The following is a 134,722-nucleotide window of genomic DNA, read 5'->3' as shown; positions in this document are numbered from 1 at the left end:
TGTAGAGGAGGACTTCACAATAGTTTAGGAGACTTGCTTTGATTAGGAGTCTTTCCTTATTGGGCGATTTCGTTTGGAGATAAACACCCGGTTTCCTCATGGGAACTGACTTTTATATGGGTTGACTGTCCTTTGGAGAGTTGCCATGCTCATAGGGGACTTTCCCTATGAAGTTCTTTCCTTCATGAGGACGTTGCTAAGTTGGAGAAATAGAGAATCCTTCTCGCATATTACCTTTAGAGGGCGAGTTTGGTTTCCTCATTTAGGTTCATTGTCACGTATCATTAATCTAAGGGAGAAGTGGATTTTACCCCTAACGCTGGATTTACTAATAGAGTCCCGACATCTGTTGATCTTTTGACTATTCACTATGTAATTGCATGTTTAAACTCTGATAAGATTTGATTATCTAATGAATCATTATTTCAAATCTATCTTAGATTTTTTTAATTCTTGTATATTTATATACTTCACATTCCCTACTCTCCCTTGGTTTACCATGGACAGAACAATGTACTATAACTACCTTAGGACCATGTGCTTGTTTTAGTAACATGTTCCACTTCTTATATCTAACTTAGCAGTAGGTGCTTGGAAAGTGATATATTTGCCCCCTTTCCTTCCCAGGGACTACTCTTTTTGCACTACAAGGGGTGGCCCAGATATGTCATTTCCTGTATGCATGTAGAGAAAGATTGAATCTCACTAATATAGTGTTTTAGTTCTAGAAGAGGCTACACATCCCTTATCCACACAAGTTTTTATAGTCCTAAAACAACCATGACCACATGTACAAGCCACTTGTCTGATCCTATGAGGTCCGCACATGCTCTCTACCTCTCCCTCTCTCTCTGCCTCTCTGTCTCTCTCTCCCTCCCTCCCTTTTTCTAGAAGAGAGAACGCGGTGTGGAAGTACTAGGCAGACATAAGTTTCATTCACACATGAGACCCTGATGTGGACCCACCGTCACATGAACTTCTCTATCAGTAGGGGTGCAACTCGGTTCGATTTTTGGGAATTTTGATTGAGCTTTCAGTTTTTTAGAGAATCTCAACTTAGCCTTACCCAAATTGCACCCGTGTCTGTAACATAGACGAGAATTGTTTCATTCATCAATGAGGATAGAGAGTTTCACACTTTGGGGATATGGGTTTAAAGGTCATAAACCGAATCATGTAAATATCTGTCTTAACCTTTAACTTATTTTTTTAGGGCAATGATATTTTCACACCCCTGCAGTATGGATGCGCCCCTTTTGTAACGTGATTTGACTTGAAAAAGTGTCAGAGTTGCCCACTGTTCACGTCAAATCACGTTATAAGGGAGGTACATGCGTACTGGGGTGAAAATATCATCTCCCTCTTTTTTTTATCTCTAAATTGCGTCATTCCTTACTACGCGCTAATTACACGGTTGGGCCCGGACTTACAAGGTCCATACCTAGAAAAATATTCGCTATAGGATGATCTTAACCCTATGGGTTAAAATGATGACTCATGGAAACATTTGCAGGATAGAGGGTCAGAAACTTCCTATAGAGAAGATTTTTGGGGCAGGCCTATCTACACCAACAAACGAATGGCTTAGATCACCCAATAATGTGGGTCCAACCAAAGTTGGCAAATCATGTACAGAAAAAGCCAGGATAGAAAATTTCGAGTTTAATACGCTATTGGCTTAAAAACATTTAGTAAAAACTGGTCAAATAAATAAAAAGAACAAAAAAAATGCATTTAATACGTTTAAAATTGGGAAGTGATATATGCGCCCCTTTTGATTACCAGGGACATCCAAAGCTAGTGTATCGATGACTAAAGTGGGGCTGAAGTACTTGATGTCAGAAGAATTCAGTGGGCCTGATTGCCATGTACACTGGCACTGGGTGTACCAAGTAATCAAAAGGGGCGGATATATCATTCACACATGAGACCCTGATGTTGACCCACCGTCACATGAACTTCTCTATCATTATAGGGGTGCAACTCGGTTCGATTTGTGGGAATTTTGATTGAGCTTTTATAATAAAATGGGGTCCGATTTGGGTTGGTTCCAAATCAAATTTTTAGAGAATCTCAACTCAGCCTGACCCAAATTGCACCCGTATCTACGCCAACAATTGAATGGCTTAGATCACCCAATATTGTGGGTCCAACCAAAGTTGGCTAATCATGTACAGAAAAAGCCAGGATAGAAAAATTCGAGTTTAATACGCTATTAGTTCAAAAACATTTAGTAAACAATGGTCAAATAAACAAGAAGAACAAAAAAAAATGCATTTAATACGTTTAAAATCGGGAAGTGATATATCCACCCCTTTCAATTACTGGGGACACCCAGAGCTAGTGTATCGATGACTAAAGTGGGGCTGAAGTACCAAAAATAATCGCATTCCTTTAGATAATATCCATTCCAGGCATTTCAGCAAACAAATGATATGCATCCTCACATTTGTCATCAATATCCATCAATCCCAAAAATAATCGCATAATTTCTCATCCAAGTAAAAAATAATTAGAAGTAAATTAGATGAACCATTTGATCAATAAATCATTTAATATCATCGATAAGCATAGGTAAGGAGAGAAGTGTCGGATGGAAATAATGTTGAGACGTGGCATTCATTGCCCTTTGAAGGAGGAAGAAGACGTGGCATTCATTGCCTTTTGAAGCCTTTTGAAGTAGGGACACGTATTTCTATTGGGAAAAAAAACGTGATGCACGTGGCTATGAAGATATCATATCTCTTAGCAAAAAAAATATCTCTGACGTGACAAAAATAAATAAAAATCTCTGACATGACAAAAATATCTCTGACAGGACCCGAGACAAAAATGGCAACAGAGAGAAAAGATTACATTCTACAGTAGTGGACTCCCACGACATCATTATTAACAAGGTTCATCAGAATTTCAGAGACTTCTGCTGTGTTGGGAAAAATTTTGATTCCTTTCAAAGGGCAGGCATGTTTAGAGAGATAGTCCGCCGGTTGGTTTGTTTCTCTCCATTGGTGCGACACTTTCCACATTTCAAATGAAGTGAGAGGCACATGTATGGAATTTAATACATTGTATAAGGGTTGACTGGAAAAAAAAATCAAAAAATGTATATATATGTATGAGGCAGATAGACTTGCTTGAGCGGGGCCCAAAGAGAAAGATTGGAGGCCATAGATTTTTTACCTCCTTGATGAGAACTTCTATGTGATCATGTATGTTTGTGTTTCTTCCCCCCACCGTCTGAGCGGGTTTGTTTGCATTCTTCGGAACTGTAGCTGTCAGCTTCTTGGGAACTGTAGCAGTCTTTGAAAAAATTTTAAAATGAAAAAAATGGAAAGGGTGTTTTTATCAAAAGATAGGGGTTCAAAACATCAAGGTTTTTCACGTATTTAAAGACCATGCAATGCAATGGTAACTTTCAATATCGTGTATCTCCACTTAAAACTCCTCTAATGGCCACGATGGACCATGACATGGGAGTTTCCATTGCGCTCCAGAATCGGAAACCGATTCCGGAGACATCGTCATTGAAGGTGGAGATAGAGAAGGTAGGGAGGAATTCGAGGAGGATCCGGTCTCATATTGGGATAGGTGCGAGCCTCGAAACGATCTGGAAGATCTTGACGGATTACGAGAGGCTTGTCGATTTCATTCCTGGTCTCGCTGTCAGTCGATTGATGGAAAAGGGAGAGAACTACTCCAGGATTTTTCAGGTAAACTCCTTTTCATTTTCTTCTTCATCTTCTTTGGTTTTTTCTATTGCACTTCTATTTGATTCTGAATGATTAGTCAATGAGATCCTAAAACTAGAATAGATTGTCAAAATCCAGGTTTTGACAATCTATATCAACAGGGGTAAATAGCAAGCTATGAATTATTGTTCTTAGAAAAAAAATTCATAAACAAACTTTCAACATTGCTGAACATGCTCTGCAGTTAGTTGCAATCATGGTTTTAAATTTCCAATAGACACATATATGTGTTGACTTTTGTGAGTGCTGAAGTCTAAAAGTAGCAGATCATCCCATATTTCCTGGTTTTGAAAATCTCAGGATGTGGGAGAGATTTCTAAAACCTGGATTTCTTAATTAAAATCCAAGAAACGCTGTCAAGACAACATGCAGCAGCTTGATAATGAACCCTCTTTTACACATTTTTCAAACTAAAACCTGGATTCTAAAATCCAAGTATCCAAACAGCCCCTCAGGCTATGATCTCACATGGGGTGACTAAAATAAAGGACAATATCATGTAGATTGCTTGTAGTGGACCCGCAGCAAGAGTCTCATGTGCTTCTTATAGCATCGTCTCTATGTCATTTAGCTTTCTATATCTATTTTGGATGCAGTCAACAATTTCACATTTTGCTAAAAAATGAATGGATTCAAAATAGATTCCATTCGATTATATCTCTAATAACTTGGGCAAATTGGGTCTAGTTGGACTAGGAACCTGGCTATTTGGATTATGATAAAAAAATTCTTGGGAAAAATATCCTTAGAAAATGAGTTATCTTTTGGGTAGCTCGCATTCCATGAAAATTGTTTCATACTCAGAAACATTTTCATTTTATCAAAGAAATTTTCAAACCTACTAGACCCAGCTGGGTTTTCTTTCCTTGTGCCAAGGCTTGGTTCACACTGTAGACTTTGGAAATAATTTTGTTGTTTTTTTCTTTCAAACAGGTTGGGGAACAGAGATTGCCATTTGGGTTGAAATTTAATGCCAGAGCAATTTTAGATTGTTATGAGAAAGACCTTGAACCTCTTTCTTCTGGACGAAAGCGAGATCTTGAATTTGAGATGGTTGAAGGAGACTTCCAAACCTTTAAAGGAAAATGGTCTATAGTGCAGGTAAAATCCTACTTTATATATCTCTTATTTGTCATAATAACTTGTGAACTAATTCGTTTGACGAAGAGGAGAAAAGTAGGGGGAGAAGGCTGGCTACTGATCACTCGTGCGAAAGCCATCAAAAAATTTCTCCCTAGATCTTCTAACCATGTGACTTATCATGTAGGTTGTCACTCATAGACTATGATCTGATAGAGTGATGTACGATCGATACACCAAAATGGTTTTGTACATACACCACTAGGGTGTTTGTAGCGATACATCTATTAGATCTCAGGCTGGATGAAGATGGATGACTGAGATCAAAGCTGGATACCCATGAGAGCTTAGGGAAGAGAGGAGACGAAGGGATTAGAGATTCCTTTTCTGTTTCTCTCTCATAGAATGAATCTCATAACATGTATTTGTAGAAAATTTAGAAGCTCTAATCCTAATTACACTCATACTCAAATTATTAGAAATTCTAACCACACTCCCAAAATCTCAACACGTTGAGGCATTATGGTAATTATAAGTATGCCATCAATGAACTAATATCATTAAAATTAACATATTCAGAATAATGTCATTATCTCTTAAATTCTAAATATCAATCTACTTTCCAATCAAACCGGTGGCACAAACTAATACCTAATAAACTCCCGATCAAGCATCACTCTTCGAGCTGCGAAGACCGAAACAGGTGAGACCTCCGGACTCGAGCATCATCGCAATGCCAAGAGCTCTGTATCAAATCTCCATCTAACATGTACGACGACATACCAACTCCATATAGCCCGTCCTAGAACCACATGATATGCTTATTGAATTGAATCAGCTCCAATCCAATGCGAGCTAATAGCTCTGAGCCTCCATCCACTCCAGCACACAATTATTAATTTATCGAGTAAACAATTGTTTCACAAACTTTCTTTTCCAAAATAAGTATATTTAACTAAATAAATATATTTAACTAAGTAAATAAATTTAGAAAACAGTTTGTAAATCTCCAATAAAACACTCAACACTACCCAACCAGTCAAATCAAGAACACTGATTGATAATCAAATCTACAAAAGGGCGTAATATAATATCACAGACACAAAATCTTTCTCAAGCACATGTTTCATTATGTATCAGTCTAGCTGCTTTCCCAGCACTACCCAACCAGTCGAATTAATCACAATGACGGGTAAGCATGCCAGAGTTGCAATCACCGAACTTCAACTTTCTAACGAGGCGAAGGGTTACTGAGGGCACATGGGTCAGCTACAACACAACTCGCACAGTAACAAGAATAAAGATCAATCTTGTACATGTACGTAATGGTCTACAGCACATCTAGTGTGATAGACATGCAGTTACAACTTCACGCACAGTAACAAGAATAGAGATCAATCACACTGTACAGGATAAGTCCTATTCGACTTGGGTCACACCTCCACACGTATGGCCACTCTTTTTTTTTGGGGTTGGCCATACATGTGGCACACGTGGCCCCCTCTTTTGGGTTGGCCGTACACGTCGATTTTTAATATTAGGAGTTGTTGGGTTTGGAAACAATCAATTACTCCAAAAGCTTAAGCTGTTAGAGACGATGTTTGATCATTATATACTTCAACACTCAAATTGTGGCTGACATTTTAAATTATGGATTAAAGCATCAGCCTTTATTGCAGGCTGATGAAGAAAAAAGCAAAGGTGGTGGCTCTTATGAAGCCCAAGACTCTCCTACTGTTCTTTCGTACACCATTGATGTGGTACCGAAGCGATGGCTACCAATCAGTCTTGTGGAAGGAAGACTCAAGAACGAGATCGAGAAGAGCCTTCTTTGCATCCGAGAAGAAGCCAATAGAACTTTCTCATCTCCTAACTAAATGATCAAGCTGCTTATGTAGTGTTTTATTTTATTTTATTTTATTTTTGGTTTGGTAAGCTGGATTGAATCTCTGACCTCAAGGTTGGAGAATAAAGCCTTATCTAGTTTTTATGCAATACATAATCGATGATTTAAGATTTTATGGTTTTAGATATCTCTGTGGAGTTTTTTATATGGTGTGAGTTCAGATGCAAAACGTAATACAGCTGACCTACCTCATTGGGGAAAAGAATTCATGGAAAATGATAAGAGGAGGCAGTCAGTCGGGTTAATTGGGACCCGCTAAAAAGATCATCAATGGCCTGAACAATTCTCCTTAAGGAATACTATCCATCCATCCATCAATCTAATTGGGAACTCTCCCACTATAAGCGCTCACTATGGAGGCAAAAGACCAATCTTTACGTGACTACGCACCAGTAATCACCCTCCAATTGGTTAAGGTTGGGATACCAATTCATAGCTATGCTAGTCACCGTGCACGAAGCACCAACCAGTCCACTCGAACCCAATCATCAGTCACCGTGCACAAGGAACCAACCGGCCCACTCGGACCCAATCATAAACGTTCCATAGAGTAATAACGATCATACAACGCAGATCAAACATCTAGAAATTTTGCATGCAATGAAATCCAACATCTTTAAAAATATAAAATAACTTGTGAATATTTGTGCAAATAAGACATGCAAACAACGGCGGACCTGATCCGATTTTCATGTATTTAATTATGCTAAAGATATGCTTTAAATAACCAAATGATATCAGTTCCAAATACATAACTTTAGTTCCTAAACATGGCTTTTAAAACAGATTTTATATGTAGGAAAAACCCCTACACAAACTCACAAGTTACGTACCAATAGTTCCAACGACCAATTCCCTTGCAAACCTCCAAGTTCAATCTTCCAAATTGCCTATAATACAAGCAATATCTAGTTTAGAAGGTTTGAAAACTTTTAGAATATAATTTTTAAGTGTTGTCCGGCCACAAAGGTGCTGTCCGATTTTCAAACACGTTTTTGGACATACTAGACACTCGGCAGAAAAATATTCATATAATATTCATATGAATTCCAAAAATTATGAAACCGGAGCCATTTGAAAGAAGACTCAAAAATCTATAATTTTGTACAGCACGTCAAAACTTAGATCAGATAATAAGACCTTCGTTTTTAAGTCGTAACAGAGCTCAGACCCAAATTTCAGGTAGATTAGACGCACTGTGTGAGAATATTCATAAAATAATCATCTGAAATCCAAAATTATGAAACCAGAGCCATTTGAAAGAAGACTCGAAAATTTATAATTTCAAAGAACACATCAAAACTTAAACCAGATCATAAAACCTTCGGTTTTTAAGATGTAACAAAGATAAGACCCAAATATTTTCTTGTTCTACGTGAGTTTATGGATTTCCTTTGAGAGTCCCACAATTCCTTAATTTCGTGTATCCTAATCTTATTAGACTAGAAAACTTTCTTTCTATTGGGTTTCTTATTAAAAGACCTACTTAAATTGGACTCTTTATCTAATTTTAACTTGGGACAAAAATGCCCCCACACTTGGACGTGTTTTGCTAAAAAAAAAATATTTGGGGCATTTCAGGTTGAATGTGATTGACAGTCGATCCAACCCGATGCACCTACCAAGTTCATAACATTAGTATGTGGGTTTGATTCCCTATCTAGTTTATTGTGGGGCTTTCTTAGAAACAAGAGACTTACTTCACCTTGTATTTTGCATCTTTATTTGTTTTGTTTTGTAATTCAAGAAATAAATTCTACCAGAAATTACTGATATATGAACTTTAGACACATAGAAGTTTGAATTTTACGCCGCAAAACTAGTGGTCATTGGATCACTGTATTTATTTTACATCTCGTTCTACTGCATTCAATGGATCAACTGAAAAGAAAAACATTACGGTGGAAAAGTTTACCAAGTAAAAGTTTTGCTTAGAAAATTGTTTTACGAGAGTTTTACTGTGATTGGAATGGACCCTAAGGATGACATATTAAGCAATTAGGATGTTAAGTTTAGGGACATGATATATTCGGACCCCACCCCCCCCCCCCCCCCCCCCCCCCCCCCACACACACACACACACACACTCTCTCTCTCCCCCCTAATTGGGACAACCCCTAAGTGTAAAAGCCTAGACAGAAATACATGAGGGGGGGGGGGGGGGCTGCTTGTTTAAAACCCTCGAAGAAACTAAGGCTCTGTTCCCTTGTTTTCTGCGGAAAGGAAAAGGAAAGGGAAGGGAAGGAAATTGACGTCGAAAAATAGAAAAGATAGGCAAAAAACCTGTGAGATGGGTGTTCTGACAGAAAATACAGAAAGACGTGTTCTGTTGCACATAAACTCGACAGAAACCTACCAGACATCATGCAAAACATAAATTGTGATAGTCCTAACATGCAAAATAGGGTCCACATAGTAGCTACACCACAAATGTGGCCAAAATAAGTGGGTACAACATATGGTTTAGATTCAAATGCTAATTATTAACAATGCAAATATAGATTCAAATATGTGAAAGTCCCCATTATAGATCCAATGAGTATTGGGGTCCTCTTACTCCTTGCATCGCAAATGATTATGTTAAGGAATAAGGCCTCCATAAGAGAACTTTGAAGAGTTTCCACAGCCTTGAGATCAGCAACACTACCAAAACCACTTGAAATATGCCAACAAAACCCATCTCTAGAGAGAGTGAGAGATGTTCTCAATTGTTTGATCGATTATATGAAGTATTGCTAGTATTTATTGGAAGGTTTTCATGCTTGGCTCTCTATGTAAGGACATTAGTGATGTTTGAATGACAAATTTTTGGCCCACAGACAAAAAGAGAGATATAGAAAGAGAGGGTGAGAGAAAGCATCATTCCTAAGTTGTCAAACCAATCTCTTACAGTGTTACTCATCTGGAAAGACGGAATTCTCAATAATATGTTTCTAGAAGAATGGTAGTTGGTAGTACATGCAGGCAAGATAACACATAGTTGGACCCATAGTTAGCAAAACTTCATCTTAAACGAGATTTTTCCAAAGGAAAACACTTCAAAATAGGATCCCATTTAGAAAATAAAGAAGATGATTGAAATTGACCTAAGATTTTGTCAATTTCAAATTGATTTTTTGCTTCTGTGGAGATTCATACCCTCCTTGTCTTATTACCCATGTGTCACTAGAGACCTCTTGTCTTTTCCTCCTTACTGGGTTCCCGTTTTGTCACCCATCTAGAAGGCAGGAATCTCAATAAAATGTTTCGGGAATTCCTAGGGTCCATTGCAAAGGTCTTTTCGCGGCTGGTCTGTTGCACTTCAGACCAGCCACCTCGTGAAAGGAGACAACAGCTGTTTGTCTCCATTCACGTCTCCATATAATCACGAGGTGGCTGGTCTGAAGTGCAACAAACTGGCCACGAAAAGCCTTTTGCGATGGACCTTAGCAAATCCCAAATGTTTTTTTCCAAAGGAAAACACTTCTAAAACAGGATCCCGTTTAGAAAATAAGAAAATGATGAAATTGACCAATGAATTGGTCAATTTCAAATTGATTTTTCGCTTTTGTGGGAATTTGCCCCCCTTCTTTGTTTTATTGCCCACGTGTCATGAGAAAGGCTCTCGTCTTTTTTGCCAAAAGAGATTACCATTTTGCTAGCAACCTTCTTTTTCAAAAAAAAAAAAAAAAACACGTTTTGATTGTTCGCCGTGTACCAACTTCCCAATTTTAGCTGTACAGTATTTTGTAAATGATAAAATTTTAAGGGAAGTGATATATCAGCCCCTTTTGATTACCGGGGATAATTCTTGTGCCAGTGTACATGCCAATCAGGCCCCCTGAATTCTTCTGACATCAAGTACTTCAGCCCCACTTTAGTCATCGATACACTAGCTCTGGGTGTCCCCAGTAATTGAAAGGGGTGGATATATCACTTCCCGATTTTAAACGTATTAAATGCATTTTTTTTGTTCTTCTTGTTTATTTGACCATTGTTTACTAAATGTTTTTGAACTAATAGCGTATTAAACTCGAATTTTTCTATCCTGGCTTTTTCTGTACATGATTAGCCAACTTTGGTTGGACCCACAATATTGGGTGATCTAAGCCATTCAATTGTTGGCGTAGATACGGGTGCAATTTGGGTCAGGCTGAGTTGAGATTCTCTAAAAAATTGATTTGGAACCAACCCAAATCGGACCCCATTTTATTATAAAAGCTCAATCAAAATTCCCACAAATCAAACCGAGTTGCACCCCTATAATGATGGAGAAGTTCATGTGACGGTGGGTCAACATCAGGGTCTCATGTGTGAATGATATATCTGCCCCTTTTGATTACTTGGTACACCCAGTGCCAGTGTACATGGCAATCAGGCCCACTGAATTCTTCTGACATCAAGTACTTCAGCCCCACTTTAGTCATCGATACACTAGCTCTGGATGTCCCTGGTAATCAAAAGGGGCGCATATATCACTTCCCAATTTTAAACGTATTAAATGCATTTTTTTTGTTCTTTTTATTTATTTGACCAGTTTTTACTAAATGTTTTTAAGCCAATAGCGTATTAAACTCGAAATTTTCTATCCCGGCTTTTTCCGTACATGATTTGCCAACTTTGGTTGGACCCACATTATTGGGTGATCTAAGCCATTCGTTTGTTGGTGTAGATAGGCCTGCCCCAAAAATCTTCTCTATAGGAAGTTTCTGACCCTCTATCCTGCAAATGTTTCCATGAGTAATCCATTTTAACCCATAGGGTTAAGATCATCCTATAGCGAAGATTTTTCTAGGTATGGACCTTGTAAGTCCGGGCCCAACCGTGTAATTAGCGCGTAGTAAGGAATGACGCAATTTAGAGATAAAAAAAAGAGGGAGATGATATTTTCACCCCCCATTACGCATGCACCTCCCTTATAACGTGATTTGACGTGAACAGTGGGCAACTATAACACTTTTTCAAGTCAAATCCATACTGCAGGGGTGTGAAAATATCATCGCCCCAAAAAAATAAGTTAAAGGTTAAGACAGAGATTTACATGATTCGGTTTATGACCTTTAAACCCATATCCTCAAAGTGTGAAACTCTCTATCCTCATTGATGAATGAAACAATTCTCGTCTATGTTACAATTTGGGTAAGGCTAAGTTGAGATTCTCTAAAAAATTGATTTGACCCAAATCGGACCCCATTTTATTGTAAAAGCTCAATCAAAATTCCCAAAAATCGAACCGAGTTGCACCCCTACTGATAGAGAAGTTCATGTGACGGTGGGTCCACATGAGGGTCTCATGTCTGAATGAAACTTATGTCTCCCTAGTACTTCCACACCGCGTTCTCTCTTCTAGAAAAAAGGAGAGAGAGAGACAGAGAGAGAGGGAGAGGGAGAGAGCATGTGCGGACCTCATAGGATCAGACAAGTGGCTTGTACATGTGGTCATGGTTGTTTTAGGACTATAAAAACTTGTGTGCATAAGGGATGTGTAGCCTCTTCTAGAACTAAAACACTATATTAGTGAGATTCAATCTTTCTCTACATGCATACAGGAAATGACATATCTGGGCCACCCCTTGTAGTGCAAAAAGAGTAGTCCCTGGGAAGGAAAGGGGGCAAATATATCACTTTCCAAGCACCTACTGCTAAGTTAGATATAAGAAGTGGAACATGTTACTAAAACAAGCACATGGTCCTAAGGTAGTTATAGTACATTGTTCTGTCCATGGTAAACCAAGGGAGAGTAGGGAATGTGAAGTATATAAATATACAAGAATTAAAAAAATCTAAGATAGATTTGAAATAATGATTCATTAGATAATCAAATCTTATCAGAGTTTAAACATGCAATTACATAGTGAATAGTCAAAAGATCAACAGATGTCGGGACTCTATTAGTAAATCCAGCGTTAGGGGTAAAATCCACTTCTCCCTTAGATTAATGATACGTGACAATGAACCTAACTGAGGAAACCAAACTCGCCCTCTAAAGGTAAGATGCGAGAAGGATTCTCTATTTCTCCAACTTAGCAACGTCCTCATGAAGGAAAGAACTTCATAGGGAAAGTCCCCTATGAGCATGGCAACTCTCCAAAGGACAGTCAACCCATATAAAAGTCAGTTCCCATGAGGAAACCGGGTGTTTATCTCCAAACGAAATCGCCCAATAAGGAAAAACTCCTACTCAAAGCAAGTCTCCTAAACTATTGTGAAGTCCTCCTCTATAAAAACACCCCCAAGCTCAAAGGTACACATCTCCAGTATCCTGAATTACTAGAAAGAGGCACTCTCAAGTTCACCTGTTGCTTGTTTTCTCTCATGTTGTGCCGATTTCTGACTTGAGCGCCGGAGTGGTCTCCCGGAGTCACAACTCAAAGACCCCAAACGTGTTTTCTGTGAGAGCAGATCAATCACAGGTTGGAGCTCAACCAGCCACTGATCATGGGTACCAAATTTCTGCATCATCAGATTGGTGTTGACCGTTGGAATATTCTTCTAAATTTGAAAGATGAAGAATACCACAAACCCTCAACAAAGCGATAGGGTCACTCGAAGCAATGTCAACCCAGGCTCTACCTCAAACCAAGATCTTGCGTTGAGATGAAATTAGCTTCCTCGCATAGAAGAATCCCTGGTGTCTACTATGCCCCCTCTGACTAGTCCCACGATGGACCAGTTCAATGGTTTGACTCAATAAGTAGCGGATATGTCAGGTAAACTACAAGTACTTGTTTGTAACCTGTCCCCTCAGCCGGTTGTCACGATGGCCAATGCTAAATCCTCCCCCCCCACCCCCATCCCCGAGTTACTAATGTCCAAGCCAACCCCATCGACGACGAGAAGGGTGAATCACCCTCTGGAAGTAAACAACCCTTTTTGCTTCACCCCAAAAAAGCCTTCCAAGAGCCTTGGAGAAAACCCCTCTTTTTTGCCCTAAACCTTCTCCTCAACCTTGAGTAGATGAACCTTACTTTTGCTTCACCACAAAAACCCTTCAAGAGCCCCTAAGTGAAAACCCCTCTTGCCTTGCCCTAGCTTTCTCCTCAAGAATAACCTTGCTTTTGCTCCACCACAAAAGCTATCCTAGAGCCCCAAAGAGAAAACCCTCTTGCCTTGCCCTAGCTTTCTCCTCAAGAAGAAGAACCTTGCTTTTGTTTCACCACAAAAGCCCACATAGAGCCCTAGAGAAAACCCTCTTGTCTTGCCCTAGCCTTTTCTCCCCTTCTCTCTACATTTTCCCTTCTTCTTCAAAACCTCTCGTTCATATACAAATCATATATATAGAGAGAGACAGACACATCCCACTTAAAAGGGCCAAGTGGAACCCACTCCAAGAATGAAATACAACTGATGATTTTGTATCACTAACTCAACAGAGAGAGAGAGGGGGGAAGAATCAAATGAAACCCATACACAGAGAATGGAGGTCAGAGAGAGAGAGAGAGAGAGAGAGAGAGAGAGAGAGAGAGAGAGAGAGACCGTACCTGGAGATGGCTAGCACGATGACGATTTGAGGAGGACGACGAGGAAAACAAGAAAACACCCAAAAAATGCATTTATGCCAAAAAAGGTGAGGTCTACGCGGAAAATAAGCGAAAAAAGAAATCAAAAGAACACTGCCTAGGTGATATTGTTGGGAAAAGACCCGTGGTACCCCTCCTATTGGGCGTGCAACTCAGGTCGGGTTGGGTCGGGTTGAGGCCAACTCAAACCCGACCAGAGGAACCATTTACTCAACCCGAACCCGACCTGACCCAAGTTCCAACCCAATGAGGTTCAACCCGACCTGACCTGATGAACCTGTTTTTATCAACCTTAACCCGAACCGACCCGAGTCAACCTGAACCAACCCGACATTTTAAGCTTACTAAAATAAAAAAGGTCGGGTTTCACTCGGGTCGGGTTGCCCAAGCCCTCAACCTGAACCTGACCCGAACTCAACCCGGGTTGGGAAAACTCAACCAGAACCTGAACCCGACCTGACCTAACTTTTTTCCGGGTTGAACCCAACCCGAAATGCACGCTTAGCTCCTATAACCTAAGAAAGTTAAAGACACCTGAGAAATACTTAAAACTTAAAATATGGGCCTTAGAATGGTCTCCATCACTCCGTATTCTTAATAACATAGCAGGAGTCAAGAGAGTCGACAAGAGGTGTCTGAGCAATCTCTCTAGCAAAGAAGTTATGCCTAAAATTAAGCTTCCATGTTACAATTTGCTACTCCCTCGCTCTGAATTTTTCATTTGCCTGAGTAGCCTTGGTATGGCTGGATTGAGCTATCTAGAAAAATTGAAACTATTTTGGCCCTGACCACTTCAAGATAATTTTTGAAAAATAATGCTATCTTGAAAGCCGTTACATATCTTTGGCTATCCATTGTTATAAATCTTCATAAATAAAGTCGCAAAATGTAATTCCTTCCATTGGGGAAGTTTGATACTTTTTTAAAAACCACAGATTGCTTTAGAAACTATAAATACCATGTCCTAAAATCCACAGCATATTTCATCACATGGAGCTAAAGGCTATTCCGGGACATGATTCTCTAAGAGTTTTCATCCATTAAACAAGCAAAATTTATTTGAATACACTATCAAATTGCTTCATTATAGAGCAGACCACATTTCAATTCCATTTAACAGGATAGCCCAGCCAACTGGTAAGACCTTTTAGATAACTAATGACATGTAGAAAAGGATGAAAAAGTACATATACTACGAATGCAACTTAAAACTGAAGAGTTTGTTCCTGTTTTATACACCCAAAGGTCTAAGATGAATAGGAAGGCCAAACTCTGGCTGAAGAGTGAGTTTCTCTGCTGGCGCGTGTTTATACTGTGGGGAGAGGGTGAAGGAGAACCTCTGAAGGGTCATGGCTAGCACCATCTTTGCTTCCAACATTGCGAAATTCTGCCCAATGCAGGTTCTTGGACCAAGAGAGAATGGCATTAGAGCATTAGGATGTTTTGCTGCTTTTGAGACCCCATCTGTGAATCTCAATGGCTTGAATTCATTTGCATCCTCACCCCAATATTTCTTGTTGGTGTGGATTATTTGCAACGGAATTGTTATAACTGTGCCCTTTGGGATCATCAAGTTTCCCAACATCATATCACTGGATGCCTTTCTGGTCATATAAATCGCCGGACCATAGAGCCTCAGGGTTTCCATAATTACCATGTTCACCTACAAAATTTATCAACGTTATGCTTAATATAAAATAAACAAAACTAATGTAAGTCTGTAATTTGTAAAGTGTATTGATATTGTTTTCCATCCCTTTGTTCTTATCAGTTTGTGCTTGATGTATGTGGAAAAATAGAAAAAATCTAAAATCATCTTACCAATTTTAGTTTGTTGAGCTTATCTGCATCTGGAATTTCCATCCCACATTCCCTCAATACCTCCTCTCTGAGTCTCTCTTGCCATTCTGGGTATAAGCTTAACAAGAACATAGTCCAAGTTAGTAAATTAGCTGTGGTATCATGCCCTGCAAAGAAGAATGTCTTGCACTCATCCATGATTTCCTTCATGTTTAGCTTTGGGTCCCCTTTCTGCCTATCAGAGCCAGTCTCTGACATTCCCATCATCAACCCAAGTAGATCATTCCCATAGTTTCCGTCCTTGGAATTTAGCCTACTCTCTATTATATGTGAGAGTGTATTCCTCATTCTTCTATTGAGTTTCCATATATGAAGGATCCACCTAGTAGGAAGATACCTGCAATTAAAAAATATCTTAGATATTATCATGTAAATTTCTTCTCTAGTATAAAATTGAATCTACGGATTCTGTTTTCCACGCGGATTTGAAATATTTAAAAAGAGTAAGGGACTGAGGTAATTACTGGCTACCAGGGATGATGATATCAGTACTAGAATCTGTGGCCAATTGTTGAAGCTCTTTTTGCACCTCAAAGACTTCCCTTCCTTCATTGAAACTACTACCAAAGGCAGTATGACAGATTATGTCTGCAGTCAGCTCCTGAAACTCGATATTCATCTCTATTTCTTTACATTGTCCCTTGTCTTGAATAACCAGATCTTGCCACCGATCAAGCATCGATAAAGTGCATGATGCCATTCTCTTAGTCATCACCTATCAAATGAAAAGCAATGGCCATGGAGGATTAAACTTGGTTTTTTATATCATCTCTGACTCTGACTCTGAGCTTTAGTTTTAATACCACAACTACATCCCAGTCGATGTTTTCTAAGAGTCATGAAACAGATTTAAAGAGGAAATTTTGTGAAAAAAGAAGATGGATATCTGACATTGAGGTTAAATTCAATACACAAGTTAATACTAATGCAATCTATCTTTTGTCTGTTTCAACTTCAAGATGTTAAACATAAAAAAATGTCATAGAAAGGGAAGTATATTGAAAATGAAAAACCCAACATCTAAGGCAACAGACAAGTGACTCAACCATCGTGAAAATGGTGCAGAAATAGTGACTATAAGACCAAAGAAAATTGGTACCTATGTTCTCTTGAGCTTAAGATCTTAATAGACTTTACAGGTCTTATAAGGCAAAAACTGGGTACCAATCTGACATTGAGCTTAACATGTTGATGAAATGTACAAGTATTTTAACAGTCACGAGAAAAAAAACTTTAGAAGGGAAATAGGCTCACGAGGAAAAAAACTTTAGAAGGGAAATAGGCATCTCACCTTGAGCTTGTCTATGTTGAAAGCAGGGTTGACAGCCCTTCTATGCTTAACCCATTCCGATCCCTCAACCATAACCAATCCCTTCCCCATCAGGGCTGATATTGAAGGCCTTGGCTTAGGTTTGGTGAAAAAACCAAACTTGTTTGACAGTATTTCTTTGGCTAGATCAGGTTCAGTTATGCAGATCCTTGGTTCTGTCCCAAAAAAGTAAAAAAACTTCTCTCCTGCATGGTAAATTAAACTACAGTCAATCTCAAAGAATAATCATATTCATTTATCTAACCCAAATAGCTGGCTTTTGGCAAATGGTCAATGAGCTTGGCCTTAGCCAACTTTTCAAATATAGATTGACTGGCCCGTTGACACACTCATGGCCCCAACAAAGGTATATATTTTGAATTTTGATTTTTTTATTTTGATACGCCTTTCTAAGAACTTAACCCCATTTACCTTGGCCGCGTTCTTTATCTTGGTCCATGTTTTGCCTTACAAAGTCAATCAAAAGTCTTTGACACCAAATCTATTATGATTGGGTTTGGAAAGCATCCGCATTTTTAAACACTAGTTTCACCATTTTTTTCATGTACAAAAAGAGGGGACAAAACAGAGAGAGATGATGCCCACCATTCGTTTTTGATAGGCGTAAAACCAACCATTTTGTAACAAGATAAGAGAATAAAAGAGAAGAGAAGAGAGTATGACCATACCATATTGTGAGGACCATTTGGAGTAGTGAGGTGAGACCCTAGGTGTGATGTCATGACAATGAGTATCCATTACTATCTCCTCTGCTTTCTTCTTCAAGCTCTTGATTTCCTCTAAAGAACCTGACATGAATGAGTAATGGGGTCCTCTTACTCCTTGCTTCGCAAATGATTTTGTGAAGGAATAAGGCCTCCATAAGAGAACTTTGAAGAGTTTCCACAGCCTTGAGATCAGCAACACTACAAAAACCACTTGAAATATGTCAACATAACCCATCTCTAGAGAGTGTGAGAGATGTTCTCAATTGTTTGATGAATTATATGAAGTATTGCTAGTATTTATAGGCAAGGATTTAATGCTTGGCTCTCTATGTGAGGACGGTAGTGATGTGTGAATGACAAATTTTTGGCCCACAGACAAAAAGAGAGATATAGAAAGAGACAGTGAGAGAAAGCATCATTCCTAAGTTGTCAAACCAATCTCTTCTAGTCTTACTCATCTGGAAGGACGGAATTCTCAATGATATGTTTCTAGAAGATTGGTAGTACATGCAGGCAAAATAACACATAGTTGGACCCACAGTTAGCAAAACTTCATCTTAAACGAGATTTTTCCCATTTAGAAAATAGAGAAGATGATTGAAATTGACCTAAGATTTTGTCAATTTCAAATTGATTTTTTGCTTCTATGGGGATCCATGCCCTCCTTGTCTTATTACCCACGTGTCACTAGAGACCTCTTGTCTTTTCCTCCTTACTGGGTTCCCTTTTTGTCACCCCATCTAGAAGGCCGGAATCTCAATAAAATGATTCGGGAATTGCTAACGTCCATGCAAAGGGTTTTTCGCGGCTGGTCGATCGTACATTAGACAGTTGGCTTGTACTAGTGGTCATGGTTGTTTTAGTACTATGAAAACATGTGTGGACAAGGGATGTTTGGGTTTACGTGCTCTTCTAGAACTAGAACACTATATTAGTGAGATTCATTCATTCACTACATGCATATACGGAAATGATATATCCACGCCCTTTTCTTCCTTGGGCCACCCCTTGTAGTGTAAAAAGAGTAGGACCTGGCAAGAAATGGGGGCAGATGTATCACTTTCCATGCACATGCTACTAAGGTAAATATAATAAGTGGGCCATGACACTAAAACAAGTATTAAACCATAAATTACTATGTAATTAATGCAGAACTTACCTCTGGCCACGGCGATTAGATCTTATGATTGTGAATTCCCTTAAACCGACGGTTGAAACCACCAACTTCAATGCGCCACAAACAATGAAAGAGTTTTCTTATAATCTGTAGAAGACCTTAGGACTCGATCGTTGGAATCGTAGGAACAATTTTCCTCTCAGATTAGGGACCCTCTTTACATGGAAACTTCAGTTATAAACTATGCATGTTCTTCCAAAAAGAACAACACATATTTGTAGGATTTGAGACTGTATTTTTTTTGTTTCCCACCACACCTCAAACACTTAGTGTTTTACTAATTAAAATCACTTTGGGACTTATCTATAGACTCCCTTTGTAAACACAACTTTACTGAATAAGCCCTCTAGAAGAATCCAAAACGTTTTTCCTGTGTGGGTCCCAATGTGGGCCACACATAAAACGCCAACATTCTCCCACTTGGTCCACATTGGTATATATTCACAAAGCAACTTAGAGTCTTAAATACTTATTTTGAAAACTTTATGGCCATAGTTTTAGAAAATATTCAATCCTAAATATCTTTAACTTTATCTTTATTGTACACGCATATAGTGTATCTCAAATGTACGAATCATAGCGGCATACACCTCCAACAGGAAATGTTACCTTCTATGTATCACATACACCGATTCACACTAATGTACACTTTATGTGTGGTTTGGAACTTTATTTAATAGGCTCGCGAATGCCCACGTCCATTTTTATATGTCATTAGGGACAGTCTGTTTTATCAAACCATAATGTGTACACACTTTATGTCATGTATATGTATAACTTGTAAACAGAATCATCCACTTTATGTAGCAGCTTAAAGTGACAAAATGTAATTAATCACTAATTACTACAAGACCCATATGATCCACATGTTCCGTACACAACTTAGGCGAAAGCCCTTAAGTCATGTGATCCACTGTCAACTGTATAGTAGAAATGTTCTTAGCAGCCACTCGATTAAGAAAATTCTCTCTAACTTTAAGGAAATCCATGTTAGAAAAGAATACCTTGGAAGAATTATGACCGTAAATTACTAATGACTTGAAGATATAATCCACAATCATAAGCCCTACAATAAAATTCCGCAACCGTAATGCCAGCATAGTTGCCTCATAGCACGTAACAAACTTTGCCTCCGTAAAAGAAGAAGTGTTCAGCCATTGCTTCACGCTTTTCAATGAAATGGCACCTCCATTAATAGGAAGATATACCTTGATATTGACTTCCTAGTATCATGACACCCGGCAAAGTCCGATTCTGAATATCTGATCACCTCTGAGTGATCCGACCGTCTGTATGTGAGCTTGTAATCCTATATACCCTGAAAGTACGGTAAAACCTTCTTTGCAGTGGTCGAATGATCCAGCCCTGGATTTCTCTGGTAAGTCCCTAGCAACCCTACAGCATAACCGATGTTCGGAAACTGCCAACCGCCGAAGCATAGATCCTCATGAAATGGTCCATATATATATATATATATATATATATATATATATATATATATATATATATATATAGATATATATATATATAGAGAGAGAGAGAGAGAGAGAGAGGAAACTGTTGGTGAGCTTTAGCGCACCAAACTTATGGTGCGCTTAAGCTCCCCAATCACATGGGTCCCACAGCTCCATAGGTGATCCAAACCATTCATTTGTGTGGACCCCGATCCCGAGGACGAATGGGCGAGGGACACGAGGTCCCCCGTCGATCCTCTAAGATCTCCACAATGTGAAGGAGAGCTCTACCAAGGAACTCTCGAAATGGTGCCACTCACAGCATGGGTGGCGATATAAGTGAGATACCTCTCGATTCCAGGACCGGCCCGGAACCCAGATGTACCTATAACAAAGAAGAGTCGCCATCCAGGGAAGTAGGCCCTGGATCCCATGAAATGCTCTGTTGCAACGGATAACCAGAGATACAAAAGTCCGTGCCTGATGACGAATGGGGAAGGTATTAAGCGCCCCCAATTCGCCCAAGTGCAAGCACCTGGTCTCTTATGCCATTTTTAATTAATTTTGAAAAGTTTTGGGCTAAAATCATGTGAAATGGGAACGAGCACCCCCGAAGAAACGTCTATCTAAGCATGCATGACCCGAGGATGGGTAAAAGAAGATAAACATCCAAATCCTAACTCACCGCATCTACTCCTAACCCATCACATCTAGGAAAGCAATAACATCCGCATGCACAACTACAGCTAAGCAAGCAATATCAGATATGGTAAGCAGAAAAGCAGTAAACATCTACAGCTAAGCATGTGAAACTAAACGCACAAGGAATAAGCAAGCTGAAAGTAAACACACAAGGAATCAAAGATAAACACACGATAATCTAAAAAATGCGACGAAATAAAGGAATCATAAAATAGAAAATAGACGGTACGCGCAGGCCCCAAAATGCCAGGGAAAATAAAAGGGAACGTACGATAGGCTCAGGGAGCGACTCTAATGAATCAAGCTCAGCGATCCTGATCCGCTAAAGATCGGATAAGTCTCACGATCGTCATAGCCTATCGTTGGGCTCAGCGAGGACAGTCCCTGTGAAGGGGCCACGCTACGTCATCGCCCGTCCCAAAACCCGATGAAACGTCGGAAAACCGATAACACCGGCAAACCACGATCAAAATCGGAAATGAAAGGAAAAGAAGGCTCCGAATGACCTGGCAATCACCATCCTTGCCGATTTTGGTTTTTGCATTTTTGAGAAAAGCTTGAAAGACATTTTTGGATGCTGAAATGATTTTTGTTTTTGAAGGGTTTAAATGATTTTATTGAAAAGTTTGACTGAACTTGGGATGACGATCCCAAGCTGCCTACGTACCCTGTGAAAAGGGATCAAGCCAACGTAGTTCGAAACAGCTTTTCGAAATACGCTTTGAGTGCTTTTTTGATGTTTTTTGGATTTTTTGGTTATTTGATTTTTATGTGTTTTTGTTTATCCCTTTTTTATTAAAAAAAAAAGGGGGTTTTTGGCTCAGAAGGTTGCCGTCCGTCGTCGCCTAAACCCGACGATGTTCCCGAAATCGATGAAGATCTCGAAAACCGAATGAAATCCCCAAAACGCAGGAACCTGAAGGAGAATACGGAATGGAAGGAGCCCCAAAATGAAAGAAAATCCCAAACTCTAAAGAAAGTCGAATGCGAGGCAAAGGAAGAGTATTACCTGTTTGGAGAGGAAATTGCCAATGCAGAGGATTCTTTGGAACTTTAGTGTCGGCACCGGAAATGGGTTGAGTCAACTAAGGGGAGAGTCCAATCGGTTAAAGAGGTTGGGCATACTCGACTAGAGAGTTGGGTCAACTCTACTAGGGAGGTTGGCTAGGGTTAACTCAGTTGGAATTGGGTTGGGAGCCCACTTAGTTGGATTGGATTGGGTTAATGGTTAGGGTCAAGTGAGTCGGGTCTAAGTTAGGAGCAAACCCGAGACTAGCCGTGGTCTAACCAGGGGGGAAACAGGGTACGAACCAGGGTGCACCAGGGTGCGAACCAGAGTACAACCAGGGGCTAGCCAGGGTGCGAACCAAGGGGTACAAATCGGGTTGGGTTTGATTAGGTTGGGTGGAATCTATAGAAGATGGTGGTGGGTTTTGAAATGGGGAAGAGAGGGTTTAATAAGAAAATGGGTCAAAGCAAGGTGGAAATGGCGGTAACAGAGGAGCTAGGTGGTGGAGATGGATTTGGGTCTTTGGATTTTGGAGGTCAAAATGACCGGAATAAGTGGTGGTTGGTCGGATTTAGATGGGATCGGAGAAGAATGGGTTGAGGTCGGAAAATGGGAGGTAGCGGTGGTGAAGGGGAAGATCGGCCGGCAGGAGGTGGCACGGCGGTTGGTGGTGGCGCGGTGAAGCTCGAGTTCCCTCCCTCTCTCTGTTTCTCTGTCTCTCTCTCTCTCTCTCTCTTCTTTTCTTTTTAGATGAAATGGAAAAGGGGTTTAAGGGTGGCTGCTACTGGGAGAAAATCCAAGTGGGTTTGGTGGGGGAGACGAAGGTAGAAGATGAAGAAAAGGGTAGATGAGGTGGCTGATGGTGGTGGTTCTGATGGTGTTAATGGTTGAAATGGAAGAGGGTTTGAAGGTTATAGACTTGGGTTTTCGAAGTGGTTTTGGTGGGGAGGTGGGTTGCGATTTTGGAGGTGGGGATTGGAGGAGATGAAGGTAAGAGAGGGTTTTCGAATGGGTGGTGGTGGTGGTGGTTCGGTGGAGGTGAGTGGGGGTGTGGGTTTTCGGATCTGCAGAGGTGATGGAACGGGGAAGGTGGATTTGGGTTTCGGTTTTTTTGAGGTATAGACAAAGGGGTTTCGGTTTTGGGGTTGAGGGTGGTGGAGGTGAAGAATGGGAGGGGATTTTCGAAGGGTTGTGTTAGGGTGAAAATGGGTTTTGGGTTTCGGTTTGGAGGTTGAGGGTGGTGGTTGGTGGTGGTGCGGCGGCTATGGAGGTGGAAGATGGGTTTTGGGTTTCGGGTTTGAGGTTGAGGATGGTGGCTGGTAGTGGCGCGGTGGAGATGGGGTTGCTCGGTGGTGGAGATAGGAGGTGGGGTTGGTCGGTGGTGGAGAAAGGAGGTGGCCGGTCTCCTTCTCTCTCTCTCTGGTTTCTTTGGTGGCTGCTGTTGGTGGAGGTGGAGGTGGTGGAGAAGGGTGATGGTGGTTTGCAGGTTTTGGGTTTGGGTTTGGGGAGATGGTGGAGGTACGGTGGTGGCCGGAGGTTGGAGGGTGGTGGCGGTTTGCAGGTTTTGGGTTTGGGGAGATGGTGGAGGTGCGGTGGTGGCCGGAGGTTGGAGGGTGGTGGCGGTTTGCAGGTTTTGGGTTTGGGTTTGGGGAGATGGTGGAGGTGCGGTGGTGGCCGGAGGTTGGAGGGTGGTGGTAGAAGGAGGAGAAAATGAGGTGGCTGCCAATCCCTTTCTTCCTCTCCCTCTCTCTGTTGCTGCCCTTTTTTTTTTTGAAAATTAGCCCCCCTCTCTACCCACAAGATTTTTTTTTTTATAGCTAGGGTTGAAATCCTCTTCTAATCTCAACCATCCATTCCCCTTTTTGATGAATTGGATCATCCCCACCCTTGATTCCTTATCCCTCTTGCCCTAATTCTATCCTAGAAACCCTAACACCTAGAGTGCCTAGCTGATCCAAGCCCTACACCTCATCTCTTTAATCTAATGGCCTATGTTTGTGGCTTGTAGAGAAAGAAATGCAAGCTTCCAAAAATGCCCTCCTTAGAGGAGGATTTTACACTTTTATCAACATCCCCATTACCCCCTTTTTTATTCGCTTTAATGGGCACCCATGCTCGGCTATCCCACCCCCTTTTTTATAAAGAGAAACATATATTTGCCCTCTCTTTCTTCCATGGACAACCCCTCCTAGTATACTTATTACCAATCCTTACACACAACAGGGTGGTCCCTGGTGAAAACGAAGGGCAAATAGAGGAGGCCTTGGTGGTTACCCAACTGGTACAGGCACATCTCTTCAGGAATTTCGGGATTCGGTTCGGGACCTCGACTCAACTTCGGGATTGGGATTTTATTTGATTTCGAGAATTTATTCGATTTTGGCGAAAATGGTCCGATCAAAATGGGGTGTCTACAATTTGCAAGGCCTAATCATAGATAGGGTGTGTACCAAAAATCAGCTCCATAGGATCATCCTAACCCCTCCATTTGTGGAGGAAAAAAATGGGCCGATTTGTGGACAAACACTGTCTGTCCATTTTGTCCTCCACAAATGGAGGGGTTAGGATGATCCTATGAAGCTGATTTTTGGTATACACCCTATCTATGATAAGGCCTTTCAAATGAATGCTTTGGATCATCCTAACAAAGTGGGCCCCCATGTGATTGGGCGCTTAAGCGCACCATAACTTTCGTGAGCTTAAGCGCACCAACAGTTTCCTCATATATATATATATATATATATATAGAGAGAGAGAGAGAGAGAGAGAGAGAGAGAGGGGAAAGTGAAGCTACACCGCCAGTGTAGCTAACTTAGCTACACCGCCGGCTTAAAATACAATGGGCCCACATTGTTTTGGTGATCCAAACCATTCATTTGATTGGCCCTCACATAGATAGGGTGTCCACCAAAAATCAGCTCCATAGGATCATCCCAACCCTTCAAACTGTGGAGGCAAAAATGGACAAATTTGTGAAGGTTTTTACACGTTCATTTTTTCCTCCACAAATCGTAGGGTTGGGATGATCCTATGGAGCTGATTTTTGGTGGACACCCTATCTATGTGAGGGCCAATCAAATGAATTCTTTGGATCATCAAAACAATGTGGGCCCATTGTATTTTAAGCCGGCGGTGTAGCTAAGTTAGCTACTCCGGCGGTGTAGCTTCACTTTCCTCATATATATATATATATATATATATATATATATATATATATATATATATATATATATATATATATATATATATATATATATATATATATATTCCATGAGAGAAATCAAGTTGCAACACTGTCATTCGATTGTTCCATTAGGAGTGGTAGCTCTCAAAACTTAGCACATGGGTCTATGGCTTTCCAGATCATCCAGTTCATGCATCATGTAACAATGATTCTCTTAGCATGCCCTTTTCATATGAATACCAATTTGGTTCTGAAAGAAAGAAACATAATTTAAATAGTAACAACTCAATATAAACTTTTTTCTATTAAAGTTTAAATAGGCATGCTAAAGCATAGATCAATAAAGAGGTCTGGAAGGACTAATACCCGCTCAACTAATAGTCAGATCAAGCTTCAAATTCTACAGGATAAACAAAATGCATATAAAAAATATAGTAATGTATTCCAGAATTTGAAAGATGTAAAGGCCCTAGAAAAAAACACACACTTCAGGGAGAACCAAAATAGGCCATTTAGCCTCAAGCGATGGCCATTGCAAAATCTAAACATAACTTCTTCCATTTTCAAAATACCTAATGAAGCTTATGTGATTACATGCAGTTCATGGAAATCAGCTCATTACAATAAGTTTGATTATATAACAAATTGAATTAAATTTGGAATGTAAAGAAGAAAATGGAGCCGATCAATATCTAATGCACCACAAGGACTCACAATCTTATGATTGGGATTTCCCTTGAACCGACGGTTGAAACCACCAACTTCAATGCGCCACGAACAATTAAAAAGTTTTCTTACAATCTATAGAAGACCTTTGGGCTCAATCGTTGGAATCTTAGGAACAATTTTCCTCTCAGATTAGGGACCCTCTTTACATAGAAACTTCAGTTATAAACTATGCATGTTCTTCCATAAAGACCAACACATATTTGTAGGATTTGGGACTGTATGTTTTTTGTTTCCCACCACACCTCAAACACTTAGTGTTTTACTAATTAAAATCACTTTGGGACTTATCTATAGACTCCCTTTGTAAACACAACTTTAATGGATAAGCCCTCTAGAAGAATCCAAAACATTTTTCCTGTGTGGGTCCTAATGTACGAATCATAGCGGCATACACCTCCAACATGAAATGTTACCTTCTATGTATCATATACACCGATTCACACTAATGTACACTTGATGTGTGGTTTGAAACTTTATTTAATAGGCTCGTGAATGCCCATGTCCACCTTTATCTATCATTAGGGTAGTCTGTTTTATCAAACCTTAATGCGTACACACTTTATGTAATGTATATGTATAAAACATGTATCATCCACTTTATGTTGCAGCTAAAAGTGACAAAATGTAATTAATCACTAATTACTACAAGACCCATATGATCTACATGTTCCGTATACAACTTAGGCGAAAGCCCTTTAGTCATGGGATCCACTGTCAACTGTATAGTAGAAATGTTCTTAGCAGCCACTCGATTAAGAAAATTCTCTTTAACTTTAAGGAAATCCATCTTAGAAAATAATACCTTGGAAGAATTATGACCGTAAATTACTAATGATTGGAAGATAAAATCCACAATCATAAGCCCTATGATAAAATTCCGCAATCATAATGCCAGCATAGTTACCTCATAGCACGCAACGAACTTTGCCTCCGTAAAAGAAGAAGTGTTCAGCCATTGCTCTACGCTTTTCAATGGAATGGCACCTCCATTAATAGGAAGATATACCCTGATATTGACTTCCTAGTATCATGACACCCGGCAAAGTCCGATTCTGAATATCTGATCACCTTTGAGTGATCCGACGATCTGTATGTGAGCTTGTAATCCTATATACCCTGAAAGTACTGTAAAACCTTCTTTGCAGTGGTCCAATGATCCATCCCTAGATTTCTCTGGTAAGTCCCTAGCAACCTTACAGCAAAACCAATGTTCGGAAACTGCCAACCGCCGAAGCATGGAGAATATTCCTCATCTGTTATCTTTCCAAATCATACTTTAGGAATTGTGACTCACTGAGTTTATCACCTTTAAGGATAGGTGCTATATTAGGTGGACAACTCTGTATCCAAAACCTTTTCAAAACTTTGTTAACATAGGCCTTCTGAGATAGACCCAAGATATCTTGAGATCTATTTTATGAATTTAATTGCCATTGACATATGAGGCTTCACCCATATCCTTCACATCGAAGTTTGAGTAAGGACCTGTTTCACTTCACATAGCGTTTCTAAATTATTAGTAGCCAGCAAATATCATCTACATATAGGAGCAAAAGATAAACCCAATCGCACTGACTTTAAGATATGTACAATCACATCAGGAAACTTAAGGTACCACCACGGGAGTTCTGCTTTAGTCCATATATAGATATGTTAATTTGCAAACCCTGTGACTACCACTTTCAAACAGAAACCCTTCGGTTTGGTTCATATATAACTATTCTTCTAAATTATCATTGAGGAAGGCCATTTTCACATCCATTTGATGCAACTTTAAATCAAAATGAGCTACTAAGGCCATTATAATCCTTAATGAGTCCTTTTTCTACCTAAACTACCCAGGATTAAAGAGTTTATTGAGGGCTTGATTTCTAGTCGAATGAAGTCCAACCTTCTGTCCACACATGTCGGCTTAGCAAGCAAATGGAAATATCTAATTCAATGCAAAGGATTTCAATTCGAGGTCGAAGCGACCAGTTCATCTGTACAGATCTATTCTACACCGGGCTTAAATTTAAGCTTGTTCTCTTCATTTTGTCGAAACTAGAGAGCGAGGTTCTTTCAAGTGGGAGGGACTGATGTAGGATATTAGTGGTAGATTAGTAACTTTCTTTCTATTTTTTACTAGAATTAATATGGGTTTTGAGTTGGCAAGATTACACTTCTAATTCTAGCTGCTTTCTTATTGTGATAGGATTCCAGATCTCTCTCTCATATGGATTGCATTTTTTAATAAGAGGCTGTAAATGTGAGTTAGAATCAATCAAGAATATTGGAATAAAATTTCACTCTTTATCTCTTCTTATTCTCTCTCTTCTTCCAAGTGGATTCTAGGGTTTTTGTTCTTCCTTTCTTCTCTCTTCTTTCCTAGTGTATTCTAAGAACCTTCTTCTTCCCTACTGGATTCTCGGGCAATTTTCGGATCGTGCGCTTCGGCTGCGTTTCCATGCTTGATCCGCTGCGCTAAAATTCTATGTCAGCACCGCCATTTATTCAGGAGTAATCTTGCAAGTTTTTAGGAGTTGAATAAGTTTCAATAATAGACGATAAAAGTAGATAGAAATTAAAGAGTTTTGGTTGCTATCATGATATTTTATAGGAGACGTGATTAGGAGACTTTATTGAGTTATCTTGCAGGTTTTTAGGGGTTGAATAAGTCTCAATGATAGACAATAAGAGTTGATAGAAATTGGAGAGTTTTGGTTGTTATCTTGATATTTTGTAGGAGATGTGACTAGGATATTTTATTGATATTAGTTGCTAAGTTTTAGAGATTTATTACTTGTTTGACCAAAGTAGTCTTTCTAAATGTAGAATTTTCGTTTAGTGAAGAAGGGGGCGTTTTCCATCACTTTTCTATGTTTAATGGAGGTTTAAGGTCTCCCTCAAAGCAGACCTAAGTTCATTCTATTTGTTTCATCTAAGTCATCCCTAATACTCTCAACCCACCATTAAAAACAGAGAGATGCAACAAGTATCAGCCATTGTTTTTCCAATCTTCTCTTGTAATCTCTTGTTCTTATAGTGGAGTTTCTCGTCATCTCGCAGTGGATGTAGGCATTGCTGAACCACATAAATCTTTTATGTCTTCTTGTGATTGGTTGTGTTTGTCTATTTCATTTTGGTTAGCCATTGAAATTGGAGATCGCTATTTTAGAGGGGTTTTTCACAACAGAAACTTCCACTTGATGTACTTCAAATGCAAGTTTCGAAACTTTGGATTTTCTTTATAGAAGATGATTAAGAAATTTCTTATCCATTGGGGCATGAGAAACTTGGCGGTTCAGCCTTTCAAGCTCCTCCTCCTCTTCTTCTTGCGGTTCAGCCTTTCAAGCTCCTCCTCCTCTTCCTCTTCTTCCTTTCATCTTCGTGTTTCTATACTTCAATTTTCTGATAAGGTGAAAGCTACAACTAAATCCCAAACCATCTATAATAGATGCATTCCCATTCTTGTTTACTTGCATTGTCTCCACTTCTTCACATCTTATCTTCCTCTGCCTCGTATCCTTCCCTCGTTAATATCTTAAGATACGCGGAGGCAACGGTGTGGACGAGGTTCTGACCAGGCCGTCCCAAGATAGCATTATAGGCCGACGTGGCCCTCATTACCAGGAAGTTGATCATTGCGAAAGCTTGATGGGGTGCTTCCCCAACAAGGACAGGGAGTTTGATCTGTCCTTCGACTTTAACAACTTCTCCCGAGAACCCAAACAAATCTGAGTTCGCCGGCTTCAAACGGTCATCTCCTATCATCATCTGTTTGAAAGCGTGATAGTATAGGATGTCTGCTGAACTCTCATTATCAACCAGAATTTTCTTCAACTCCCAGTTCGCAACTAGCATGGTTATGACCAGGGCGTCGTCATGGGGGAGTATCAAGTTGTCGAGATTTGCGTCTGAGAATGAGATCTCATTTTCTGTCTTCATCTTCTTATTGTATGCGTGGACGACGTTGATTCGGTGCGCGTAAGCTTTACGAGCCACTAACGAAGTCCCCCCCAGCCGTCAGTCCTCCCATAATGGTGTTTATGACCCCGTTAGGGTGGGATCGGCGTATTTGAGGATGTGGGCTCGTTGGAGCTGGGGATTCATTCCGTGCAGGAGGCGGCTGGGATTGTCGAGGACTTTGGCCTTGAGGGCTACTCTCCCTACGCTCCCTCCTGTGGCCTTCATCTCTAAAATACTTCTTCAGGTACCCTCTGTTAATCAGCAACTCGGTTTCCTCTTTGAGGTGCCAGCACTCATCGGTGTCGTGCCCGTGGTCCCGGTGGAACCGGCAGTATTTTGACTTGTCTCTCTTATTTCCCTTCGAGAGCATTTTGGTCGGCCATCTCACGAAGTCCTCTTCCTTGATCGCGGCTAGTATGCGTCTTCTAGAAGTGTTGAGGGGGGTGTAACTTTCCTCCTTCCTCTGGGGGCTTCTTTCTCTTCTTGGAGCTTTATCGTCCCTATGTTGTTTGGTAGGGTTCTTTTCTTCGGAGGTTCTCCTCCGGTTCGAGTCTAAAGCAGCAAGCGTTTCCTCCACGGATGGACACACGGCCAAAATACCTTGGCCATGCCAGGAAAGCATACTATTTTTGCATTTCCTTATCATTTTCCAATAAGAAATCCAACAAGTTTTTTTATTACTTTTTACTTAACATGCACGTGCGCACACACACACACACACACACATATTGTTCTTTATTTCTGTGGTCATTTATGTGGTAAACCATAACATTCAGTAATTCAGGTATTTAACTAGACCTTCTCATCAATAGCATTGTAAATCATTTTTTCATGGGAAGTGTTGAGGGTCTGATCCAGCTCAAGAGTCAATGCTGACATCAATCTTCAGCCAGATTCAGCAATTAATGTATGGATGTACCTATGGAAGAAAACCCTATTTCAGGTGTTTCTTGCTGGTTACACCTTTCAGTAATTAATAATTAACAAATTATGCAAGTACTGTATGCTTTCTTCCCTCAGTCTCACTCACTACCTTGTGCTTCATTAATAGAAATTTCCTTATTATATCTTATTATCCTTTATTCCGCTTCCTTCCTTCAATCATACCTTGTGCTTCATTAAAAGAAGTTTCCTTCGGAACTGTCATCCTTTTTTTTTTAATGGCCGAAATTTCATTCAAAGAGAAGGGACCGAGATGGTCAAATACAAGCATGAAAAAAGAGACAAGAAAGATACACGGAAATAAAAATAAGGCTACAAAAGGACCAGAAAAACTCAAGGCGGTAAAAAATCGAACTGCTCAAGGGTCACCAAACGAACCCCATCCCCGGCAAGCTTATCAGCCACCCTATTGGCAGATCTTCTAATATGGCGGAAGGATGTACTCTGAACTGGTTTTCACCCAAAAGGTTGGAAGAGCTACCACCTTATTAGATAGATAAGAAGGGCTCTTAGCATATCCCTTGAATATCCTGACGTTACTCTCTTTCCACGAAACCAACACAACTGCAAGGAAGGATGTATTCCAAAGTATTTTGTGCTTTTTCCTCCAAGGAGACATTTGCTAATAATCCAATAGATCAATTTAGTGCTTACGGAACACTTAGGATATGCCGAATCTCTCCAAAATGCCGCTCCATATCTCCTTAGCTACCTGTAGTGGTCCATTGATTCCCCATCTTGGATACATCGAACACAATGATCGATAATCATCATTTTTCGTTCCCTCAGAAAATCCACTACCTGAATACACTTGCGAAGAGCAGCCCAACCAAATACTCCAACCCTGGGAGGGGCTTGGATAGACCAAACCCATGCTACACTGGGGCAGCAGGGCAAGACACGAGATGCTGGTAAAAAAGATTTGACGGAAAATTCCCCCGAACTGTTCTACACCCTCACCCTTGAATATGACCCATTCCTGTTTTTATAGCATCCCTCGAGAATCTCAAAAAGCCTGGACACCGATCACAGCTCCCTGTCCAAAAAGTTTCTTCTGAAAGCTGGCAGCCACACAACCCTATCCTCTCTCCTCTTGAAGAGGTCTTTGACTAAGGCCTTTGTTGAAGATGACACCACAAACAGATCAGGGAACAAGTCCTTCAAAAAATTGGTGGAACAATTCCTTCGAAGACCCACTAACTGTCATATCTTATTACCCTTTATTCCCTATGTTGCATGGATTCAGAGGATCTGACATGGATTCGAGGTGTCGAATTCAGCAAGTAGGAGTTATGGAACATTTCTAATCTTTTTCGTTTACTTTCCCCCCCTTGACTTTTTACTGATCGCCGGAAATCGTTGGACTTGGCGCCTGCGAGAAGTGCATTCACGGCGGCTGAAGGATCTAGATTCGGCACCTGAAGGGCCTCTCTGTTGAAATGGCTCACGAATGCCTTCAGAGGTTCGTTATCCTCCTGTCACAAGGCCATTAGGGACGCCGCTGTTTTTCTTGGCCTCCGACTGCTCATGAAGTGTCAGACCAGATCATCTCCAAAGTCTTCAAAGTTGCTGATGGAGTTTGGCTTAATTTGCGAGTACCAATCTCTGGCTGCACCCGTTAGGGTGGTCGGGAAGGCTCTGCAGAGGAACCCATCAGAAGCGCCGTGGAGGAGCAAAATTGTTCTAAACGTCTCCAAATGGTCCACAGGATCGGTGGTTCCATCATATTGCGGAACCGATGATATCTTGAATCCTTTTGGTGCCGGTGCGCTCAGTATATTATCTGTGAATGGCGGTCTGTTTGAGAACGTCTTCGAGGTAGGCCGGCCCTAATCTTTCACAAGTTCTTCTATTTGGTGGTCTATCTCCTCAATCCTCAGTAGCATCGGCCCTCTTATCTACTCGGCCCGCTGATCTATTTCTTTCTACAGAAGGGCTCGCAACACAGCCGGAATGACTAACCGAGCTCCTTCGGCGATGCCAAAATTTCTCTTGCTGCGCGGGATGCTCCGTAGTTTGGTGCCTTTGTACTGATCGAGATCGCGACCGGCGACGGTGATGAGGCTCCGTCTGTGCGTGTCTAGTTCGGGAATGGTGGACTCGCCTTGTGAAGTGGCGAGACTGATCTCGGTGGGAAGGTAAAGGCCCTCCCCTGGGGGCACTCGACCTTTCCTGCATAGGTCGGGGGGCTTCTATGGGATGCTGCGTAGGCACCTCTTGGATCAGGTTTTTGTACTGATCAATGAGAGTTGTCATATGTTGAAAGAGAGTCTGGATTTGTTCTGGAGTAGGGGCAGGGTTCAGGTGTTCCGAATGAACCGGGCTCTGTTCCGCTATTGCAGAAGGAGCTACTACCTGTGAGGCGACTCGCTCGCTTCGAGCCCTGTGAGGCACTTCGGCTCGGGCTGTCCAAGTAGTTGGTACCCAAGCACTCCTCTGCAATAGCGGAACAGAGCCCGGTTTAAATGAGATTTTGAACAGCCTTTAGTTCGTGGTCCCACGGATGGCGCCAATCTGTTAGGCCTAAAATTGGTAACAGGTACGGCAGTGACGAAAGAGCCGATCTGGCGGGCCCAAGATGTTGACTTAAGAGTATTATGTCCTGCACAAGAGTGCACGAGGTCAGAAGACCAACCCGGAGTCGTTGCTAAGGACGGGCCCTTCGACACTCAAGTCAGTATGAGCAGAAGAGTAAAGCCAAAACTTAGAATTATAGCTTAGGAATTCTACCCCCACCTTAGCATGAGTGAAGGCTATTTATAGTGAGAGCTCTGGGGTGGTTGAATTACCTACCCCGGGACAGGTGTCGGCCCATGTGTGGACTTGATTTTACCTGCTCTTGGCAGATTACCAGGCTACCCCTGGGGCTGGTGTCAACTTCATGGTGGGCCCTTCGGGGGCCACGTGTCGACAGCTAATTGGATGTGGCTTTTCATACCCCATCAAAGGGTATCCAAGCTTTTGTGTCTTTGATCCTTGTTGCTTTCTACACGGATTGTTATGTAATTTTACTGTTCCATCTATATCCTATGATTTATTCCTATGGTTAGTTTTTTAAGAAAATATTCTGAGTGGGAGGAAAAGTAAGTCGATTTTAAAAGCTGAAAATACATTTTTATTAAAAAGTGTCTAAAGAAAGGGACTGCTTTCATGATTAGCTTGGAGTCAATGAGTTGGGTTGATTCATTTGTGACTATAAATCCAGTGCTACCCTATGTTGCAGTCAAAATTGGAGTTCCAATTAATGTTGTTTCATTGCCTTCTCCCCTAGACCATTACTTATTTCATTGATTGTACTATACGTGAATAAAAGAGAATGTGAATTAAATAAATGACACAAATCCTGCCAAGTGGTGGCACTTTTCCTGAAAAAAAGAGGTCGCAAAATTGCCTAGACACTCACTTTGTAATAAACTAGTAAAAAAGGCACGTGCGACTAAGAGTGTTAGCAAACAAGAAATACTACATATGAATTTTAATTCATACTATGCTAACATAACAATCGCTATGGGGCCCACTTGGCAACTTCTGAAAAGCAAGACAGAAAGAAGCCTAAGATGAAGATGCTCCGAGCATGTGGTACCACAAATGCATAGTTGCATATCAATTGATTGATGAAGTGGTAGAAGAGCAATGACTAATAGCCAGGCTCCCTAAAATGGGCGAAAAAATAAAATGAGCATAAAATTTGTTTTACAAACCTTAAAAATGGACATAAAATTTGTTTTACGTACAATTTTGCGTGGAAAGAAAAGATAAAAAGATAAAAGTTTGTTTATGATCAGTTTGGTTAAAAAAAGCATAGTGAATAAGGAAAAGTAATTTGACCTTTTCATGAAAAAAAAAGTGTCTTTCGTTGTTTATTTCAACATGTGTATTAACAAGAAGTTTGTACAAAGACTTTGGAATCCATTTTCTATTCGACGGGCACTTTGGCAATTCATTTTTTTTTAAATGGTAGCCAACTTTATTGCAAAAAAAGGGGACGAGATGGTCCGAACATAGAAAACAAATCACAAGGTGGAGAGCCACATAGTCTTCAAAGCTTTCAACTATAGGGGATTGAATCTACTTGTCCAGAATAGGAGAGATGGATGCGAATTTTAAGGTAAAATAAGAAGTTTGTACAAAAACTTCGGAAACCATTTTCTATTCGACGGGCACTTTGGCAATTCATTTTTTTTGTCCTTCTAACTCCTCCATGAAAAGTAATGGAATAGAGTAGGTCATCCCTTACGAAATGTCAAGTGGTGAGTAATAAATTTTTGTTGTTGGTATCGTATGCATTTGGGATTCTAAATGGTTTCAGACATTGCATTTTGGGGCTTTGCTCTATCAAAATTCTCTAACTTTGCCTCTTCAATAGCCAAGAAGTAACAACTACTCTTCCTTCTTTCCAATCATCAAGCATTCCAAATTACGTGCTTAATTTCTAATATATGATTACAATTTGGGTTCTAGAGAATGGAAAACCAACAAAATAATGTAAAATAAAGCAAAATGCTATGAAAAATGTCAATTTCAAGTTCAATACACAACTCAATTAAACTCAACTAAGCCTTTGTCAATATCGAATGAAAACACAAAATATCAAGGAAATCAAATAAACGGTGGGCCTACAGGCTTAGAAAAGCTTAGAAAATTTAAACAGCGGCAATGTTTAGGATAAAATTTTTATAGTTATGTCTCAAATTGTATCCCACATATTTATACGAACCCAAATTGGTTCCTAACGTGATTGATATTCTTAGAGGGAAGATCAATCCTCTTGGTTCCTAAGTGTCTTTCGTTGTTTCTTAAGGGCTGACCTACTCTATTCCATTACTTTTATGATCAGTTTTTTTCGTTGTTTGGAAAAAAGTGTCTTTCGTAATATCAAACTTTCCGTAATTTAACCCTCACATAGTGAATAAGGAAAAGTAGTTTTTTCGTCATCGTTAGGGATGCAATCATCCTTTGGGAATGATCAAATTGACGGTCTGGATCATCCTATGGTGAAGGCTGTAAAATATTCACTCAAATTTTTTATTGTAGGGATGCGATCATCCTTTGGGAATGATCAAATGGACGGTTTGGATCATCCTATGGTGTAGGCCGTAAAATATTCACTCCAATTTTTTATAGGTAAGTTGGGGTTTTGTGGGGACCCCTACCGGCTTAATAAAAAATAGTTCACTACATGGGCTTACACCATATATATTGTAACAAGAATTTTGTGACAAAGCTTGCAAACCAAAAACATATTTCTTACACTCCCTGTTTAAAAAAAAAAGAATTGTTTAACTTACACCATAGGATGATCCAAACCGTCCAATTGATGGGCCGCATCGTAAATAGGATGTTCCCAAAAAACACATTTCCATGCGATGATCCTAGCCCTGCAGTCTATAGAGGAACGACATATTTAGGAAACATTTATCGATTGGAGGGTTGTAATTATCCTATGGAAATGAATTTTGACACACAACCTACTTACATTGTGGCCCATCAAATGTACGGTTTGGATCATCCTACGATGTAAGCCATACAGTACTTTTTGAAAAACAATACTCACTTTAAGGACTTACACTGTATATAAAAACTCTCGTAATCACATCATTTCCCTCTAAATCATGGGGAAACGGGTCAAACGGGCCGGGTCAAAGTGACGTGAAAATTTTTACGGGTCAGTGGGTTTGGACCCGCACCGGCGGAAAATTTTATGTGTCATTGGGCTTGGACCCGCACCCAGCCCGCGGGTCAACCGGATTTTTGACGTATGTTTTTAAGATTTTTTTTTTTGTATAGGATTTGCTAGCCACCTTCGCCAAGCGTACTTGTCTGCTTGTCGCCCATCCTTTGCTGCAGAGATTGGTAGAAGTACGATTTGTGCAAAGGTGGCTAGCAATACATAATAGCAATAAATAATAATCATGCAGGTGCTAAGTTTTAAATGAAAAATTACGGGAAAATGGAAGCAAAGCAGAAAAATTACAAAAAAATACCGAACGGAGGTACTAAAATATGACAATTACGGCCAAAACTACAAATAAAATTGAAAAATTATGACAATTACGGAACAATTACGAAAAAAATCTACTTTTCCTTATTCACTATGAGAGGGTCAAAATAAAGAAATGTTGATATTATGAATGCATGACACCTGTAAAAATATTGACGAATTCTGGGCACCTTAAGAGGAACAACAATCATGGAATCCTCTATAGATTGGAGGTCTAGGATCAGCCTATGAAAATGATTTTACTGGCACAATCTATTGATGTTGTGTTCCATCACTTGGACGGTTTAGATCAACCTATGATGTGGTATGTACATTTTAAATGGATAATTTAAATGGATAGACGTGCATCGCACGTGCATTTTTACTAGTAAAGTTCAAAAGTGAAAGCTCTCTCATTCCCTCTCCTTTCATAGTTCCTTTGGTATTTTGTTTTTTTTATGTGGTTTTGCTTCATGCTGTGATCTCTTTAACAACAAGGGTATCCAAGCTTTTGTGTCTTTGATCCTTGTTGCTTTCTACATGGATTGTTATGTAATTTTGCTCTACCATCTATATCATATGATTTATTCCTATGGTTATTGAATGAATAGTTTTTTAAGAAAATATTCCGAGTGGGAGGAAAAGTAAGTCGATTTTAAAAGCTGAAAATACATTTTTATTACAAAGTTAAGTGTCTAAGGAAAGGGAATGCTTTCATGATTAAGTTGGAGTCAATGAGTTGGGTTGCTTCATTTGTGACTATAAATCCAGTGCTACACTATGTCGGTAGATCAAAAATGGAGTTCCAATTAATGTTGTTTCATTGCCTTCTCCCCTAGACCATTACTTATTTAATTGATTGTACTGTACGTGAATAAAAGAGAATATGAATTAAATAAATGACACAAATGCTGCCATGTGGTGGGACTTTTCCTGAAAAAAAGAGGTTGCGAAATTGCCTAGACACTCACTTTGTAATAAATTAGTAGGTCCTCTTGATCCCTATCTTTTTTTTGGTAGGTAAGCTGGGATTAAAGTTAAACCTCGTATCTCAAGATTAAGAACAGACCCTTGACCAATTGAGCTAGAGGCTCACCCTTCTTAATCCCTATCTTGCTTATAAAAGGAAAACACTTCTCCAAAACGGGATTTGGTTGGGAAAATAAGACAATAGTGAAATTGACATATGATTTGTCATTTGCTCATTTCCATAGTGATTTTTTTGCATTTCGTTGGGATTCAATTCTTCAGTAATACAAACCATAGATGAACTTTAACCCTTCAACTTGTGGCTTATAAAATAAATGATCAAGGGGGGCAAAAAGCAATATATACCACAGAAGTTTCTAAAAGCTAATGGTTTTGATGTGGAAATTTCCTCTCAAAATTTATGATAATACTATGAGAAGCACTAGCTACCTATGTGGAGCCCAAGCCATTTATTATAAGCCATAGAGCAAAATCTACCCCCATTAAACGATCCTAACCCTTCAAATAGTGGCCACCTAAATGGACTTAAAAATCAACGGCAACTTACATTAATCTAGAAACACTAGTACAAATTGGTGTGAATTGGCCAATGGGGGAAGAGTTTGCTTCATTGTCTATCCTTGATAAGGTCTTGGAAATAAATGGTTTCAATAATTGAGTAACGACCCAAGCTTATATTTCTGGCTGCTCATATTGATCTCCTTTAAAAAATGGCCATCCATTATCCTAATAATCTCATTAAATAAGGGGCCCGATGGTGGGGAAGAGGCACATGTATGGAAATTAAAACATTGTATAAGGGTTGACTGGAAACAAAAAATAAAAGAAATGTATATATGTATGTGCGAAATTGCCTAGACACTCCATATATAAATGATACTTTTAATTATTTATATGGATTTGCTAGGGACCATTGCAGAAGGCATTTTGCGACCCGTCTATTGCACTAGAGAGCAGCCACATAGACTTACTTTTCAAACAGATTTTGTCTTATTAATTTAATTCATCTGACGTGGCTGCTCTCTAATGTAACAGCCGGACCGTGAAATGCCTTTTGCATTGGTCCCTAGCAAATCCCTTATTTTTATATATACAGGAGAGTAATCTTGGCAGGAGCACGACATAATGAGACGAACTCAGACCTTATTTTTATACTGTTTAACCAGCTGTCAAAGGCTATTGCAATTCTCAAAAAGCTCTGAACAGTTCATCAGATAATTGTAAACCAAAGTCATCCCATTATCAAAACATGGTCGCACCGATATTGGTTTCATTTATACTAGTAAAAACCCACGACAAAGAAAACCAAATGATTCCAAAATTAAATGAGGTAAATAAAAAGAAGTGTAGCCCTTGATAAGAAGCATGGATATCAAGAAGCATGGAAAGAGAACAGGAAATAGCAAAATAATACTCATTTTATGTTTTTCTGTTAATAGTAAGATACTCTGCCAAATTCATCTGGGTTTTAAAAGAATGTAAATGACCTGAAGAAATAATGTAAATGAGATGACAAAGGAAAGTAAATGACTCATAAAAAGCAAGTACAGTTGAGAAATAGAAATAACCTAACAAAATGAATAAGATGTAGACTGTTATAAAATTGAATTCAACTCCAAAAACCAATAAAACACTTGTGCCAAACACCCATTAACAAATAATGCTACAATATTCTAAAACCCATGTAACAATATCTTGTTTAAGCATTCCAAAATTTAGTCTACCTCTCGTTTTTATCCAGAGTTGCTTCAGCAGTTGGTGTCACAACTACTCAGACATATCATTTCATTTTGAAATTGCATATGTGAGAGAATAAAGGTCAGTGGATAAGTCTTTGCCCAAAAATTGGCATGTCAGCATATCAGAGACAATCGTACCTTCAATTCACATTCTTACAATTACTAAAGCAAAAAAACCTACAGTTGTTCTTCCCAAACTTGGGAAGAAAATGTCAGTGATACCTGCTAAAACCAAAGAAATAGATGTTTTTAGGTTTTGTAAGAAAATTCATCAACAATATAATTTTAGGATCGTTTCTATAAGTGAAGATTTGTGAAGAAATTCATATATGATCCAAAGCAGACTACAACCAACTCTCAAAATAGCACAAATACAAATCTCCTATTATTCATTAAAATACCAATTTTTTTTTTATGATATCCATCTCTAAATATGGTCCAAGAACAAAATGATGATATACGAGAACCATCTTTGTAAGAAAGTTAGAATCCTAACCTTAGGCAATACATACAGAGAAAATAGTGATGATCTAAGAAAATAGTAGAACACATAGCCTATATGAAGAAAAGGGATTCAAAACCTATGTATCAAAATAAGAATATAATAGTAAATGATGAATCAATCAGTACATGATTTATTTCATGGGTGCAATGTCAGCACCTTCTGAGTCTTCTGCTAGGCAGATTTCGGGTTCAGAAAGTAGGCATTGTCAATATAGTTTGACTTGGAATGTGAAATGCTAATGTTTCCCTGCTGTTTTAAACATGCGGTAATTTATTTGATGAAGATACTGCCCACAATTTGCAATCCCAAAAATAATCGCATTCCTTTAGATAATATCCATTCCAGGCATTTCAGCAAACAAATGATATGCATCCTCACATTTGTCATCATTATCCATCAATCCCAAAAATAATCGCATAATTTCTCATCCAAGTAAAAAATAATTAGAAGTAAATTAGATGAACCATTTGATCAATAAATCATTTAATATCATCGATAAGCATAGGTAAGGAGAGAAGTGTCGGATGGAAATAATGTTGAGACGTGGCATTCATTGCCCTTTGAAGGAGGAAGAAGACGTGGCATTCATTGCCTTTTGAAGCCTTTTGAAGTAGGGACACGTATTTCTATTGGGAAAAAAAACGTGATGCACGTGGCTATGAAGATATCATATCTCTTAGCAAAAAAAATATCTCTGACGTGACAAAAATAAATAAAAATCTCTGACATGACAAAAATATCTCTGACAGGACCCGAGACAAAAATGGCAACAGAGAGAAAAGATTACATTCTACAGTAGTGGACTCCCACGACATCATTATTAACAAGGTTCATCAGAATTTCAGAGACTTCTGCTGTGTTGGGAAAAATTTTGATTCCTTTCAAAGGGCAGGCATGTTTAGAGAGATAGTCCGCCGGTTGGTTTGTTTCTCTCCATTGGTGCGACACTTTCCACATTTCAAATGAAGTGAGAGGCACATGTATGGAATTTAATACATTGTATAAGGGTTGACTGGAAAAAAAAATCAAAAAATGTATATATATGTATGAGGCAGATAGACTTGCTTGAGCGGGGCCCAAAGAGAAAGATTGGAGGCCATAGATTTTTTACCTCCTTGATGAGAACTTCTATGTGATCATGTATGTTTGTGTTTCTTCCCCCCACCGTCTGAGCGGGTTTGTTTGCATTCTTCGGAACTGTAGCTGTCAGCTTCTTGGGAACTGTAGCAGTCTTTGAAAAAATTTTAAAATGAAAAAAATGGAAAGGGTGTTTTTATCAAAAGATAGGGGTTCAAAACATCAAGGTTTTTCACGTATTTAAAGACCATGCAATGCAATGGTAACTTTCAATATCGTGTATCTCCACTTAAAACTCCTCTAATGGCCACGATGGACCATGACATGGGAGTTTCCATTGCGCTCCAGAATCGGAAACCGATTCCGGAGACATCGTCATTGAAGGTGGAGATAGAGAAGGTAGGGAGGAATTCGAGGAGGATCCGGTCTCATATTGGGATAGGTGCGAGCCTCGAAACGATCTGGAAGATCTTGACGGATTACGAGAGGCTTGTCGATTTCATTCCTGGTCTCGCTGTCAGTCGATTGATGGAAAAGGGAGAGAACTACTCCAGGATTTTTCAGGTAAACTCCTTTTCATTTTCTTCTTCATCTTCTTTGGTTTTTTCTATTGCACTTCTATTTGATTCTGAATGATTAGTCAATGAGATCCTAAAACTAGAATAGATTGTCAAAATCCAGGTTTTGACAATCTATATCAACAGGGGTAAATAGCAAGCTATGAATTATTGTTCTTAGAAAAAAAATTCATAAACAAACTTTCAACATTGCTGAACATGCTCTGCAGTTAGTTGCAATCATGGTTTTAAATTTCCAATAGACACATATATGTGTTGACTTTTGTGAGTGCTGAAGTCTAAAAGTAGCAGATCATCCCATATTTCCTGGTTTTGAAAATCTCAGGATGTGGGAGAGATTTCTAAAACCTGGATTTCTTAATTAAAATCCAAGAAACGCTGTCAAGACAACATGCAGCAGCTTGATAATGAACCCTCTTTTACACATTTTTCAAACTAAAACCTGGATTCTAAAATCCAAGTATCCAAACAGCCCCTCAGGCTATGATCTCACATGGGGTGACTAAAATAAAGGACAATATCATGTAGATTGCTTGTAGTGGACCCGCAGCAAGAGTCTCATGTGCTTCTTATAGCATCGTCTCTATGTCATTTAGCTTTCTATATCTATTTTGGATGCAGTCAACAATTTCACATTTTGCTAAAAAATGAATGGATTCAAAATAGATTCCATTCGATTATATCTCTAATAACTTGGGCAAATTGGGTCTAGTTGGACTAGGAACCTGGCTATTTGGATTATGATAAAAAAATTCTTGGGAAAAATATCCTTAGAAAATGAGTTATCTTTTGGGTAGCTCGCATTCCATGAAAATTGTTTCATACTCAGAAACATTTTCATTTTATCAAAGAAATTTTCAAACCTACTAGACCCAGCTGGGTTTTCTTTCCTTGTGCCAAGGCTTGGTTCACACTGTAGACTTTGGAAATAATTTTGTTGTTTTTTTCTTTCAAACAGGTTGGGGAACAGAGATTGCCATTTGGGTTGAAATTTAATGCCAGAGCAATTTTAGATTGTTATGAGAAAGACCTTGAACCTCTTTCTTCTGGACGAAAGCGAGATCTTGAATTTGAGATGGTTGAAGGAGACTTCCAAACCTTTAAAGGAAAATGGTCTATAGTGCAGGTAAAATCCTACTTTATATATCTCTTATTTGTCATAATAACTTGTGAACTAATTCGTTTGACGAAGAGGAGAAAAGTAGGGGGAGAAGGCTGGCTACTGATCACTCGTGCGAAAGCCATCAAAAAATTTCTCCCTAGATCTTCTAACCATGTGACTTATCATGTAGGTTGTCACTCATAGACTATGATCTGATAGAGTGATGTACGATCGATACACCAAAATGGTTTTGTACATACACCACTAGGGTGTTTGTAGCGATACATCTATTAGATCTCAGGCTGGATGAAGATGGATGACTGAGATCAAAGCTGGATACCCATGAGAGCTTAGGGAAGAGAGGAGACGAAGGGATTAGAGATTCCTTTTCTGTTTCTCTCTCATAGAATGAATCTCATAACATGTATTTGTAGAAAATTTAGAAGCTCTAATCCTAATTACACTCATACTCAAATTATTAGAAATTCTAACCACACTCCCAAAATCTCAACACGTTGAGGCATTATGGTAATTATAAGTATGCCATCAATGAACTAATATCATTAAAATTAACATATTCAGAATAATGTCATTATCTCTTAAATTCTAAATATCAATCTACTTTCCAATCAAACCGGTGGCACAAACTAATACCTAATAAACTCCCGATCAAGCATCACTCTTCGAGCTGCGAAGACCGAAACAGGTGAGACCTCCGGACTCGAGCATCATCGCAATGCCAAGAGCTCTGTATCAAATCTCCATCTAACATGTACGACGACATACCAACTCCATATAGCCCGTCCTAGAACCACATGATATGCTTATTGAATTGAATCAGCTCCAATCCAATGCGAGCTAATAGCTCTGAGCCTCCATCCACTCCAGCACACAATTATTAATTTATCGAGTAAACAATTGTTTCACAAACTTTCTTTTCCAAAATAAGTATATTTAACTAAATAAATATATTTAACTAAGTAAATAAATTTAGAAAACAGTTTGTAAATCTCCAATAAAACACTCAACACTACCCAACCAGTCAAATCAAGAACACTGATTGATAATCAAATCTACAAAAGGGCGTAATATAATATCACAGACACAAAATCTTTCTCAAGCACATGTTTCATTATGTATCAGTCTAGCTGCTTTCCCAGCACTACCCAACCAGTCGAATTAATCACAATGACGGGTAAGCATGCCAGAGTTGCAATCACCGAACTTCAACTTTCTAACGAGGCGAAGGGTTACTGAGGGCACATGGGTCAGCTACAACACAACTCGCACAGTAACAAGAATAAAGATCAATCTTGTACATGTACGTAATGGTCTACAGCACATCTAGTGTGATAGACATGCAGTTACAACTTCACGCACAGTAACAAGAATAGAGATCAATCACACTGTACAGGATAAGTCCTATTCGACTTGGGTCACACCTCCACACGTATGGCCACTCTTTTTTTTTGGGGTTGGCCATACATGTGGCACACGTGGCCCCCTCTTTTGGGTTGGCCGTACACGTCGATTTTTAATATTAGGAGTTGTTGGGTTTGGAAACAATCAATTACTCCAAAAGCTTAAGCTGTTAGAGACGATGTTTGATCATTATATACTTCAACACTCAAATTGTGGCTGACATTTTAAATTATGGATTAAAGCATCAGCCTTTATTGCAGGCTGATGAAGAAAAAAGCAAAGGTGGTGGCTCTTATGAAGCCCAAGACTCTCCTACTGTTCTTTCGTACACCATTGATGTGGTACCGAAGCGATGGCTACCAATCAGTCTTGTGGAAGGAAGACTCAAGAACGAGATCGAGAAGAGCCTTCTTTGCATCCGAGAAGAAGCCAATAGAACTTTCTCATCTCCTAACTAAATGATCAAGCTGCTTATGTAGTGTTTTATTTTATTTTATTTTATTTTTGGTTTGGTAAGCTGGATTGAATCTCTGACCTCAAGGTTGGAGAATAAAGCCTTATCTAGTTTTTATGCAATACATAATCGATGATTTAAGATTTTATGGTTTTAGATATCTCTGTGGAGTTTTTTATATGGTGTGAGTTCAGATGCAAAACGTAATACAGCTGACCTACCTCATTGGGGAAAAGAATTCATGGAAAATGATAAGAGGAGGCAGTCAGTCGGGTTAATTGGGACCCGCTAAAAAGATCATCAATGGCCTGAACAATTCTCCTTAAGGAATACTATCCATCCATCCATCAATCTAATTGGGAACTCTCCCACTATAAGCGCTCACTATGGAGGCAAAAGACCAATCTTTACGTGACTACGCACCAGTAATCACCCTCCAATTGGTTAAGGTTGGGATACCAATTCATAGCTATGCTAGTCACCGTGCACGAAGCACCAACCAGTCCACTCGAACCCAATCATCAGTCACCGTGCACAAGGAACCAACCGGCCCACTCGGACCCAATCATAAACGTTCCATAGAGTAATAACGATCATACAACGCAGATCAAACATCTAGAAATTTTGCATGCAATGAAATCCAACATCTTTAAAAATATAAAATAACTTGTGAATATTTGTGCAAATAAGACATGCAAACAACGGCGGACCTGATCCGATTTTCATGTATTTAATTATGCTAAAGATATGCTTTAAATAACCAAATGATATCAGTTCCAAATACATAACTTTAGTTCCTAAACATGGCTTTTAAAACAGATTTTATATGTAGGAAAAACCCCTACACAAACTCACAAGTTACGTACCAATAGTTCCAACGACCAATTCCCTTGCAAACCTCCAAGTTCAATCTTCCAAATTGCCTATAATACAAGCAATATCTAGTTTAGAAGGTTTGAAAACTTTTAGAATATAATTTTTAAGTGTTGTCCGGCCACAAAGGTGCTGTCCGATTTTCAAACACGTTTTTGGACATACTAGACACTCGGCAGAAAAATATTCATATAATATTCATATGAATTCCAAAAATTATGAAACCGGAGCCATTTGAAAGAAGACTCAAAAATCTATAATTTTGTACAGCACGTCAAAACTTAGATCAGATAATAAGACCTTCGTTTTTAAGTCGTAACAGAGCTCAGACCCAAATTTCAGGTAGATTAGACGCACTGTGTGAGAATATTCATAAAATAATCATCTGAAATCCAAAATTATGAAACCAGAGCCATTTGAAAGAAGACTCGAAAATTTATAATTTCAAAGAACACATCAAAACTTAAACCAGATCATAAAACCTTCGGTTTTTAAGATGTAACAAAGATAAGACCCAAATATTTTCTTGTTCTACGTGAGTTTATGGATTTCCTTTGAGAGTCCCACAATTCCTTAATTTCGTGTATCCTAATCTTATTAGACTAGAAAACTTTCTTTCTATTGGGTTTCTTATTAAAAGACCTACTTAAATTGGACTCTTTATCTAATTTTAACTTGGGACAAAAATGCCCCCACACTTGGACGTGTTTTGCTAAAAAAAAAATATTTGGGGCATTTCAGGTTGAATGTGATTGACAGTCGATCCAACCCGATGCACCTACCAAGTTCATAACATTAGTATGTGGGTTTGATTCCCTATCTAGTTTATTGTGGGGCTTTCTTAGAAACAAGAGACTTACTTCACCTTGTATTTTGCATCTTTATTTGTTTTGCTTTGTAATTCAAGAAATAAATTCTACCAGAAATTACTGATATATGAACTTTAGACACATAGAAGTTTGAATTTTACGCCGCAAAACTAGTGGTCATTGGATCACTGTATTTATTTTACATCTCGTTCTACTGCATTCAATGGATCAACTGAAAAGAAAAACATTACGGTGGAAAAGTTTACCAAGTAAAAGTTTTGCTTAGAAAATTGTTTTACGAGAGTTTTACTGTGATTGGAATGGACCCTAAGGATGACATATTAAGCAATTAGGATGTTAAGTTTAGGGACATGATATATTCGGACCCCACCCCCCCCCCACACACACACACACACACTCTCTCTCTCCCCCCTAATTGGGACAACCCCTAAGTGTAAAAGCCTAGACAGAAATACATGAGGGGGGGGGGGGGGGGGCTGCTTGTTTAAAACCCTCGAAGAAACTAAGGCTCTGTTCCCTTGTTTTCTGCGGAAAGGAAAAGGAAAGGGAAGGGAAGGAAATTGACGTCGAAAAATAGAAAAGATAGGCAAAAAACCTGTGAGATGGGTGTTCTGACAGAAAATACAGAAAGACGTGTTCTGTTGCACATAAACTCGACAGAAACCTACCAGACATCATGCAAAACATAAATTGTGATAGTCCTAACATGCAAAATAGGGTCCACATAGTAGCTACACCACAAATGTGGCCAAAATAAGTGGGTACAACATATGGTTTAGATTCAAATGCTAATTATTAACAATGCAAATATAGATTCAAATATGTGAAAGTCCCCATTATAGATCCAATGAGTATTGGGGTCCTCTTACTCCTTGCATCGCAAATGATTATGTTAAGGAATAAGGCCTCCATAAGAGAACTTTGAAGAGTTTCCACAGCCTTGAGATCAGCAACACTACCAAAACCACTTGAAATATGCCAACAAAACCCATCTCTAGAGAGAGTGAGAGATGTTCTCAATTGTTTGATCGATTATATGAAGTATTGCTAGTATTTATTGGAAGGTTTTCATGCTTGGCTCTCTATGTAAGGACATTAGTGATGTTTGAATGACAAATTTTTGGCCCACAGACAAAAAGAGAGATATAGAAAGAGAGGGTGAGAGAAAGCATCATTCCTAAGTTGTCAAACCAATCTCTTACAGTGTTACTCATCTGGAAAGACGGAATTCTCAATAATATGTTTCTAGAAGAATGGTAGTTGGTAGTACATGCAGGCAAGATAACACATAGTTGGACCCATAGTTAGCAAAACTTCATCTTAAACGAGATTTTTCCAAAGGAAAACACTTCAAAATAGGATCCCATTTAGAAAATAAAGAAGATGATTGAAATTGACCTAAGATTTTGTCAATTTCAAATTGATTTTTTGCTTCTGTGGAGATTCATACCCTCCTTGTCTTATTACCCATGTGTCACTAGAGACCTCTTGTCTTTTCCTCCTTACTGGGTTCCCGTTTTGTCACCCATCTAGAAGGCAGGAATCTCAATAAAATGTTTCGGGAATTCCTAGGGTCCATTGCAAAGGTCTTTTCGCGGCTGGTCTGTTGCACTTCAGACCAGCCACCTCGTGAAAGGAGACAACAGCTGTTTGTCTCCATTCACGTCTCCATATAATCACGAGGTGGCTGGTCTGAAGTGCAACAAACTGGCCACGAAAAGCCTTTTGCGATGGACCTTAGCAAATCCCAAATGTTTTTTTCCAAACGAAAACACTTCTAAAACAGGATCCCGTTTAGAAAATAAGAAAATGATGAAATTGACCAATGAATTGGTCAATTTCAAATTGATTTTTCGCTTTTGTGGGAATTTGCCCCCCTTCTTTGTTTTATTGCCCACGTGTCATGAGAAAGGCTCTCGTCTTTTTTGCCAAAAGAGATTACCATTTTGCTAGCAACCTTCTTTTTCAAAAAAAAAAAAAAAAACACGTTTTGATTGTTCGCCGTGTACCAACTTCCCAATTTTAGCTGTACAGTATTTTGTAAATGATAAAATTTTAAGGGAAGTGATATATCAGCCCCTTTTGATTACCGGGGATAATTCTTGTGCCAGTGTACATGCCAATCAGGCCCCCTGAATTCTTCTGACATCAAGTACTTCAGCCCCACTTTAGTCATCGATACACTAGCTCTGGGTGTCCCCAGTAATTGAAAGGGGTGGATATATCACTTCCCGATTTTAAACGTATTAAATGCATTTTTTTTGTTCTTCTTGTTTATTTGACCATTGTTTACTAAATGTTTTTGAACTAATAGCGTATTAAACTCGAATTTTTCTATCCTGGCTTTTTCTGTACATGATTAGCCAACTTTGGTTGGACCCACAATATTGGGTGATCTAAGCCATTCAATTGTTGGCGTAGATACGGGTGCAATTTGGGTCAGGCTGAGTTGAGATTCTCTAAAAAATTGATTTGGAACCAACCCAAATCGGACCCCATTTTATTATAAAAGCTCAATCAAAATTCCCACAAATCAAACCGAGTTGCACCCCTATAATGATGGAGAAGTTCATGTGACGGTGGGTCAACATCAGGGTCTCATGTGTGAATGATATATCTGCCCCTTTTGATTACTTGGTACACCCAGTGCCAGTGTACATGGCAATCAGGCCCACTGAATTCTTCTGACATCAAGTACTTCAGCCCCACTTTAGTCATCGATACACTAGCTCTGGATGTCCCTGGTAATCAAAAGGGGCGCATATATCACTTCTCAATTTTAAACGTATTAAATGCATTTTTTTTGTTCTTTTTATTTATTTGACCAGTTTTTACTAAATGTTTTTAAGCCAATAGCGTATTAAACTCGAAATTTTCTATCCCGGCTTTTTCCGTACATGATTTGCCAACTTTGGTTGGACCCACATTATTGGGTGATCTAAGCCATTCGTTTGTTGGTGTAGATAGGCCTGCCCCAAAAATCTTCTCTATAGGAAGTTTCTGACCCTCTATCCTGCAAATGTTTCCATGAGTAATCCATTTTAACCCATAGGGTTAAGATCATCCTATAGCGAAGATTTTTCTAGGTATGGACCTTGTAAGTCCGGGCCCAACCGTGTAATTAGCGCGTAGTAAGGAATGACGCAATTTAGAGATAAAAAAAAGAGGGAGATGATATTTTCACCCCCCATTACGCATGCACCTCCCTTATAACGTGATTTGACGTGAACAGTGGGCAACTATAACACTTTTTCAAGTCAAATCCATACTGCAGGGGTGTGAAAATATCATCGCCCCAAAAAAATAAGTTAAAGGTTAAGACAGAGATTTACATGATTCGGTTTATGACCTTTAAACCCATATCCTCAAAGTGTGAAACTCTCTATCCTCATTGATGAATGAAACAATTCTCGTCTATGTTACAATTTGGGTAAGGCTAAGTTGAGATTCTCTAAAAAATTGATTTGACCCAAATCGGACCCCATTTTATTGTAAAAGCTCAATCAAAATTCCCAAAAATCGAACCGAGTTGCACCCCTACTGATAGAGAAGTTCATGTGACGGTGGGTCCACATGAGGGTCTCATGTCTGAATGAAACTTATGTCTCCCTAGTACTTCCACACCGCGTTCTCTCTTCTAGAAAAAAGGAGAGAGAGAGACAGAGAGAGAGGGAGAGGGAGAGAGCATGTGCGGACCTCATAGGATCAGACAAGTGGCTTGTACATGTGGTCATGGTTGTTTTAGGACTATAAAAACTTGTGTGCATAAGGGATGTGTAGCCTCTTCTAGAACTAAAACACTATATTAGTGAGATTCAATCTTTCTCTACATGCATACAGGAAATGACATATCTGGGCCACCCCTTGTAGTGCAAAAAGAGTAGTCCCTGGGAAGGAAAGGGGGCAAATATATCACTTTCCAAGCACCTACTGCTAAGTTAGATATAAGAAGTGGAACATGTTACTAAAACAAGCACATGGTCCTAAGGTAGTTATAGTACATTGTTCTGTCCATGGTAAACCAAGGGAGAGTAGGGAATGTGAAGTATATAAATATACAAGAATTAAAAAAATCTAAGATAGATTTGAAATAATGATTCATTAGATAATCAAATCTTATCAGAGTTTAAACATGCAATTACATAGTGAATAGTCAAAAGATCAACAGATGTCGGGACTCTATTAGTAAATCCAGCGTTAGGGGTAAAATCCACTTCTCCCTTAGATTAATGATACGTGACAATGAACCTAACTGAGGAAACCAAACTCGCCCTCTAAAGGTAAGATGCGAGAAGGATTCTCTATTTCTCCAACTTAGCAACGTCCTCATGAAGGAAAGAACTTCATAGGGAAAGTCCCCTATGAGCATGGCAACTCTCCAAAGGACAGTCAACCCATATAAAAGTCAGTTCCCATGAGGAAACCGGGTGTTTATCTCCAAACGAAATCGCCCAATAAGGAAAAACTCCTACTCAAAGCAAGTCTCCTAAACTATTGTGAAGTCCTCCTCTATAAAAACACCCCCAAGCTCAAAGGTACACATCTCCAGTATCCTGAATTACTAGAAAGAGGCACTCTCAAGTTCACCTGTTGCTTGTTTTCTCTCATGTTGTGCCGATTTCTGACTTGAGCGCCGGAGTGGTCTCCCGGAGTCACAACTCAAAGACCCCAAACGTGTTTTCTGTGAGAGCAGATCAATCACAGGTTGGAGCTCAACCAGCCACTGATCATGGGTACCAAATTTCTGCATCATCAGATTGGTGTTGACCGTTGGAATATTCTTCTAAATTTGAAAGATGAAGAATACCACAAACCCTCAACAAAGCGATAGGGTCACTCGAAGCAATGTCAACCCAGGCTCTACCTCAAACCAAGATCTTGCGTTGAGATGAAATTAGCTTCCTCGCATAGAAGAATCCCTGGTGTCTACTATGCCCCCTCTGACTAGTCCCACGATGGACCAGTTCAATGGTTTGACTCAATAAGTAGCGGATATGTCAGGTAAACTACAAGTACTTGTTTGTAACCTGTCCCCTCAGCCGGTTGTCACGATGGCCAATGCTAAATCCTCCCCCCCCACCCCCATCCCCGAGTTACTAATGTCCAAGCCAACCCCATCGACGACGAGAAGGGTGAATCACCCTCTGGAAGTAAACAACCCTTTTTGCTTCACCCCAAAAAAGCCTTCCAAGAGCCTTGGAGAAAACCCCTCTTTTTTGCCCTAAACCTTCTCCTCAACCTTGAGTAGATGAACCTTACTTTTGCTTCACCACAAAAACCCTTCAAGAGCCCCTAAGTGAAAACCCCTCTTGCCTTGCCCTAGCTTTCTCCTCAAGAATAACCTTGCTTTTGCTCCACCACAAAAGCTATCCTAGAGCCCCAAAGAGAAAACCCTCTTGCCTTGCCCTAGCTTTCTCCTCAAGAAGAAGAACCTTGCTTTTGTTTCACCACAAAAGCCCACATAGAGCCCTAGAGAAAACCCTCTTGTCTTGCCCTAGCCTTTTCTCCCCTTCTCTCTACATTTTCCCTTCTTCTTCAAAACCTCTCGTTCATATACAAATCATATATATAGAGAGAGACAGACACATCCCACTTAAAAGGGCCAAGTGGAACCCACTCCAAGAATGAAATACAACTGATGATTTTGTATCACTAACTCAACAGAGAGAGAGAGGGGGGAAGAATCAAATGAAACCCATACACAGAGAATGGAGGTCAGAGAGAGAGAGAGAGAGAGAGAGAGAGAGAGAGAGAGAGAGAGAGAGAGACCGTACCTGGAGATGGCTAGCACGATGACGATTTGAGGAGGACGACGAGGAAAACAAGAAAACACCCAAAAAATGCATTTATGCCAAAAAAGGTGAGGTCTACGCGGAAAATAAGCGAAAAAAGAAATCAAAAGAACACTGCCTAGGTGATATTGTTGGGAAAAGACCCGTGGTACCCCTCCTATTGGGCGTGCAACTCAGGTCGGGTTGGGTCGGGTTGAGGCCAACTCAAACCCGACCAGAGGAACCATTTACTCAACCCGAACCCGACCTGACCCAAGTTCCAACCCAATGAGGTTCAACCCGACCTGACCTGATGAACCTGTTTTTATCAACCTTAACCCGAACCGACCCGAGTCAACCTGAACCAACCCGACATTTTAAGCTTACTAAAATAAAAAAGGTCGGGTTTCACTCGGGTCGGGTTGCCCAAGCCCTCAACCTGAACCTGACCCGAACTCAACCCGGGTTGGGAAAACTCAACCAGAACCTGAACCCGACCTGACCTAACTTTTTTCCGGGTTGAACCCAACCCGAAATGCACGCTTAGCTCCTATAACCTAAGAAAGTTAAAGACACCTGAGAAATACTTAAAACTTAAAATATGGGCCTTAGAATGGTCTCCATCACTCCGTATTCTTAATAACATAGCAGGAGTCAAGAGAGTCGACAAGAGGTGTCTGAGCAATCTCTCTAGCAAAGAAGTTATGCCTAAAATTAAGCTTCCATGTTACAATTTGCTACTCCCTCGCTCTGAATTTTTCATTTGCCTGAGTAGCCTTGGTATGGCTGGATTGAGCTATCTAGAAAAATTGAAACTATTTTGGCCCTGACCACTTCAAGATAATTTTTGAAAAATAATGCTATCTTGAAAGCCGTTACATATCTTTGGCTATCCATTGTTATAAATCTTCATAAATAAAGTCGCAAAATGTAATTCCTTCCATTGGGGAAGTTTGATACTTTTTTAAAAACCACAGATTGCTTTAGAAACTATAAATACCATGTCCTAAAATCCACAGCATATTTCATCACATGGAGCTAAAGGCTATTCCGGGACATGATTCTCTAAGAGTTTTCATCCATTAAACAAGCAAAATTTATTTGAATACACTATCAAATTGCTTCATTATAGAGCAGACCACATTTCAATTCCATTTAACAGGATAGCCCAGCCAACTGGTAAGACCTTTTAGATAACTAATGACATGTAGAAAAGGATGAAAAAGTACATATACTACGAATGCAACTTAAAACTGAAGAGTTTGTTCCTGTTTTATACACCCAAAGGTCTAAGATGAATAGGAAGGCCAAACTCTGGCTGAAGAGTGAGTTTCTCTGCTGGCGCGTGTTTATACTGTGGGGAGAGGGTGAAGGAGAACCTCTGAAGGGTCATGGCTAGCACCATCTTTGCTTCCAACATTGCGAAATTCTGCCCAATGCAGGTTCTTGGACCAAGAGAGAATGGCATTAGAGCATTAGGATGTTTTGCTGCTTTTGAGACCCCATCTGTGAATCTCAATGGCTTGAATTCATTTGCATCCTCACCCCAATATTTCTTGTTGGTGTGGATTATTTGCAACGGAATTGTTATAACTGTGCCCTTTGGGATCATCAAGTTTCCCAACATCATATCACTGGATGCCTTTCTGGTCATATAAATCGCCGGACCATAGAGCCTCAGGGTTTCCATAATTACCATGTTCACCTACAAAATTTATCAACGTTATGCTTAATATAAAATAAACAAAACTAATGTAAGTCTGTAATTTGTAAAGTGTATTGATATTGTTTTCCATCCCTTTGTTCTTATCAGTTTGTGCTTGATGTATGTGGAAAAATAGAAAAAATCTAAAATCATCTTACCAATTTTAGTTTGTTGAGCTTATCTGCATCTGGAATTTCCATCCCACATTCCCTCAATACCTCCTCTCTGAGTCTCTCTTGCCATTCTGGGTATAAGCTTAACAAGAACATAGTCCAAGTTAGTAAATTAGCTGTGGTATCATGCCCTGCAAAGAAGAATGTCTTGCACTCATCCATGATTTCCTTCATGTTTAGCTTTGGGTCCCCTTTCTGCCTATCAGAGCCAGTCTCTGACATTCCCATCATCAACCCAAGTAGATCATTCCCATAGTTTCCGTCCTTGGAATTTAGCCTACTCTCTATTATATGTGAGAGTGTATTCCTCATTCTTCTATTGAGTTTCCATATATGAAGGATCCACCTAGTAGGAAGATACCTGCAATTAAAAAATATCTTAGATATTATCATGTAAATTTCTTCTCTAGTATAAAATTGAATCTACGGATTCTGTTTTCCACGCGGATTTGAAATATTTAAAAAGAGTAAGGGACTGAGGTAATTACTGGCTACCAGGGATGATGATATCAGTACTAGAATCTGTGGCCAATTGTTGAAGCTCTTTTTGCACCTCAAAGACTTCCCTTCCTTCATTGAAACTACTACCAAAGGCAGTATGACAGATTATGTCTGCAGTCAGCTCCTGAAACTCGATATTCATCTCTATTTCTTTACATTGTCCCTTGTCTTGAATAACCAGATCTTGCCACCGATCAAGCATCGATAAAGTGCATGATGCCATTCTCTTAGTCATCACCTATCAAATGAAAAGCAATGGCCATGGAGGATTAAACTTGGTTTTTTATATCATCTCTGACTCTGACTCTGAGCTTTAGTTTTAATACCACAACTACATCCCAGTCGATGTTTTCTAAGAGTCATGAAACAGATTTAAAGAGGAAATTTTGTGAAAAAAGAAGATGGATATCTGACATTGAGGTTAAATTCAATACACAAGTTAATACTAATGCAATCTATCTTTTGTCTGTTTCAACTTCAAGATGTTAAACATAAAAAAATGTCATAGAAAGGGAAGTATATTGAAAATGAAAAACCCAACATCTAAGGCAACAGACAAGTGACTCAACCATCGTGAAAATGGTGCAGAAATAGTGACTATAAGACCAAAGAAAATTGGTACCTATGTTCTCTTGAGCTTAAGATCTTAATAGACTTTACAGGTCTTATAAGGCAAAAACTGGGTACCAATCTGACATTGAGCTTAACATGTTGATGAAATGTACAAGTATTTTAACAGTCACGAGAAAAAAAACTTTAGAAGGGAAATAGGCTCACGAGGAAAAAAACTTTAGAAGGGAAATAGGCATCTCACCTTGAGCTTGTCTATGTTGAAAGCAGGGTTGACAGCCCTTCTATGCTTAACCCATTCCGATCCCTCAACCATAACCAATCCCTTCCCCATCAGGGCTGATATTGAAGGCCTTGGCTTAGGTTTGGTGAAAAAACCAAACTTGTTTGACAGTATTTCTTTGGCTAGATCAGGTTCAGTTATGCAGATCCTTGGTTCTGTCCCAAAAAAGTAAAAAAACTTCTCTCCTGCATGGTAAATTAAACTACAGTCAATCTCAAAGAATAATCATATTCATTTATCTAACCCAAATAGCTGGCTTTTGGCAAATGGTCAATGAGCTTGGCCTTAGCCAACTTTTCAAATATAGATTGACTGGCCCGTTGACACACTCATGGCCCCAACAAAGGTATATATTTTGAATTTTGATTTTTTTATTTTGATACGCCTTTCTAAGAACTTAACCCCATTTACCTTGGCCGCGTTCTTTATCTTGGTCCATGTTTTGCCTTACAAAGTCAATCAAAAGTCTTTGACACCAAATCTATTATGATTGGGTTTGGAAAGCATCCGCATTTTTAAACACTAGTTTCACCATTTTTTTCATGTACAAAAAGAGGGGACAAAACAGAGAGAGATGATGCCCACCATTCGTTTTTGATAGGCGTAAAACCAACCATTTTGTAACAAGATAAGAGAATAAAAGAGAAGAGAAGAGAGTATGACCATACCATATTGTGAGGACCATTTGGAGTAGTGAGGTGAGACCCTAGGTGTGATGTCATGACAATGAGTATCCATTACTATCTCCTCTGCTTTCTTCTTCAAGCTCTTGATTTCCTCTAAAGAACCTGACATGAATGAGTAATGGGGTCCTCTTACTCCTTGCTTCGCAAATGATTTTGTGAAGGAATAAGGCCTCCATAAGAGAACTTTGAAGAGTTTCCACAGCCTTGAGATCAGCAACACTACAAAAACCACTTGAAATATGTCAACATAACCCATCTCTAGAGAGTGTGAGAGATGTTCTCAATTGTTTGATGAATTATATGAAGTATTGCTAGTATTTATAGGCAAGGATTTAATGCTTGGCTCTCTATGTGAGGACGGTAGTGATGTGTGAATGACAAATTTTTGGCCCACAGACAAAAAGAGAGATATAGAAAGAGACAGTGAGAGAAAGCATCATTCCTAAGTTGTCAAACCAATCTCTTCTAGTCTTACTCATCTGGAAGGACGGAATTCTCAATGATATGTTTCTAGAAGATTGGTAGTACATGCAGGCAAAATAACACATAGTTGGACCCACAGTTAGCAAAACTTCATCTTAAACGAGATTTTTCCCATTTAGAAAATAGAGAAGATGATTGAAATTGACCTAAGATTTTGTCAATTTCAAATTGATTTTTTGCTTCTATGGGGATCCATGCCCTCCTTGTCTTATTACCCACGTGTCACTAGAGACCTCTTGTCTTTTCCTCCTTACTGGGTTCCCTTTTTGTCACCCCATCTAGAAGGCCGGAATCTCAATAAAATGATTCGGGAATTGCTAACGTCCATGCAAAGGGTTTTTCGCGGCTGGTCGATCGTACATTAGACAGTTGGCTTGTACTAGTGGTCATGGTTGTTTTAGTACTATGAAAACATGTGTGGACAAGGGATGTTTGGGTTTACGTGCTCTTCTAGAACTAGAACACTATATTAGTGAGATTCATTCATTCACTACATGCATATACGGAAATGATATATCCACGCCCTTTTCTTCCTTGGGCCACCCCTTGTAGTGTAAAAAGAGTAGGACCTGGCAAGAAATGGGGGCAGATGTATCACTTTCCATGCACATGCTACTAAGGTAAATATAATAAGTGGGCCATGACACTAAAACAAGTATTAAACCATAAATTACTATGTAATTAATGCAGAACTTACCTCTGGCCACGGCGATTAGATCTTATGATTGTGAATTCCCTTAAACCGACGGTTGAAACCACCAACTTCAATGCGCCACAAACAATGAAAGAGTTTTCTTATAATCTATAGAAGACCTTAGGACTCGATCGTTGGAATCGTAGGAACAATTTTCCTCTCAGATTAGGGACCCTCTTTACATGGAAACTTCAGTTATAAACTATGCATGTTCTTCCAAAAAGAACAACACATATTTGTAGGATTTGAGACTGTATTTTTTTTGTTTCCCACCACACCTCAAACACTTAGTGTTTTACTAATTAAAATCACTTTGGGACTTATCTATAGACTCCCTTTGTAAACACAACTTTACTGAATAAGCCCTCTAGAAGAATCCAAAACGTTTTTCCTGTGTGGGTCCCAATGTGGGCCACACATAAAACGCCAACATTCTCCCACTTGGTCCACATTGGTATATATTCACAAAGCAACTTAGAGTCTTAAATACTTATTTTGAAAACTTTATGGCCATAGTTTTAGAAAATATTCAATCCTAAATATCTTTAACTTTATCTTTATTGTACACGCATATAGTGTATCTCAAATGTACGAATCATAGCGGCATACACCTCCAACAGGAAATGTTACCTTCTATGTATCACATACACCGATTCACACTAATGTACACTTTATGTGTGGTTTGGAACTTTATTTAATAGGCTCGCGAATGCCCACGTCCATTTTTATATGTCATTAGGGACAGTCTGTTTTATCAAACCATAATGTGTACACACTTTATGTCATGTATATGTATAACTTGTAAACAGAATCATCCACTTTATGTAGCAGCTTAAAGTGACAAAATGTAATTAATCACTAATTACTACAAGACCCATATGATCCACATGTTCCGTACACAACTTAGGCGAAAGCCCTTAAGTCATGTGATCCACTGTCAACTGTATAGTAGAAATGTTCTTAGCAGCCACTCGATTAAGAAAATTCTCTCTAACTTTAAGGAAATCCATGTTAGAAAAGAATACCTTGGAAGAATTATGACCGTAAATTACTAATGACTTGAAGATATAATCCACAATCATAAGCCCTACAATAAAATTCCGCAACCGTAATGCCAGCATAGTTGCCTCATAGCACGTAACAAACTTTGCCTCCGTAAAAGAAGAAGTGTTCAGCCATTGCTTCACGCTTTTCAATGAAATGGCACCTCCATTAATAGGAAGATATACCTTGATATTGACTTCCTAGTATCATGACACCCGGCAAAGTCCGATTCTGAATATCTGATCACCTCTGAGTGATCCGACCGTCTGTATGTGAGCTTGTAATCCTATATACCCTGAAAGTACGGTAAAACCTTCTTTGCAGTGGTCGAATGATCCAGCCCTGGATTTCTCTGGTAAGTCCCTAGCAACCCTACAGCATAACCGATGTTCGGAAACTGCCAACCGCCGAAGCATAGATCCTCATGAAATGGTCCATATATATATATATATATATATATATATATATATATATATATATATATATATATATATATATATATAGATATATATATATAGAGAGAGAGAGAGAGAGAGAGAGGAAACTGTTGGTGAGCTTTAGCGCACCAAACTTATGGTGCGCTTAAGCTCCCCAATCACATGGGTCCCACAGCTCCATAGGTGATCCAAACCATTCATTTGTGTGGACCCCGATCCCGAGGACGAATGGGCGAGGGACACGAGGTCCCCCGTCGATCCTCTAAGATCTCCACAATGTGAAGGAGAGCTCTACCAAGGAACTCTCGAAATGGTGCCACTCACAGCATGGGTGGCGATATAAGTGAGATACCTCTCGATTCCAGGACCGGCCCGGAACCCAGATGTACCTATAACAAAGAAGAGTCGCCATCCAGGGAAGTAGGCCCTGGATCCCATGAAATGCTCTGTTGCAACGGATAACCAGAGATACAAAAGTCCGTGCCTGATGACGAATGGGGAAGGTATTAAGCGCCCCCAATTCGCCCAAGTGCAAGCACCTGGTCTCTTATGCCATTTTTAATTAATTTTGAAAAGTTTTGGGCTAAAATCATGTGAAATGGGAACGAGCACCCCCGAAGAAACGTCTATCTAAGCATGCATGACCCGAGGATGGGTAAAAGAAGATAAACATCCAAATCCTAACTCACCGCATCTACTCCTAACCCATCACATCTAGGAAAGCAATAACATCCGCATGCACAACTACAGCTAAGCAAGCAATATCAGATATGGTAAGCAGAAAAGCAGTAAACATCTACAGCTAAGCATGTGAAACTAAACGCACAAGGAATAAGCAAGCTGAAAGTAAACACACAAGGAATCAAAGATAAACACACGATAATCTAAAAAATGCGACGAAATAAAGGAATCATAAAATAGAAAATAGACGGTACGCGCAGGCCCCAAAATGCCAGGGAAAATAAAAGGGAACGTACGATAGGCTCAGGGAGCGACTCTAATGAATCAAGCTCAGCGATCCTGATCCGCTAAAGATCGGATAAGTCTCACGATCGTCATAGCCTATCGTTGGGCTCAGCGAGGACAGTCCCTGTGAAGGGGCCACGCTACGTCATCGCCCGTCCCAAAACCCGATGAAACGTCGGAAAACCGATAACACCGGCAAACCACGATCAAAATCGGAAATGAAAGGAAAAGAAGGCTCCGAATGACCTGGCAATCACCATCCTTGCCGATTTTGGTTTTTGCATTTTTGAGAAAAGCTTGAAAGACATTTTTGGATGCTGAAATGATTTTTGTTTTTGAAGGGTTTAAATGATTTTATTGAAAAGTTTGACTGAACTTGGGATGACGATCCCAAGCTGCCTACGTACCCTGTGAAAAGGGATCAAGCCAACGTAGTTCGAAACAGCTTTTCGAAATACGCTTTGAGTGCTTTTTTGATGTTTTTTGGATTTTTTGGTTATTTGATTTTTATGTGTTTTTGTTTATCCCTTTTTTATTAAAAAAAAAAGGGGGTTTTTGGCTCAGAAGGTTGCCGTCCGTCGTCGCCTAAACCCGACGATGTTCCCGAAATCGATGAAGATCTCGAAAACCGAATGAAATCCCCAAAACGCAGGAACCTGAAGGAGAATACGGAATGGAAGGAGCCCCAAAATGAAAGAAAATCCCAAACTCTAAAGAAAGTCGAATGCGAGGCAAAGGAAGAGTATTACCTGTTTGGAGAGGAAATTGCCAATGCAGAGGATTCTTTGGAACTTTAGTGTCGGCACCGGAAATGGGTTGAGTCAACTAAGGGGAGAGTCCAATCGGTTAAAGAGGTTGGGCATACTCGACTAGAGAGTTGGGTCAACTCTACTAGGGAGGTTGGCTAGGGTTAACTCAGTTGGAATTGGGTTGGGAGCCCACTTAGTTGGATTGGATTGGGTTAATGGTTAGGGTCAAGTGAGTCGGGTCTAAGTTAGGAGCAAACCCGAGACTAGCCGTGGTCTAACCAGGGGGGAAACAGGGTACGAACCAGGGTGCGGACCAGGGTGCACCAGGGTGCGAACCAGAGTACAACCAGGGGCTAGCCAGGGTGCGAACCAAGGGGTACAAATCGGGTTGGGTTTGATTAGGTTGGGTGGAATCTATAGAAGATGGTGGTGGGTTTTGAAATGGGGAAGAGAGGGTTTAATAAGAAAATGGGTCAAAGCAAGGTGGAAATGGCGGTAACAGAGGAGCTAGGTGGTGGAGATGGATTTGGGTCTTTGGATTTTGGAGGTCAAAATGACCGGAATAAGTGGTGGTTGGTCGGATTTAGATGGGATCGGAGAAGAATGGGTTGAGGTCGGAAAATGGGAGGTAGCGGTGGTGAAGGGGAAGATCGGCCGGCAGGAGGTGGCACGGCGGTTGGTGGTGGCGCGGTGAAGCTCGAGTTCCCTCCCTCTCTCTGTTTCTCTGTCTCTCTCTCTCTCTCTCTCTTCTTTTCTTTTTAGATGAAATGGAAAAGGGGTTTAAGGGTGGCTGCTACTGGGAGAAAATCCAAGTGGGTTTGGTGGGGGAGACGAAGGTAGAAGATGAAGAAAAGGGTAGATGAGGTGGCTGATGGTGGTGGTTCTGATGGTGTTAATGGTTGAAATGGAAGAGGGTTTGAAGGTTATAGACTTGGGTTTTCGAAGTGGTTTTGGTGGGGAGGTGGGTTGCGATTTTGGAGGTGGGGATTGGAGGAGATGAAGGTAAGAGAGGGTTTTCGAATGGGTGGTGGTGGTGGTGGTTCGGTGGAGGTGAGTGGGGGTGTGGGTTTTCGGATCTGCAGAGGTGATGGAACGGGGAAGGTGGATTTGGGTTTCGGTTTTTTTGAGGTATAGACAAAGGGGTTTCGGTTTTGGGGTTGAGGGTGGTGGAGGTGAAGAATGGGAGGGGATTTTCGAAGGGTTGTGTTAGGGTGAAAATGGGTTTTGGGTTTCGGTTTGGAGGTTGAGGGTGGTGGTTGGTGGTGGTGCGGCGGCTATGGAGGTGGAAGATGGGTTTTGGGTTTCGGGTTTGAGGTTGAGGATGGTGGCTGGTAGTGGCGCGGTGGAGATGGGGTTGCTCGGTGGTGGAGATAGGAGGTGGGGTTGGTCGGTGGTGGAGAAAGGAGGTGGCCGGTCTCCTTCTCTCTCTCTCTGGTTTCTTTGGTGGCTGCTGTTGGTGGAGGTGGAGGTGGTGGAGAAGGGTGATGGTGGTTTGCAGGTTTTGGGTTTGGGTTTGGGGAGATGGTGGAGGTACGGTGGTGGCCGGAGGTTGGAGGGTGGTGGCGGTTTGCAGGTTTTGGGTTTGGGGAGATGGTGGAGGTGCGGTGGTGGCCGGAGGTTGGAGGGTGGTGGCGGTTTGCAGGTTTTGGGTTTGGGTTTGGGGAGATGGTGGAGGTGCGGTGGTGGCCGGAGGTTGGAGGGTGGTGGTAGAAGGAGGAGAAAATGAGGTGGCTGCCAATCCCTTTCTTCCTCTCCCTCTCTCTGTTGCTGCCCTTTTTTTTTTTGAAAATTAGCCCCCCTCTCTACCCACAAGATTTTTTTTTTTATAGCTAGGGTTGAAATCCTCTTCTAATCTCAACCATCCATTCCCCTTTTTGATGAATTGGATCATCCCCACCCTTGATTCCTTATCCCTCTTGCCCTAATTCTATCCTAGAAACCCTAACACCTAGAGTGCCTAGCTGATCCAAGCCCTACACCTCATCTCTTTAATCTAATGGCCTATGTTTGTGGCTTGTAGAGAAAGAAATGCAAGCTTCCAAAAATGCCCTCCTTAGAGGAGGATTTTACACTTTTATCAACATCCCCATTACCCCCTTTTTTATTCGCTTTAATGGGCACCCATGCTCGGCTATCCCACCCCCTTTTTTATAAAGAGAAACATATATTTGCCCTCTCTTTCTTCCATGGACAACCCCTCCTAGTATACTTATTACCAATCCTTACACACAACAGGGTGGTCCCTGGTGAAAACGAAGGGCAAATAGAGGAGGCCTTGGTGGTTACCCAACTGGTACAGGCACATCTCTTCAGGAATTTCGGGATTCGGTTCGGGACCTCGACTCAACTTCGGGATTGGGATTTTATTTGATTTCGAGAATTTATTCGATTTTGGCGAAAATGGTCCGATCAAAATGGGGTGTCTACAATTTGCAAGGCCTAATCATAGATAGGGTGTGTACCAAAAATCAGCTCCATAGGATCATCCTAACCCCTCCATTTGTGGAGGAAAAAAATGGGCCGATTTGTGGACAAACACTGTCTGTCCATTTTGTCCTCCACAAATGGAGGGGTTAGGATGATCCTATGAAGCTGATTTTTGGTATACACCCTATCTATGATAAGGCCTTTCAAATGAATGCTTTGGATCATCCTAACAAAGTGGGCCCCCATGTGATTGGGCGCTTAAGCGCACCATAACTTTCGTGAGCTTAAGCGCACCAACAGTTTCCTCATATATATATATATATATATATATATATATATATATATATATATATATATATAGAGAGAGAGAGAGAGAGAGAGAGAGAGGGGAAAGTGAAGCTACACCGCCAGTGTAGCTAACTTAGCTACACCGCCGGCTTAAAATACAATGGGCCCACATTGTTTTGGTGATCCAAACCATTCATTTGATTGGCCCTCACATAGATAGGGTGTCCACCAAAAATCAGCTCCATAGGATCATCCCAACCCTTCAAACTGTGGAGGCAAAAATGGACAAATTTGTGAAGGTTTTTACACGTTCATTTTTTCCTCCACAAATCGTAGGGTTGGGATGATCCTATGGAGCTGATTTTTGGTGGACACCCTATCTATGTGAGGGCCAATCAAATGAATTCTTTGGATCATCAAAACAATGTGGGCCCATTGTATTTTAAGCCGGCGGTGTAGCTAAGTTAGCTACTCCGGCGGTGTAGCTTCACTTTCCTCATATATATATATATATATATATATATATATATATATATATATATATATATATATATATATTCCATGAGAGAAATCAAGTTGCAACACTGTCATTCGATTGTTCCATTAGGAGTGGTAGCTCTCAAAACTTAGCACATGGGTCTATGGCTTTCCAGATCATCCAGTTCATGCATCATGTAACAATGATTCTCTTAGCATGCCCTTTTCATATGAATACCAATTTGGTTCTGAAAGAAAGAAACATAATTTAAATAGTAACAACTCAATATAAACTTTTTTCTATTAAAGTTTAAATAGGCATGCTAAAGCATAGATCAATAAAGAGGTCTGGAAGGACTAATACCCGCTCAACTAATAGTCAGATCAAGCTTCAAATTCTACAGGATAAACAAAATGCATATAAAAAATATAGTAATGTATTCCAGAATTTGAAAGATGTAAAGGCCCTAGAAAAAAACACACACTTCAGGGAGAACCAAAATAGGCCATTTAGCCTCAAGCGATGGCCATTGCAAAATCTAAACATAACTTCTTCCATTTTCAAAATACCTAATGAAGCTTATGTGATTACATGCAGTTCATGGAAATCAGCTCATTACAATAAGTTTGATTATATAACAAATTGAATTAAATTTGGAATGTAAAGAAGAAAATGGAGCCGATCAATATCTAATGCACCACAAGGACTCACAATCTTATGATTGGGATTTCCCTTGAACCGACGGTTGAAACCACCAACTTCAATGCGCCACGAACAATTAAAAAGTTTTCTTACAATCTATAGAAGACCTTTGGGCTCAATCGTTGGAATCTTAGGAACAATTTTCCTCTCAGATTAGGGACCCTCTTTACATAGAAACTTCAGTTATAAACTATGCATGTTCTTCCATAAAGACCAACACATATTTGTAGGATTTGGGACTGTATGTTTTTTGTTTCCCACCACACCTCAAACACTTAGTGTTTTACTAATTAAAATCACTTTGGGACTTATCTATAGACTCCCTTTGTAAACACAACTTTAATGGATAAGCCCTCTAGAAGAATCCAAAACATTTTTCCTGTGTGGGTCCTAATGTACGAATCATAGCGGCATACACCTCCAACATGAAATGTTACCTTCTATGTATCATATACACCGATTCACACTAATGTACACTTGATGTGTGGTTTGAAACTTTATTTAATAGGCTCGTGAATGCCCATGTCCACCTTTATCTATCATTAGGGTAGTCTGTTTTATCAAACCTTAATGCGTACACACTTTATGTAATGTATATGTATAAAACATGTATCATCCACTTTATGTTGCAGCTAAAAGTGACAAAATGTAATTAATCACTAATTACTACAAGACCCATATGATCTACATGTTCCGTATACAACTTAGGCGAAAGCCCTTTAGTCATGGGATCCACTGTCAACTGTATAGTAGAAATGTTCTTAGCAGCCACTCGATTAAGAAAATTCTCTTTAACTTTAAGGAAATCCATCTTAGAAAATAATACCTTGGAAGAATTATGACCGTAAATTACTAATGATTGGAAGATAAAATCCACAATCATAAGCCCTATGATAAAATTCCGCAATCATAATGCCAGCATAGTTACCTCATAGCACGCAACGAACTTTGCCTCCGTAAAAGAAGAAGTGTTCAGCCATTGCTCTACGCTTTTCAATGGAATGGCACCTCCATTAATAGGAAGATATACCCTGATATTGACTTCCTAGTATCATGACACCCGGCAAAGTCCGATTCTGAATATCTGATCACCTTTGAGTGATCCGACGATCTGTATGTGAGCTTGTAATCCTATATACCCTGAAAGTACTGTAAAACCTTCTTTGCAGTGGTCCAATGATCCATCCCTAGATTTCTCTGGTAAGTCCCTAGCAACCTTACAGCAAAACCAATGTTCGGAAACTGCCAACCGCCGAAGCATGGAGAATATTCCTCATCTGTTATCTTTCCAAATCATACTTTAGGAATTGTGACTCACTGAGTTTATCACCTTTAAGGATAGGTGCTATATTAGGTGGACAACTCTGTATCCAAAACCTTTTCAAAACTTTGTTAACATAGGCCTTCTGAGATAGACCCAAGATATCTTGAGATCTATTTTATGAATTTAATTGCCATTGACATATGAGGCTTCACCCATATCCTTCACATCGAAGTTTGAGTAAGGACCTGTTTCACTTCACATAGCGTTTCTAAATTATTAGTAGCCAGCAAATATCATCTACATATAGGAGCAAAAGATAAACCCAATCGCACTGACTTTAAGATATGTACAATCACATCAGGAAACTTAAGGTACCACCACGGGAGTTCTGCTTTAGTCCATATATAGATATGTTAATTTGCAAACCCTGTGACTACCACTTTCAAACAGAAACCCTTCGGTTTGGTTCATATATAACTATTCTTCTAAATTATCATTGAGGAAGGCCATTTTCACATCCATTTGATGCAACTTTAAATCAAAATGAGCTACTAAGGCCATTATAATCCTTAATGAGTCCTTTTTCTACCTAAACTACCCAGGATTAAAGAGTTTATTGAGGGCTTGATTTCTAGTCGAATGAAGTCCAACCTTCTGTCCACACATGTCGGCTTAGCAAGCAAATGGAAATATCTAATTCAATGCAAAGGATTTCAATTCGAGGTCGAAGCGACCAGTTCATCTGTACAGATCTATTCTACACCGGGCTTAAATTTAAGCTTGTTCTCTTCATTTTGTCGAAACTAGAGAGCGAGGTTCTTTCAAGTGGGAGGGACTGATGTAGGATATTAGTGGTAGATTAGTAACTTTCTTTCTATTTTTTACTAGAATTAATATGGGTTTTGAGTTGGCAAGATTACACTTCTAATTCTAGCTGCTTTCTTATTGTGATAGGATTCCAGATCTCTCTCTCATATGGATTGCATTTTTTAATAAGAGGCTGTAAATGTGAGTTAGAATCAATCAAGAATATTGGAATAAAATTTCACTCTTTATCTCTTCTTATTCTCTCTCTTCTTCCAAGTGGATTCTAGGGTTTTTGTTCTTCCTTTCTTCTCTCTTCTTTCCTAGTGTATTCTAAGAACCTTCTTCTTCCCTACTGGATTCTCGGGCAATTTTCGGATCGTGCGCTTCGGCTGCGTTTCCATGCTTGATCCGCTGCGCTAAAATTCTATGTCAGCACCGCCATTTATTCAGGAGTAATCTTGCAAGTTTTTAGGAGTTGAATAAGTTTCAATAATAGACAATAAAAGTAGATAGAAATTAAAGAGTTTTGGTTGCTATCATGATATTTTATAGGAGACGTGATTAGGAGACTTTATTGAGTTATCTTGCAGGTTTTTAGGGGTTGAATAAGTCTCAATGATAGACAATAAGAGTTGATAGAAATTGGAGAGTTTTGGTTGTTATCTTGATATTTTGTAGGAGATGTGACTAGGATATTTTATTGATATTAGTTGCTAAGTTTTAGAGATTTATTACTTGTTTGACCAAAGTAGTCTTTCTAAATGTAGAATTTTTGTTTAGTGAAGAAGGGGGCGTTTTCCATCACTTTTCTATGTTTAATGGAGGTTTAAGGTCTCCCTCAAAGCAGACCTAAGTTCATTCTATTTGTTTCATCTAAGTCATCCCTAATACTCTCAACCCACCATTAAAAACAGAGAGATGCAACAAGTATCAGCCATTGTTTTTCCAATCTTCTCTTGTAATCTCTTGTTCTTATAGTGGAGTTTCTCGTCATCTCGCAGTGGATGTAGGCATTGCTGAACCACATAAATCTTTTATGTCTTCTTGTGATTGGTTGTGTTTGTCTATTTCATTTTGGTTAGCCATTGAAATTGGAGATCGCTATTTTAGAGGGGTTTTTCACAACAGAAACTTCCACTTGATGTACTTCAAATGCAAGTTTCGAAACTTTGGATTTTCTTTATAGAAGATGATTAAGAAATTTCTTATCCATTGGGGCATGAGAAACTTGGCGGTTCAGCCTTTCAAGCTCCTCCTCCTCTTCTTCTTGCGGTTCAGCCTTTCAAGCTCCTCCTCCTCTTCCTCTTCTTCCTTTCATCTTCGTGTTTCTATACTTCAATTTTCTGATAAGGTGAAAGCTACAACTAAATCCCAAACCATCTATAATAGATGCATTCCCATTCTTGTTTACTTGCATTGTCTCCACTTCTTCACATCTTATCTTCCTCTGCCTCGTATCCTTCCCTCGTTAATATCTTAAGATACGCGGAGGCAACGGTGTGGACGAGGTTCTGACCAGGCCGTCCCAAGATAGCATTATAGGCCGACGTGGCCCTCATTACCAGGAAGTTGATCATTGCGAAAGCTTGATGGGGTGCTTCCCCAACAAGGACAGGGAGTTTGATCTGTCCTTCGACTTTAACAACTTCTCCCGAGAACCCAAACAAATCTGAGTTCGCCGGCTTCAAACGGTCATCTCCTATCATCATCTGTTTGAAAGCGTGATAGTATAGGATGTCTGCTGAACTCTCATTATCAACCAGAATTTTCTTCAACTCCCAGTTCGCAACTAGCATGGTTATGACCAGGGCGTCGTCATGGGGGAGTATCAAGTTGTCGAGATTTGCGTCTGAGAATGAGATCTCATTTTCTGTCTTCATCTTCTTATTGTATGCGTGGACGACGTTGATTCGGTGCGCGTAAGCTTTACGAGCCACTAACGAAGTCCCCCCCAGCCGTCAGTCCTCCCATAATGGTGTTTATGACCCCGTTAGGGTGGGATCGGCGTATTTGAGGATGTGGGCTCGTTGGAGCTGGGGATTCATTCCGTGCAGGAGGCGGCTGGGATTGTCGAGGACTTTGGCCTTGAGGGCTACTCTCCCTACGCTCCCTCCTGTGGCCTTCATCTCTAAAATACTTCTTCAGGTACCCTCTGTTAATCAGCAACTCGGTTTCCTCTTTGAGGTGCCAGCACTCATCGGTGTCGTGCCCGTGGTCCCGGTGGAACCGGCAGTATTTTGACTTGTCTCTCTTATTTCCCTTCGAGAGCATTTTGGTCGGCCATCTCACGAAGTCCTCTTCCTTGATCGCGGCTAGTATGCGTCTTCTAGAAGTGTTGAGGGGGGTGTAACTTTCCTCCTTCCTCTGGGGGCTTCTTTCTCTTCTTGGAGCTTTATCGTCCCTATGTTGTTTGGTAGGGTTCTTTTCTTCGGAGGTTCTCCTCCGGTTCGAGTCTAAAGCAGCAAGCGTTTCCTCCACGGATGGACACACGGCCAAAATACCTTGGCCATGCCAGGAAAGCATACTATTTTTGCATTTCCTTATCATTTTCCAATAAGAAATCCAACAAGTTTTTTTATTACTTTTTACTTAACATGCACGTGCGCACACACACACACACACACACATATTGTTCTTTATTTCTGTGGTCATTTATGTGGTAAACCATAACATTCAGTAATTCAGGTATTTAACTAGACCTTCTCATCAATAGCATTGTAAATCATTTTTTCATGGGAAGTGTTGAGGGTCTGATCCAGCTCAAGAGTCAATGCTGACATCAATCTTCAGCCAGATTCAGCAATTAATGTATGGATGTACCTATGGAAGAAAACCCTATTTCAGGTGTTTCTTGCTGGTTACACCTTTCAGTAATTAATAATTAACAAATTATGCAAGTACTGTATGCTTTCTTCCCTCAGTCTCACTCACTACCTTGTGCTTCATTAATAGAAATTTCCTTATTATATCTTATTATCCTTTATTCCGCTTCCTTCCTTCAATCATACCTTGTGCTTCATTAAAAGAAGTTTCCTTCGGAACTGTCATCCTTTTTTTTTTAATGGCCGAAATTTCATTCAAAGAGAAGGGACCGAGATGGTCAAATACAAGCATGAAAAAAGAGACAAGAAAGATACACGGAAATAAAAATAAGGCTACAAAAGGACCAGAAAAACTCAAGGCGGTAAAAAATCGAACTGCTCAAGGGTCACCAAACGAACCCCATCCCCGGCAAGCTTATCAGCCACCCTATTGGCAGATCTTCTAATATGGCGGAAGGATGTACTCTGAACTGGTTTTCACCCAAAAGGTTGGAAGAGCTACCACCTTATTAGATAGATAAGAAGGGCTCTTAGCATATCCCTTGAATATCCTGACGTTACTCTCTTTCCACGAAACCAACACAACTGCAAGGAAGGATGTATTCCAAAGTATTTTGTGCTTTTTCCTCCAAGGAGACATTTGCTAATAATCCAATAGATCAATTTAGTGCTTACGGAACACTTAGGATATGCCGAATCTCTCCAAAATGCCGCTCCATATCTCCTTAGCTACCTGTAGTGGTCCATTGATTCCCCATCTTGGATACATCGAACACAATGATCGATAATCATCATTTTTCGTTCCCTCAGAAAATCCACTACCTGAATACACTTGCGAAGAGCAGCCCAACCAAATACTCCAACCCTGGGAGGGGCTTGGATAGACCAAACCCATGCTACACTGGGGCAGCAGGGCAAGACACGAGATGCTGGTAAAAAAGATTTGACGGAAAATTCCCCCGAACTGTTCTACACCCTCACCCTTGAATATGACCCATTCCTGTTTTTATAGCATCCCTCGAGAATCTCAAAAAGCCTGGACACCGATCACAGCTCCCTGTCCAAAAAGTTTCTTCTGAAAGCTGGCAGCCACACAACCCTATCCTCTCTCCTCTTGAAGAGGTCTTTGACTAAGGCCTTTGTTGAAGATGACACCACAAACAGATCAGGGAACAAGTCCTTCAAAAAATTGGTGGAACAATTCCTTCGAAGACCCACTAACTGTCATATCTTATTACCCTTTATTCCCTATGTTGCATGGATTCAGAGGATCTGACATGGATTCGAGGTGTCGAATTCAGCAAGTAGGAGTTATGGAACATTTCTAATCTTTTTCGTTTACTTTCCCCCCCTTGACTTTTTACTGATCGCCGGAAATCGTTGGACTTGGCGCCTGCGAGAAGTGCATTCACGGCGGCTGAAGGATCTAGATTCGGCACCTGAAGGGCCTCTCTGTTGAAATGGCTCACGAATGCCTTCAGAGGTTCGTTATCCTCCTGTCACAAGGCCATTAGGGACGCCGCTGTTTTTCTTGGCCTCCGACTGCTCATGAAGTGTCAGACCAGATCATCTCCAAAGTCTTCAAAGTTGCTGATGGAGTTTGGCTTAATTTGCGAGTACCAATCTCTGGCTGCACCCGTTAGGGTGGTCGGGAAGGCTCTGCAGAGGAACCCATCAGAAGCGCCGTGGAGGAGCAAAATTGTTCTAAACGTCTCCAAATGGTCCACAGGATCGGTGGTTCCATCATATTGCGGAACCGATGATATCTTGAATCCTTTTGGTGCCGGTGCGCTCAGTATATTATCTGTGAATGGCGGTCTGTTTGAGAACGTCTTCGAGGTAGGCCGGCCCTAATCTTTCACAAGTTCTTCTATTTGGTGGTCTATCTCCTCAATCCTCAGTAGCATCGGCCCTCTTATCTACTCGGCCCGCTGATCTATTTCTTTCTACAGAAGGGCTCGCAACACAGCCGGAATGACTAACCGAGCTCCTTCGGCGATGCCAAAATTTCTCTTGCTGCGCGGGATGCTCCGTAGTTTGGTGCCTTTGTACTGATCGAGATCGCGACCGGCGACGGTGATGAGGCTCCGTCTGTGCGTGTCTAGTTCGGGAATGGTGGACTCGCCTTGTGAAGTGGCGAGACTGATCTCGGTGGGAAGGTAAAGGCCCTCCCCTGGGGGCACTCGACCTTTCCTGCATAGGTCGGGGGGCTTCTATGGGATGCTGCGTAGGCACCTCTTGGATCAGGTTTTTGTACTGATCAATGAGAGTTGTCATATGTTGAAAGAGAGTCTGGATTTGTTCTGGAGTAGGGGCAGGGTTCAGGTGTTCCGAATGAACCGGGCTCTGTTCCGCTATTGCAGAAGGAGCTACTACCTGTGAGGCGACTCGCTCGCTTCGAGCCCTGTGAGGCACTTCGGCTCGGGCTGTCCAAGTAGTTGGTACCCAAGCACTCCTCTGCAATAGCGGAACAGAGCCCGGTTTAAATGAGATTTTGAACAGCCTTTAGTTCGTGGTCCCACGGATGGCGCCAATCTGTTAGGCCTAAAATTGGTAACAGGTACGGCAGTGACGAAAGAGCCGATCTGGCGGGCCCAAGATGTTGACTTAAGAGTATTATGTCCTGCACAAGAGTGCACGAGGTCAGAAGACCAACCCGGAGTCGTTGCTAAGGACGGGCCCTTCGACACTCAAGTCAGTATGAGCAGAAGAGTAAAGCCAAAACTTAGAACTATAGCTTAGGAATTCTACCCCCACCTTAGCATGAGTGAAGGCTATTTATAGTGAGAGCTCTGGGGTGGTTGAATTACCTACCCCGGGACAGGTGTCGGCCCATGTGTGGACTTGATTTTACCTGCTCTTGGCAGATTACCAGGCTACCCCTGGGGCTGGTGTCAACTTCATGGTGGGCCCTTCGGGGGCCACGTGTCGACAGCTAATTGGATGTGGCTTTTCATACCCCATCAAAGGGTATCCAAGCTTTTGTGTCTTTGATCCTTGTTGCTTTCTACACGGATTGTTATGTAATTTTACTGTTCCATCTATATCCTATGATTTATTCCTATGGTTAGTTTTTTAAGAAAATATTCTGAGTGGGAGGAAAAGTAAGTCGATTTTAAAAGCTGAAAATACATTTTTATTAAAAAGTGTCTAAAGAAAGGGACTGCTTTCATGATTAGCTTGGAGTCAATGAGTTGGGTTGATTCATTTGTGACTATAAATCCAGTGCTACCCTATGTTGCAGTCAAAATTGGAGTTCCAATTAATGTTGTTTCATTGCCTTCTCCCCTAGACCATTACTTATTTCATTGATTGTACTATACGTGAATAAAAGAGAATGTGAATTAAATAAATGACACAAATCCTGCCAAGTGGTGGCACTTTTCCTGAAAAAAAGAGGTCGCAAAATTGCCTAGACACTCACTTTGTAATAAACTAGTAAAAAAGGCACGTGCGACTAAGAGTGTTAGCAAACAAGAAATACTACATATGAATTTTAATTCATACTATGCTAACATAACAATCGCTATGGGGCCCACTTGGCAACTTCTGAAAAGCAAGACAGAAAGAAGCCTAAGATGAAGATGCTCCGAGCATGTGGTACCACAAATGCATAGTTGCATATCAATTGATTGATGAAGTGGTAGAAGAGCAATGACTAATAGCCAGGCTCCCTAAAATGGGCGAAAAAATAAAATGAGCATAAAATTTGTTTTACAAACCTTAAAAATGGACATAAAATTTGTTTTACGTACAATTTTGCGTGGAAAGAAAAGATAAAAAGATAAAAGTTTGTTTATGATCAGTTTGGTTAAAAAAAGCATAGTGAATAAGGAAAAGTAATTTGACCTTTTCATGAAAAAAAAAGTGTCTTTCGTTGTTTATTTCAACATGTGTATTAACAAGAAGTTTGTACAAAGACTTTGGAATCCATTTTCTATTCGACGGGCACTTTGGCAATTCATTTTTTTTTAAATGGTAGCCAACTTTATTGCAAAAAAAGGGGACGAGATGGTCCGAACATAGAAAACAAATCACAAGGTGGAGAGCCACATAGTCTTCAAAGCTTTCAACTATAGGGGATTGAATCTACTTGTCCAGAATAGGAGAGATGGATGCGAATTTTAAGGTAAAATAAGAAGTTTGTACAAAAACTTCGGAAACCATTTTCTATTCGACGGGCACTTTGGCAATTCATTTTTTTTGTCCTTCTAACTCCTCCATGAAAAGTAATGGAATAGAGTAGGTCATCCCTTACGAAATGTCAAGTGGTGAGTAATAAATTTTTGTTGTTGGTATCGTATGCATTTGGGATTCTAAATGGTTTCAGACATTGCATTTTGGGGCTTTGCTCTATCAAAATTCTCTAACTTTGCCTCTTCAATAGCCAAGAAGTAACAACTACTCTTCCTTCTTTCCAATCATCAAGCATTCCAAATTACGTGCTTAATTTCTAATATATGATTACAATTTGGGTTCTAGAGAATGGAAAACCAACAAAATAATGTAAAATAAAGCAAAATGCTATGAAAAATGTCAATTTCAAGTTCAATACACAACTCAATTAAACTCAACTAAGCCTTTGTCAATATCGAATGAAAACACAAAATATCAAGGAAATCAAATAAACGGTGGGCCTACAGGCTTAGAAAAGCTTAGAAAATTTAAACAGCGGCAATGTTTAGGATAAAATTTTTATAGTTATGTCTCAAATTGTATCCCACATATTTATACGAACCCAAATTGGTTCCTAACGTGATTGATATTCTTAGAGGGAAGATCAATCCTCTTGGTTCCTAAGTGTCTTTCGTTGTTTCTTAAGGGCTGACCTACTCTATTCCATTACTTTTATGATCAGTTTTTTTCGTTGTTTGGAAAAAAGTGTCTTTCGTAATATCAAACTTTCCGTAATTTAACCCTCACATAGTGAATAAGGAAAAGTAGTTTTTTCGTCATCGTTAGGGATGCAATCATCCTTTGGGAATGATCAAATTGACGGTCTGGATCATCCTATGGTGAAGGCTGTAAAATATTCACTCAAATTTTTTATTGTAGGGATGCGATCATCCTTTGGGAATGATCAAATGGACGGTTTGGATCATCCTATGGTGTAGGCCGTAAAATATTCACTCCAATTTTTTATAGGTAAGTTGGGGTTTTGTGGGGACCCCTACCGGCTTAATAAAAAATAGTTCACTACATGGGCTTACACCATATATATTGTAACAAGAATTTTGTGACAAAGCTTGCAAACCAAAAACATATTTCTTACACTCCCTGTTTAAAAAAAAAAGAATTGTTTAACTTACACCATAGGATGATCCAAACCGTCCAATTGATGGGCCGCATCGTAAATAGGATGTTCCCAAAAAACACATTTCCATGCGATGATCCTAGCCCTGCAGTCTATAGAGGAACGACATATTTAGGAAACATTTATCGATTGGAGGGTTGTAATTATCCTATGGAAATGAATTTTGACACACAACCTACTTACATTGTGGCCCATCAAATGTACGGTTTGGATCATCCTACGATGTAAGCCATACAGTACTTTTTGAAAAACAATACTCACTTTAAGGACTTACACTGTATATAAAAACTCTCGTAATCACATCATTTCCCTCTAAATCATGGGGAAACGGGTCAAACGGGCCGGGTCAAAGTGACGTGAAAATTTTTACGGGTCAGTGGGTTTGGACCCGCACCGGCGGAAAATTTTATGTGTCATTGGGCTTGGACCCGCACCCAGCCCGCGGGTCAACCGGATTTTTGACGTATGTTTTTAAGATTTTTTTTTTTGTATAGGATTTGCTAGCCACCTTCGCCAAGCGTACTTGTCTGCTTGTCGCCCATCCTTTGCTGCAGAGATTGGTAGAAGTACGATTTGTGCAAAGGTGGCTAGCAATACATAATAGCAATAAATAATAATCATGCAGGTGCTAAGTTTTAAATGAAAAATTACGGGAAAATGGAAGCAAAGCAGAAAAATTACAAAAAAATACCGAACGGAGGTACTAAAATATGACAATTACGGCCAAAACTACAAATAAAATTGAAAAATTATGACAATTACGGAACAATTACGAAAAAAATCTACTTTTCCTTATTCACTATGAGAGGGTCAAAATAAAGAAATGTTGATATTATGAATGCATGACACCTGTAAAAATATTGACGAATTCTGGGCACCTTAAGAGGAACAACAATCATGGAATCCTCTATAGATTGGAGGTCTAGGATCAGCCTATGAAAATGATTTTACTGGCACAATCTATTGATGTTGTGTTCCATCACTTGGACGGTTTAGATCAACCTATGATGTGGTATGTACATTTTAAATGGATAATTTAAATGGATAGACGTGCATCGCACGTGCATTTTTACTAGTAAAGTTCAAAAGTGAAAGCTCTCTCATTCCCTCTCCTTTCATAGTTCCTTTGGTATTTTGTTTTTTTTATGTGGTTTTGCTTCATGCTGTGATCTCTTTAACAACAAGGGTATCCAAGCTTTTGTGTCTTTGATCCTTGTTGCTTTCTACATGGATTGTTATGTAATTTTGCTCTACCATCTATATCATATGATTTATTCCTATGGTTATTGAATGAATAGTTTTTTAAGAAAATATTCCGAGTGGGAGGAAAAGTAAGTCGATTTTAAAAGCTGAAAATACATTTTTATTACAAAGTTAAGTGTCTAAGGAAAGGGAATGCTTTCATGATTAAGTTGGAGTCAATGAGTTGGGTTGCTTCATTTGTGACTATAAATCCAGTGCTACACTATGTCGGTAGATCAAAAATGGAGTTCCAATTAATGTTGTTTCATTGCCTTCTCCCCTAGACCATTACTTATTTAATTGATTGTACTGTACGTGAATAAAAGAGAATATGAATTAAATAAATGACACAAATGCTGCCATGTGGTGGGACTTTTCCTGAAAAAAAGAGGTTGCGAAATTGCCTAGACACTCACTTTGTAATAAATTAGTAGGTCCTCTTGATCCCTATCTTTTTTTTGGTAGGTAAGCTGGGATTAAAGTTAAACCTCGTATCTCAAGATTAAGAACAGACCCTTGACCAATTGAGCTAGAGGCTCACCCTTCTTAATCCCTATCTTGCTTATAAAAGGAAAACACTTCTCCAAAACGGGATTTGGTTGGGAAAATAAGACAATAGTGAAATTGACATATGATTTGTCATTTGCTCATTTCCATAGTGATTTTTTTGCATTTCGTTGGGATTCAATTCTTCAGTAATACAAACCATAGATGAACTTTAACCCTTCAACTTGTGGCTTATAAAATAAATGATCAAGGGGGGCAAAAAGCAATATATACCACAGAAGTTTCTAAAAGCTAATGGTTTTGATGTGGAAATTTCCTCTCAAAATTTATGATAATACTATGAGAAGCACTAGCTACCTATGTGGAGCCCAAGCCATTTATTATAAGCCATAGAGCAAAATCTACCCCCATTAAACGATCCTAACCCTTCAAATAGTGGCCACCTAAATGGACTTAAAAATCAACGGCAACTTACATTAATCTAGAAACACTAGTACAAATTGGTGTGAATTGGCCAATGGGGGAAGAGTTTGCTTCATTGTCTATCCTTGATAAGGTCTTGGAAATAAATGGTTTCAATAATTGAGTAACGACCCAAGCTTATATTTCTGGCTGCTCATATTGATCTCCTTTAAAAAATGGCCATCCATTATCCTAATAATCTCATTAAATAAGGGGCCCGATGGTGGGGAAGAGGCACATGTATGGAAATTAAAACATTGTATAAGGGTTGACTGGAAACAAAAAATAAAAGAAATGTATATATGTATGTGCGAAATTGCCTAGACACTCCATATATAAATGATACTTTTAATTATTTATATGGATTTGCTAGGGACCATTGCAGAAGGCATTTTGCGACCCGTCTATTGCACTAGAGAGCAGCCACATAGACTTACTTTTCAAACAGATTTTGTCTTATTAATTTAATTCATCTGACGTGGCTGCTCTCTAATGTAACAGCCGGACCGTGAAATGCCTTTTGCATTGGTCCCTAGCAAATCCCTTATTTTTATATATACAGGAGAGTAATCTTGGCAGGAGCACGACATAATGAGACGAACTCAGACCTTATTTTTATACTGTTTAACCAGCTGTCAAAGGCTATTGCAATTCTCAAAAAGCTCTGAACAGTTCATCAGATAATTGTAAACCAAAGTCATCCCATTATCAAAACATGGTCGCACCGATATTGGTTTCATTTATACTAGTAAAAACCCACGACAAAGAAAACCAAATGATTCCAAAATTAAATGAGGTAAATAAAAAGAAGTGTAGCCCTTGATAAGAAGCATGGATATCAAGAAGCATGGAAAGAGAACAGGAAATAGCAAAATAATACTCATTTTATGTTTTTCTGTTAATAGTAAGATACTCTGCCAAATTCATCTGGGTTTTAAAAGAATGTAAATGACCTGAAGAAATAATGTAAATGAGATGACAAAGGAAAGTAAATGACTCATAAAAAGCAAGTACAGTTGAGAAATAGAAATAACCTAACAAAATGAATAAGATGTAGACTGTTATAAAATTGAATTCAACTCCAAAAACCAATAAAACACTTGTGCCAAACACCCATTAACAAATAATGCTACAATATTCTAAAACCCATGTAACAATATCTTGTTTAAGCATTCCAAAATTTAGTCTACCTCTCGTTTTTATCCAGAGTTGCTTCAGCAGTTGGTGTCACAACTACTCAGACATATCATTTCATTTTGAAATTGCATATGTGAGAGAATAAAGGTCAGTGGATAAGTCTTTGCCCAAAAATTGGCATGTCAGCATATCAGAGACAATCGTACCTTCAATTCACATTCTTACAATTACTAAAGCAAAAAAACCTACAGTTGTTCTTCCCAAACTTGGGAAGAAAATGTCAGTGATACCTGCTAAAACCAAAGAAATAGATGTTTTTAGGTTTTGTAAGAAAATTCATCAACAATATAATTTTAGGATCGTTTCTATAAGTGAAGATTTGTGAAGAAATTCATATATGATCCAAAGCAGACTACAACCAACTCTCAAAATAGCACAAATACAAATCTCCTATTATTCATTAAAATACCAATTTTTTTTTTTATGATATCCATCTCTAAATATGGTCCAAGAACAAAATGATGATATACGAGAACCATCTTTGTAAGAAAGTTAGAATCCTAACCTTAGGCAATACATACAGAGAAAATAGTGATGATCTAAGAAAATAGTAGAACACATAGCCTATATGAAGAAAAGGGATTCAAAACCTATGTATCAAAATAAGAATATAATAGTAAATGATGAATCAATCAGTACATGATTTATTTCATGGGTGCAAAGTCAGCACCTTCTGAGTCTTCTGCTAGGCAGATTTCGGGTTCTGAAAGTAGGCATTGTCAATATAGTTTGACTTGGCATGTGAAATGCTAATATTTCCCTGCTGTTTTAAACATGTGGTAATTTATTTGATGAAGATACTGCCCACAATTTGTAATCCCAAAAATAATCGCATTCCTTTAGATAATATCCATTCCAGGCATTTCAGCAAACAAATGATATGCATCCTCACATTTGTCATCAATATCCATCAATCCCAAAAATAATCGCATAATTTCTCGTCCAAGTAAAAAAAAATTAGAAGTAGATTAGATGAACCATTTGATCAATAAATCATTTAATATCATCGATAAGCATAGCTAAGAAGAGAAGTGTCGGTTGGAAAGAATGTTGAGACGTGGCATTCATTGCCTTTTGAAGGAGGGAATAGTGTAGAAGAAGACATGGCATTCATTGCCTTTTGAAGTAGGGACACGTATCTCTATTGTCTGACTGGGAAAAATAATTCTGGGAGACACGTGGCAAGGGCGGGCAGCAAACGAAAAAAGGGATGCACGGGGCACGTGGAAGATATCTCTTAGCAAAAAAAATATCTCTGACGCGACAAAAACATCTCTGACAGAACCCCGACCAGATGTATTAACTAAAAAGCAGATAGGGTACAAGGGGGCCATAAGGGCAACACAAGCACAAAGCCAGACAAACAGAAGCAAAGGGACAAAACTGGCAACAGAGGGAAAAGATTACATTCTACAGTAGCTGACTCCCAGGTCATCATTTTTAACAAGGTTCATCAGAATTTCAGAGACCTCTGCTGTGTTCGGAAAAATTTTGATTCCTTTCAAAGGGCAGGCATGTTTAGAGAGATAGTCCGCCGGTTGGTTTGGCGACACTTTCCACATTTCAAATGAAGTGAGAGGCACATGTATGGAATTTAATACATTGTATAAGGCGGGTTGACTGGAAACAAAAAATCAAAAAATGTATATATGTATGAGGCGGATAGACTTGCTTGAGCGGGGCCCAAAGAGAAAGATTGGAGGCCTTAGATTTTTTACCTCCTTGATGAGACATTCTATGTGATCATGTATGTAGTTCCCCTCACTAGATGTTTGTGTTTCTTCCCCCACCGTCCGAGCGGGTTTGTTTGCATTCTTCGGAACTGTAGCTGTCAGCTTCTTGGGAACTGTAGCTATCTTTGAAAAAATTTAAAATGAAAAAAATGGAAAGGGTGTTTTTATCAAAAAATAGGGGTTCAAAACATCAAGGGTTTTCACGTATTTAAAGACCATGCAATGCAATGGTGACTTTCAAGATCGTGTATCTCCACTTAAAACTCCTCTAATGGCCACGATGGATCATGACATGGGAGTTTCCATTGCGCTTCAGAATCGGAAACCGATTCCAGAGACATCGTTATTGAAGGTGGAGATAGAGAAGGTAGGGAGGAATTCGAGGAGGATCCGGTCTCATATTGGGATAGGTGCGAGCCTCGAAACGATCTGGAAGATCTTGACGGATTACGAGAGGCTTGTCGATTTCATTCCGGGTCTCGCCGTCAGTCGATTGATGGAAAAGGGAGAGAACTACTCCAGGATTTTTCAGGTAAACTCCTTTTCATTTTCTTCTTCATCTTCTTTGGTTTTTTCTATTGCACTTCTATTTGATTCTGAATGATTAGTCAATGAGATCCTTAAACTAGAATAGATTGTTAAAATCTAGGTTTTAACAATCTTGGATTATAAAATCCATGTTTCCTTAATCTATGTCTATAAATTTGCCGATCCGCCCCAGGGTCGTTATCTTTCCGGGTTAAAAAATAAAAATAAAATCTATGTCTCTTATCTATACGTAATTGACCATCCATATTCAATTATAAAAATTTAATACTATATCATTTAACTTGATTTTTGTATTGTAAGAGATCCAAAAATATGACATATCAATTGGGCAGCCCAGATCAATCAAAGGTAAGTTGATTTCTTACATGCACCTACATATCGAAAAAACCTTGTCATATATTTTTAAAACATTAAAATGCATTATTCCATTAATAAGGTAAGTTGCAAAAGTAAAATAAATTTCACGATCATCAGCTTTCAAAATATGTGAAACATCTTTGTTTAGAATGAACCTTATTGTTTTAGATGTGTGATAGTACATACAACTACGTGTTTGATTTTGTGGTTATCTTGCTTATGTGATAGTTTTTAACTGCATGTTTGTGCTTATTCTGAAAATTTCTAAAGTTTCATTTTAAAATTTCATTTTTACATTGACCCACATAGATTTTTATGATTTTTATAAGATTTACAACAACTTTTATAAACTTTTACGAATTACTTCGACTTCCATGGGGACTGATGTCTTAACCAAAACCAATGTTTGAATGCCTTATTGCAAACACTAAATAAGTAAGACATTTAGGGGCTGTTTGGAGACACGGATTTTAGAATCTAGGAGTTCTTCAAAATTGTAGATGAGAGACAAGAGAAGTGGACCAGCTGTCATTTTCTGATTTCTCGCCCTTCTTTCTGTCAGCAAGAGGGTAGTAAATCATCCCATATTTCCCGGTTTTGAAAATCTCAGGATGTGGGAGAGATTTCTAAAACCTGGATTTCTTACTTATAGCATCGTCTCTATGTCATTTAGCTTTCTATATCTATTTTGGATGCAGTCAACAATTTCACATTTTGCTAAAAAATGAATTGGATTCAAAATAGATTCCATTCGATTATATCTCTAATAACTTGTGCAAATTGGGTCTAGTTGGACTAGGAACCTGGCTATTTGGATTATGATAAAAAAAATCTTGGGAAAAATATCCTTAGAAAATGAGTTATCCTTTGGCTAGCTCGGATTCCATGAAAATTGTTTCATACTCAGAAACATTTTCATTTTATCAAAGAAATTTTCAAACCTACTAGACCCGGCTGGGTTTTCTTTCCTTGTGCCAAGGCTTGGTTCACACTATAGACTTTGGAAATAATTTTGTTGTTTTTTCTTTTTCCTTGTGCCAAGGTTGGGGAACAGAGATTGCCATTTGGGTTGAAATTTAATGCCAGAGCTATTTTAGATTGTTATGAGAAAGACCTTGAACCCCTTTCTTCTGGACGAAAGCGAGATCTTGAATTTGAGATGGTTGAAGGAGACTTCCAAACCTTTAAAGGCAAATGGTCTATAGTGCAGGTAAAATCCTACTTTACATATCTCTTATTTGTCATAATAACTTGTGAACTAATTCGTTTGACGAAGAGGAGAAAAGTAGGGGGAGAAGGCTGGCTACTGATCACTCGTGCGAAAGCGATCAAAAAATTTCTCCCTAGATCTTCTAACCATGTGACTTATCATGTAGGTTGTCACTCATAGACTATGATCTGATAGAGTGATGTACGATCGATACCCAAAAGGGTTTTGTACATACACCACTAGGGTGTTTGTAGCGATACATCTATTAGATCTCAGGCTGGATGAAGATGGATGACTGAGATCAAAGCTGGATACCCATGAGAGCTTAGGGAAGAGAGGAGACGAAGGGATTAGAGATTCCTTTTCTGTTTCTCTCTCATAGAATGATGTATTTGTAGAAAATTTAGAAGCTCTAATCCTAATTACACTCATACTCAAATTATTAGGAATTCTAGCCACACTCACAAAATCTCAACACGTTGAGGCATTATGGTAATTATAAGTATGCCATCAGTGAACAAATATCATTAAAATTAACATATTCAGAATAATGTCATTATCTCTTAAATTTTAAATATAAATCTACTTTCCAATCAAACCGGTGACACAAACTAATCCCTAATAAACTCCCGATCAAGCATCACTCTTCAATCTGCGAAGACCGAAACAGGTGAGACCTCCGGACTCGAGCATCATCGCAATGCCGAGAGCTCTGTATCAAATCTCCATCTAACATGTACGACAACATACCAACTCCATATAGCCCGTCCTAGAACCACATGATAGGCTTATTGAAGTGAATCAGCTCCAATCCAATGCGAGCTAATAGCTCTGAGCCTCCATCCACTCCAGCACACAATTATTAATTTATCGAGTAAACAATTGTTTCACAAACTTTCTTTTCCAAAATAAGTATATTTAACTAAATAAATATATTTAACTAAGTAAATAAATTTAGAAAACAGTTTGTAAATCTCCAATAAAACACTCAACACCACTGGCAGATAAGAAAACATAAGTGTGGGCCATCCACTACCCAACCAGTCAAATCAAGAACACTGATTGATAATCAAATCTACAAAAGGGCGTAATATAATATCACAGACACAAAATCTTTCTCAAGCACATGTTTCATTATGTATCAGTCTAGCTGCTTTTCCAGCACTACCCAACCAGTCGAATCAATCACAATGATGGGTAAGCATGCCAGAGTTGCAATCACCGAACTTCAACTTTCTAACAAGGCAAAGGGTTACTGAGGGCATATGGGTCAGCTACAACACAACTCGCACAGTAACAAATATATAGATCAATCTTGTACATGTAGGTAATGGTCTACAGCACATGTAGTGTGATAGACATGTTCTACAGTAACAACTTCCCGCACAGTAACAAGAATAGAGATCAATCACACTGTACAGGATAAGTCCTATTCAACTTGGGTCACACCTCCACACGTATGGCCATTCTTTTTTCTTGGATTGGCCATACATGTGGCACACGTTGCCCCCTTTTTTGGGTTGGCCGTACACGTCGATTTTTAATATAAGGAGTTGTTGGGTTTGGAACCAATCAATTACTCCCAAAGCTTAAGCTGTTAGAGACGATGTTATTTGATCATTATATACTTCAACACGTAATTGTGGCTGACATTTTAAATTATGGATTAAAGCATCAGCCTTTATTGTAGGTTGATGAAAAAAAAAGCAAAGGTGGTGGCTCTTATGAAGCCCCAGACTCTCCTACTGTTCTTTCGTACACCATTGATGTGGTACCGAAGCGATGGCCACCAATCAGTCTTGTGGAAGGAAGACTCAAGAACGAGATCGAGAAGAACCTTCTTTGCATCCGAGAAGAAGCCAATAAAACTTTCTCCTCTCCTAACTAAATGATCAAGCTGCTTATCTAGTGTTTTATTTTATTTTATTTTATATTTGGTTTGGAAAGCTGGATTGAATCTCTGACCTCAAGGTTGGAGAATAAAGCCTTATCTAGTTTTTATGCAATACATAATCGATGATTTAAGATTTTATGGTTTTAGATATCTTTGTGGAGTTTTTTATATGGTGTGAGTTCAGATGCAAAACGAAATACAGCTGACCTACCTCATTGGGGAAAAGAATTCATGGAAAATGATAGGAGGAGGCAGTAAGTCGGGTTAAGTGGGACCCGCTAAAAAGATCATCAATGACCTGAAAAATTCTTCTTAAGGAATACTCTCCATCCATCCATCAATCTAATTGGGAACTCTCCCGCTATAAGCGCTCACTATGGAGGCAAAAGACCAATCTTTACGTGACTTCGCACCAGTAATCACCCTCCAACTGGTTAAGGTTGGGATACCAATTCATAGCTATGCTAGTCACCGTGCATGAAGCACCAACCAGTCCACTCGAACCCAATCATCAGTCACCGTGCACAAGGAACCAACCGACCCACTCGGACCCAATCATAAACGTTCCATAGAGTAATAACGATCATACAACGCAGATCAAACATCTAGAAATTTTGCATGCAATGAAATCCAACATCTTTAAAAATATAAAATAACTTGGATTTTTGGGCAAATAAGACATGCAAACAATGGCGGACTTGATCCGATTTTCATGTATTTAATTATGCTAAAGATATGCTTTAAATAACCAAATGATATCAGTTCCAAATACATAACTTTAGTTCCTAAACATGGCTTTTAAAACAGATTTTATCTGTAGGAAAAACCCCTACACAAACTCACAAGTTACGTACCAATAGTTCGAACGACCAATTCCCTTACAAACCTCCAAGTTCAATCTTTCAAATTGCCTATAATACAAGCAATATCTAGTTTAGAAGGTTTGTAAACTTTTATAATATAATTTTTAAGTGTAGTCCCGCCACAAAGGTGCTGTCCGATTTTCAAACACGTTTTTGGACATACTAGACACTCGGCAGAAAAATATTCATATAATATTCATATGAATTCCAAAAATTATGAAACCCGAGCCATTTGAAAGAAGACTCAAAAATCTATAATTTTATACGGCATGACAAAACTTAGATCAGATAATAAGACCTTCGTTTTTAAGTCGTAACAGAACTCGGACCCAAATTTCAGGTAGATTAGACGCACTGTATGAGAATATTCATAAAATAATCATCTGAAATCCAAAATTATGAAACCAGAGCCATTTGAAAGAAGACTCGAAAATTTATAATTTCAAAGAACACATCAAAACTTAAATCAGATCATAAAACCTTCGGTTTTTAAGATGTAACAAAGATAAGACCCAGAGAATGGCATCATGCAAAACATAATTGTGATAGTCCTAACATACGAAATACGGCCCACATAGTAGCTACACCACAAATGTGGCCAAAATAAGTGTGTACAACATATGGTTTAGATTCAAATGCTAATTATTAACAATGCAAATTAATATAGATTCAAATGCAAATATAGATTCAAATATGCGAAAGTCCCCAATATAGATCCAATGAGTATTGGGGTCCTCTTACTCCTTGCTTCGCAAATGATTTTGTTAAGGAATAAGGCCTCCATAAGAGAACTTTGAAGAGTTTCCACAGCCTTGAGATCAGCAACACTACCAAAACCACTTGAAATATGCCAACAAAACCCATCTCTAGAGAGAGTGAGAGATGTTCTCAATTGTTTGATCGATTTTATGAAGTATTGCTAGTATTTATAGGAAGGTTTTCATGCTTGTCTCTCTATGTAAGGACATTAGTGATGTTTGAATGACAAATTTTTGGCCCACAGACAAAAAGAGAGATATAGAAAGAGACAGTGAGAGAAAGCATCATTCCTAAGTTGTCAAACCAATCTCTTCCAGTGTTACTCATCTGGAAGGATGGAATTCTCAATAATATGTTTCTAGAAGATTGGTAGTGCATGCAGGCAAAATAACACATAGTTGGACCCATAGTTAGCAAAACTTCATCTTAAACGAGATTTTTTCCAAAGGAAAACACTTCAAAACAGGATCCCATTTAGAAAATAGAGAAGATGATTGAGATCGACCTAAGATTTTGTCAATTTCAAATTGATTTTTTGCTTCTGTGGGGATTCATACCCTCCTTGTCTTATTACCCACGTGTCACTAGAGACCTCTTGTCTTTTCCTCCTTACTGGGTTCCCGTTTTGTCACCCATCTAGAAGGCCGGAATCTTAGTAAAATGTTTTGGGAATTCCTAGCGTCCATCGCAAAGGTCTTCTTGCGGCTGGTCTGTTGCACTTCAGACCAGCCACCTCGTGAATGGAGACAACAGCTGTTTGTCTCCATTCACGTCTCCATTCACGAGGTGGCTGGTCTGAAGTGCAACAGACTGGCCACGAAAAGCCTTTTGCGATGGACCTTAGCGAATCCCAAATGTTTTTTTCCAAAGGAAAACACTTCTAAAACAGGATCCCGTTTAGAAAATAAGAAAATGGTGAAATTGACCAATGATTTGGTCAATTTCAAATTGATTTTTCACTTTTGTGGGAATTTGCCCCCCTTCTTTGTTTTCTTGCCCACGTGTCATGAGCAAGGCTCTTGTCTTTTTTGCCAAAAGAGATTACCATTTTGCTAGCAACCTTCTTTTTCGAAAAGAAAAACACGTTTTGATTGTTCGCAGTGTACCAACTTTCCAATTTTAGCTGTACAGTATTTTGTAAATGATAAAATTTTAAGGGAAGTGATATATCAGCCCCTTTTGATTACCGGGGACAACCCCAGTGCCAGTGTACATGGCAATCAGGTCCCTTGAATTCTTCTGACATCAAGTACTTCAGCCCCACTTTAGTCATCGATACACTAGCTCTGGGTGTCCCCAGTAATTGAAAGGGGTGGATATATCACTTCCCGATTTTAAACGTATTAAATGCATTTTTTTTTGTTCTTCTTGTTTATTTGACCATTGTTTACTAAATGTTTTTGAACCAATCCTATATATAAAGCTGAATGTGGGAAGCTGAGGTTGTGCCACGTGTCACACCCACAGCTTCCCAGAATTAAATACCGAATTAATTACTAACTAGTAAAGACCCGCCGTGCGATACACGGCACGACAAAGAAAAGTAAATGATTCTAAAAATAAATGAGGTAAATAATGGGAATACATATTTTCTAAAGTATTTGTAAAGAAGTGCAACTCTCGATAAGAAACATGGAAAAAGAATAGGAAATAGCAAAATAATACGTAAAAGAAATTGATTAGAAAAATACTCATTTTATCTTTTTCTCTTAATAGTAAGATACTCTTCCAAATTCATCGGGGTTTTAAAATCAAAGGCATTTCAATAGTTTTTTCCAATAAAAGAATGTAAATGACCTGAATAAAGAATGTAAATGACCTCAACAATATAACAATTCATCTTATACTCATACAGCATGGCAGAGGAAAGGAAAGCAGGATTTAAATACAATGACAAAGAGAACAACATGTGGAAGATAACTCATTCCTCAATAGCAAAAAACTTATCCTTTGCCTCAGTTAGCAAGAAAACTCATTGAATCCCATCTATAACAACCATCAACTTTCCAACGGCTCAATTAATACGATGAATTGATTAATTTGGCAAAAGATAAAGGATATATTCATGGCTCAATTTAAAAAGGATAGAACTTGGAATAGGGTGTGAACATCAGCTGTTGTCAGAAAACCCATTCCGTGGAGATGAAGACAATGGAATAAGTATGTCACCATGCCACTTTTCTGTAAAATTCTTCTTTAGCCCCCCTCATTGCAACCCCAAGGAACAATGTAAACCAAAAATCCAATCCAAATGAAGAAAGAAAAGAAGACTTCTTTATTTAAAAGAAAGATACATTCATAACAAATATGCAATTTGGAAATACGTCATCTGCCTAGGAACATGGCAAAAAAATTTATAAATTAAAACTAAAGAACTAACATCCTACTCCAAACAGTTGTTACATTCAAGGAGTTTCTATGAGACTACTATTTGTCCCTACCTTGAGGGTAAGTCCAATCCCAAACATTGGAAATATTATTGATGCAGCTTGATCTATCATCATGCTGATTTTCTTCATTTCTTCAACTGATTACAACAACGAAAAGTTTGCTTTAAGATTTCTTTATTTGAAAAAAAAGATACATTCATAACAAATATGCAATTTGGAAATACAGCCTGTGCATAGAAATATGGCAAAAAAAATTATAAATTATAACTAAAGAAATAACATCCTACTCAAAATAGTTGTTCCATTCAAGGAGGTTCTATGGGACTGCTATTTGTCCCTGGCTTGAGGATAAGTCCAATCCCAAAGGATGGAAATAATATTGATGCAGCTTGATGAAAATCCGAGGGTGGTCCCGAAATGGCAACAATGAGGAGTGAGAATTATTAGGTTGCTATCAAGTTTTAACCTTTTGAAAACTCAAACCTAATTTAGAAGATTAAGAGATCAACAATGAAATTCAAGAACACAAGTTAAATCTAAAGGTGCAATGCAAATAAAGAGCAATAGTTTAAGAGAGAGTGCACCCGAGATTTAAAGTGATTCGGTCCTCAAAAAGCGAGGCCTACCCCACTCCACCAACCAAACCCGTTGATGGCTTCACTATGTGATCTTCTTAACTTCGGCGAAGATCAATGCCGATTACAATTCCGAATGCCTTTAACCTTGGTGGCAATCTTCACCACGGAGAGTGGGCTACGCTTCTCCGAACACTTGCCCAAATACAATCTTGATAAAGAAAGAAATAACTAAAAACAATCCCTCACAAGGGTTTACAACTTTGTGGAAGATGTACAAATTGAGCCTATTGATCCAAATCCTAATCTTAGAGGATGAGAGGCCTACACAAGTTTGAATCACTCTTAGGATCTTCAAGTAAGTTTTTAGAGTGTTAGAATTGATTTTTGGGGGGTTTGGAATGCCCATATTTATAGAAAAACCCAAATATGACTGTTCAAGGGCATAGTGGTAATTCCAGCAAAATTACCAACGGCTATTTTTCTTACCGTTATAGTGTTCTCGGAGTTCCGAGAATTTCTCTCGGAGTTCCGGGAATACAAACAGAAGATGGAAAATTTCTACTTGACCATTTCTCGGAGTTCCGAGAAGCTTATCAGCAGCAGATTTTCAATTCTGTTTCTTTGGGCTTCCAACTCTCAACCAAGTTGGGATTGCTATGAGGGTTCCAAGGTGTTGGAACACCACAAGGACAATCTCTTTAAACATTTTAGGGTGTGTGAGATTAACTTATTTATGCCTCTTAAAATCTAAATTAAGATTGGATCTTATACAAACTAAATTGACTTCGACCTTCAATGCGATTCTTCAAGTCTTCATTCGTCTTGGATCTCCGATGTCTTTAGCCTTCATAATGTGGTTCAATGAGATCTTCTTGGCCTCAATCCAAGCAATCTTGTCTTAGCACCAATGTGATCTACAACTTAGACAATCAAACACATTAGTGATCATAAATCACTTGTGTATTGGAATCATCAAAATAAGATGGGAATTGCCAAGGTGGGAACCATTGGGCTTACAATCTCCCCCTTTTTGATGATGACAAGCACAAGAGATTTTCCAATTAAAGCACATATATTTTTCCTTACACTAGAATTCTCTCCCTCTTTGGCATCAATCAAAAAGATTGGGGTAAAAGAAAAACAGAGGGATAAAATTTACAATTTTTAAGCTCCCCCTTTTTCAAGGAAAAAGACAAACCTAGAACTCCCCCTATTTAGAAAAATAATTCAATACAAGAGGGCATATTAATCTAACTATAAAAAGATATTCAAAATTTAGCATAAGCCCCTAAGCTAAGCACATATGAAGAGAATCATATGGGAGCTTTGGGAACCCAAGCTTTCTTGGTTCCACCGCAATCCCTAATCTTAGATGCAGATTGGAATTGGTAATGACCATTTATTCCACAATAATGGCATCTAACATGAGGGTTGGATAAGCTAGTCCTATCATAAAATGCATGATTAGGTCTATGACTAGCCTTCTTTAAGATTATGTCAATAATTTTATCACCATTTAGGAATCCATGGAGACATAATCTTAACCTTTCATTTTCATTATGAAGATGGGTTAACTGATTTAAAAAATCATTAGTGTCATCTTCATAAGATTTGGAAGATCTTGCCACATTTTGACGTTGGCAAGTTTTCTCATCCAAACAACCCTTAAGGGTTTCAATCTCAAGTTTAAAATTTTCAATTTGTGCTTGAGATTTAGATATGGAAGAAGTTGACTCAATTTTCAAAATATCAAGTTCATTTTCTAATTTAGAAATAGATTTTTTAAGAACTTTATTTTTTGAAATTTGAGAATGCAAGGTTGAGCACAATTCATCATAAGATATTTTTTCACTATCACTACTTGATGAATTATAAGAGAGGTTAGAATTTACCTCAACTTCATGGGAGAGTGCCATGAGGCAAAGATCATCCTTTTTTGCTTCCCCTTCACTTGAGCTTTGTCCCGAAGTGCTCAAAGCATCCCAACCGGCTGCAAGAGCCTTATGCTTCTTCCAATCCTTTTTTCCCTTGTACTTAGAGGAAGATGACTTGAGAAGTGGACACTCCGGTCTTTTGTGTCCCGTCTTCTTGCAATTGTAACACCTTATAACTCCCTCAACATCACTTTCTTCTTTCTTCTTCTTTTTATCCTTTTTATGCTTCTTTCTCCATAAGCTTTTAAATTTTCTTAAAGCTTCTTCCTCATCACTATACGCCTCACTTGAGGATGATGAGTCTGCTTTTACCTTGGAGACCTTTAGAGCTAGAGATCGACTTTCTTTTTCTTTCTCTTTTGGCTTCTTCTCCTCTTGTTGGCTAGTGAGGAGCATCTCATGGGTGATGAGAGATCCTACGAGCTCTTCCATAGTTAGCGCCTTGAGATCCTTTGATTCTTGAATGGCGGTGACTTTTGGATCCCAATGTGGAGGAAGTGACCTAAGCAACTTACTCACAAGCTCATCAGTAGGATAAGATTTACCAAGATTAGCTAATTCATTAGAAATTTTAGAAAATCGGGTATACATTTCTGAAATACTTTCATTTTGATCCATTCTAAACATTTCATATTTGCTCTTTAACAAGTTTATTTTGAAATCTTTAACTTGTGATGTTCCCTCATGGGTAACGGCAAGTGTATCCCAAATAACCTTGGCGGAATCAAAAAAAGCTACTCTATTAAACTCCTCCGTAGATAGGGCGCAAAAAAAAGAATTTATGGCTTTGTAATTTAAATTTGCATGCTTTTTCTCTATAACATTCCATTCTTCAAATGGTTTGGAAGGCAACATGTATCCATTTTCAACAATGTGCCAAAATTCCACATCTATCGAAAGAAGATAGATGCGCATCCTTGTCTTCCAATGTCCATAGTTGGACCCATTAAAGAAAGGAGGTCTAGTTGTGGAATGGCCCTCCGGAAGTCCGGTTCCATTTGTATTTGCCATTTCACAAATTAAAAAAGTTGCCAAAGATCTAATGATCTTTCCCTTGTTTTGAAATTTAAAAAAAAATTTACCAAAGATTTTAAGAAAAGAAAATCTTTTAAGAGCCAAGGCTCTGATACCAAGTGAAAATCCAAGGGTGGTCCCGAAATGGCAACAATGAGGAGTGAGAATTATTAGTTTGCTATCAAGTTTTAACTTTTTGAAAACTCAAACCTAATTTAGAAGATTAAGAGATCAACAATGAAATTCAAGCACACAAGTTAATTCTAAAGGTGCAATGCAAATAAAGAGGAAGAGTTTAAGAGAGAGTGCACTCGAGATTTAAAGTGGTTCGGTCCTCAAAACGCGAGGCCTACTCCACTCCACCAACCAAACCCGTTGATGGCTTCACTATGTGATCTTCTTAACTTCGGCGAAGATCAATGCCGATTACAATTCCGAATGCCTTTAACCTTGGTGGCAATCTTCACCACGGAAAGTGGCCTACGCTTCTCCGAACACTTGCCCAAATACAATCTTGATAAAGAAAGAAATAACTAAAAACAATCCCTCACAAGGGTTTACAACTTTGTGGAAGATGTACAAATTGAGCCTATTGATCCAAATCCTAATCTTAGAGGATGAGAGGCCTACACAAGTTTGAATCACTCTTAAGATCTTCAAGTAAGTTTTTAGAGTGTTAGAATTGATTTTTGGGGGGTTTGGAATGCCCATATTTATAGAAAAACCCAAATATGACTGTTCAAGGGCATAGTGGTAATTCCAGCAAAATTACCAACGGCTATTTTTTTTACCATTATAGTGTTCTCGGAGTTCCGAGAATATTTCTCGGAGGTTCGAGAAATTCTCGGAGTTCCAAGAATTTCTCTCGGAGTTCCGGGAATACAAACAGAAGATGGAAAATTTCTACTTGACCATTTTTCGGAGTTCCGAGAAGTCTATCAGCAGCAGATTTTCAATTCTGTTTCTTTGGGCTTCCAACTCTCAACCAAGTTGGAATTGCTATGAGGGTTCCAAGGTGTTGGAACACCACAAGGACAATCTCTTTAAACATTTTAGGGTGTGTGAGATTAACTTATTTATGCCTCTTAAAATATAAATTAAGATTGGATCTTATACAAACTAAATTGACTTTGATCTTCAATGCGATTCTTCAAGTCTTCATTCGTCTTGGATCTCCGATGTCTTTGGCCTTCATAATGTGGTTCAATGAGATCTTCTTGGCCTCAATCCAAGCAATCTTGTCTTAGCACCAATGTGATCTACAACTTAGACAATCAAACACATTAGTGATCATAAATCACTTGTGTATTGGAATCATCAAAATAAGATGGGAATTGCCAAGGTGGGAACCATTGGGCTTACACTTGATGTATCAACATGCTGATTTTCTTCATTTCTTCTAGATTTGATTAAAAAAGATTGATGATGATAAATTTACTTGAAACAAACAGGCCCTAAGTAAAGCTCTACTTCCACGCTATGATTGTCCTTTGTTGTTGCAACCAGGAAGGCAAGTGGTTTGAACCTATGTAATGAAATGTTCGCCCTTAAAAATCTTTTCAGTTTCTCCATAAATCTATCCTTTTTTTTTTCTCCCGGTAAATGTGCTAGATTGAAAAAGCCTTGTAATAAAACAAATGCTAAGATGAGGTACTCACGAATCCCATTAAAATCAATCAAATCATCACTGGAAGAACATCAAACAGCTAGCAAACTTGCATCCTGCAGAAAATTCAGTCAAGGAATTGATGTCGTCAGCCGGCCTAGTGAAGTTCTCACCAAGATCCACCTCCTTTTTGTTTGGGATTGCACCACATCACGAAGGGGTTCAAATAATAATAAAAGAGTTAAAAGCACCACAGTGTCGCTTGTTGTAGCAGATGATGTAATTCCATAGCCAGGTGCATTTGATAACTGCATGTATAAAAAGTTGTTTGAGCATCAGAGCATTTCAGCACAAATATAGGTTCATGTTTTAATCAGCAATAACTATAGAGAAGCTTTTATTCAAAAAGACGCTAAACTTGGAATAGGCATTGAAGGCTGAGCATAAACCCATCCATTTGAATACATGGCAGCATATGGATTAGCATAATGTGGTATCAATGGCCAACCTTTACTACAAATCTTGCAGGAACATCACAAAGATAATGTGGTATAGGTGGCAGCATATGGATTATCATAATGTGGTATTAATGGTCAAACTTTGCTACAAATCTTGTAGGAACATCACAAAGATAACACTTAATGCCCAAACCTAATGACAAAAGAACAAACCACTAAATCCGAACCTGAAAAATGTATAAAATGTACAATTGACTCTTTGAGAAGTTAAGAATGCACAACTTAACAGTTGTAAAAAAACAGAATAGAAGCAAAGCAGCCAAAATAAAAATAAGAAATAAAAATTAAAAACCAAAATGGCATTTTGACTCTTCCACACCATTGACCCAAACCGAAAGTGAGAAATCCAAGGTATCAAAAAGGAAAAAAAAACCAATAACAAATGAAGCTCCCTGATCTCTCTTTTACTCACACAAAACACTTGATTCACAACCACAGCAAAACAAATGCACTATCATCAATGAAGCTGTTGAACACTGTCCACATTGGGCTTCAAATCCAAAGAAATACATATACGTGTTCAAGAGGGTGAGGCCATACATGTTCAAGAATAGTTGGTAGTCTAGCTTACTCAGATTTACTTGGAAAAGAAAAATATTTCTGATATTTCATGTTTTTTTTATATTTTGATTAGATATGAAAAAATACAGACAGACGTCGAGATTTCTTTAGCAAATAGAAAATCAAGAAAATTACTAATTTTCTAAAAATAAGCATAAGGAAATGGATTAAAAATATACCTCCATTGTCTTATTATTTGCCACAATGTTCTGTTTCTTTTTGCAGTTCAGTATAGAAAAGGAAAAAATAGAGCAGGTCAACAAAAAAAGTTACAGAGTAGAAATAAAATCACAATGAAATGTTGATCCCTATTCCCTACTAATATGATTTGATTTATCCCATAACCGTTACAATTAAGCTGCTAATCCTCAGATCCCACCATTCATCTTTTCATTTGCTGATTTGTTATCGAACAATTAAGCTTCAGTTGGAGAGAAGACAAAATAAGATCCTAGAAGAATTGAATCCATGAGTGTGCCTGAAAATTGTAGACCAATGGCACGGAATAAGATCCTATAATTTGTTAAGACAGGTATAAAAAATCAGTCAGAATTAGAATGAACAGTACACATATTAACATTTTGTATAGGAAAAGAGACAAAAAGAGGCATGTAGAAAATGCCCTTTCAAAATCTTTCCATTAATATTTGTCAAAAAAAAAAATCAACAAATAAAAGAGACGTATTGAGCTACTTGAAGCTACACACAAAAAGCAGCCATTAACACAAAAGCTTTCAATTAATATTTGTAAAAAAAAAAACTTTCAATAAAAGAAAAGACCTGGTGTGCTACTTGAAGATACACATAAAAGAAGCCATTCAAAAGGGGAGTCTATATCCATCAAAGTCTTTTATAAAACCCAATAGGAAGCCATAGATATTCGCCTCGCTAAAACAATTTTTCACTAAGTAGACGCTGAAAGAATTCAATAGATAAGCAGATCTACTAATCATGTTTTATTTCATACAATTCTCATGCTTAATACCATTTCATTTTCGAAACTAAAAGAGAAGAAAAATTAACTACATGCCTGAAAAGAAGAAATATAAAATCCCATTAAATCTATCAGAGGACATTAGAGAAACAATCATATAAACATTGAAATGAAAAATAATTCTCTTCAACAATTGTTGAAGTAAATGAAAACATTCTGAAGAAGCTATGTATTGAAAGAAAAATTAAAGAATTATCATTCTATCGTGAAAGGGGAAAGCTGATGGATTGAGAGAAAAAGAAAATGCCCATGATATGCACCAATAATTTCCATGGGTTAAATCTTTGACCTCCTCTCCTTTCTTTTTAAAGGCAAAGGAAGAGGTGGTGGTTGGATTGTAGAGAGAAAAGTCCAATGCATATGAAATTGCAAAGAAACAGAACACCAATTAGCTGAAATAAAAGAAAAGGGAAGAAAAGTTACATTCACAGGTGGTTAGATTGTTTTGGGTGAAGTGCCTTTAAAATGGTTCAACAACTGAGAGAGAAATAGAGATGGAGCAAGTAAAAACATGGGCATTTCAGGAAATAGAAGAGTAGTGACAACAACTTATTGATCCCTGGTCTTTGTTATTAAGTTGCAAAATAAGGTAAAAATCCCTACAATCCAAAGCATGGTCTTCTTTTCAAACGTGAGAGAGGCATTAAGGTCATTGATGATACAGAAACATACTAGAATAGCTTCATCAATTTGTCATTGTACCAAAATTAGCCACCAAAGAAATCCATACAAATAAGGAAAACACTTTGCCAAAACTGCAAAGTTATGTGATAGAAAAGGTCCTCGCGAACCAAACTTCCAATAATGATTAGTACAAACAGCTAAAAAACCAAACATTAGACTTTTAGGCTTGGCCAAAACACTATATTAATTGAAAGGCTGAATTCAAAGCAATCAACAAATCCGTATATGAGGCCGCAGTTCTCTTGAAAAAGAGGGCTGTGAAATGGATTCATGCAAAATTAACTTCAAAGAACTCTCTGTCGCTACATGTGGAGATATCTACTCCTAAAACCTAGAAAAAAGTGAACTCCATCTTCATTCCTATTTCATAAATTGTCTAAAATGGAGGCTTTCCTTTTCACCTCACTGTCACATTCCGAGAAACTACCCACCCATAGCACTGTCATGCCAAAAAATTTTTTTTTGTGCCTTGTCTAAATTGTGTTTCAATCACATAGCGACCATGGTCTTCAGTTGATTTGGGACCGACAAATGAATAGATGATCTAACACTTCAGAAAACACAATTTTTCACTAAAAATGCTTCAATAAAATCAGCTACTTGAGCATTAAGTATCTGATAGAAAAACAACGAAATAGGTTACTACTACTAATGTGGACTGGAATTGATCTTGCCGAATAAGATGATTCAACAAAAGCATGCGCTTGAGCATTAAGTATCTAAGGAAAAGGCAAAGAAATGGATTACTGATATGGGGTGAAATTGATCCAACAGAAGGAGATTATCTTTGAGATATAAAACTCTAATACCCTAACTAACAGTTCATCTAAATCCATTTTTCAACCTTTACTGATCTGCAAACCATAGAAAACCAAACAGGAAACATAATTTTGATTAAACAAAACAGAGGCCCGAGATTAACACTCTAACGCTAAAAATATATGAAGAAGAATGCCTTCAAGAAAGGAGACATTGGGATTTTTTTTCCCTAATGAAAATAACTGAGAAAATTAGAAGTTAAATGAGGCTTGGGGTACAAAAATTACCTTCTAGAAGTTATAGATCCCTCTTAACGGAGTAGCTATATCTCAGATATTGCAGTTGAATGTCATGGGCGAAATAAGCTTGATATAAATTACCCAGTTGGCATTTTAATTTCAAACTATTCAGATTCTTCTAATGCTCCACATTGCACGGACATGTATGGAATAACCAAAATCCGAATGTGATAGAGAGCTACAACAACGATCAATATGTATGAAAGTAGGGTTGCAACTCGGTTTGATTTTTGGTGTGGGTTGAGGCCTGAGTGTTCTCATTGGCAAAGATACGAAAAATACCATGTCTAATTTCTCAATCAAGTTACACACAGAGAAGATGAAAATGCCACTTTAGGTATCCATGTATTCTTTAGAAAAAACAAATACCCAGATAAAAAAAACCCAAAAATTGAAGAAAGAGGAGGAAAAAAAGATCGGAAAATCCTAAAATTGAATAAGAGAAAGGGGAAGAAAGGAGATCAGAAGCACAGTGTGACTCGTTGTTTTTTTTCCTTTAGAGTTGGATTAAAAAAAAACAGCCTAAACCGTAGCCATTAAAACCCTATTTCTTTCACAGCAGAACCTTAGTCATGTACATAAAACTGTAAAGGGAATCAAAACTGTAAAAATGAAGATAAACGCTAAAGAGAATCAAAACCCTAACCATGGAGAAAGAGATAAAGATAAAGCCCAAAGAAAATTCGAACACAGACAGATAAAGATTAAATCCCAAAGAAAATTTGAAACAAGGGAAAAGCCTTTTATGAATCTTTCTTTGAAAGCTAAGAAATGAAAGAGGGGAAAATTTCTAGCTTTGAAAGGTAAGAATAGAAAGAGGGCCAAATTTCTAGCTGGAGCTTTGAAATGTAAGAATAGAAAGAGGGCGAAATTGCTAGCGGGATCCATTGTAGCCGACCTAAACACATGTCGATTGAAGGCAAGAGGGAGACGAAGCAGTTGCCTGGCTTACTAATGAACAGAAGAGAAGAGGGGAATAGAAATTTTGAGAGATGAGCAGAGAAGAAATTTCAAAAGAAAGAGGGAGGAGGGATTACGGCCTTTGAAGCGTTTCTCTCCCCCACGTATCTGAAGAGATATGGCTATTGCCAAAAATATCTCTGATGCCAAAAATATCTCTGATGTATACACAGAAGCTGCGTGTAATCTGAGGGCACATGGGGTATTTAAAACTCAGAAAAGTGTGAATTTGAGGGCATATGAGGCATTTACCTGTTTCAGCTGAGGTGTAAATTCAACAGAATTTTCAGGAAAATCAGCCTCGGCTTTTCCTCCCAGCTTATAGTAGTAGATTTAAGTAGCCGTGATAGCTTTGTAAAATTGCAATTATGGGAGTCTTGGGCAACGCTTCACATTCAATCCCCACCGCCTCTCTCTCTCTCTCTCTCATAGAGAAAAGTAAGGGATTTTTAAATTTGTTTGGAAATTCTGGATTTAAGCATGCTCCACGCGTCTCTCTCTCTCTGTCTCCACTAGACCTGGCAAAAGCAACCCGTGCCCGCGGGTCGACGCGACCCACCTGCAAATTTGCGGGCATGGGTCTGACTTTTAGTGACCCGTCAAATTTAACCCGCGGGTTGACCGGAAAAACACGGGCCGGGCCGGGTCGGGTCAACCCGCGAGCACCCGCATTTTTACAGTAATCTTTAAGAATTTCTCGGAGAATGTTATCAGCACTTGATAAATCATCCTATGGAAATGATTTTTGGAGCATAACCTATTCAGGCTATGGCCCATCTAATGGACGGTTTGGATCATCCGATGGTGTGGGCCATACCATACTTTTAATAAAGTGAGAGTGCCCTCAGTAGTGTTGATAACATTTCGTTTTTTTTTTTTTTTTTTTTCATATGTGGTAATACTCCGTGCAAAGATGCGCACAGGCGAAGGTTTCTAGCAAAAGTAAAAAGCAAAAAAAAAGTAATCGAACAAAAGTAAAATAACTGAGTTTATAAAGTTTGAAATGAAAAATTACGTATAAATGATTATGAAGTTATAAAATTACGAGAAAAATACTAACAACATGTAGAGAATTATGACAATTACTCAAATGATGAGAATCGGTCAAATCATGAGAATTACAATCCCATATTATATTTGCGGGTGACCCGCGGGTTGACCCGGCCCACCCGCGGGCCGCGCAGGTCACAAAAATTCTGACCCGCAAAAATGCGGGTCATCTCTTGACCCGACCCGTGTGACCCGCACCCGCATCACCCGCGGGTTGACCCGGCCCGACCCACCCGTTTGCCAGGTCTAAGTCTCCACGCATAGTCTCCACCGCCTCTCTCTTTCTAAGAAGAGCCATTACGTGTCCTTCTCCCTCACTCTCTCTCCCACGCGTCTCTCCCTAAGCCGTTCATGGTCTGCCTGATCTCCGTCTTCTCCTCCTTGCCATGCCTCCATCCAATCAAATACTATGGTTCCTCCTCAAAATCTGACCTCTCCTTCATAAAAAAAACCCAACCGTCGAAAACCTAATTACAGCATCACTAATTTCTTCCTTAATCAAATGGAAAGAGAAAAAAGAGGTGAGTAAAATGCCTGTTTTTCTCTCTTTTCTTTATTAAATGGTGTCTTCTTTTTTGTTGTTTCTAAGGGTAGGTCAGAGTCTAGATTAAACGAGGTGAAAGCCCCCTTAGAAAGTTAACCGGTTACCCTTCTTCTCTCCTTCTTCCTTTTGAGCCGAAAATAACGAAATGCAGATCCCCAATTTTGGTGAAAAACAGAGAAAGTGAGGGTTAATAGAGATCCTCGACATCCATGGTTTCCATTTCCTGGCTCATCTCCTTCTTCTCCACAAATTTGTGGGTTAATTGAGATCCTCGACATCCATGGTTTGAACATGAAAGAATTGGTAAAACATATTGGTGAAGTCGAAGAAAAAACAGTCCACCAAATGAATTCACAAAAATACACCAAAGATATCAGTTTTGCAAAAAATCTAATCTTTCATTAATTTGCATAATCTGCTACACTTGATTTTGTTTCCAACTTTTTCCTCAATTCGTGGGCTTTCAACTATGCCATACCCATGGGGCTTTTGTAAAATCAGATATGGGGCTTTTGTAAAATCATTTCATAAACTGGTTCACCCACACAGTTTTCCTCAACTGTTGCTGAATCAGGCAATCAGATATGGGGCTTTTGTAAAATCATTTCACAAAATTAGGCCCAACTTCAATTTGTGTTATTTCCTTTTTAGTAAACCAGTAATTTCACAAGATCGATATTTTCTGTGTCAAAACTCAGTCCTTGAACTGTGAAAAATCGAGGCTTAATTTCTGTCATGCTGAGGTTTTCTATTACCCGGCGAATTCGTTGAGAAGGAGAAGAGAGGGGGTTGAGCAAAACTGGAAAGCCATGTTTACACGGGCATTGAGATCTGCATTTCCATATTTTCGGTCCTAAAAAAAAGGGACTGAGGGAAGAAGGGTCACCGGTTTACGTTCTGAGCGGGTTTTCACCCCCATTTAATCCAAGCCGCATAAAATATCCAACGGCTCCTAAGTAGTTGCAGACCTGTGCGATGCACAGGCGAGAAAAAAACAACGCTTTAAAATTGTTTTAAATAAAGATGCATTTTAAAAGAGATCCATGAGGATAAATGTTGATAACCCTATAAAAGAAAAAGAAAAAGAAAAGCAAAATGTACAAACAAATTAAGAATTAATGGGCGAGAAAAATTATAAATCAATTTTTATAAAGTCGTAGAAGCATAAACTAATATATAAATTAATTGCAAAAAAATGCCTTTTCTTTAAAGAATAAGACATAGCACAATAAAAAAGAGTACCTGGTGTCTGATATAATCGTGGATTTTTAGCAGAAATGGGATGGATGAAGGGTAGAGGCAAGGAAAGTATATTTAAATAGGTGGAGTTCAGGAGGCATTTCTGAAAAGACATAGGTGGAGTTCAGGAGGTATTTCTGAAAAGACATAATGTATGGATGGGTATTTAGAAATTATGGATGGAAGGGTTGTGATCCTTCGTAGGGTTTGATTGTAGAGAGAGAGTAAAACTGTTAGAAAAGCTTTGTGAATAGATGCGTTAAAAAAAAAAAAAAAAAAGGCTGAAATTATGGATTGAAAGGTTGTGATCCTTCATGGGGTTTGATTTGAGAGCCAGAGAGGAAATAAAACGGTTAGAAATGCCTTGTGAATAGATGCGTTAAAAAAAGGGCTGAAGTTAAAAGAAAAGAGGCCGTTTCATATACATCGCAACTAGGTTTCTAGAATATAAAACAGTTTTAAAGCCGTGGTGGTGCCACGTGTCAGCCCCTCTCTATCCCGTATATTACAAAGGTTTCTAGAATCACAATTAATATGCAATTAGGGGGTCTTGGGCAAAATAAATGTTATATATAGTATAGGATTACTTGCCTCAAAACGTCATTATTTTTATTTTCCAAATAAATGTCCATTAGTTTAATATAAAATGATACTTATAAGATGCATCATGTGCACTATTGAACATGTGATATATGCCTTACATATAGGGCGATGATATTGTCACCCCCCCTGCGTACGCATTCGCCCCCCTTATTAATGCTTTTTGACGTCAAATCAAGCCAAAAGGGGAGCGAATGCGTAATTTAGGGGGGGTGACAATATCATCGCCCTACATATATCATATAATATATACATACCGTTTGGAATTCCAGAAGTTGCTTAAGAAAAAGAAACCATTTCCCGAACGAGGGCTTTATTTTTCCTCCATTACATAATGCAATTACTGTCAGATTGGGGCTTCAAAAACAGTACGCTTCCTATTCCAAAAGAGGTTTCTTATTCGCCGTAACGTTTCCACTTCCAAACAAGTTATTCCTTCACGTCTCTTTTTCTTCTTCCCATTTTTACTGCCCCAATTAACAAACTCACGAAGGCCGGGCAACAGAGGCGACTTCTTTTTCAATTTCTTTTCTGGCCCACATGAAATACCACGAAAACTGAGGTATCTATCTTATTTTTCTTCCCTGTAAGCAACACAGGCCACACCCAGTCTCTTCTCCCTCTCTCACTGTAATGTTTTCCGGGTTATCTGTGTTTGTTTTCTTATATTTCCTTCTTTTTCACTTTGCTTTTTTGGATTTGAATATTTTGATGTGAGATTTTTTTTCCATGTCACTATATAAGATATTTTTATATTTCTTTCATACTAATATGTTCTCATTAAAACGCCCCTTCTAATCTCTGAGATTTCTATGTGGTTATATTATACTATCGGTGGGTTTGGAAAGAACAATCAACTAATCATTGCTCTGATTGCAGCGAAATCTTTCACTCACACAAGTGAAATTCCCTCTCTTGCCTTTTGAATGCTTTGGTTCGGCTCAAATATCTGTCATTTCTGCTATTGTGCAACTTACAACATCTATCTTATCAGGTAAGTTTGGAAACTCAGGTCTTTAAATGTTGTTTAGATTATTAAGCTAAGCTATGTATCCGATCTTACTGGTTTTTTTTAAAAAAACAGTTCAATGAAATCATAATTAAGGCCATGTTCGTTTGGGATATTCAGAATTGATTGTGTCTAAAACTGATTTACTGGATACAAATGTGGCCCTTTGTCCCGCCTGCATAGCCATATTATAATACTAATTGCCTCTACTTTTTAGTGCTCTGTCATTTTTTTTTTGTGAATAAAGAGTTCTAATACCATTCTATAAGAACTGGAATCTGACTTCCGTATGGTGGTGCATGTAGGATGTTTCCATATTAGAATTTTTGGCCTTTTATGGGGATGAGAATTGTATTGATCAACACAGATATGTGGTTGGGAATAGATGACATGCCTTATGAGGTAAAAGGGACAGACTCCTATATCTTTATTATAATTTTTCTGTTCTGAATTTCTCTGTGTTTATGAATTTATCCTTCAAGTTCTGAAGGATGAAAAGATTAGAGTGGGTCTTTGTATCCTCCTTCCTTCTACTTTGTTCTACTTATTCATCTCGACAGACGATTTTTTGATATGCAGTAATCCTATATATTTAATGGAATTTCATTGGGATTAGAAGAATAATTTGGTTTTTTCCCAGGACAAACAGTAGTTTCACTTTCAAAAAATTAAAAAAATACAAAAGACAGCAGGTTCACTTCCAAAATAAGTGGAAGCAAAGTGATCAGTAGCAGTAATCTTGGGTATTTCATATCTTCTTCTTCCTCATTACTTTTTCTTTTGAAAATTCAAGGAGTTGGTGAAGCATTAAGGTCTCTTTGGAAACCATTGATTATATCATTTCAAAAGCATTAAGGTCTCTTTGGAAAAAAATGCATTCAAAAATATTTTTAGCATTGTGGAATAACAAAGAAAACACGAAACAGGAATATCACATCTTCTACTTCCAAGACAACCTGGGGTCCCCAAGTTTCATGTGGTATTTCCATGTCAATCCCTCAACTCAAATCCATCTATCTATACACAAATTCAGTTACAAAGTTGGTAGGTTTTATTTGGTTATTCCTTTTCTTTTCACATTTTAGGCTGATTGGTATTTTGGGAGTTTCATGGATATTTAAGTTTTGCTTTTTTTAAAAATTGTATTAAACACTTTAAATTTTCTGTTGGAGGGCTTTTTTGGATTCATATCTGATAATATATTAATAGCTAAAAATCTCTAATAATATTTTATTTTTTGTTTCTTTTAGCGGTGCTATTAATAGCTAATAAATCTGCAATAAATCAAAGATTGGAAAATCAAACGATTTTGTTCCTTTTAGGTCTGCTATTAATAGCTTATAAATTTGCGATAAATCAGAGAATGGAAAAACAAATGATTTTAGGGAAGTAGAATGGCTATAGAAATAGCAAAACTGACTGATCTTATTTCCATTTTCTCTTCGATTTGATATTCCTGGATTTCCTTTAAATCTATGTTTTGACTTTTTTATTTAATATTAGTTACCCATTCCATATTGATTATTAGTGCTTTTCATCCGCTTCATTTGGTTCTTTGTTTTTCGTTCCCGTGCAACTAGTAGCGTATTAAACTCGAATTTTTCTATCCTGACTTTTTCTGTACATGATTAGCCAACTTTGGTTGGACCCACAATATTGGGTGATCTAAGCCATTCAATTGTTGGCGTAGATACGGGTGCAATTTGGGTCAGGCTGAGTTGAGATTTTCTAAAAAATTGATTTGGAACCAACCCAAATTGGACCCCATTTTATTATAAAAGCTCAATCAAAATTCCCACAAATCGAACCGAGTTGCACCCATATAATGATGGAGAAGTTCATGTGACGGTGGGTCCACATCAGGTCTCATGTGTGAATGATATATCCGCCCCTTTTGATTAATTGGTACACCCAGTGCCAGTGTACATGGCAATCAGGCCCACTGAATTCTTCTGACATCAAGTACTTCAGCCCCACTTTAGTCATCGATACACTAGCTCTGGATGTCCCTGGTAATCAAAAGGGGCGCATATATCACTTCCCAATTTTAAACGTATTAAGTGCATTTTTTTTGTTCTTTTTATTTATTTGACCAGTTTTTACTAAATGTTTTTAAGCCAATAGCGTATTAAACTCGAAATTTTCTATCCCGGCTTTTTCCGTACATGATTTGCCAACTTTGGTTGGACCCACATTATTGGGTGATCTAAGCCATTCGTTTGTTGGTGTAGATAGGCCTGCCCAAAAATCTTCTCTATAGGAAGTTTCTGGCCCTCTATCCTGCAAATGTTTCCATGAGTCATCCATTTTAACCCGTAGGGTTAAGATCATCCTATAGCGAAGATTTTTCAAGGTGTGGACCTTGTAAGTCCGGGCCCAACCGTGTAATTAGCGCGTAGTAAGGAATGACGCAATTTGGAGATAAAAAAAAGAGGGAGATGATATTTTCACCCTACGCATGCACCTCCCTTGTAACGTGATTTGACGTGAACAGTGGGCAACTATAACACTTTTTCAGGTCAAATCATGTTACAAGAGTAGCGCATGCATACTGCAGGGGTGTGAAAATATCATCGCCCCAAAAAAAATAAGTTAAAAGTTAAGACAGAGATTTACATGATTCGGTTTATGACCTTTAAACCCATATCCGCAAAGTGTGAAACTCTCTAAAAAATTGAGATTCTCTAAAAAATTGATTTGGAACAAACCCAAATCGGACCCCATTTTATTGTAAAAGCTCATTCAAAATTCCCAAAAATCGAACCGAGTTGCACCCCTACTGATAGAGAAGTTCATGTGACGGTGGGTCCACATCAGGGTCTCATGTGTGAATGAAACTTATCTCTGCCTAGTACTTCCCCGCGTTCTCTATTCTAGAAAAAAGGGGGAGAGAGAGAGAGAGAGCATGTGTGGACCTCATAGGATCAGACAAGTGGCTTGTACATGTGGTCATGGTTGTTTTAGGACTATAAAAACTTGTGTGGATAAGGGATGTGTAGCCTCTTCTAGCATACAGGAAATGACATATTGGGGCCACCCCTTGTAGTGCAAAAAGAGTAGTCCCTGGGAAGGAAAGGGGGCAAATATATCACTTTACAAGCACCTACTGCTAAGTTAGATATAAGAAGTGGAACATGTTACTAAAACAAGCACATGGTCCTAAGGTAGTTATAGTACATTGTTCTGTCCATGGTAAACCAAGGGAGAGTAGGGAATGTGAAGTATATAAATATACAAGAATTAAAAAAATCTAAGATAGATTTGAAATAATGATTCATTAGATAATAAAATCTTATCAGAGTTTAAACATGCAATTACATAGTGAATAGTCAAAAGATCAACAGATGTCGGGACTCTATTAGTAAATTCAGCGTTAGGGGTAAAATCCACTTCTCCCTTAGATTAATGTTACGTGGCAATGAACCTAAATGAGGAAACCAAACTCTCCCTCTAAAGGTAAGATGCGAGAAGGATTCTCTATTTCTCCAACGTAGCAACGTCCTATGAAGGAAAGAACTTCATAGGGAAAGTCCCCTATGAGGATGGCAACTCTCCAAAGGACGGTGAACCCATATAAAAGTCAGTTCCCATGAGGAAACCGGGTGTTTATCTCCAAACGAAATCGCCCAATAAGGAAAGACTTCTAATCAAAGCAAGTCTCCTAAACTATTGTGAAGTCCTCCTCTATAAAAGCACCCTCAAGCTCAAAGGTACACATCTCCAGTATCCTGAATTACTAGAAAGAGGCACTCTCGAGTTCACCTGTTGCTTGTTTTCTCTCCTGTTGTGCCGATTTCTGACTTGAGTGCCAGAGTGGTCTCCCGGAGTCACAACTTAAAGACCCCTAACGTGTTTTCTGTGAGAGCAGATCAATCATAGGTTGGAGCTGAACCAGCCACTGATCATGGGTACCAAATTTCTGCACCATCAGATTGGCGCTAACCGTTGGAATATTCTTCTAAATTTGGAAGATGAAGAACACCACAAACCCTCAACAAAGCGATAGGGTCACTTGAAGCAGTGTCAACCCAGGCTCTACCTCAAACCAAGATCCTGCGTTGAGATGAAATTAGCTTCCTCGCATAGAAGAATCCCTGGTGTCTACTATGCCCCCTCTGACTAGTCCCACGAGGGACCAGTTCAATGGTTTGATTCAATAAGTAGCGGATATGTCAGGTAAACTACAAGTACTTGTTTGTAACCTGTTCCCTCAGCCGGTTGTCACGATGGCCAATGCTAAATCCTCCTCCCCCACCCCCACCCCCGAGTTACTAATGTCCAAGCCAACCCCATCGACGACGAGAAGGGTGAATCACCCTCTGGAAGTAAACAACCCTTTTTGCTTCACCACAAAAAGCCTTCCAAGAGCCTTGGAGAAAACCCCTCTTTTTTGCCCTAAACCTTCTCCTCAACCTTGAGTAGTTGAACCTTACTTTTGCTTTACCACAAAAACCCTTCAAGAGCCCCTAAGTGAAAACCCCTCTTGCCTTGCCCTAGCTTTCTCCTCAAGAATAACCTTGCTTTTGCTCCACCACAAAAGCTATCCTAGAGCCCCCAAGAGAAAACCCTCTTGCCTTGCCCTAGCTTTCTCCTCAAGAAGAAGAACCTTGCTTTTGTTTCACCAGAAAATCCCACATAGAGCCCCAGAGAAAACCCTCTTGTCTTGCCCTAGCCTTTTCTCCCCTTCTCTCTACATTTTCCCTTCTTCTTCAAAACCTCTCGTTTATATACAAATCATATATTTAGAGAGAGAGAGAGAGAGAGAGACATCCCACTTAAAAGGGCCAAGTGGGACCCACTCCAAGAATGAAATACAACTGATGATTTTGTATCACTAACTCAACAGAGAGAGAGAGAGGGGGGGGAGAGCCAAATGAAACCCATACACAGAGAATGGAGGTCAGAGAGAGAGAGAGAGAGAGAGAGAGACCGTACCTGGAGATGGCTAGCACGATGAGGATCTGAGGAGGACGGCGAGGAAAACAAGAAAACACCCAAAAAATGCATTTATGCCGAAAAAAGTGACGTCTACGCGGAAAATAAGCGAAAAAAGAAATCAAAAGAACACTGCCTAGGTGATATTGTTGGGAAAAGACCCGTGGTACCCCTCCTATTAGGCGTGCAACTCAGATCGGGTTGGGTCGGGTTGAGGCCAACTCAAACCCGACTAGAGGAACCATTTACTCAACCCGAACCCGACCTGACCCAAGTTCCAACCCAATGAGGTTCAACCCGACCCGACCTGATGAACCCGTTTTTATCAACCTTAACCCGAACCGACCCGAGTCAACCTGAACCAACCAGACATTTTAAGCTTACTAAAATAAAAAAGGTCGGGTTTCACTCGGGTCGGGTTGCCCAAGCCCTCAACCTGAACCTGACCCGAACTCAACCCGGGTTGGGAAAACTCAACCAGAACACGAACCCGACTTGACCTAACTTTTTTCCGGGTTGAACCCAACCCGAATTGCACGCCTACCTCCTATAACCTAAGAAAGTTAAATACACCTGGAAAATACTTAAAACTTAAAATATGGGCCTTAGAATGGTCTCCATCACTCCGTATTCTTAATAACATAGCAGGAGTCAAGAGAGCCGACAAGAGGTGTCTGAGCAATCTCTCTATCAAAGAAGTTATGCCTAAAATTAAGCTTCCATGTTACAATTTGCTACTCCCTCGCTCTGAATTCTTCATTTGCCTGAGTCGCCTTGGTATGGCTGTATTGAGCTAACTAGAAAAATTGAAACTATTTTGGCCATGACCACTTCAAGATAATTTTTGAAAAATAATGCTATCTTGAAAGCCGTTACATATCTTTGGCTATCCATTGTTATAAATCTTCATAAATAAAGTTGCGAAATGTAATTCCTTCCATTGGGGAAGTTTGATACTTTTTTAAAAACCACAGAATGCTTTAGAAACTATAAATACCATGTCCTAAAATCCACAGCATTTTTCATCACATGGAGCTAAAGGCTATTCCGGGACATGATTCTCTAAGAGTTTTCATCCATTAAACAAGCAAAATTTATTTGAATACACTATCAAATTGCTTCATTATAGAGCAGACCACATTTCAATTCCATTTAACAGGATAGCCCAGCCAACTGGTAAGACCTTTTAGATAACTAATGACATGTAGAAAAGGATGAAAAAGTACATATACTACGAATGCAACTTAAAACTGAGGAGTCTGTTCCTGTTTTATACACCCAAAGTTCTAAGATGAATAGGAAGGCCAAACTCTGGCTGAAGAGTGAGTTTCTCTGCTGGCGCGTGTTTATACTGTGGGGAGAGGGTGAAGGAGAACCTCTGAAGGGTCATGGCTAGCACCATCTTTGCTTCCAACATTGCGAAATTCTGCCCAATGCAGGTTCTTGGACCAAGAGAGAATGGCATTAGAGCATTAGGATGTTTTGCTGCTTTTGAGACCCCATCTGTGAATCTCAATGGCTTGAATTCATTTGCATCCTCACCCCAATATTTCTTGTTGGTGTGGATTATTTGCAACGGAATTGTTATAACTGTGCCCTTTGGGATCATCAAGTTTCCCAACATCATATCACTGGATGCCTTTCTGGTCATATAAATCGCCGGACCATAGAGCCTCAGGGTTTCCATAATTACCATGTTCACCTACAAAATTTACCAACATTGTGCTTAATATAAAATAAACAAAACTATTGTAAGTCTGTAATTTGTAAAGTGTATTGATATTGTTTTCCATCCCTTTGTTCTTATCAGTTTGTGCTTTAGGTATGTGGAAAAATAAAAAAAATCTAAAATCATCTTACCAATTTTAATTTGTTGAGCTTATCTGCATCTGGAATTTCCATCCCACATTCCCTCAATACCTCCTCTCTGAGTCTCTCCTGCCATTCTGGGTATAAGCTTAACAAGAACATAGTCCAAGTTAGTAAATTAGCTGTGGTATCATGCCCTGCAAAGAAGAATGTCTTGCACTCATCCATGATTTCCATCATGTTTAGCTTCGGGTCCCCTTTCTGCCTATCAGAGCCGGTCTCTGACATTCCCATCATCAACCCAAGTAGATCATTCCCATAGTCTCCATCCTTGGAATTTAGCCTACTCTCTATTATATGTGCAAGTGTATTCCTCATTCTTCTATTGAGTTTCCATATATGAAGGTTCCACCTAGTAGGAAGATACCTGCAATTAAAAAATGTCGATATTATCATGTAAAGTTCTTCTCTAGTATAAAATTGAATCTACAGATTCTGTTTACCACGCGGAGTTGAAATATTTAAAAAGAGGAAGGGACTGAGGTAATTACTGGCTACCAGGGATGATGATATCATTACTGGAATCTGTGGCCAATTGTTGAAGCTCTTTTTGCACCTCAAAGACTTCCCTTCCTTCATTGAAACTACTACCAAAGGCAGTATGACAGATTATGTCTGCAGTCAGCTCCTGAAACTCGATATTCATCTCTATTTCTTTACATTGTCCCTTGTCTTGAATCACCAAATCTTGCCACCGATCAAGCATCGATAAAGCGCATGACGCCATTCTCTTGGTCATCACCTATCAAATGAAAGCAATAGCCATGGAGGATTAAACTTGGTTTTTTATATCATCTCAGACTCTGAGCTTTAGTTTTAATACCACAACTACATCCCAGTCTATGTTTTCTAAGAGTCATGAAACAGATTTAAAGAGGTAATTTTGTGAAAAAAGAAGATGGATATCTGACATTGAGGTTAAATTCAGTACACAAGTTAATACTAATGGAATCTATTTTTTATCTGTTTCAACTTCAAGATGTTAAACATAAAAAAATGTCATAGAAAGGGAAATATATTGAAAATGAAAAACCCAACATCTAAGGCAACAGACAAGTGACTCAACCATCGTGAAAATGGTGCAGAAAGAGTGACTATAAGACCAAAGAAAATTGGTACCTATGTTCTCTTGAGCTTAAGATCTTAATAGACTTTACAAGTCTTGTAAGGCAAAAACTAGGTACCAATCTGACATTGAGCTTAACATGTTGATGAAATGTACAAGTATTTTAACAGTCACTAGAAAAAAAAACTTTTGAAGGGAAATAGGCTCACGAGGAAAAAAACTTTAGAAGGGAAATAGGCATCTCACCTTGAGCTTGTCTATGTTGAAAGCAGGGTTGACAGCCCTTCTATGCTTAACCCATTCCGATCCCTCAACCATAACCAATCCCTTCCCCATCAGGGCTGATATTGAAGGCCTTGGCTTAGGTTTGGTGAAAAAACCAAACTTGTTTGACAGTATTTCTTTGGCTAGATCAGGTTCAGTTATGCAGATCCTTGGTTCTGTCCCAAAAAAGTAAAAAAACTTCTCTCCTGCATGGTAAATTAAACTACAGTCAATCTCAAAGAATAATCATATTCATTTATCTAACCCAAATCCTCTAGAGATTAGCACAAATATAAGAGTACCATGTAATTTCACACACAAAAACCATGTAGAAAAAAGCATTTGGATGTTTAATGTTGGGTGGAGTAGAAGAAAGCAATTACTCTATATAATTACCATTATATTAAGTTAATTGGCAACGTTTCATAAATAGCTGGCTTTTGACAAATGGTCAATGAGCTTGGCCTTAGCCAACTTTTCAAATACAGATTGACTGGCCCGTTGACACACTCATGGCCCCAACAAAGGTATATATTTTGAATTTTGATAAGTTGACTGCACAAATCTAGAAGATTTGCATCACAATTATATGTCTCTCTTGGTCTTCCCATGTTTTGATAATGGGGACGAACTCACTTTTTTTTTACATGATTGTAAATTTGGAATAGCCTTTGGCAGCTGGTTAAAACAAACGAGGTGAGTTCGTCCCATTATCAAAACATGGTTAATTAGCAGATATCAGCTCCCTGTTTTGATTTATTATGTTTAAAGTTTTGGGCATTTTTTGATTTTTTTAGTTTGATACGCCTTTCTAAGAACTTAACCCCATTTTACCTTGGCCGCGTTCTTTATCTTGGTCCGTGTTTTGCCTTACAAAGTCAATCAAAAGTCTTTGACACCAAATCTATTATGATTGGGTTTGGCCGTGTTTTGGAAAGCATCCGCATTTTTAATGTACAAAAAGAGGGGAAAAAACAGAGAGAGATGATGCCCACCATTCGTTTTTGATAGGCGTAAAACCAACCATTTTGTAACATGATAAGAGAATAGAAGAGAAGAGAAGAGAGTATGACCATACCATATTGTGAGGACCATTTCGAGTAGTGGGGTGAGACCCTAGGTGTGATGTCATGACAATGAGTATCCATTACCATCTCCTCTGCATTCTTCTTCAGGCTCTTGATTTCCTCTAAAGAACCTGACATGAATGAGTATTGGGGTCCTCTTACTCCTTGCTTTGCAAATGATTTTGTTAAGGAATAAGGCCTCCACAAGAGAACTTTGAAGAGTCTCCACAGCCTTGATATCAGCAACACTACGAAAACCGCTTGAAATATGCCAACAAAACCCATCTCTATAGAGTGAGAGATGTTCTCAATTGTTTGATGGATTATATGAAGTATTGCTAGTATTTATAGGCAGGATTTCATGCTTGGCTGTCTATGTAAGGACGGTAGTGATGCTTGAATGACAAATTTTTGGCCCACAGACAAAAAGAGAGATATTGAAAGAGACAGTGTGAGAGGGAGCACCATTCGTAAGTTGTCAAACATTCTAGAAGGACGGAATCTCAATAATATATTTCTAGAAGATTGGTAGTACCCGTTTAGTAAATAAAGTAAATGGTGAAATTGACCATGAGAGAGCTCTTGTCTCTTTTCTAAATTGACCGTGCGTCGATATATTTCTATCTTCTTGTCACTAGAGAGCTCTTGTCTCTTTTCTAAATAAATAAAAAATCTCGTCTTTCTAGTAGTCAAGTGATAGAGAAGTCCCTGAGAGGTTGGGTCCACATCAGGGCCTCATGTGTGAATGAAACCTATGTCTACAGTCTACCTAGTACTTCCATGCCTCGTTCTCTCTTCTAGAAGAAAAGAAAGAGAGAGATGGAGAGAGACCATACGCGGGGCTCTAAGGATTAGACAGTTGGCTTGCACATGTGGTCATGGTTGTTTTAGTACTGTAAAAACTCGTGTGGACAAGGGATGTTTGGGTTTACCTGCTCTTCTAGAACTAGAACACTATATTAGTGAGATTCATTCATTCACTACATGCATATATGGAATTGATATATCCACGCCCTTTTCTTCCTTGTGCCACCCCTTGTAGTGTAAAAAGAGTAGTACCTGGCAAGAAATGGGGGCGGATGTATCACTATCCATGCACATGCTACTAAGGTAAATATAATATGTGGGCCATGATACTAAAACAAGTACATGGTCATAAGGTTAGAGTACATTGTGTTAAACCATAAATTACTATGTAATTAATGCGGAACTTACCTCTGGCCACGGCGATTAGATCTTATGATTGTGAATTCCCTTGAACCGACGGTTGAAACCACAAACTTCAATGGGCCACGAACAATGAAAGAGTTTTCTTATAATCTGTAGAAGACCTTAGGGCTCGATCGTTGGAATCGTAGGAATAATTTTCCTCTCAGATTAGGGACCCTCTTTACATGGAAACTTCAGTTATAAACTACGCATGTTCTTCCATAAAGAACAACACATATTTGTAGGATTTGGGACTGTGTGTTTTTTGCTTCCCACCACACCTCAAACACTTAGTCTTTTACTAATTAAAATCACTTTGGGACTTATCTATAGACTCCCTTTGTAAACACAACTTTAGTGGATAAGCCCTCTAGAAGAATCCAAAATGTTTTTCCTGTGTGGGTCCCAATGTGGGCCACACCAAAAATGCCAACATTCTCCCACTTGGTCCACATTGGTATATATTCACAAAGCAACTTAGAGTCTTAAATACTTATTTTGAAAACTTTATGGCCATAGTTTTAGAAAATCTTCAATCCAAAATATCTTTAACTTTATCTTTATTGTACACCCTTATAGTGTATCTCAAATGTACGAATCATAGCGGCATACACCTCCAACAGGAAATGTTACCTTCTATGTACCACATACACCGATTCACACTAATGCACACTTTATGTGTGGTTTGAAACTTTATTTAATTGGCTCGCGAATGGCCATGTCCACCTTTATCTGTCATTAGGGAGAGTCTGTTTTATCTAACCTTAATGTGTACACACTTTGTGTATTGTATATGTATAAAACATGTAAACAGAATCATCCACTTTATGTTGCAGCTAAAAGTGACAAAATGTAATTAATCACTAATTACTACAAGACCCATATGATCCACATGTTCCGTATACAACTTAGGCGAAAGCCCTTTAGTCATGGGATCCACTGTCAACTGTATAGTAGAAATGTTCTTAGCAGCCACTCGATTAAGAAAATTCTCCCTAACTTTAAGGAAATCCATGTTAGAAAAGAATACCTTGGAAGAATTATGACCGTAAATTACTAATGACTTGAAGATATAATCCACAATCATAAGCCCTACAATAAAATTCCGCAACCATAATCCCAGCATAGTTACCTCATAGCACGCAATGAACTTTGCCTCCGTAAACGAAGAAGTGTTCAGCCATTGTTCCATGCTTTTCAATGAAATGGCACCTCCATTAATAGGAAGATATACCCTAATATTGACTTCCTAGTATCATGACACCCGGCAAAGTCCGATTCTGAATATCTGATCACTTCTGAGTGATCCGACCGTCTGTATGTGAGCTTGTAATCCTATATACCTTGAAAGTACTGTAAAACCTTCTTTGCAGTGGTCCAATGATCCATCCCTAGATTTCTCTTGTAAGTCCCTAGCAATCCTACAGCATAGCCGATGTTCGGAAACTGCCAACCGCCGAAGCATAGAGAATATTTCTCATCTGTTATCTTTCCATATCATACTTTAGGAATTGTGACTCACTAAGTTTATCACCTTTAAGGATACGTGCTATATTTGGTGAACAATTATGTATCCAAAACCTTTTCAAAACTTTGTTAACATAGGCCTTCTGAGATAGTCCCAAGATATCTTGAGATCTATTTTCTTAATTTCAATGCCATTGACATATGAGGCTTCACCCTTATCCTTCACATCGAAGTTTGAGTTAGGACCTGTTTCACTTCACATAACATTCCTAAATTATTAGTAGCCAGCAAATATCATCTACTTATAGGACCAAAAGATAAACCCACTCGCGCTGACTTTAAGATATGTACAATCACATCAGAAAACTTAAGGTACCACCACGGGAGTTCTGCTTTAGTCCATATATAGATATCTTTAATTTGCAAACCCTGTGACTACCACTTTCAAACAAAAATCCTTCAGTGTGGTTCATATATAACTATTCTTCTAAATTACCATTGAGGAAGGCCATTTTCACATCCATTTGATGCAACTTTAAATAAGAATGAGCTACTAAGGCCATTATAATCCTTAATGAGTCCTTTTTCTGCCTAAACTACCCAGGATTAAAGAGTTTATTGAGGGCTTGATTTCTAGTCGAATGAAGTCTAACCTTCTATCCACACATGCCAGATTAGCAAGCAAATGAAAATATCTAATTCGATGCAAAGGATTTCAATTCGAGGTCGAAGCGACCAGTTCATCTTTACAGATCTATTCTACACCGGGCTTAAATTTAAGCTTGTTCTTTTCATTTTGTCTAAACTCGAGGGCGAGGTTCTTTCAAGTGGGAGGGACTCATGTAGGATATTAGTGGTAGATTAGTAACTTTCTTTCTATTTTTTTACTAGAATTAATATGGGTTTTAGTTGGCAAGATTACGCTTCTAATTATAGCTGCTTTCTTATTGTGATAGGATTCTAGATCTCTCTCACATGGATTGCATTTCTTTTAAATAAGAGGTTGAAAATGTGAGTTAGAATCAATCAAGAATATTGGAATAAAATTTCACTCTTTATCTCTTCTTGTTCTCTCTCTTCTTCCTAGTGGATTCTAGGATTTTTCTTCTTCCTTTCTTCTCTCTTTTTTCCTAGTGTATTCTAAGATCTTTCTTCTTCCCTAGTGATTCTCGGGCAATTTTCGGATCGTGCGCTTCGGCTGTGTTTCCATGCTTGATCCACTGCGCTAAAATTCTATGTCAGTACCACCTTTTATTCAGGAGTTATCTTGCAGGTTTTTAGGAGTTGAATAAGTTTCAATAATAGACGATAACAGTAGATAGAAATTGAAGAGTTTTGGTTGCTATCATGATATTTTATAGGAGACGTGATTAGGAGACTTTATTGAGTTATCTTGCAAGTTTTTAGGAGTTGAATAAGTCTCAATAATAGACAATAAGAGTTGATAGAAATTGAAGAGTTTTGGTTGTTATCTTGATATTTTATAGGAGATGTGACTAGGAGATTTTATTGATGTTAGTTGCTATGTTTTAGAGATTTATTACTTGTTTGACCAAGGTAGTCTTTCTAAATGTTGAATTTTCGTTTAGTGAAGAAGGGGGCGTTTTCCATCACTTTTCTATGTTTAATGGAGGTTTTAGGTCTCCCTCAAAGCAGACCTAAGTTCATTCTATTTGCTTCATCTAAGTCATCCCTAATACTCTCAACCCACCATTAAAAATAGAGAGATGCAACAAGTATCAGCCATAATTTTTCCAATCTTCTCTTGTAATCTCTTGTTCTTATAGTGGAGTTTCTCGTCGTCTCGTTGTGGATGTAGGCATTGCCGAACCACGTAAATCTTTTATGTCTTCTTGTGATTGCTTGTGTTTGTATACTTCATTTCGGTTCGCCATTGAAATTGGAGATAGCTATTTTAGAGGGGTTTTCACAACAAAAGCTTCCACTTGACGTACTTCAAATGCAAGTTTCGGAACTTTGGATTTTCTTTATAGAAAATGATTAAAAAATTTCTTATCTATTGGGGCATGAGAAACTTGGCGGTTCAGCCTTTCAAGCTCCTTCTCCTCTTCCTCTTGCGGTTGAGCCTTTCAAGCTCCTCCTCTCTTCCTCTTCTTCCTTTCGTCTTCGTGTTTCTATACTTCAATTTCTGATAAGGTGAAAGCTACAACTAAATCTCAAACCATCAATAATAGATGCATTCTCGTTCTTGTTTACTTGGATTGCATCCACTTCTTCACATCTTATCTTTCTCTGCCTCGTATCCTTCCCTCTTTAATATCTTAAGAGAAGGATAGTTTGTACAACGTTCCCACCCCTAAGGGTCTGTTTCGATGCAGTGAAACATGCCCATAATATCAGAAATGAACTAATCTGATTGATGATTACCTAGGAAGCACGGGTACTCTCCAGGGCCTCCCGTACCCGTACCCGACACGTATGGGGTGCGGGTATGTTCGGGTACGCCCTGGGTACGTCCCAGGTACGCACCCTCATAATTAAAAAAATAAAAAACATTCTTCTTGTACTGGGCGGGTGTCGGGTGCGTACCCACGCGTACCCGACACGTCCTGCGTCTCTAATCTGGTTTGTAAACCCTTCCTGCTTGTCATCTCTCCTTTCCTGTACTTAGTATTTACAAGTAAATGTCTTTACTATTTTATTGTCCATTTACTTAAGATTTACATGTAAATAACGGAATACCTCCAATATGGATTTATTAAAAATAGTTTCAAGATCCAAATCTAAAAGGAAAAAAAGTCAACTCTTCTGTTCTAGTACAAAATTCGCAGAAAAAGGGTTGGGTCAAAATTTTAACTTTCTTAAATTCCAAACGGTAGGGTATTTTTCAAATTTTAAAAATTTATAAAATCTATCATGTCCAAACATTATTAAATCCCAAAAGTCCGGTATAAAAAATCTCCTAATTTGGCCTCTAAAAATTGCTCATCTTTTCAGGCACTGGTCAACACACTGGCGACAAACTTTTTTTCAAATGAATGATGTATTGATGCCTCATGTTTTGAAATATAGAACTTAATCACTTATGAAATGAAGAGTGATATTAGAATTTTTCATTTTGGTGATGTTATTGTTATTTGATTACTCTCCAATTCTTATTTTTTAATTTATGTAAATATATAATTAAATATTCAAAAATATTATTATATTCGGCGTACCCGAAAGTACCCGCACCTGGTTTTTTTGGAAAATCACGTACCCACGTACACGTGTCGTGTCATACCCGTACCCGTGCTTCATAGATGATTACAAACATTTCAAATGCTTTAACCAAGAAATGATATCAGACTATTAGCTTGCATCTTGTTCTTAGTGGTATGGAAGGTGAGTCCTACTTCCTTGCTTTGAATTCTTCTTTTGCCAGAGTAGCCTTAGTATGGCTGGATTGAGCTGTTAAAGTATAAAAGATAAATAACGCCTTTTCTCAAACGGCTTAAGCTTTTGGAGAAGTTGGTAAATTAACATGGTATCAAAGCCAAAGGTCCCAGGTTCAAACCTCCCGGATAGCAAAAATCCACATGCGATGGTCAGCCCAAAGTGGGACCACATGTGTCACATGTTTCCCAAGTGGGCCACACATGCGGGGGAGTACTAAAGTATAAAAGATAAATAACGCCTTTCTCCAACAGCTTAAGCTTTTGGAGAAGTTGGTAAGTTAATATGAGCAATCTAGGATTTGCTAAAAAATTCAAACTATTTGGCAATGACCACTTCAAGATCATTTTTGAAAAATAATGCCATCTTGAAAGCCATTGCATATCTTTGTCTATCAATTATTATAAATTTTCATAAATAAAGCGGCGAAAATGTAATTCCTTCCATTGAGGAAGTTTGAAACATTTTTGTAAAAAGAAACCACAAATTGCGTTAGGAACTATAAATACCATGTCCCAAAATCCACAACGTATTTCTTCACATGGAGCTAAAGGCTGTTCCGTGACATGATCTTAAGAGTTTTCATCCATTAAACAAGCAAAATTTATTGGAATGACATTGACAAAAGGGTTTATTACAGAGGAGACCACATTTCAGTTCCATTTAACAGGATAGCCCTTGGGCCAACTGGTAAGGCCCTTTACATAACTAATGACATGTAGAAAAGAATGAAAGCAGTACATATACTATAAATGCAACTTAAGACTGAAGAGTCTGTTTCTGTTTTATACACCCAAAGGTCTTAGATGAATAGGAAGACCAAACTCTGGCTGAAGGGTAAGTTTCTCTGCTGGCGCATGTTTATACTGTGGGGAGAGTGTGAAGGAGAACCTCTGAAGGATCATGGCTAGCACCATCTTTGCTTCTAACAATGCAAAATTCTGCCCAATACAGGTTCTTGGACCTAGAGAGAATGGCATTAGAGGATTCGGATGTTTCGCTGCCCTTGAGACCCCATCTGTGAATCCCAATGGCTTGAGTTCATTTGCATCCTCAACCCAATATTTCTTGTTTGTGTGAATTATTTGCAACGGAATTGTTATGACTGTGCCCTTTGGGATCATCAAGTTTCCCAACATCATATCACTGGAAGCCTTTCTGGTCATATAAATCGCGGGACCATAGAGCCTCAGGGCTTCCATAATTACCATGTTCACCTACAAAATTTATCATCATTGTGCTTAATATAAAATAAACAGAACTATTGTAAGTCTGTAATTTTTAAGCTGTATTGATATTGTTTTCCATCCCTTTGTTCTTATCAGTTTGTGCTTTATGTCAGTGAAAAATAGAAAAAATAAAAAATCATCTTACCAATTTTAATTTGTGAGCTTATCTGCATCTGGAATTTCCATTCCACATTCCCTCAATACCTCTTCTCTGAGTCTCTCCTGCCATTCTTGGTATAAGCTTACCAAGAACATAGTCCAAGTTAGTAGATTAGCTGTGGTATCATGCCCTGCAAAGAAGAATGTCTTGCACTCATCCATGATTTCATTCATGTTTAGCTTTGGGTCCCCATTCTTCCTATTAGAGCCAGTTGTTGACATTCCCATTATCAACCCAAGTAGATCATTCCCATAATTGGGTCCCCTTTCTTCCTATTAGAACCAGTTGTTGACATTCCCATCATCAACCCAAGTAGATCATTCCCATAGTTTTCGTCCTTGGAATTTACCCTACTCTCTATTATATGTGCAAGTGTATTCCTCATTATTCTTCTATTGAGTTTCCATATATGAAGGTTCCACCTAGTAGGAAGATACCTGCAATTAAAAAATGTCTCAGATATTATCATGTAAAAGCTCTTCTCTAGTATAAAATTGAATCTACGCATTTTATTTACCACATGGATTTCAAATATTTCAAAAGGGCAAGGGAGTGAGATAATTACTGGCTACCAGGGATGATGATATCAGTACTAGAGTCACTGGCCAATTTTTGAAGCTCTTTTTGAACCTCAAAGACTTCCCTTCCTTCATTGAAACTACTACCAAAGGCAGTATGACAGATTATGTCTACCGTAAGCTCTTGAAATTCGATATTCATCTCTATTTCTTTACATTGTCCCTTGTCTTGAATCACCAGATCCTGCCAACGATCAATCATCGATAAAGTGCATGATGCCATTCTCTTAGTCATCACCTATCAAATGAAAAGCCGTGGAGGATTAAATATCATGAAAGTGGGTCTCACTTCTTATTACCATCCGATCAAAGGTCAGATGAATTATCATTTCCCATTTCAAAATCATTTTTAATCAATTAATTCATCCTTATCAATCAAGCCATAAAAAATTGTAAATACAAGCCCAACTCCTCAAGGAAATTCACTAGTGTTTTAATGATAGTCATGAAAACGGTTAAGTTTTTTAGATCACCTCTGGGCTTTAGTTTTAATATCACACCTCTGTTCCTGTAAGGACAAATTTTTGGCCCACAGACAAAAAGAGTGATATAGAAAGAGACAGTGAGAAAAAGCATCATTCCTAAGTTACTTATCTGGAAGGACGGAATTCTTAATAATATGTTTCTAGAAGATTGGTAGTACATGCAGTCAAAATAACACGTTTTGACTGTTCGCCGTGTACCAACTTTCCAATTTTACCTGTACTCTACTTTGCAAATGATAAAATTTTAAGGGAAGTGATATATCCTCCCCTTTTGATTACTTGGGACACCCAGTGCCACTGTACATGGCAATCAGGCCCACAAAATTCTTCTGACATCAAGTACTTCAGCCCCACTTTAGTCTTCGATACACTAGCTCTGGGTGTCCCCGGTAATCAAAAGGGGCGGATATATCACTTCCCAATTTTAAACGTATTAAATGCATTTTTTTTTGTTCTTTTTATTTATTTGACCAGTTTTTACAAAATGTTTTTAAGCCAATAGCGTATTAAACTTGAATTTTTCTATCCCGGCTTTTTCCTTACATGATTTGCCAACTTTGGTTGGACCCACATTATTGGGTGATCTAAGCCATTCGTTTGTTGGTGTAGATAGGCCTGCCCCAAAAATCTTCTCAATAGGATGTTTCTGACCCTCTATCCTGCAAATATTTCCATGAGTCATCCATTTTAACCTTCAAAGATCATAGGGTTAAGATCATCCTATAGCGAAGAATTTTCAAGGTAAGGACCTGTAAGTCCTGGCCCAGGCGTATGTTTAGCGTTGTGTGTTAGGAATGACGAATGTAGAGAAACAAAAAAAAAAAAAAGTTAAAAGTTGAGACAAAGATTTACATGATTCGGTTTATGACCTTTAAACCTATATCCGCAAAGTGTGAAACTCTCTATCCTCATTGGTGAATGAAAAAACTCTCTTCTTTCTTATAGATACGGGTGCAATTTGGGTGGGGCTGAGTTGAGATTCTCTAAGAAATTGATTTGGAACCAACCCAAATCGGACCCCATTTTATTATAAAAGCTCAATCAAAATTCCCACAAATCGAACCGAGTTGCACCCCTATAATGATAGAGAAGTTCATGTGACGGTGGGTCCACATCAGGGTCTCATGTGGAAAACACTATATTAGTGAGATTCAATCTTTCTCTACATGCATCGAACCGAGTTGCACCCCTAGAACTAAAACACTATATTAGTGAGATTCAATCTTTCTCTACATGCATACAGGAAATGACATATCTGGGCCACCCCTTGTAGTGCAAAAAGAGTAGTCCATGGGAAGAAAAGGGGGCAAATATATCACTTTCCAAGCACCTACTGCTAAGTTAGATATAAGAACTGGAACATGTTACTAAAACAAGCACATGGTCCTAAGGTAGTTATAGTACATTGTTCTGTCCATGGTAAACCAAGGGAGAATAGGAAATGTGAAGTATATAAATATACAAGAAATAAAAAAATCTAAGATAGATTTGAAATATTGATTCATTAGATAATCAAATCTTATCAGAGTTTAAACATGCAATTACATAGCGAATAGTCAAAAGATCAACAGATGTCGGGTACTCTATTAGTAAATCCAGCGTTAGGGGTAAAATCCAATTCTCCCTTAGATTAATGATACGTGGAAATGAACCTAAATGAGGAAACCAAACTCGCCCTCTAAAGGGATGCGAGAAGGATTCACTATGAGCATGGCAACTCTCCAAAGGACAGTGAACCCATATAAAAGTCAGTTCCCATGAGGAAACCGGGTGTTTATCTCCAAACGAAATCGCCCAATAAGGAAAGACTCGTAATCAAAGCAAGTCTCCTAAACTAGTTAACAAATCAAAGAGTTGCTTTGCTGTTTCTGAGAAGACCTCTCCATCTAGAAGAAAAATTATCGCAAGCACAACTGGATTCACTAATAAAATTCCACCAATCACTTACTTGGGAGTACCTCTCTATGTAGGGCGTGTGAAATCCAGCTTCTTCGATGATTTAATTCATAAGATAAGAAGAAAGATAGAGGGCTGGAAAGGTAAGCTACTTTCCCAAGCTGGGAGATTAGTTCTCATCAATCAGGTCCTGTCCAGCACTCCTATTCACACATTATCAGCAATGTGTCCTCCCAAAGAGGTCCTAAAGAGAATAGAGAACTTGTTGTCAAGTTTTTGGTGGGGCGGCAGTGATCAAGGAGCCAAAATGCACTGGGTATCATGGAGTCGTATATCCAAGCCCAAAGTGGAGGACGGCCTGGCTACTAAATCCCTTTCGGAACTCAGCTCAGCATTCAGATTAAAGTCTCTTCACCACCTTCACTCTAACAACTCGTTATGGAGCTCCCTTATCAGATCGATATACTGCAGAAAACATCACTTGAATTTAATTCAACCAACTCGTGGTTGTTCAAAAATGTGAAAAGAAATCTTATCTGTTCGAGCTACTTGGATTCAAAATTCAAGATGGATTGTTGGAAATGGATCCATCTCTTTTTGGGCTGATCTCTGGATGGGTAGCACCCCATTATTCTTCTTGGCTGAAAATAGAGAAGACATAAACATCACTGCTACTATCAAAGACATGCTCCTTCCATCAGGGGGCTGGAACATGGAGATCATTGAACCACACCTCTCGACAGTCTGGATTGAGGTGTTGTTCCACACCAGGCTCCAATTGAATGAATCTCCAGATATTTTGATTTGGTGTCCCACCCCATCAGGCACCTTTAGTACCAAGTCAGCATGGATCGTCAACAGGACTAGAAATAGTAATGTGAACTGGGCCGCACCAACCTGGGGATCTATCCCTCCAAAAATCAGCTGTTTCCTCTGGAAAGTTTTCCAGGATGCCATTGCCACAGATGAAAGAATAAAAAGCAAGCACATTCAGGCGCCATCCAAATGTGTTTGTTGCTCGATCCATAAAGAGGAAACCATGAACCACCTATTCATAGAAGGAGAGTTAGCTCGATCTATTTGGTCAGAGTTTGCCAACCTTTGGAACTTCAATCTGATCCAATTTCAGTCTATCAAGACTAGAATTATAAGTTGGTGGAAAGCAGGAACTAAAAGAAAAACTCAAGCAGCCCATCTATTCAGCCTCACAGCTCCCATCATAGCTTGGGAAATTTGGAAAGAGCGTTGTAGCAGACGAATGAATGGAAAATCTAATTCCACCAATAGAATCATCATCACCATTTCAGAGGAGAAACCTGGATTGTAGCCATTCTCCTCTCAAGGAACCAAACTTGTTAGAGGTTCTTTCTCTGTCCCAGCTTGGCATTTCTCCTTGCCGTCCAAGGATTCAAAAGGATTGCTGGATTCTATGGAAGAGACCCCCTAAAGGAACTCTTAAGCTCAACATAGATGGAGCTTCGAAGGGGAACCCTGGAGAAGCAGGTGGAGGAGGAGTTATTCGAAATGAAAAATCTACGGTTATCTTAGCTTTCTCTCTTTACTACGAGAAAGGCTCTAACATGGTTGCGGAAACTCGTGCACTCTTGAACGGGCTCCGCTGTTGCAAGGCCTTTAATATGAGCAAGATAATCGTGGAATCAGATAGCAAAGTTCTGATCGATCTCATCTAGGGGAAAGGGCAAATCCCTTGGGCAATCTAATATCTCTGGAAGGAGATTCAACCACTTCTTTGCATTTTGTCTCCCACTTGCAAACTCCAATTCAGAGAGGGAAACTCAGTTGCAGATGCCCTTGCAAACTTCGGCTGCTCATCAAGATCCAATTTGTTCTATCCCTCCTGGGCCTCCATGCCTCGCCTGGTAAGAGGGGCAGCAAGATGTGATGCACTTGGCCTTCCCAACATCAGAAGCAAGATCAACTAAGGGCACTCTCCCTTCTAAGCATTGATTGTTGTCTTTTTCCTATGGCTTTAGCTTGCTATTTTGTCGAGTTAGAGGCTTCCCCTCCTCCTTTCTCTCTTTCTAGGGCTACGGCTTCCTGTATTGATGGCTAGGAGGTTTTCCCTCCTCTTGTATGGTCCCAACTTTTTATATATAAATTTGCCGATCCACCCCGGGGTCGTTATCTTTCCGGGTTAAAAAAAAAAAAAAAAAAAAAGTCTCCTAAACTATTGTGAAGTCATCCTCTATAAAAGCACCCCCAAGCTCAAAGGTACACATCTCCAGTATCCTGAATTACTAGAAAGAGGCACTCTCGAGTTCACCTGTTGCTTGGTTTCTCTCCTGTTGTGCCGATTTCTGACTTGACTGCCGGAGTGGTCTCCCGGAGTCACAACTCAAAGACCCCTAACGTGTTTTCTGTGAGAGCAGATCAATCACAGGTTGAAGCTGAACCAGTCACTAATCATGCGTACCAAATTTATGCATCATCAGATTGGCGCTGACCGTTGGAATATTCTTCTAAATTTGAAAGATGAAGAATACCACAAACCCTCAACAAAGCGATAGGGTCACTCGAAGCAGTGTCAACCCAGACTCTACCTCAAACCAAGATCCTCCGTTGAGACGAAATTCGCTTCCCCGGATAGAAGAATCCCCGGTGTCCACTATGCCCCCTCTGACTAGTCCCACGATGGACCAGCTCAATGGTTTGACTCAATAAGTAGCGGATATGCCAGGTAAACTACCAGTACTTGTTTGTAACCTGTCCCCTCAGCCGGTTGTCACGATGGCCAATGCTAAACCCTCCTCCTCCACCCTCCCACCCCCGAGTTACTAATGTCCAAGCCAACCCCATCGACGACGAGAAGGGTGAATCACCCTCTGGAAGTAAACAACCCTTTTTGCTTCATCACAAAAAAGCCTTCCAAGAGCCTTGGAGAAAACCCCTCTTTTTTGCCCCCTAAACCTTCTCCTCAACCTTGAGTAGATGAACCTTACTTTTGCTTCACCACAAAAACCCTTCTAGAGCCCTCAAGTGAAAACCCCTCTTGCCTTGCCCTAGCTTTCTCCTTAAGAATAACCTTGCTTTGCTCCACCACAAAAGCTCTCCTAGAGCCCCCAAGAGAAAACCCTCTTGCCTTGCCCTAGCTTTCTCCTCGAGAAGAAGAACCTTGCTTTTGTTTCACCACAAAAGCCCACATAGAGCCCCAGAGAAAACCCTCTTGCCTTGCCTTACCCTTTTCTCCCCTTCTCTCTACATTTTCCCTTCTTCTTCAAAACCTCTCGTTCATATACAAATCATATATAGATAGAGAGAGAGACACATCCCACTTAAAAGGGCCAAGTGGGATCCACTCCAAGAATGAAATACAACTGATGATTTTGTATCACTAACTCAACAGCGAGAGAGAGGGGGGAAGCGTCAAATGAAACCCATACACAGAGAATGGAGGTCAGAGAGAGAGAGAGAGAGAGACCGTACCTGGAGATGGCTAGCCCGATGACAATCTGAGGAGGACGGCAAGGAAAACAAGAAAACACCCAAAAAATGCATTTATGCCGAAAAAGGTGAGGTCTACGCGGAAAATAAGCGAAAAAAGAAATCAAAAGAACACTGCCTAGGTGATATTGTTGGGAAAAGACCCGTGGTACCCCTCCTATTAGGCTTGCAACTCAGGTCGGGTTGGGTCGGGTTGAGGCCAACTCAAACCCGACCAGAGGAACCATTTACTCAACCCGAACCCGACCTGACCCAAGTTCCAACCCAATGAGGTTCAACCCGACCCGACCTGATGAACCCGTTTTTATCAACCTTAACCCGAACCGACCCGAGTCAACATGAACCAACCAGACATTTTAAGCTTACTAAAATAAAAAAAGGCCGGGTTTCACTCAGGTCGGGTTGCCCAAGCCCTCAACCTGAACCTGACCCGAACTCAACCCGCGTTGGGAAAACTCAACCAGAACCCGAACCCGACCTGACCTACCTTTTTCCGGGTTGAACCCAACCCGAATTGCACGCCTACCTCCTATAACCTAAGAAAGTTAAATACACCTGGAAAATACTTAAAACTTAAAATATGGGCCTTAGAATGGTCTCCATCACTCCGTATTCTTAATAACATAGCAGGAGTCAAGAGAGTCGGCAAGAGGTGTCTGAGCAATCTCTCTATCAAAGAAGTTACGCCTAAAATTAAGCTTCCATGTTACAATTTGCTACTCCCTCGCTCTGAATTCTTCATTTGCCTGAGTAGCCTTGGTATGGCTGGATTGAGCTATCTAGAAAAATTGAAACTATTTTGGCCATGACCACTTCAAGATAATTTTTGAAAAATAATGCTATCTTGAAAGCCGTTACATATCTTTGGCTATCCATTGTTATAAATCTTCATAAATAAAGTTGCGAAATGTAATTCCTTCCGTTGGGGAAGTTTGATACTTTTTTAAAAACCACAGATTGCTTTAGAAACTATAAATACCATCTCCTAAAATCCACAGCATTTTTCATCACATGGAGCTAAAGGCTATTCCGGGACATGATTCTCTAAGCGTTTTCATCCATTAAACAAGCAAAATTTATTTAAATACACTATCAAATTTCTTCATTATAGAGCAGACCACATTTCAATTCCATTTAACAGGATAGCCCAGCCAACTGGTAAGACCTTTTAGATAACTAATGACATGTAGAAAAGGATGAAAAAGTACATATACTACGAATGCAACTTAAAACTGAAGAGTCTGTTCCTGTTTTATACACCCAAAGGTCTAAGATGAATAGGAAGGCCAAACTCTGGCTGAAGAGTGAGTTTCTCTGCTGGCGCGTGTTTATACTGTGGGGAGAGGGTGAAGGAGAACCTCTGAAGGGTCATGGCTAGCACCATCTTTGCTTCCATCATTGCGAAATTCTGCCCAATGCAGGTTCTTGGACCAAGAGAGAATGGCATTAGAGCATTAGGATGTTTTGCTGCTTTTGAGACCCCATCTGTGAATCTCAATGGGTTGAATTCATTTGCATCCTCACCCCAATATTTCTTGTTGGTGTGGATTATTTGCAACGGAATTGTTATAACTGTGCCCTTTGGGATCATCAAGTTTCCCAACATCATATCACTGGATGCCTTTCTGGTCATATAAATCGCCGGACCATAGAGCCTCAGGGTTTCCATAATTACCATGTTCACCTACAAAATTTATCAACATTGTGCTTAATATAAAATAAACAAAACTATTGTAAGTCTGTAATTTGTAAAGTGTATTGATATTGTTTTCCATCCCTTTGTTCTTATCAGTTTGTGCTTTAGGTATGTGGAAAAATAAAAAAAATCTAAAATCATCTTACCAATTTTAATTTGTTGAGGTTATCTGCCTCTGGAATTTCCATCCCACATTCCCTCAATACCTCCTCTCTGAGTCTCTCCTGCCATTCTGGGTATAAGCTTAACAAGAACATAGTCCAAGTTAGTAAATTAGCTGTGGTATCATGCCCTGCAAAGAAGAATGTCTTGCACTCATCCATGATTTCCTTCATGTTTAGCTTCGGGTCCCCTTTCTGCCTATCAGAGCCAGTCTCTGACATTCCCATCATCAACCCAAGTAGATCATTCCCATAGTTTCCATCCTTGGAATTTAGCCTACTCTCTATTATATGTGCAAGTGTATTCCTCATTCTTCTATTGAGTTTCCATATATGAAGGTTCCACCTAGTAGGAAGATACCTGCAATTAAAAAATGTCGATATTATCATGCAAAGTTCTTCTCTAGTATAAAATTGAATCTACGGATTCTGTTTACCACGCGAATTTGAAATATTTAAAATGAGGAAGGGACTGAGGTAATTACTGGCTACCAGGGATGATCATATCATTACTAGAATCTGTGGCCAATTGTTGAAGCTCTCTTTGCACCTCAAAGACTTCCCTTCCTTCATTGAAACTACTACCAAAGGCAGTACGACAGATTATGTCTGCAGTCAGCTCCTGAAACTCGATATTCATCTCTATTTCTTTACATTGTCCCTTGTCTTGAATCACCAAATCTTGCCACCGATCAAGCATCGATAAAGCGCATGATGCCATTCTCTTGGTCATCACCTATCAAATGAAAAGCAATAGCCATGGAGGATTAAACTTGGTTTTTTATATCATCTCAGACTCTGAGCTTTAGTTTTAATACCACAACTACATCCCAGTCTATGTTTTCTAAGAGTCATGAAACAGATTTAAAGAGGTAATTTTGTGAAAAAAGAAGATGGATATCTGACATTGAGGTTAAATTCAGTACACAAGTTAATACTAATAGAATCTATTTTTTATCTGTTTCAACTTCAAGATGTTAAACATAAAAAAATGTCATAGAAAGGGAAATATATTGAAATGAAAAACCCAACATCTAAGGCAACAGACAAGTGACTCAACCATCGTGAAAATGGTGCAGAAAGAGTGACTGTAAGACCAAAGAAAATTGGTACCTATGTTCTCTTGAGCTTAAGATCTTAATAGACTTTACAGGTCTTATAAGGCAAAAACTGGGTACCAATCTGACATTGAGCTTAACATGTTGATGAAATGTACAAGTATTTTAACAGTCACGAGAAAAAAAACTTTAGAAGGGAAATAGGCTCACGAGGAAAAAAACTTTAGAAGGGAAATAGGCATCTCACCTTGAGCTTGTCTATGTTGAAAGCAGGGTTGACAGCCCTTCTATGCCTAACCCATTCCGATCCCTCAACCATAACCAATCCCTTCCCCATCAGGGCTGATATTGAAGGCCTTGGCTTAGGTTTGGTGAAAAAACCAAACTTGTTTGACAGTATTTCTTTGGCTAGATCAGGTTCAGTTATGCAGATCCTTGGTTCTGTCCCAAAAAAGTAAAAAAACTTCTCTCCTGCATGGTAAATTAAACTACAGTCAATCTCAAAGAATAATCATATTCATTTATCTAACCCAAATAGCTGGTTTTTGGCAAATGGTCAATGAGCTTGGCCTTAGCCAACTTTTCAAATACAGATTGACTGGCCCGTTGACACACTCATGGCCCCAACAAAGGTATATATTTTGAATTTTGATTTTTTTATTTTGATACGCCTTTCTAAGAACTTAACCCCATTTACCTTGGCCGCGTTCTTTATCTTGGTCCATGTTTTGCCTTACAAAGTCAATCAAAAGTCTTTGACACCAAATCTATTATGATTGGGTTTGGAAAGCATCCGCATTTTTAAACACTAGTTTCACCATTTTTTTCATGTACAAAAAGAGGGGACAAAACAGAGAGAGATGATGCCCACCATTCGTTTTTGATAGGCGTAAAACCAACCATTTTGTAACAAGATAAGAGAATAAAAGAGAAGAGAAGAGAGTATGACCATACCATATTGTGAGGACCATTTGGAGTAGTGAGGTGAGACCCTAGGTGTGATGTCATGACAATGAGTATCCATTACCATCTCCTCTGCTTTCTTCTTCAAGCTCTTGATTTCCCCTAAAGAACCTGACATGAATGAGTAATGGGGTCCTCTTACTCCTTGCTTCGCAAATGATTTTGTGAAGGAATAAGGCCTCCATAAGAGAACTTTGAAGAGTTTCCACAGCCTTGAGATCGGCAACACTACAAAAACCACTTGAAATATGTCAACATAACCCATCTCTAGAGAGTGTGAGAGATGTTCTCAATTGTTTGATGAATTATATGAAGTATTGCTAGTATTTATAGGCAAGGATTTAATGCTTGGCTCTCTATGTGAGGACGGTAGTGATGTTTGAATGACAAATTTTTGGCCCACAGACAAAAAGAGACAGTGAGAGAAAGCATCATTCCTAAGTGGTCAAACCAATCTCTTCTAGTCTTACTCATCTGGAAGGACGGAATTCTCAATGATATGGTCAAACATGTGTGGACAAGGGATGTTTGGGTTTACGTGCTCTTCTAGAACTAGAACACTATATTAGTGAGATTAGGGGTGTAAACGAGCTGAGCCGAGCTGAGCTTGGCCAGGTTCGGCTCGGCTCGTAAAGCTCAAAAGCTCGGCTCGGGCTCGAACCAGGCTTGGGCTCGGCTCGGTCCGGCTAGGCTCGCGAGCCTTACCGAGCTTGGGTTATATTAAGTTCACACCCCTCATCTTCCGGGGGGGGGTGGTCCAAGTAACAAATGGGGTTCCTAAAATGAAGTGACTTATTTTGCCTCCCACTTTCACTCCCTGGACAACCCTTTCAGTGTTTATATTAACATATAATATATATATTTAAATATATTAAATTCTTAACAGCCTTAACGAGCCGAGCTGAGCCGGCTCGGCTCGGCTCGTTAAGGATTCGAGCCGAGCTCGAGCGAGCTTCCGAGCCCGAGCCAAAATTGACACCCTTAAGTGAGATTCATTCATTCACTACATGCATATACAGAAATGATATACCCACGCCCTTTTCTTCCTTGGGCCACCCCTAGTAGTGTAAAACGAGTAGTACCTGGCAAGAAATGGGGGCGGATGTATCACTTTCCATGCACATGCTACTAAGCTAAATATAACAAGTGGGCCATGATAGTAAAAAAAGTACATGGTCATAAGGTTAGAGTACATTGTGTTAAACCAGAAATTACTATGTAATTAATGCGGAACTTACCTCTCGCCACGGCGATTAGATCTTATGATTGTGAATTCCCATGAACAGACGGTTGAAACCACAAACTTCAATGCGCCACGAACAATGAAAGAGTTTTCTTATAATCTGTAGAAGACCTTAGGGCCCGATCGTTGGAAACATAGGAACAATTTTCCTCTCAGATTAGGGACCCACTTTACATGGAAACTTCAGTTATAAACTATGCATGTTCCTCCATAAAGAACAACACATATTTGTAGGATTTGGGACTGTATGTTTTTTGTTTCCCACCACACCTCAAACACTTAGTGTTTTACTAATTAAAATCACTTTGGGACTTATCTATAGACTCCCTTTGTAAACACAACTTTACTGGATAAGCCCTCTAGAAGAACCCAAAACGTTTTTCCTGTGTGGGTCCTAATGTGGGCCACACCAAAAATGCCAACATTCTCCCACTTGTTCCACATTGGTATATATTCACAAAGCAACTTGGAGTCTTAAATACTTATTTTGAAAACTTTATGGCCATAGTTTTAGAAAATCTTCAATCCTAAATATCTTTAACTTTATCTTTATTGTACAACCTTATAGTGTATCTCAAATGTACGAATCATAGCGGCATACACCTCCAACAGGAAATGTTACCTTATATGTATCACATACATAGATTCACACTAATGTACACTTTATGTGTGGTTTGAAATTTTATTTAATAGGCTCGCGAATGCCCATGTCCACCTTTATCTGTCATTAGGGAGAGTCTGTTTTGTCAAACCTTAATGCTTACACACTTTATGTATTGTATATGTATAAAACATGTAAACAGAATCATCCACTTTATGTTGCAGCTAAAAGTGACAAAATGTAATTAATCACTAATTACTACAAGACCCATATGATCCACATGTTCCGTATACAACTTAGGCGAAAGCCCTTTAGTCATGGGATCCACTGTCAACTGTATAGTAGAAATGTTCGTAGTAGCCACTCGATTAAGAAAATTCTCCCCAACTTTAAGGAAATCCATGTTAGAAAAGAATACTTTGGAAGAATTATGATCGTAAATTACTAATGACTAGAAGATATAATCCACAATCATAAGCGCTACGATAAAATTCCGCAACCATAATCCCAGCATAGTTACCTCATAGCACGCAATGAACTTTGCCTCCGTAAAAGAAGAAGTGTTCAGCCATTGCTCCATGCTTTTCAATGAAATGGCACCTCCATTAATAGGAAGATATACCCTAATATTGACTTCCTAGTATCATGACACCCGGCAAAGTCCGATTCTGAATATCTGATCACTTCTGAGATATCCGACCGTCTGTATCTGAGCTTGTAATCCTATATACCCTGAAAGTACTGTAAAACCTTCTTTGCAGTGGTCCAATGATCCATCCCTAGATTTCTCTGGTAAGTCCCTAGAAACCCTACAGCATAACCGATGTTCGGAAACTGCCAACCGCCGAACCATAGAGAATATTTCTCATCTGTTATCTTTCCAAATCATACTTTAGGAATTGTGACTCACTGAGTTTATCACCTTTAAGGAGACGTGCTATATTTGGTGAACAATTCTGTATCCAAAACCTTTTCAAAACTTTGTTAACATAGGCCTTCTGAGATAGTCCCAAGATATCTTGAGATCTATTTTCTTAATTTCAATGCCATTGACATATGAGGCTTCACCCTTATCCTTCACATCGAAGTTTGAGTTAGGATCTGTTTCACTTCACATAACATTCCTAAATTATTAGTAGCCAGCAAATATCATCTACTTATAGGACCAAAAGATAAACCCACTCGCGCTGACTTTAAGATATGTACAATCACATCAGGAAACTAAAGGTACCACCACGGGAGTTCTGCTTTAGTCCATATATAGATATCTTTAATTTGTAAACCCTGTGACTACCACTTTCAAACAAAAATCCTTCAGTGTGGTTCATATATAACTATTCTTCTAAATTACCATTGAGGAAGGCCATTTTCACATCCATTTGATGCAACTTTAAATCAAAATGAGCTACTAAGGCCATTATAATCCTTAATGAGTCATTTTTCTGCCTAAACTACCCAGGATTAAAGAGTTTACTGAGGGCTTGATTTCTAGTCGAATGAAGTCCAACCTTCTGTCCACACATGCCAGATTAGCAAGCAAATGGAAATATCTAATTCGATGCAAAGGATTTCAATTCTAGGTCAAAGCGACCAGTTCATCTTTACAGATCTATTCTACACCAGGCTTAAATTTAAGCTTGTTCTTTTCATTTTGTCTAAACTTGAGGGCAAGGTTCTTTCAAGTGGGAGGGACTGATGTAGGATATTAGTGGTAGATTAGTAACTTTCTTTCAATTTTTTTACTAGAATTAATATGGGTTTTTAGTTGGCAAGATTACGCTTCTAATTATAGCTGCTTTCTTATTGTGATAGGATTCTAGATCTCTCTCACATGGATTGCATTTCTTTTAAATAAGAGGTTGTAAATGTGAGTTAGAATCAATCAAGAATATTGGAATAAAATTTCACTCTTTATCTCTTCTTGTTCTCTCTCTTCTTCCTAGTGGATTCTAGGGTTTTTTTTCTACCTTTCTTCTCTCTTCTTTCCTAGTGTATTCTAAGATCTTTCTTGTTCCCTAGTGGATTCTTGGGCAATTTTCGGATCGTGCGCTTCGGCTGTGTTTCCTTGCTTGATCCGCTGCACTAAAATTCTATGTCAGTACCACCATTTATTCAGGAGTTATCTTGCAAGTTTTTAGGAGTTGAATAAGTTTCAATAATAGACGATAAAAGTAGATAGAAATTGAATAGTTTTGGTTTCTATCATGATATTTTATAGGAGACGTGATTAGGAGACTTTATTGAGTTATCTTGCAAGTTTTTAAGAGTTGAATAAGTCTCAATAATAGACAATAAGAGTTGAAAGAAATTGAAGAGTTTTGGTTGTTAACTTGATATTTTATAGGAGATGTGACTAGGAGATTTTATTGATATTAGTTGCTAAGTTTTAGAGATTTATTACTTGTTTGACCAAGGTAGTCTTTCTAAATGTTGAATTTTCGTTTAGTGAAGAAGGAGGCGTTTTCCATCACTTTTCTATGTTTAATGGAGGTTTTAGGTCTCCCTCAAAGCAGACCTAAGTTCATTCTATTTGCTTCATCTAAGTCATCCCTAATACTCTCAACCCACCATTAAAAATAGAGAGATGCAACAAGTATCAGCCATTATTTTTCCAATCTTCTCTTGTAATCTCTTGTTCTTATAGTGGAGTTTCTCATCGTCTCGCCGTGGATGTAGGCATTGCCGAACCACGTAAATCTTTTATGTCTTCTTGTGATTGCTTGTGTTTGTCTACTTCATTTTGGTTCGCCACTGAAATTGGAGATCGCTATTTTAGAGGGGTTTTCACAACAAAAACTTACACTTGATGTACTTCAAATGCAAGTTTCGGAACTTTGGATTTTCTTTATAGAAAATGATTAAGAAATTTCTTATCTATTGGGGCATGAGAAACTTGGCGGTTCAGCCTTTCAAGCTCCTTCTCCTCTTCCTCTTGCGGTTGAGCCTTTCCAGCTCCTCCTCTCTTCCTCTTCTTCCTTTCGTCTTCGTGTTTCTATACTTCAATTTTCTGATAAGGTGAAAGCTACAACTAAATCCCAAACCATCAATAATAGATGCGTTCTCGTTCTTGTTTACTTGCATTGTCTCCACTTCTTCACATCTTATCTTCCTCTGCCTGGTGTCCTTCCCTCTTTAATATCTTTAGAGAAGGATAGTTTGTACAATGTTCCCACCCCTAAGGGTCTGTTTCGATGCAGTGAAACATGCCCATAATATCAGAAATGAACTAATCTGATTGATGATTACCTAGGAAGCATGGGCACTCTCCAGGGCCTCCCGTACCCATACTCGAAACGTATGGGGTGCGGGTACGTTCGGGTACACCCTGGGTATGTCCCGGGTACGCACCCCCATAATTAAAAAAAATAAAAAACATTCTTCTTGTACTGGGTGCGTATCGGGTGCGTTGGGGTGC

General features: G+C 39.0%; 10 protein-coding genes, 2 long non-coding RNA genes and 1 pseudogene across 13 annotated transcripts; 5 read left to right on the top strand and 8 right to left on the bottom strand.

The window, feature by feature from the left end:
* Window positions 1-3,395: 3,395 nt before the first annotated feature.
* Window positions 3,396-6,860, top strand: LOC143890328 (uncharacterized). Its single transcript, XM_077394969.1, has 3 exons — window positions 3,396-3,710; window positions 4,683-4,850; window positions 6,509-6,860. Exons 1-3 carry the CDS (start codon window positions 3,396-3,398, stop codon window positions 6,704-6,706), a joined length of 681 nt encoding a protein of 226 aa, XP_077251084.1. The 3' UTR covers window positions 6,707-6,860.
* Window positions 6,861-15,253: 8,393 nt separating this feature from the next.
* Window positions 15,254-18,418, bottom strand: LOC143883708 (cytochrome P450 709B1-like). The gene is made up of 5 exons (XM_077387029.1): window positions 18,093-18,418; window positions 17,386-17,609; window positions 16,559-16,809; window positions 16,056-16,431; window positions 15,254-15,897 (listed from the first exon to the last, which is right to left on the bottom strand). The coding sequence occupies exons 1-5, from the start codon at window positions 18,364-18,366 to the stop codon at window positions 15,466-15,468; spliced, it is 1,557 nt and encodes a 518-aa protein (XP_077243144.1). The 5' UTR covers window positions 18,367-18,418; the 3' UTR covers window positions 15,254-15,465.
* Window positions 18,419-29,863: 11,445 nt separating this feature from the next.
* Window positions 29,864-30,313, bottom strand: LOC143890320 (uncharacterized). The gene has a single exon (XM_077394960.1). The coding sequence runs from the start codon at window positions 30,311-30,313 to the stop codon at window positions 29,864-29,866; it is 450 nt and encodes a 149-aa protein (XP_077251075.1).
* An 11,538-nt stretch (window positions 30,314-41,851) lies between these two features.
* On the top strand, window positions 41,852-45,281 carry LOC143883696 (uncharacterized). Its single transcript, XM_077387023.1, has 3 exons — window positions 41,852-42,131; window positions 43,104-43,271; window positions 44,930-45,281. The coding sequence occupies exons 1-3, from the start codon at window positions 41,871-41,873 to the stop codon at window positions 45,125-45,127; spliced, it is 627 nt and encodes a 208-aa protein (XP_077243138.1). The 5' UTR covers window positions 41,852-41,870; the 3' UTR covers window positions 45,128-45,281.
* An 8,377-nt stretch (window positions 45,282-53,658) lies between these two features.
* LOC143883688 (cytochrome P450 709B1-like) lies at window positions 53,659-56,823 on the bottom strand. Its single transcript, XM_077387016.1, has 5 exons — window positions 56,498-56,823; window positions 55,791-56,014; window positions 54,964-55,214; window positions 54,461-54,836; window positions 53,659-54,302 (listed from the first exon to the last, which is right to left on the bottom strand). Exons 1-5 carry the CDS (start codon window positions 56,769-56,771, stop codon window positions 53,871-53,873), a joined length of 1,557 nt encoding a protein of 518 aa, XP_077243131.1. The 5' UTR covers window positions 56,772-56,823; the 3' UTR covers window positions 53,659-53,870.
* Window positions 56,824-68,284: 11,461 nt separating this feature from the next.
* LOC143890311 (uncharacterized) lies at window positions 68,285-68,734 on the bottom strand. The gene has a single exon (XM_077394948.1). The coding sequence runs from the start codon at window positions 68,732-68,734 to the stop codon at window positions 68,285-68,287; it is 450 nt and encodes a 149-aa protein (XP_077251063.1).
* An 11,442-nt stretch (window positions 68,735-80,176) lies between these two features.
* Window positions 80,177-84,287, top strand: LOC143883676 (uncharacterized). The gene is made up of 3 exons (XM_077387006.1): window positions 80,177-80,663; window positions 82,080-82,247; window positions 83,938-84,287. The coding sequence occupies exons 1-3, from the start codon at window positions 80,349-80,351 to the stop codon at window positions 84,133-84,135; spliced, it is 681 nt and encodes a 226-aa protein (XP_077243121.1). The 5' UTR covers window positions 80,177-80,348; the 3' UTR covers window positions 84,136-84,287.
* Window positions 84,288-88,017: 3,730 nt separating this feature from the next.
* LOC143883665 (uncharacterized) lies at window positions 88,018-98,144 on the bottom strand. Of its 2 annotated transcripts, none has more exons than XR_013252471.1 (4): window positions 97,089-98,144; window positions 94,710-94,842; window positions 93,338-93,593; window positions 88,018-88,290 (listed from the first exon to the last, which is right to left on the bottom strand). It is a non-coding gene; the product is annotated as an uncharacterized LOC143883665 (long non-coding RNA). The 2 variants fall into 2 exon arrangements; XR_013252474.1 differs by having other exon boundaries at window positions 94,744-94,842; window positions 97,089-98,143.
* A 1,274-nt stretch (window positions 98,145-99,418) lies between these two features.
* On the top strand, window positions 99,419-103,117 carry LOC143883657 (uncharacterized). Its single transcript, XR_013252470.1, has 3 exons — window positions 99,419-99,631; window positions 102,373-102,487; window positions 102,808-103,117. It is a non-coding gene; the product is annotated as an uncharacterized LOC143883657 (long non-coding RNA).
* Window positions 103,118-108,480: 5,363 nt separating this feature from the next.
* On the bottom strand, window positions 108,481-112,009 carry LOC143883646 (cytochrome P450 709B1-like). Its single transcript, XM_077386985.1, has 5 exons — window positions 111,715-112,009; window positions 110,619-110,842; window positions 109,798-110,048; window positions 109,298-109,673; window positions 108,481-109,139 (listed from the first exon to the last, which is right to left on the bottom strand). Exons 1-5 carry the CDS (start codon window positions 111,986-111,988, stop codon window positions 108,708-108,710), a joined length of 1,557 nt encoding a protein of 518 aa, XP_077243100.1. The 5' UTR covers window positions 111,989-112,009; the 3' UTR covers window positions 108,481-108,707.
* Window positions 112,010-118,560: 6,551 nt separating this feature from the next.
* On the bottom strand, window positions 118,561-119,977 carry LOC143890301 (cytochrome P450 709B1-like; annotated as a pseudogene).
* Window positions 119,978-123,385: 3,408 nt separating this feature from the next.
* On the top strand, window positions 123,386-123,814 carry LOC143890293 (uncharacterized). Its single transcript, XM_077394929.1, has one exon. It carries the CDS (start codon window positions 123,386-123,388, stop codon window positions 123,812-123,814), a length of 429 nt encoding a protein of 142 aa, XP_077251044.1.
* A 2,819-nt stretch (window positions 123,815-126,633) lies between these two features.
* LOC143856179 (cytochrome P450 709B1-like) lies at window positions 126,634-129,748 on the bottom strand. The gene is made up of 5 exons (XM_077366334.1): window positions 129,455-129,748; window positions 128,748-128,971; window positions 127,928-128,178; window positions 127,428-127,803; window positions 126,634-127,269 (listed from the first exon to the last, which is right to left on the bottom strand). The coding sequence occupies exons 1-5, from the start codon at window positions 129,726-129,728 to the stop codon at window positions 126,838-126,840; spliced, it is 1,557 nt and encodes a 518-aa protein (XP_077222449.1). The 5' UTR covers window positions 129,729-129,748; the 3' UTR covers window positions 126,634-126,837.
* Window positions 129,749-134,722: the final 4,974 nt, after the last annotated feature.

Source organism: Tasmannia lanceolata, unplaced genomic scaffold (genome assembly GCF_043159265.1).
Source record: "Tasmannia lanceolata isolate RefF3 unplaced genomic scaffold, GAP_Taslan_0.1 ptg000002l, whole genome shotgun sequence".
NCBI lineage: Eukaryota > Viridiplantae > Streptophyta > Magnoliopsida > Canellales > Winteraceae > Tasmannia > Tasmannia lanceolata.
The sequence above is the reverse complement of the archived record's forward strand: the minus strand, read 5'-3'. Positions and strand labels throughout refer to the sequence as shown.

Coding starts and splice junctions, on each gene's coding strand:
- LOC143890328 (XM_077394969.1), top strand. CDS start 3,396: ATGCAATGCAATGGTAACTTTCAATATCGTGTATCTCCACTTAAAACT. Junction 3,711..4,682: donor ACTACTCCAGGATTTTTCAG/GTAAACTCCTTT, acceptor TCTTTCAAACAG/GTTGGGGAACAGAGATTGCC. Junction 4,851..6,508: donor GAAAATGGTCTATAGTGCAG/GTAAAATCCTAC, acceptor CCTTTATTGCAG/GCTGATGAAGAAAAAAGCAA.
- LOC143883708 (XM_077387029.1), bottom strand. CDS start 18,366: ATGGGTTATGTTGACATATTTCAAGTGGTTTTTGTAGTGTTGCTGATC. Junction 17,610..18,092: donor CAAATGGTCCTCACAATATG/GTATGGTCATAC, acceptor TTTACCATGCAG/GAGAGAAGTTTTTTTACTTT. Junction 16,810..17,385: donor TCAACATAGACAAGCTCAAG/GTGAGATGCCTA, acceptor TTCATTTGATAG/GTGATGACTAAGAGAATGGC.
- LOC143890320 (XM_077394960.1), bottom strand. CDS start 30,313: ATGAAGACAGAAAATGAGATCTCATTCTCAGACGCAAATCTCGACAAC.
- LOC143883696 (XM_077387023.1), top strand. CDS start 41,871: ATGGCCACGATGGACCATGACATGGGAGTTTCCATTGCGCTCCAGAAT. Junction 42,132..43,103: donor ACTACTCCAGGATTTTTCAG/GTAAACTCCTTT, acceptor TCTTTCAAACAG/GTTGGGGAACAGAGATTGCC. Junction 43,272..44,929: donor GAAAATGGTCTATAGTGCAG/GTAAAATCCTAC, acceptor CCTTTATTGCAG/GCTGATGAAGAAAAAAGCAA.
- LOC143883688 (XM_077387016.1), bottom strand. CDS start 56,771: ATGGGTTATGTTGACATATTTCAAGTGGTTTTTGTAGTGTTGCTGATC. Junction 56,015..56,497: donor CAAATGGTCCTCACAATATG/GTATGGTCATAC, acceptor TTTACCATGCAG/GAGAGAAGTTTTTTTACTTT. Junction 54,303..54,460: donor AGCTCAACAAACTAAAATTG/GTAAGATGATTT, acceptor TAAATTTTGTAG/GTGAACATGGTAATTATGGA.
- LOC143890311 (XM_077394948.1), bottom strand. CDS start 68,734: ATGAAGACAGAAAATGAGATCTCATTCTCAGACGCAAATCTCGACAAC.
- LOC143883676 (XM_077387006.1), top strand. CDS start 80,349: ATGCAATGCAATGGTGACTTTCAAGATCGTGTATCTCCACTTAAAACT. Junction 80,664..82,079: donor ACTACTCCAGGATTTTTCAG/GTAAACTCCTTT, acceptor CCTTGTGCCAAG/GTTGGGGAACAGAGATTGCC. Junction 82,248..83,937: donor GCAAATGGTCTATAGTGCAG/GTAAAATCCTAC, acceptor CCTTTATTGTAG/GTTGATGAAAAAAAAAGCAA.
- LOC143883646 (XM_077386985.1), bottom strand. CDS start 111,988: ATGGGTTTTGTTGGCATATTTCAAGCGGTTTTCGTAGTGTTGCTGATA. Junction 109,674..109,797: donor ATCATCATCCCTGGTAGCCA/GTAATTACCTCA, acceptor TTTTAATTGCAG/GTATCTTCCTACTAGGTGGA. Junction 109,140..109,297: donor AGCTCAACAAATTAAAATTG/GTAAGATGATTT, acceptor TAAATTTTGTAG/GTGAACATGGTAATTATGGA.
- LOC143890293 (XM_077394929.1), top strand. CDS start 123,386: ATGGAAAATCTAATTCCACCAATAGAATCATCATCACCATTTCAGAGG.
- LOC143856179 (XM_077366334.1), bottom strand. CDS start 129,728: ATGGGTTATGTTGACATATTTCAAGTGGTTTTTGTAGTGTTGCCGATC. Junction 128,972..129,454: donor CAAATGGTCCTCACAATATG/GTATGGTCATAC, acceptor TTTACCATGCAG/GAGAGAAGTTTTTTTACTTT. Junction 128,179..128,747: donor TCAACATAGACAAGCTCAAG/GTGAGATGCCTA, acceptor TTCATTTGATAG/GTGATGACCAAGAGAATGGC.